This window comes from Tiliqua scincoides, chromosome 2 (genome assembly GCF_035046505.1).
Source record: "Tiliqua scincoides isolate rTilSci1 chromosome 2, rTilSci1.hap2, whole genome shotgun sequence".
In the NCBI taxonomy this organism is placed as follows: Eukaryota; Metazoa; Chordata; class Lepidosauria; order Squamata; family Scincidae; genus Tiliqua; species Tiliqua scincoides.
Window position 1 is genome coordinate 152,991,260 of NC_089822.1, and position 112,874 is coordinate 153,104,133.

Below are 112,874 nucleotides of genomic sequence, written 5' to 3' on the forward strand. Positions count from 1 at the left end.
GAGGAAAGTATGACTAGCATTGCAGCCTCAGAGCCCCATCCTAGGCATGTCTCCTCAGAAGTCAGTCCCATTCTAGTCAGCGGGGCTTCCTCCCAGGAAAGTGTGGCTGGGACTGCAGCCCACTTCTGCTTTGACAGGAGGCGACCAAGCAAAGGCTGCGCGTGCAGAGGGCCGGGAGCGGCGCAGCCTCAGCGCCGGGGGAAGGAACTCCAGCAGCGCGGCTCGTCCTGCGAGCGGGAGAGCAGAAAGCGTGAGGCGGAGCAGCCGGGCCGTGGCCGCGCCCCTTGCCGAGGCCGTTCGGCGCAGCCCCGGAGAGCCTGCTCGGAGGCGGAGGCGTGACACGGCGGCTGTGTCGGGAGGAGGAGAGAGGCAAGATGTCAGCCGGCGGCGGCGGCGGGGCGTCGTCCGTGACGGTGCTGGCCCCGAACGGGCGGCGGGTGACGGTGCGGGTAGGCCCAGGCACGACTCTGCTCCAGGTGAGGGCGAGCACGCTCTGATTGGCCCTGGGCGGGGGAGGGGGAACGGGCTCGCTCTGATTGGAGCAGAGGCTCGCCATGGCCTCGCTGCTCTGTCGGGCCCTGGGCTCCGCTGCCTGCGCCTCGGGCGGCGCTGGTGGGGAGGGCAGTGCCGAGGCCCCAACAGGCAGAGGTGCCCCTCTGGTGGACCAGCGGAGGGCTTTCCCGGGCGGAGTCTCCTGTCGTGGGAGGACCCTGCCTTCCGTGGGAATGGCTCCCTTCGCTCTCCAGCGTTGCACCCCACTCCTAGGCAGGTCTCCTCAGAAGTCAGTCCCAGTATAGTGAATGGGGCTTCCTCCCAGGAAAGTGTGGGTGAGACTGCAGCCCCCAGAGTCCAAGCCTATGCATGTCTCCTCGGCAGTAAGTCTCATTATAGTCAGTGGGGCTTACTCCAAGGAAAGTGTGGATAGGATTACAACCCAGAGCCCATGCCAAGTTATGTCTCCTCAGAAGTCAGTCCCATTAGAGTCAGTGGGGCTTACTCCCAGGAAAGTGTGGATAGGAGAATAAGGGCCCAATCCTAGCCAACTTTCCAGCCCTGAGGTAAGGGAACAAATGTAATCCTTGGGAAGGCCTCTGTGATTGCCTTCCCACCACAGGATGCAGTGCACGCCCCATTGGTGCAGCTGCACCGGCACTGGAAAATTGGATAGGATTGGCTCCTAAATAATGTCTGAGTAGTGTTACACTGGGAATGGTGTTCCCTGTTAACGGAGGAAGGAGATGAAGATGGAGCTAAGGCCGCATTAGAAGCAGGCAGAGAGAAAAATGTGTGCCTTCTGATGTAGGCAGGTGTCAGTAGCAGAGTTCAGATTAAGGTGGCCATCTGTGACTGAAGTTGTTCCTGGAGTTTTAGGGTCAAATCCCATCCAACCTGCCAGTACTGGTGCACCCACAATGCAATCTTGAGGTAAGGGAACAAATATTTTTTTACCTTGAGGATACCTCTGTGACTGCCCTGTCACCAGAGAAGCAGCACATACCCCACTGGGAAGGCTGCACTGGTGCCGAAAAGTTGGATAGGATTGAGTTTAGGATAGGATTTGGGTTTAGGTTAGAATTCCAGGACTGATGCAACCGTAATGCAGCTCTGAGGTAAGGAAACACATGTTCCCATACCTTGAGGAGGCCTCTGTGACTGCATCCCCAACACAGGATGCAGTGCTCACCCCATTGACAAAGCTGCACCAGCACTGGAAAATTGGATAGGATTGGGCCCTTAATCTCCTAACATGGGTGAGTTAATTGAAGCTAGGCTAGGGGATCCTGTAGAAATCTCTGGAATTGCTTTTAGGTGTCACCTGGAGCAACCATTTTCAAGCACTGTGCCATGGTACATTGGTGTGCCATGAATGGTCCCCAGGTATACTGGAGGAATTTGGGTCATTTATTAGTGGAGCCATTGGGGAATGTGAACCCACCACTGGCAGCACAATGTGCCTTGTCAATTGTCAAAAAACCGATGGTGTACCTTGACCTTTACAGTGCCTTGCCAGTGTGCTGTGAGATGAAAAAGGTTGAAAATCACTGACCTGGAGATTGATGCTAAGCATGGCGGGTTGGCTACCCTCATTCAAAAGTTTTTTGGAGTGTGACCTGACAGTTCTTTAATTTCACTTGATTTACACTTTTCTATATATCAGGTTCTCTTATAATTTATCAAATTTAGGTTGAAATCCTATCCGCAGTTACCTGGGAATAAGCCCCATTGGCTATAACTGGAATTACTTCTGAATAGATGTGTATAGGATTGGGCTGTTACTGTCTTTCTCTTCTATGAAATCTTGTCATGGTGTTTTTATGAGTTGGTTACAGTGACTATTTCTCCAAATGGCCTGCAAACTATGTAGTATGGGGCAAGCAGAAGGTAGACCAGGATTTACTGATACAGTACATGACTGGATAATTTGTGGTAGATTGGCAAGGGTTTCTGACTTCCATTTATTTCACATTAGCAAAAAGTGCTATTTTTTAAAAAATTCCTATGTTAGAATCTCTGATTTGTAGCAGTGCAGATATAGGATTGGTGTTTGTATATGCAGATCATCCTTCTGTATGAAGGATGGGATGCAAAGGTAATTGACTCTGTGTCGTCCCCCCCAACCGCCATCATTTCCTATCTAGCTCCACACAGTTACTGCTTTGCTCTAGGCTTCAATAGGTGGACTTTAGGGTTTAAATAAGTTACCTCTGTAAAATAGTCAGGGGCTAGTGAGGTACCTAAAAATAATATGAACATTGCCCAATTAGGCTAGAATCTAACATAAGAACATAAGAACAGCCCCACTGGATCAGGCCATTGGCCCATCTAGTCCAGCTTCCTGTATCTCACAGCGGCCCACCAAATGCCCCAGGGAGCACACCAGATAACAAGAGACCTCATCCTGGTGCCCTCCCTTGCATCTGGCATTCTGACATAACCCATTTCTAAAATCAGGAGGTTGTGCATACACATCATGGCTTGTACCCCATAATGGATTTTTCCTCCAGAAACTTGTCCAATCCCCTTTTAAAGGCGTCTAGGCTAGACGCCATCACCACATCCTGTGGCAAGGAGTTCCACAGACCGACCACACGCTGAGTAAAGAAATATTTTCTTTTGTCTGTCCTAACCTGCCCAACACTCAATTTTAGTGGATGTTCCCTGGTTCTGGTATTATGTGAGAGTGTAAAGAGCATCTCCCTATCCACTCTGTCCATCCCCTGCATAATTTTGTATGTCTCAATCATGTCCCCCCTCAGGCGTCTCTTTTCTAGGCTGAAGAGGCCCAAACGCTGTAGCCTTTCCTCATAAGGAAGGTGCCCCAGCCCTGTAATCATCTTAGTTGCTCTCTTTTGCACCTTTTCCATTTCCACTATGTCTTTTTTGAGATGCGGCGATCAGAACTGGACACAATACTCCAGGTGTGGCCTTATCATCGATTTGTACAATGGCATTATAATACTAGTTGTTTTGTTCTCAATACCCTTCCTAATGATCCCAAGCATAGAATTGGCCTTCTTCACTGCCGCCGCACATTGGATCGACACTTTCATCGACCTGTCCACCACCACCCCAAGATCTCTCTCCTGATCTGTCACAGACAGCTCAGAACCCATCAGCCTATATCTAAAGTTTTGATTTTTTGCCCCAATGTGCATGACTTTACACTTACTGACATTGAAGCGCATCTGCCATTTTGCTGCCCATTCTGCCAGTCTGGAGAGATCCTTCTGGAGCTCCTCACAATCACTTCTGGTCTTCACCACTCGGAAAAGTTTGGTGTCGTCTGCAAACTTAGCCACTTCACTGCTCAACCCTGTCTCCAGGTCATTTATGAAGAGGTTGAGAAGCACCGGTCCCAGGACAGATCTTTGGGGCACACCGCTTTTCACCTCTCTCCACTGTGAAAATCTAGAATCCGTTTCTTGAATCAGGGGGCTGCACATACACATCATGGCTTGTAACCCGAAAAATCCATTACGGGTTACAAGCTATGATGCGTATGTGCAACCTCCTGATTCTAGAAACGGGCTACATCAGAATGCCAGATGCAAGGGATTGCACCAGGATGCAGGTCTCTTGTTATCTGGTGTGCTCCCTGGGGCATTTGGTGGGCCGCTGTAAGATACAGGAAGCTGATGGGCCTATGGCCAGATACAGCAAGGCTGTTCTTATGTTCTTAGGCTATGCAGTGCTCATGATTCATTCTGTCATGGACCTAATAGAACTTCGGGTAATTTTCTGACTTTGTATTAGAGGCATTTTATATGTGCATCATGGATAAGTTTGTAATGTTATCCCCAGAATAAATGTAATTTTCCTTTGATACTTATCAGGCCATTGGTCTAATTAATTGAAATAATTTCCCCATGTAGTCACACTTGTTAATGTAGGTTAGAATCTCTGCTTGGCCTATAAGCGTATGTTGAAATGGGAGAAAAATGAATGCGTTATGGTGGCTAAGATAGGGCACAATCCTAACCAACTTTCCAGCACTGAGGTAAGGGCGGTGCAACTCACATTGCCTTACCTTGATCAAACATTGTCTTACCTTGAGGAAGCCTCCTTGATTGCCCGCCAACTGCAGGACGCAGCACATGCCCCACTGGCACAGGTATGTCAGTGCTGGAGAGTTGGTCAGGATTGCGGCCATAGCCACTTATTCACCGTAGACACCCGCCCTTAAGTCGACCTCACAGATAAGTCAAGGGAATGTTTTGACCATCATTCACGGAATTTTCTATGACCCTCGGATAAGTCGGGGGTTAAACTTAGGGGGGTGTCTGACTATAGTGTTGTCTGATTTTACCCGAGGCCAGATCCTGAAAAATAACCCACCACTAATTGTTACCTAAGAACTGTAGTCTCTAATTTATTAAAAACACAGTAAAAGATCATAAGATACATTTTTATTCTTTTTAAATTCTGGTCTTCACCACCTTTTTGTAAACACTATCAGAGTAAGTGCACTGTAAACAACGTACTAGTAAAACAGTGGTTCCCAACCTAGTATTCATGTACTCCCAGGGACACTCAACAGGACCATCAGGGGTACTTGAAAAAGAATGGAATAATGGCAGAAAAAGGCAGGTCATGATCCAGAATGCCTTGCAAGGCAGGAATGCCTTGCAGGAACCAGCAAGGCAGGAAGGGAGGCAGCTAGTTGGCTGTGAAAACCCCACCAATAGCTAGTTTTTGGTCATCAATTCATCTATGAACCAGTGATTGAAAACCAGCACAGTAAAAAAGCTGAAACATAATATGGAAAGTGATCAGTCACCCAGAATTTCTCAGGACACTTCTGGTGCAAAACAGTGCAAAGGCAGAGTCTTCTGTTCTTCAAACAGATGAAAAGAGAAAATATGTGATGAATACATGAAGTCTGGGTTTTCATAGAGAGAAGATGAGGGCTTGTATTATTAATTACAAACATTTTGCTAATATGAAGGGTACAATTTATGGAAATGGGCTGCCAAGGGATATGCAAGTGAAAAAGGTTGGGAACCACTGCAGGAGATCCATGAATCAAATCCATCTTTAAGGTATCTGGTGTGTTAAACCAGAAGCTCTACATACAACCCATAACTGGGAGTGTGCAATTCAATTCACAGCAGATAGATACAGCTGCATATATTTGCAACCCTTTTTACTCAGAAGTAGACCCACTGCTTTCTATGGGTGTTATTCTTAAGTAATGGTGCATTGAATTGTAGCCTGGGACTTTGTTTTAAATGAAAAGGAGGATCCCATCCTGGTGTTGAAAAAAACACACCTGTTTTGCAAGCATTTGCAGGAAGGAAGGAGAATAAAAGGTTAACTTTGGCTGGAATTTCCCAGTTGCTGTAGAAACAAATGATCTCTGCAGTGCCTGCCTGCTGCTTGAGAAAGAAACAAAACTATTCAGAGTTGAAAGCCTCTGCCCTCTGATTGACCCGGGAGATAAGGTGAATCGATAATTGGAGCTTGATTACTTGGCAAAAATTTTACTACTAAAATTTATATGAAAGGTGAGTATCTATGGTAATTGACTTCGAGTTCGCCTTCCTTCAGAATAAGTGACAACTTGCTTTCCAAATTAACTGGCTGTCTATTCTTTCTGCAGGTTCTGGAAGATGTTTGTAAGAAGCAGAATTTCAGTCCCAATGAATATGATTTGAAGTGAGTTCTACTACTTAGCCAAGCTGTAAATAAATGAACATACTACCTGTACTTTCTTTGCCAGTACTTCTAGGACATTACTTCTGCATGGAGTCTACAGTAAGAGTTCATTGCTGCTGTCCTTTCAGGGCTCTGATCCTGTATAGGGCCTATTTTACGGTCTGATTCTTGACTAAGAGGCGCAGATATTTGTCCTAATTTGTCAGATCTTTTATTATGGGAGCTCAGTATTCTCTTTTTCTGCACTTAAATTGGAGGATTCCATCAGTGACTAATAGTCAAGATGATGAGGTGAGACCTTATTCCTGTGGTTCCCCAGGTCTTTGATAGCTAAAAAGGTATTGATTGCATTTCAAGTGATAGACTGTTCTGTATCTTTACAGTTTTTATATTTTTTTTTCAAAAGCCCCTGGTGTTGGCTGTTAAAAACAGAATACTGGACTGGATGGATTACATGCTTGATGTATAAGTGTAGTCACCAGTTCTCACAATGCAAAGATGTTTGGAAGCTTACACAGACCTTTCCAACATTTATGGGAATTTTTAGCCTCCAAAGGCCACTATTTTTGTTTAGTTGTGCTGTAAAATATTTGTCATCTGGCAGTTTTTACTATTCTCTTACAGTTGCACTTTTTCTGACTTTTGTACAATAAAGTTTTGTACGATATTGTCTTTTATACAATTAAGTACTGCCAATAATCTGGTTGTTGAAGTTGCAGATAGGACCATCCCAAGACATTTGGGTACTTGAGGTGGAAAATTCAAATGACTAATTACTCAAAGCACAATCTGCTGGAAAGTTATCCTGTAGAAGCATGAAACAAATGGGAGCTATTAAAAAATGCTGCTGTACTGATGTGCAGCTCCTATGCATTGTAATAGGGCTAGCACAAAAAAATTTCCTGGTGTGTTATGGTTTGAATCTCCCACTCTTCTGTCCTTCATAGCATCTAAAATCTGATTTCTGAAGTCAGTTGTGGTATGGGGTGGGGGAATGGAATTGAAGGGGGAAATTGGCAGAAAATGGGAAAGCCTTTATGTGAACATAAGTGGCTTTCACTAGTGCAACAAACTTTTTGGATCCTAGCCACTGCTACTAAACATATTAACAGTCATTACCAGTCATGATTGTGAACTGGTAACAGCAGTGTGTGTGTGTAACCTGAATTTGGGTTCTGGGGCAGAGTTTCTGCAAAACGTTCTACAGTATTTATTGTACCATTCACATTAGTACCAGGACAGATACTGTGGTTGTGAGAGTCTCTCTTAAATGTTATTACAGCACCTTGGAAGTTGCTTGTCTATTGGTCTATACCAGTGGTTCTCAAACTGGGTCGCGATCCGTTTTCTGGTGGGTCGCGAGAAGCTGGTGGCAGCCATCTTGGAAGATGGCAAAAGACCTAGGCGGTCCCATTTTGGAAGTGGGCAAAGCCTGGGCGTCGCCATTTTAAGCTTCCCAGCATTGAGACGTAACTAAGAGCGGCTTGCACATGCGCAAAGAAAGCAGCGTGCCTCTTTCCCCAGAAAGCGTGCTGCTGCCTTCCAGCTGGACCTTCCTCTGCACTTGGAGGTTTCCCTCAGGGGGGCCAGTCGCGGAGTGCAGGCATGGATTGCAGGCAAAGAAGGACCGGGAGAGACTTGGACGAGCCAGCCAGGTTTCAACCCACTGACCTTTGTCAGCTTGGCTGCCTTGATGGAATGGGCTGCCTCAGGGTTGCAAGACAGAGCAGCTCTCCCCCCCCCCCGTAGCTGGACTGGAGAGTGTAGGCGGAGACCTGAACACAGGGCTTGGGTGAGTAGAGGCAGACCCTTGTGATCTCCCCTCTTGTGACCCTGCCTTGAAAGCAGCATTGCCACCCCACTGCCGTTCTCGTCTCTACATCACAACCTCTCTCCCTCTCTGAAATTGCCTGGAAGCCACCATCCTTTCCTGCCAAGAGAGCAGCCCGGGGGGGGGGGAGGGTGGGCAAGCCTGGCATGTGGGGAGGGAATCACCCAGGGAGAGTGCTGCTCCCCCAGCCACTTCTCTGATGTTCACCCTTCCTCTCTTAGGCTGCAATTCTGTCTACTCTTACCTGGGAGTAAGCCCCATTGCCAATAACGGGAGTCAATTCTGAGTAGACGTGCTTAGGCTTGGGGGAGATGAGGGAAAGTGTCCCTGATTATCTTCCTTCTGAGGGGGATACTACTGTTTTTATTTCCTTTATTTACAAAAGCTCAAGCTACTTCTTGTATTGAGGTGCATTATTAGGGTGCACTTGTTTCTGGCTAGTGCTGAGCACAGTATCAATAGCCACATCAATGTTTGTTAGTTTCAAGTGCAATACAAGAAATAGCTTGAGATTTTGTAAATAAAGACAAATAAAAACAGTAGTAAATCAATTCACAAATATTTTGTTCCAGATGTAGTTTTATTTTTTGCTTGATAGCAATGGTAGCAAGGGCAGGGAGAATTGGAAGAAGCTTCTGAGCTGGACTACTGTCTCTTGTCATTTACAGTTTGAGTTTCTAGGCAAGAACTTCCTGCTTGATGACATCACTTCTGGCTCTGACATCACAGTGATGTCACTTCCTGTTTGATGAAGTCATTTCTGACTATGACATCACTTCCAGGTTGCTGACATCACTTCCGGTGGGCCCCAGACAGATTGTCATTCTCAGAAGTGGGACCCGGGCTAAAAAGGGTGAGAACCACTGGTCTATACTGTATTGTTATTGTGAAGTTTAAAGACCCACAAGGAAATGGGGTCTTTTCCTTGAAAGAATAAAAAGGCTTCTTGCCATAAAATTGTTGCCATAAAATTGGTACAGTTATTTCATGTTAAGGGTTTCTTTATGGTTGGCCCAACCCATGTGATTGTGATTTATAAATGTTACTGCAGTTGTGTAGGATGAACCCACAGAAAAATGGTTTTCTACAGAGTTTAGATGTAATCACAATTATAGTGTTCACCAGGTGAAGTTTGATTTGTGTGAGAAAGGATCATTGGTCCACAAATTTTTATTGGTCTTGGTAGCCAGCCATTATTTTTGGTTGTTACTAAGTCTGTTGCTTCTTCTTCCCTACCCCTTTGTATTGGCAACCTTCAGTCTCGAAAGACTATGGTATCGCGCTCTGAAAGGTGGTTCTGGCGCAGCGTCTAGTGTGGCTGAAAAGGCCAATCCGGGAGTGACAATCCCTTCCACACCGGGAGCAAGTGCAGTCTGTCCCTGGTCTGTCTCCCTGGCTATGGGCCTTCCTTCTTTGCCTCTTAGCCTCAGACTGTTGGCAAAGTGTCTCTTCAAACTGGGAAAGGCCATGCTGCACAGCCTGCCTCCAAACAGGCCGCTCAGAAACTAGGGTTTCCCACTTGTTGAGGTCCACTCCTAAGGCCTTCAGATCCCTCTTGCAGATGTCCTTGTATCGCAGCTGTGGTCTACCTGTAGGGCGCTTTCCTTGCACGAGTTCTCCATAGAGGAGATCCTTTGGGATCCAGCCATCATCCATTCTCACAACATGACCGAGCCAACGCAGGCGTCTCTGTTTCAGCAGTGAATACATGCTAGGGATTCCAGCACGTTCCAGGACTGTGTTGTTTGGAACTTTGTCCTGCCAGGTGATGCCGAGGATGCGTCGGAGGCAGTGCATGTGGAAAGCGCTCAGTTTCCTCTCCTGTTGTGAGCGAAGAGTCCATGACTCGCTGCAGTACAGAAGTGTACTCAGGACGCAAGCTCAGGACGAAAGCTCAGGACGCAAGCTCCCTACCCCACATCCCTGTATATAAGCAGAAGATGTGCTAAGGGGGAGAGTTTTGTTTCTGACTTTGCACTGTACTTCAGAGACACAGAATGCCTTGAGAAAGTCATAGCTGAGATCCTGCTTCTTTCCCAAGTTCTAGGCTCAGGCAGAGGGGAGTGGAATCTTTTACACTCTTAGGCACTGAACCTGCTCCCCAAATTTCTGGTTCAGGTGGAGGTGCAACCAGTCTTGACCATGCTGCTTTTTGGAGTTTCTGAGTACCTATGAAGTGCAGCATGGAGATAGAAATGAGAGAAGGGGCACTTGCCAAAAGAGGAAGGGTGTTTGCTGTGGTGAACAGATAGGGAAAGACAGAATACCAATAAATTGTTAGTAAGTGCTTGGAAGATACTTTGCTTAGTCCTAAGTCTGTGATCTCTGAAAGTACAGTACAGTTTTCATATAAAGAAAACTGTGTGCTCTGCCACTGTAGATCTTCACCTTGAAGTTTCCTATCTGGTCTGTCTAGTGCCCAATGTTATTTACTGTGTCTGATAGCAGCTCCAGAGGCCTCAGGCAGAGGTCTTTCCCAGTCTTACTACCTGAGGTATTTACCGGGAGATAATAGGGATTGAACCTGTGGCCTTATATATACAAATGTTATATTCTAATGTTTTGCTTCCCCAAATAGCAGCATGGCATTCCACTGTCACTGCAGAATCCTTTTGTTCTTGCAGCAATGCATTGATAAAATTATCCAGTATAGTCTCAGTTCAAAAGTTCATTGTTGGACTTGTTTGTACTACAGGTTTCAGAGGACTGTGCTGGATCTTTCTCTACAATGGAGATTTGCCAACTTACCCAACAATGCCAAACTGGAGATGGTACCAGTCTCTCATAATAGGGTGGAAACTGAAACCACGGTATGTCATTTGATTATAGTTTGTAGCAAGGCATGATCTTTCTAGGTCTTGGTTAAAGAATTGGAGGGAGGCAGGGATGGGGATGTGATGATGATTTCTCCTTAGCAGAACTCTCACTAACTTTATAGACAGGTAGACGTTTTTAAGTGAGCTATTATTGAAATATTTTGTTCTTTGAAAGATGATAGAATTCTTCTACCCCTTTTCTAAAGGATATGAACTGCACTCTCTATTGTCCCTGCTTTTCTCTCAATTTCTCCTTTCTTCTAACAATTCATTTATAATGGAATAGAAAAAAATAAAGGAAATATTCTCCTGCACATTAGGAAGTTCTCCAGGTTTTCATTTTTTAAATGTTTGGGGATCTACATGTTTGGTATATTTCCATCTTATGTGAGGCTGGTGCTATTTGTTCATGCCTATTAAATTTTGAACTTCCAGGCCATCAGAATTAGGCACCTTACTATCGACAGTGCTTAGAGGAGAAGCTGCTTATCATGCTTGGCCATTGACCATATTGCTAGAATGTAGCCTAAATTGACTGTTAAATCAAAATTTTCTGGTTTGCTAGTCATTTTTTTCATGACTCCTGTCATAGGACAGCTCTTTAACACATGCAGTAATGTGGTCTTTGGGGCCTTGTATTTCCAGCAGGGATAGGTGTAAATCTCGATCTTCTATAGCAGGGGTGCCCAAACCCTGGCCCTGGGGTCACTTGCAGCCCTTGAGGACTCCCAATCTGTCCCTCAGGGAGCCCCTAGTCTCCAATAAGCCTCTGGCCCTCTGGAGACTTGCTGGAACCCACGCTGGCCTGATGCAGCTGCTCTCAGTGTGATGGCCAACTGTTAGACCTCTCATGTGAGCTGTGGGACAAGGGCTCCCTCCACTGCTTGCTGTTTCACATCTGTGATGCAGTTGCGGCAGCAAAGGAAAGGCTGGCCTTGCTTTGTGCAAGGCCTTTTATGGGCCTTGAGTTATTGCAAGACCTTCATTCATTCATATAAGCTCCATCTCTAATAGAGTCATTTAGGTAAATTTATTCAAATTTGAAATTTAAATTAATTCTTTTTTCCCCAACCCCTGACACAGTGTCAGAGAGATGATGTGGCCCTCATGCTAAAAAGTTTGGACACCCCTGTTCTATAGCTTCCTATGAAGTGTGCCTGATCTTGCTCAGTTATTTAATAGTTACCTGCATTTTGTGAGGATGATGGCTATAGGAGTGTCTTAGAACATTTTCTTCATATTCTACTATGATGGTATCTTGATCTTTTTATTTATTTCCCTTTAATTAAATTTTCTCTTTGAGGAGAACTGATGCATTTAATACTCCTTTTCCAGCTTCAATACTTCTGTTACTAAAGAAAACTTAGATATATTCAACTGATGATCAATGCCACTTACTCATTTTCTGTGATGCTTTTTAAATTGATCTGTAACATCCTTCCCTGATTGATTTTATCATATTTTCCCAAATCTGACTCTTTAAAAACAATGGTTTGCTTTTTTGCTTTCCAAGTGGTGGGTCACTGTTATCATTGAAATCACTTTTTGCTTCAGATAGAATTCCTTACTTTTCTTATGAAAACATTCTGGGTGGTGTCCTAAAGACTGTGCACAGAATAAATCTTGAAGAAAGATCTTTCCTACTGCTGTCTCAACATAGCAGCCCTGTGAGCCTGCTGAAACCTGTTCTAGGGTGGTCAAGAACCCCCTAGATCAGGGGTGTCCAAACTTTTTGACAGAAGGGCCACATCATCTCTCTGACATTGTGTCGGGGGCTGGGAAAAAAGAATTAATTTACATTTGAAATTTGAATAAATTTACATAAATTTACATTAATTAATATATTAGCGATTAACTTATATAAATGAATTAAGGTCTCGTAATAGCTCAAGGCCTGTAAAAGGCCTTGCACAAAGCAAGGCCAGCCTTTCCTTCATTGCTGCTGCTGCTTCACAGCTGTGAAACAACAAGCAGTGGAGGAGCCCTAGGAGACCCCCAATCCAGACCGTGGGGAGCCCCCAGTCTCCAATGAGTCTCTGGCCCTCCAGAGACTTTTGCTGCTGTATGTATATTTGTAAATAGACTTGGTAGTGGAAGCTACTATATCTGCATTTTTTTTCACTGCGAGGACCAATGACCCGAGTGCTGGAATTTCTTCCATATCTGCACACTCTGACAAATTCTAGGCTGCAATCCTATGCACACTTATCCAGGGATAAGTCCCATTTACATAAGTCCGCTTCTCCAGCAGCTGCATTGGCTGCCCATTCGTTTCCGGGCCCAATTCAAGTTGCTGGTTTTGACCTTTAAAGCACTATACTGCTCTGGGCCAGGGTATCTTAGAGATCGCCTACTCCTGTACAATCCAGCTTGTCCGCTTAGGTCATCAGAGAAGGCCTTTTTACAAGTGCCGCCGCCTAGGGAGGTACGTGGGGCAGCAGCAAGAAATAGGGCCTTCTCAGTAGTGGCACCAACGCTGTGGAATTCCCTTCCTCTTGACTTAAGAATGGCTTCCTCTCTTGCGACTTTTCGGTGAGGCCTGAAGACCCTTCTGTTTAAACAAACCTTCTGAGTTCTCAGCCTTTTTAACATCTTTTCAACACCTTTTAATATTTTTTAAATACTTGGTTACAGGCCTGATTCTTTTATGATTTGCTGCTCTATGCTCTTTTTACCTGATTACTTTTTATCTGACTACTGTTTTTATGATATGTGTTATATGCTTTTATCTGTTTTTTAAATTATGTTTTAAATCTGTTTTAACCTGTTGTAAGCCACCTTGAGTCCCTTCGGGGAGAAAGGCGGGGTAAAAATAAAGTTGTTGTTGTTGTTGTTGTTGTTGTTGTTATTAAAAGCATATGCACAATAGCCTGTTAAAATTATAGATCTGTAACATTTGTCCAAATGCAGTGACATATCATGGTAGCATCAAGTCCATTATATTAAAAATAAAATATTAAAATGAATGGGGACCCACCTGAAATTGAGTCATGACTCACCTAGTGGATTCTGACCACGGTTTGAGAAACACTGCCCTAGATGGAGTGCAGAGGGCTTCAGAGTTAAGGGGGGCATAAGTGAAAATTGTTCCATTCTCCCTACCCACCTACCCTTGCTTTAACGGAAGTGCTCTTTGTTTGCAGCAGAGAAACTTAGGATTCAAGCCTTAGTTTTTCTAATTAAAAGAAACTGCATTATTTTCAACAGTTTCACCATGACATTTACTTCAGCCTACCTTTTTGCCATCACTAATCCACTAAAGTGGCAAAGAGAGCGACTTTAGTATGAATGCATTTACGTAGGTGAAAGTGAACAGGTACAGTCAGTTGCACAATACTGGCATAATGTTCAAATTTTGAATGTTTGAACCATATTTTTGAGACCATATTTTTGGGTTGTGTTGTCAGGCTGCAATACAAAGGATGGGTGGGGCAGTGCTTTGTTTCTAAAAGAGAAACTGCTATACCCAAACCTGTATAAGTGCTTTACATCTCCCCTCTTCCTTCATTCTAAACTTGAGGGTAGGCTGCAGTTTTTCACAGAGAAAGGAAAGTCAGTACACATTCTCAAAGCTACTTTATATTATTTCATATCTGTATGTTTCAAGAAAGGATATGGACAGAGATGGGAGTGCTATGTGAACAATATCAAAAGAGGAGGATTAGGACTAAGTGACCAAAACCAACATACCAGTAACAGACTGTTTTTCCTACTTCTATCGCTGCATGTATGCATGCCTAAGGAAATAAGCCAGTCAGTCAGTCATGATGGCGACAAGGGTAGTATGGTCAAAATGAGCTACCACACTTAATCCACAATTATTTGTGACGTATGGGTTGAGATGCATTCTAAATTCATTTTTTGACTCTGTTGTATGAAAGGTATATAATGAGCATGGACAGATGGATGTTACCAAGAGAAAGCCGGGGTTTGGATTTCCTAGCCTTTGGAATTGTATTCTTATGGTTTGGTTTTATAGCAGGAAATTAGGCCTCCTAAATAAGATACCTGAAACAGTAGACCTTAAGTTTATGGGCACAATCCTAACCAGATCTACTCAGAAGTAAGTCCTGTTCAATGGGGCTTACTCTCAGGAAAGTGTGGTTAGGATTGCAACCTCACAGCCCAATCCTATCCATACTTTCCTGGGAGTAAGCCCCATTGACTCAAATGGGACTTACTTCTGAGTAGACATGCATAGGATTGGGTTGTAAGACACCTATGTATCACATAGATGCATCTGCTAACAGTATGAGTATTTGGGTAACCCAGCGGTTTTCAAACTCTCATGATAAGTTTGCACCGCTGTAAGTTCTTGCAGGGGCGGGGGGGGGGAGGCAGCGACACATCCCTGCAGCAGCTGTCCTGAGGTGCATGGAGCCCTGTGTGAGCATCTGCAGAGCTCCCCAGCCTGCAGAAAGTGAAAGTGGAGCGATCGCGCTCCACCTCTGCAAAGCGGAAGTGGAGTGCGATTGCTCCACTTTCACTTCTGACAAGCTGGGCAGCCCTGCAGACGCTCGCACAGGGCTCCCCACACCCTGGGGCAGCTTCTGCAAGGACCGATGAGTGCATCCTGTCTCTGCAGTCCTGTTAGTCCCTTAAGGGGGCAAAGGCCAGGGCCTTCATGCTGTTGTGTCGTGACACCCCAGTTTGAAAACCACTGGGGTAACCTTTTGTAGTTTGTTCCTTACATCATAATGAACTGGTTCTGTTTTATTCCCTGATATGAGGAACAGTTTTGGAAGAAATGTTACTGAGCCATTGGGGAACAGTGATCATGCTGCGATCCGTTTTGACATGCACGTTGGGGGAAGAATACCAGACAAATCTCTAACAAAAACCCTTGACTTCCGACGGGCGGACTTCCCTCAAATGAGGAGGCTGGTTAGAAAGAGGTTGAAAGGGAGGGTAAAAAGAGTCCAATCTCTCCAGAGTGCATGGAGGCTGCTTAAAACAACAGTAATAGAGGCCCAGCAGAGGTGTATACCGCAAAGAAAGAAGGGTTCCACTAAATCCAGGAGAGTGCCCGCATGGCTAACCAGCCAAGTTAGAGAGGCTGTGAAGGGCAAGGAAGCTTCCTTCTGTAAATGGAAGTCTTGCCCTAATGAGGAGAATAAAAAGGAACATAAACTGTGGCAAAAGAAATGTAAGAAGGTGAAATGGGAGGCCATGCGAGACTACGAGGAACGCATGGCCAGCAACATTAAGGGGAATAATAAAAGCTTTTTCAAATATGTTAGAAGCAGGAAACCCGCCAGAGAAGTGGTTGGCCCTCTGGATGGTGAGGGAGGGAAAGGGGAGATAAAAGGAGACTTAGAGATGGCAGAGAAATTAAATGAGTTCTTTGCATCTGTCTTCACGGCAGAAGACCTCGGGCAGATACCGCTGCCCGAACAGCCCCTCCTAACCGAGGAGTTAAGTCAGAGGTTAAAAGAGAAGATGTTTCAGACCTCATTGATAAATTAAAGATCAATAAGTCACCGGGCCCTGATGGCATCCACCCAAGAGTTATTAAGGAACTGAAGAATGAAGTTGCAGATCTCTTGACTAAGGTATGCAACTTGTCCCTCAAAACGGCCACGGTGCCAGAAGATTGGAGGATAGCAAATGTCACGCCTATCTTTAAAAAGGGAAAGAGGGGGGACCCAGGAAACTATAGTCCAGTCAGCCTAACATCTATACCGGGTAAGATGGTGGAATGCCTCATCAAAGATAGGATCTCAAAACACATAAACGAACAGGCCTTGCTGAGGGAGAATCGGCATGGCTTCTGTAAGGGTAAGCCTTGCCTCACGAACCTTATAGAATTCTTTGAAAAGGTCAACAGGCATGTGGATGCGGGAGAACCCGTGGACATTATATATCTGGACTTTCAGAAGGCGTTCGACATGGTCCCTCACCAAAGGCTACTGAAAAAACTCCACAGTCAGGGAATTAGAGGACAGTTCCTCCCATGGATTGAGAACTGGTTGGAGGCCAGGAAGCAGAGAGTGGGTGTCAATGGGCAATTTTCACAATGGAGAGAGGTGAAAAGCGGTGTGCCCCAAGGATCTGTCCTCGAACCGGTGCTTTTCAACCTCTTCATAAATGACCTAGAGACAGGGGTGAGCAGTGAGGTGGCTAAGTTTGCAGACGACACCAAACTTTTCCGAGTGGTGAAGACCAGAAGTGATTGTAAGGAGCTCCAGAAGGATCTCTCCAGACTGGCAGAATGGGCAGCAAAATGGCAGATGCGCTTCAATGTCACTAAGTGTAAAGTCATGCACATTGGGGCAAAAAATCAAAACTTTAGATACAGGCTGATGGGTTCTGAGCTGTCTGTGGCAGATCAGGAGAGAGATCTTGGGGTGGTGGTGGACAGGTCGATGAAAGTGTTGACCCAATGTGCGGCGGCAGTGAAGAAGGCCAATTCTATGCTTGGGATCATTAGGAAGGGTATTGAGAACAAAACGGTTAATATTATAATGCCGTTGTACAAATCGATGGTAAGGCCACACCTGGAGTATTGTGTCCAGTTCTGGTCGCCGCATCTCAAAAAAGACATAGTGGAAATGGAAAAGGTGCAAAAGAGAGCAACTCAGATGATTACTGGGCTGGGGCACCTTCCTTATGAGGAAAGGCTACGGCATTTGGGCCTCTTCAGCCTAGAAAAGAGATGCCTGAGGGGGGACATGATTGAGACATACAAAATTATGCAGGGGATGGACAGAGTGGATAGGGAGATGCTCTTTCCACTCTCACATAATACCAGAACCAGGGGACATCCACTAAAATTGAGTGTTGGGCGGGTTAGGACAGACAAAAGAAAATATTTCTTTACTCAGCGTGTGGTCGGTCTGTGGAACTCCTTGCCACAGGATGTGGTGATGGCGTCTAGCCTAGACGCCTTTAAAAGGGGATTGGACAAGTTTCTGGAGGAAAAATCCATTATGGGGTACAAGCCATGATGTGTATGCACAACCTCCTGATTTTAGAAATGGGTTATGTCAGAATGCCAGATGCTAGAGAGGGCACCAGGATGAAGTCTCTTGTTATCTGGTGTGCTCCCTGGGACATTTGGTGGGCCGCTGTGAGATACAGGAAGCTGGACTAGATGGGCCTATGGCCTGATCCAGTGGGGCTGTTCTTATGTTCTTATGTTCTTATGACCCTGGCACACTAGAAAACGAATTGACAGTCCACCACATCAGATAGTTTGGGAAGCATTACCCAAGAAGACCTGTCAATAACAAGAAAGGAAGAACAGATGAATTCAACAAGTATAGGAACTGGTGATAAGTGGATGTGTAATTTGAGAGAAATTGACTGCTAATCTGTATATAAAATAATAAAAATCTAAATAAGCCATCGATATGGGAACATTTAATATTAAATATTTCAGTTTCCACCTTTGTCAGTAACAGTTATGATTTAAATACAAATCTTTCTCTGCCTAAATGTATAGACCATAGCTTATATTGAGGGATTACATTTTTTTTAAACAAGACTGCTATTCTGTCAGTGTTCATCTTGCAATTTCTGCACAGTACAAGCCAATGCTTGTCTACTCAGATGTAAACACCATTGAATTCAGTGGTGCTTACTCCCAAGTAAGGGTGCATAGGATTGCATCCTTACGCTCAGTCTCAACTTATTTTACAGCACCAATGTAACTTTGTTGATGGGGAATGCACTACTGTTTTGAATCTTGCCTCTACCGTAAATTCTCACAAGGTGGCCTTAGCCAAGCCACTCTCTCTCAGCCTCAATTCCTCAGCAGCAATATGGGAATAACAATACTTACCTTACAGCAGTGATTCCCAAACTGTGCGCTGTGGTTTCTGAGAGCGTTGCAGCAAACTCATGGGACCCTGCAGAATGTCCCTGGCAATCTTTTCTTCCTGGCCCTTCCAGATGCTGTCATCTTGGAGTGTGCAAGATGGCAGTTTCCATCTTCCTGGCTGTCCCAGGCACTGCTGTCTTGGATCATGCAAGCTCTTGCCCAATCCAAGATGGTGTCGCATGGGAGAGCTGGGAAGGAGAGGCTGCTGCGGAAGAAGTGTGCCATGACCACGGGAAGTTTGGGAACCATTGCCTTAGTTGTAATGGCAATGTTAGGGTAATACTTATGAAGTGCTTTGTGTACTCAGAAAGCCCTATACGAATGTTAAATATTATTATCAGATTGAGTATTATATCAGATAATAGCCATCAGCCAGATGTTGAACTTAAACAGTACATTGCACCAGAGGTGGTGTCTCAGGTATTTTAAACAGGAGCTTGGCCCATGGGGGAAGGTTGTCTGTAGCTCTCCCCTCCACTATCATCTGGTGAGCTACAGGTAAGCTTACTGAGTGATGTGAAGCAGCAGCCTCAGGGGACCCATACTGCATGGGCAGGATCTCCTTTGTGCTGCTGTTGCCTACAGCAGCTGTTACCTACAGGTGCTGCTGTTGCCTACAGGTGGGTACAGGGCTTCAGGGGGAAGTCTATGCCCAGTCTGGCTGACCTCTCATTCAACCCCACTGTAATACTAAACTGTGGTTTGCAGTAACTGTTGATTAGACTCCAAACCATGATTTATGTTCTAAACATACAGACACACTGTACTTTGTGTTTCCCCCCTCTTTTTCCCAACTTCCCTGGGGAGAATAGCTGAATGCTAGCTCAGTGGCCTTTGAAGGCAGAGCACTGTAGAAAATTCCGCAAGGTCGGGGCCACTACAGAGAATCTCTTCTCAAAAGCCCCCACAAATGGTGGCAGTACCTGTAAGTGAGCGTTCCTAGATGATCTCAGGGGCAGCATTAAATGTAAATATTAGTTGTGTTGGGATATGTTCCTCTGATCCTAGGTATGTATATAAGTTAGTTCCTCTGCAACTGACAATGTTTGTATAACTGTGCTAAACGATAGCCTAGGGATATAGGCTGTACTTATGTGATGAAATCATGGAATATGTATAGTCCTGGCAGGAGACAGTCTTTAAGATTTATGAAACTATGAGTAGTAAGAGTGCAGGGAATAATGTTGTCATTCTTGAATTGGTGTCCACAGTTTGTTCCTAAAGTAGATTCCTTTGTGGTAAGAGGAAGGGCACTGTTACAAAGAACTAATGCAGCAATTGAATCATTAATCAGTCTTGTAGTCACAATGTTTGTAAACTTTGGAACTTATTGGCATCACTCTCTGTTTTGTATATTAAAAATTACTATTTTATATGTAGCTTGGGATTTCTGTGAAGTTCTTTTTTAAATTGCCTGAATATGACTTTCATGACATGCCTGACTTTGAACAGTTGCCTAAAAAACTGATGCAATTGGCAGACTGGATTTCTGGACAGGAGTCTTGTTGCCTGGTGATGTCAGCTGTCGGCACTGTTGCGCAGCCAAGGATGATCTGAAAGTTGGTCTTGGGCAACGAAGAAATTGGGAAAGCTGTGTCAATGATGGGATGAAACTACTTTAGCCCTTGTGAGTGGTGGCTGACGAGATGCATTACTTCCTGTGGGCGTGCTCCTGACTCCCAGTGGGTCACATCTCTTGGCCATGCTGCAAGAGTGACTGCAAACATTCTCTGCCAATGAAAGCGCTGGTGCATGTTGGGTCTTGTGGTGTCTAGTATTTACTTTGAAAAAAAGAATTCTAGTTTAAAATATTGGCAAGGTTTTGTTGTGTCTGTCTTTCTCCAGACCCCTCAAAGTTTCAGTGATGAGGGTTATGGGTGGCATGAGCCTGCTAGGGATAATGATGCTGGTTCTGAGCTTTTGTAGTATTGCCAACACTGGAGCTTTCATTGGTGTTTTCTCAAAGAATCTTTGCTTTCACTCTTTAAAAATAGTTTTTAGCTCTCCCAGTTATGATTAAAAGATTGAAAACGTAGCTCTCTGGTGACTCAGAATCAAAAGCCAGCAGGCAGGCAAAATACAGAGAACACCAATTCTGTGTGTGCAGGAGTTGCTTGTTTTTTTTTTTTTTTTTTGAATGTTTATGAGTGTCATCTGGCCACCCATGCGTGGTCCTTCTGGCTCAGGTTTCTTGATAATGTTGGTAATGTTGATGGGCCTAAAATCTATAGCTTGGGGTGGGGGGGGGGAGAGGTTGATACTGTTTTCCATAATGGATTTTCCTTGCTGTGACAGCTGCACAGGCAACAGTGTATCCAGACAGGATGGCTGTTATAACATTAACAAATGAAATAAGTAATTGCGCATGTCCACCCATACCTAATGACTCATAGTCCATGTTTATTGAGAGATGCGTTACTCCATGGATGGAGTTGTCTTTGTAGCATGTCAAAGTAGTACTATAAGGTCCAGTGGGAAGAAATGGCAAGGGATCTGAAATGGGAACTGGTTTTGTGCTGACCAGAAGAGCTTACAGATTCCTGTTCGAACTTCCTTCTTGATGGCTCATTCCAAAATGAGCTTTTGATTCCTTGCTTGGCTTTTTTCTTTCTTTGTGAGGCACATCAGTGAATAATGGATACTTCCCTCTGTTCCAAAGTTATTTGGACAACATTTGCTATTCATATTTCGCAAGTGAAAAGTTTTGTTTACAGAAATAATCCATTTTTGTAGAAAACATTCAACTTTCTTACTCATGCTTCAAGAGAAACAAGGGAATCTGCCTGCGTATTTTGAGTCCAGTTTGGTTTTCACTGCATTTCTTGTGCTGTATTATGTGTGGATCTAAATGAAGAAACAGTGAACTTTTTTCTGAAAATACAAGCACTAGATATTTAGGTGTAGATATTTGGTTCTAGACCAAAAGTAAGTAAGCTCTCAGCATGCTCCTCTCTTTCTGTTTATTTAAGTGGAGTGAAGTGGAGGAAGGAGCTCCAGGTAAGGAGACCAGGCTCTAGAATGCCATGCCTCTCTTTGCCTATCTCCAGTTCCTTTCCTAAGCATCTTGGTGTAAGCAAGGAAATTGCAGTGGGTAGCAACAGCAATTTTTTTCTCTTTCTGCCAGTGGTGCTGAAGAAAAAGGTGGGCTGCTACTGACCCAATTTTGTTCCCACTTGGAGAACTAATGGGAGTGACTTAGTAGGTGGTGGGCCAGCAGAGAGCAGCAGGTAGACATGGATGCAGGGCATCCCTTATTAGTTTGCCACTGAGAGGTATTGTTCTGTCAGGACCATGAACTCGAGAGAATGCTGGTGATAGAAAATCCAAAACTATGTGCTGGTTGTGTGGGACCTAACAGATTTAGGGGGCCAGGATCAGGACAGGACATGGACTGAAGGGCAAAACTGATTTCAGAAACAGAAGACAAGATGATCTGGATCATGTGCCTAGCGTTTGAGGATAGGATATTAGGGTCCAAATTCAGGTTTTAGAAATGGTTGCAATGAGACCCTTCATGAGAGAGGTTTGGTAGGAGAGCTCAGTCTTAGTTCAGTCTTAGTATAACTTTTCACTACCAAAATAAAATATGAACTTGCTCTGCTAGGAGGATTTCCAGGATTAACTAGGCTTGGAATACCCAAAATAAATAAAATGAGATGTCTAGATCAGGACTAGAAGTCTAGCACGGTGTATGTCCCAGAGATGAGCATGTCACTCCATTTGAAGTTGCCCAATTAAGTAATCAAGCTCTTCTTTTCCTAAAGGCTGGCTAGTCCAAAACATGTGGCTTATGAAACAACTTGATTGTCTTCTAGATTCTTCCTAGTATGCTGGTTTTCTTTACTGTTTTTGTTTTAGTCTGGAGGGGGAACAAAAAAATGTGATTCCTTACTTGCAGCCTGAAATGGTATGGTCCATAATGAATTTTGCTGGATGTGTAGATCTGCTCCAAGAATTGTATTTTATAGCTTTTTCTTTCAAGAAGCAATAATGGAACTAAGATTTGATCCATATTGTCAGTTGTTTTTTGTGTCACTGTGTTTAAGTGTTAAAAGATGTGGATGTCTGAGGGCTCAGTCCTATTCAGTTTTCCAGCACTGATGCAGCCATGATAAACATTCCCTTACCTTGAGGAGGCCTCCGTGACTGCCCCTCACTGCAGAATGCAGTGCATACCCCATTGGCACAGCTGCATCAGTGCTGGAAAGTTAGATAGGATTGGGCCCTGAGGCTGCAATCCTATGTGCATTTTCTTGAGAATAAAACCCATTAAACAAAATAGGTCTTACCTCTGAGTAAACATACATAGGATTATGAAGCATTAAACTCCAGTACTAAGTCAGGATTATGTTTACTATATATAACTCCAGATGCTGTTTTGCCAAAAGTTGCCTTAAGCAACTCACCAAGCATCAGTATGCTAATAATTGTTTGGAACACATTTACTCCTACTCTGACTTACTGGGTTCTGCCTCTTAGGTGCGGATTGCCTTGCAGTTGGATAATGGTTCTAGGCTCCAAGACACATTTAGCTCCAGCCAGACTTTGTGGGAGATCCTTGGCCATTTTGCACAGACCAGGTGAGTGCAAAGGAGATGCAATGTAGAAAAGAGAGCCAAATATGTAACATTTCACAGTTAATGTGCATTTGCTTCTCAGTTGTCTGCATGCCTGTGAATGTCTCCCTCTGTCCTGCACTTCTGTAACAATAGTGTAATGCAGTGGTTCTCAAGCGTTTAGCATCGGGACCCAGTTTTTAGAATGAGAATCTGTCAGGACCCACCAGAAGTAATGTCATGACTGGAAGTGACATCATCAAGCAGGAAAATTTTTAACAGTTCTAGGCTGGAATCCTACCCACACTTACCCAGGAGTGGCTATCATTATTAAAAGCATATACAAAGTAGCCTTTTATAAGTACAGATCTGTAACATTTCCCCAAATGCAGTTACATACCAGTCTAATATATTAAAAATAAAATATTAAAATGAATGGGGACCCACCTGAAATTGGCTCGTAACCCACCTAGTAGGTCACAAACCACAGTTTGAGAAACACTGGTGTAATACATTCATGTCACATTGTTTTTGTCCTAGGAAAATTTGATTTTTTCACCAGAGAATGTATACATTGCTGTGATGATTGCTGTGTGGAATGGGGTTGCATTAGCGTTCTTGTGGTGTCATGGTGTAGTACAGAGGTTCCCAAACTGCAGCTTTGCAACACCCCAGCCAGGGAAGCCCTGTCTCTGCCCCCTTAAGGGGTGGGGCAATTGCAAAGGCAGCAACATAATCGCCAGGATCATGCCACAGTGAGGGATGAAAGGTGTTTTTTTTCCTTATTAACCAATGGCCTTGCCTCCTGAGGGGTGCAGGGAGCCTGTGGATGCCTCTGCAGGTCTCCCTAAGCTTTGAAATGTCTAAAAATAACAATCGTGACCTACTTCCAGTTTTGCGATTGCAAACCAGAAGTGGATCGTGATCGCTATTCTTAGACATTTGCAGATGTCATAATTGAAATGGGCTGTGCAGGAGAATAATGCTGAGGCTAAAATTTGATTGAGGGCATGCACTGGCAGACTGTGTGAAAAGTCTTCAAGCAGGTGGACAGCTTTGCTTGTAGTGTGAATAGGTCCTTTCAAATCTTTGATCAGGTGTTTAAAGGAGAAGAACTTCCTTGTTGCTGCCAGTGCAACCTTCTACCTTGGAAGCCATCTGTCTGTGCATTGTATGCAATGTCTGGATAAGAAAGGAATGGTTTGCCTCCTTACTACAGTCCTCTTTTAGTACTTGGTTCTCTGAAGTGGATTCAAGAATAATGGCTGCTCTTTAAAAACACATGTCAAACTAATCATTTGTACTCCCATGACAATTTGTTACTTAACTTTGTTTCTTTTGTGGCTTAGAAAACTGTGCTTCATAAATAACAGACAATTACTACAAATTCTGTTGGAGAATCTGAACTCTCTACTCCCTCCCTCCCTCCCTCCCTCCCTCCCTCCCTGTCTTGTTGGCAGGGCTTACCTAACACTTGGGAAGGCACTGCCAGCGTAGTGCAGTTTCCGTCATGTCCACATCTTGAATTTTTGCTCTGGGCGCTCTCTCTGATCAAATGGGACTTTTTGGCTCTTGTTCTAGTTGAGTCTTTTTTTTTTTTCCATAGTCCACATGTGGTGTTGTAGGATTGTGTAATTGGCAACTATTTTGTTCAGGTTTAGAAAGCATTCCAATAATCATCTAAGGGAGTCGTTGACCTACTGTCATAGTAGGGCATCCAAACCCAAGATGACAGAACTACCAGGAAAGGAGTGGGTGGGCCGTCTTGGACGGTTGTATGAATAACAACATGCAGATGAGTGTTATTTCTTTGCCAGCTAGTGGCTTTGCAATTTCTGTATTTTTCCCCACAGACATTAACCTCACAAGTAATGCTGTTTATGTCAGACAGCACCATTGTAGTATTTACTACAGAGAACTCTTAATTTCAGACACTTTTCAGAAGATAACAGGTTCATCTCCTTGCCCATATATTGGCCCATATCTTATGACTTAGTTATCCACAGTCTGTTGCGTAACACTGCACTCAACAGACGCTAGAGATTGCTGTGTTGTGTCAGTCTAGCTGTCATCTTTTGTTCAGCTCCCACTACGTTTAAACTGAGTGATCAGTGTAAATATTGTTCAGTTGATTCCATACCCAGTTTTTCTGTAACATCTCTCTGCCTTAGTTTTCTGGTTCTCATACTGTTTCTAACTTAAATGATCCTGTCAGTGAATTTTCTGTTTAGACTTAGTTTTACTTAGTTTTACTAAGTCTAAAGTGGCTGGAGTATACAGCGTAGAGTGGCTTTTACTGGAGTTTAAAGTGGCTTTATTACTGTAATAGGCTCCTCATTCATGGGAATCTTACTTTTGCGAAACCAATGACAAGCTAAAGCCCAGTCCTAACTAACTTTTCAGTGCAAATGCAGCTGTGCCTACAGGGTCTGTACTTTATCCTGCAGTGCTGGTGGGCAGTCATGGAGGCCTCCTCAAGGCAAGGGAATGTTTGCTTCCTTACTTCAGAACTGCATTGTGACTGCATTGTCTCTGGAAAGTTGGTTAGGATTGGGCTGTTAGTGTGAGTTGATTGGAGTAGCCCTGATGGGAGTATTTGTTCTGTGAATGACTTAGGACCATATCCTATCCAAATTTACAGTATTGATGTAGCTGTACCAATGGGGCGTGCGCTGCATCCTGCTATGAGGGAACAGTCATGGAGGCCTCCTCAAGGTATGGAAATCTTTGTTCTCTTACGTCAGGGCTGCATTGAGGCTGCACCGGCCCTGGAAAGTTGGATAGGATTGGACCCTTATTTGCCTATTTTATACATTGATTCATATACTTGATTTATTTCTGATATGAGGCACATTGGTAACTCCTGTGGGGGGCGGAAGGGTGGAATAACAATGTCTTAAATAAAATTTTGAATGAGCTTGACGTGGAGTGATAGAAGGCAATTGCGATGATGATAAAATCTTTAAGACAGCATTTCCCCGACTCTTGATAATTGAGTCATACTTTGAATTTAAAATTGGAGGCATATTTTGCACGAAGTGAATTTACTTTCAGAGTATGTAAATAAGACTCATCCAGGAGTTTCCCCCATTCCTTGTGTTTTTGCTTGAGTTACTGATCTGGACAAACTTCCAGAAAGCAATGGGCAGTGGCCACCCATGAGGTCAGGTCTTTCTGCTGTAACTCTGCATCAGGAATGAGTGCCCAATTCAAAGACAGAACTCAGTACCAACACAGGCTGATTGGAGTGATGTATTGTATTGGCAACCTTCAGTCTCGAAAGACTATGGTATCGCGCTCTGAAAGGTGGTTCTGGCACAGCGTCTAGTGTGGCTGAAAAGGCCAATCCGGGAGTGACAATCCCTTCCACACCGGGAGCAAGTGCAGTCTGTCCCTGGTCTGTCTCCCTGGCTATGGGCCTTCCTTCTTTGCCTCTTAGCCTCAGACTGTTGGCAAAGTGTCTCTTCAAACTGGGAAAGGCCATGCTGCACAGCCTGCCTCCAAGCGGGCCGCTCAGAGGCCAGGGTTTCCCACTTGTTGAGGTCCATCCCTAAGGCCTTCAGATCCCTCTTGCAGATGTCCTTGTATCGCAGCTGTGGTCTACCTGTAGGGCGCTTTCCTTGCACGAGTTCTCCATAGAGGAGATCCTTTGGGATCCGGCCATCATCCATTCTCACGACATGACCAAGCCAACGCAGGTGTCTCTGTTTCAGCAGTGAATACATGCTAGGGATTCCAGCACGTTCCAGGACTGTGTTGTTTGGAACTTTGTCCTGCCAGGTGATGCCGAGGATGCGTCGGAGGCAGCGCATGTGGAAAGCGCTCAGTTTCCTCTCCTGTTGTGAGCGAAGAGTCCATGACTCGCTGCAGTACAGAAGTGTACTCAGGACGCAAGCTCTGTAGACCTGGATCTTGGTATGTTCCGTCAGCTTCTTGTTGGACCAGACTCTCTTTGTGAGTCTGGAAAACGTGGTAGCTGCTTTACCGATGCGCTTGTTTAGCTCGGTATCGAGAGAATGAGTGTCGGAGATCGTTGAGCCAAGGTACACAAAGTCATGGACAACCTCCAGTTCATGCTCAGAGATTGTAATGCAGGGAGGTGAGTCCACATCCTGAACCATGACCTGTGTTTTCTTCAGGCTGATTGTCAGTCCAAAATCTTGGCAGGCCTTGCTAAAACGATCCATGAGCTGCTGGAGATCTTTGGCAGAGTGGGTAGTGACAGCTGCATCGTCGGCAAAGAGGAAGTCACGCAGACATTTCAGCTGGACTTTGGATTTTGCTCTCAGTCTGGAGAGGTTGAAGAGCTTTCCGTCTGATCTGGTCCGGAGATAGATGCCTTCTGTTGCAGTTCCAAAGGCCTGCTTCAGCAGGACAGCGAAGAAAATCCCAAACAAGTTTGGTGCAAGAACACAGCCCTGCTTCACTCCGCTTCGGATGTCAAAAGGGTCTGATGTGGAGCCATCGAAGACAACAGTGCCCTTCATGTCCTTGTGGAAAGATCTGATGATGCTGAGGAGCCTGGGTGGACATCCAATCTTGGGGAGAATCTTGAAGAGGCCGTCTCTGCTGACCAGGTTGAAAGCCTTTGTGAGATCTATGAAGGCTATAAAGAGTGGCTGTCGTTGTTCCCTGCATTTCTCCTGCAGTTGTCTAAGGGAGAATACCATATCAGTGGTGGACCTGTTGGCTTGGAATCCACACTGCGATTCTGGATAGACGCTCTCTGCAAGTACCTGGAGCCTCTTTAGTACAACTCGGGCAAACAGCTTTCCTACAACGCTAAGGAGAGAGATGCCGCGGTAGTTGTTGCAGTCACCCCTGTCATCTTTGTTCTTGTACAGCGTGATGATGTTTGCATCCCTTGTATGATCCACTTGTATGATATTGTTTTCAGTTGATTTCAGTTGATTTTAAAATACCTATTGTTGTTGTTGTTTGTGAGTTTTGGTGTTTAGATAACTGCTGTATTTTATATTGTTTTAGTTATTTTAAATTATGTTTTATGCTGTAAGTTGCTTCAGGCCATGAAAAAGCAACAATTTTTTTTAATTCTGTAGGTATTCATTTCTTTTTCTCTTCTGTCAAGTGATGCAGTTGAAATTAGGAATTGTGTGTGTGTGTGTGTGTGTGTGTGTGTGTGTGATGTCATCCATTGGAGATGACTGCTCAGTCCTGCCACATTAATTTTCACAAATTCAGCTATATCAGGAAGATTCAAATATAAAAAGAACAACCGACTTGCTTTGAGCCAAATGACTAGGCTCAAATGGGTGATTCAACAGAGGAAGATGGAGTTGTGGCCTCCTTAACTTTCTGTAACCTGAAGCCTGGAAAGGGAACTTGAGCTGCAGGTAACACTTTGAGTGAGATAACAGTACAACTGACTAAATTTAAAGACAGTATTTCTCAAAGTTGGGCACAATCGCTTAAGCCCTTGCAATCAGATATAACAGAGATGTGAAATAAGATAGATAGTGTTGTGTTACCTACTAACGACACCTTTAATCTTATTAAAATACGGAAACAAGATGTCTGTCTTGAAGACAAATCTCAGGAACTCCAACAAAAGATAGAGGACTTTGAAAATAGGAATCTCCATTTTTGGGGCCACTACACTGCACTAGAGGAAGATTTATTTGTGAGGTTTTTAATGGGTTGGATCAACTGCATCCTCCATAATTTCAGTGCATCTGAGGAGAATTTTGAGAGGGCATATAAAGTTTTAGCTTCCCTGCCTTTGCATCCCAGTCTTCTACAAAACATCATAGTTTGCTTTGCACATTTTTTCTGTGTGAGGGAACAAAAGTAGTGGTGCTGTAGTATCTCTGCACAGGAGCAGCACAGCGTAGGAGATAGCACAGGAGACAGTTTTAAACCCCACACTGAAAAGCACTGAAAAGCTCTGTGAAGCAGATGTCTCATTCCAGTAGGGATCCCCATTTAAACTCTTTATTAAGGGAGAAGGAACATCTCCTGTGGCTACTAATTTGAAAGGAATGTGTATGTGCAAACTCCTGATTTTAGAAATGGGCTATGTCAGTTGCAAGGGAGGGCACCAGGTTGCAGGTCTCTTGTTGTCTGATGTGCTCCCTGGGACATTTGGTGGGCCGCTGTGAGATGCAGGAAGCTGGACTAGATGGGCCTATGACCTGATCCAGTGGGGCTGTTCTTATGTTCTTATGTAGGAATGAGAGACAATCTAATTCATCTTTACATTGAACCATCTTCTGACGATGCTGAATAAGAGCTCAAACCCTTTGGAAACCAGTGAATCCTGATCAGTGACTAATTGGAACAAATACAAGTATAAACTGAAACAGAAAGGACAAACTGAGATTAACTCAAGAATAAGAACATAAGAACAGCCCCACTGGATCAGGTCATAGGCCCATCTAGTCCAGCTTCCTGTATCTCACAGAGGCCCACCAAATGCCCCAAGGAGCACACCAGATTACAAGAGATCTGCATCCTGGTGCCCTCCTTGCTTTGGCATTCTGACATAGCCCATTTCTAAAATCAGGAGGTTGCCCATACACATCATGGCTTGTAACCCATAATGGAGTTTTCCTCCAAAAATTTGTTCAATCCCCGTTTAAAGGCATCCAGGCCAGATGCCGTCACCACATCCTGTGGCAAGGAGTTCCACAGACCAACCACACACTGAGTAAAGAAATATTTTATTTTGTCTGTCTTAACCCTCCCAACACTCAATTTTAGTGGATGTCCCCTGGTTCTGGTGTTATGTGAGAGTGTAAAGAGCATATCTCTATCCACTGTATCCTTTCCATGCATAATTTTTTATGTCTCAATCATATCCCCCCTCAGGTGTTTATTTTCTAGGCTGAAGAGACCCAAACGCTGTAGCCTTTCCTCATAAGGAAGGTGCCCCAGCCCAGTAATCATCTTAGTTGCTCTCTTTTGCACCTTTTCCATTTCTACTATGTCCTTTTTGAGATGTGGCAACCAGAACTGGACACAATACTCCAGGTGTGGCCTTCCCATCGATTTGTACAATGGCATTATAATATTAGCCGTTTTGTTCTCAATACCTTTTCTAATGATCCCAAGCATAGAATTGGCTTTCTTTACTGACGCCGCACATTGGGTCGACACTTTCATCGACCTGTCCACCACCACCCCTAGATCTCTCTCCTGATCTGTCACAGACAGCTCAGAACCCATCAACCTATATGTGGTTTTGATTTTTTGCCCCAATGTGCATGATTTTACACTTACTGACATTGAAGTGCATCTGCCATTTTGCTGCCCATTCTGCCAGTCTGGAGAGATCCTTTTGGAGCTCCTCACAATCATGTCTGGTCTTCACCACTCGGAAAAGTTTGGTGTTGTCTGCAAACTTTGCCACCTCACTGCTCACCCCTGTCTCCAGGTCATTTATGAAGAGGTTGAAAAGCACCCATCCCAGGACAGATCCTTGGGGCACACTGCTTTTCACCTCTCTCCATTGTGAAAATTGCCCATTGACACCCACTCTCTGTTTCCTGGTCTTCAACCAGTTCTCAATCCAGGAGAGGACCTGCCCTTTAATTCCCTGACTGTGGAGTTTTTTCAGTAGCCTTTGGTGAGGGACCATGTCGAACGCCTTCTGAAAGTGCAGATATATAATGTCCACGGGTTCTCCCGCATCCACATGCCTGTTGACCTTTTCAAAGAATTCTAAAAGGTTTGTGAGGCAAGATTTTAAACATGGCCTTTTTAAACGTCTCTTCTGTATCTTTTTATTATTTTTACGGGCCTGATTCCTCTGCTACGTTTTTTGCTCTTTTTATCTTTTACCTGCCTATGGTTTTTATGGGTATATGTTAATTTGTTTTTAATATGTTTTTATCTGTCGTTATATTATGTTTTTAATCTGTTTTTAATATGTTGTGAGCCGCCCTGGGTCCCTTCGGGGAGAAGGGCGGCATATAAATAAAATTTATTATTATTATTATTATTATTTACCCTTACAGAAGCCATTCTGATTCTCCCTCAGCAAGGCTTGTTCGTCTATGTGTTTTGAGATTCTATCTTTGATGAGGCATTCCGCCATCTTACCCGGTATAGCTGTTAGGCTGACTGGACTATAGTTTCCCGGGTCCCCCCTCTTTCCCTTTTTAAAGATCAGCGTGGCATTTGCTATCCTCCAATCCTCTGGCACTGTGGCCGTTTTGAGGGACAAGTTGCATATTTTAGTCAAGAGATCAGCAACTTCATTCTTCAATTCTTTAATAACTCTTGGGTGGATGCCATCAGGGCCCATTGACTTATTGATCTTTAATTTATCAATGAGGTCTGAAACATCTTCTCTTTTAACCTCTATCTGACTTAATTCCTTGGTCAGGAGGGGCCGTTCTGGCAGCAGTATCTGCCCAAGGTCTTCTGCCGTGAAGACAGATACAAAGAACTCATTTAATTTCTCTGCCATCTCTAAGCCTCCTTTTATCTCCCCTTTCCCTCCCTCAAAATCCAGAGGGCCAACTGCTTCTCTGGCGGGTTTCCTGCTTCTAACATATTTGAAGAAGCTTTTATTATTCTCCTTAATGCTTACTGGCCATGTGTTCCTCATAGTCTCTCTTGGCCTCCTGTATCACCTTCTTACATTTCTTTTGCCACAGTTTGTTCTTTTTTGTTCTCCTCATTAGGGCAAGACTTCCATTTACGGAAGGAAGCTTCCTTGCCCTTTATGGCCTCTCTAATTTGGCTGGTTAGCCATGTGGGCACCCTCCTGGACTTAGTGGAGCCCTTTTTCCTTTGCGGTATACACTTCCGCTGGGTCTCTATTACTGTTGATTTGAGCAACCTCCATGCTGTCTGTAGAGACTGAACTCTTTTTACCTTCCCTTTCAACCTCCTTCTAACCAGCCTTCTCATTTGAGGGAAGTCAGCTCGTCGGAAGTCAAGGGTTTTTGTGAGACATTTGCCCGGTATTCTTCCCCCGATGTGCATGTTGAAGCAGATTGCAGCATGATCACTCTTCCCCAATGGCTCAGTAACACTGACATCTCTAACCAGGTCCTGAGTACTGCACAATATCACCTGTCCTCTGGTGGGCTCCATGACTAGCTGCTCTAAGGCACAGTCATTTAGCATGTCAAGGAATCCGGTCTCCTTTTTGTGACCAGAACACAAATTGACCCAGTCAAAATGAGGATAATTGAAGTCCCCCATGATTACAACCCTGTTCCTCCTTGTCACCTCCCTGATCTGTTTCCTCATTTCAAGGTCCCCTTCTGGTTTCTGGTCTAGAGGACGATAGTACGCCCCAGTATTACATCGCTCCTGAGGCCTGGTAATTTGACTCACAGAGATTCTATGGTGGAGTCGGACCCACCTTCAATCTCTACTTTGCTGGATTCTATCCCTTCCTTAACGTAAACGGCCACCCCACCTCCAACATGCCCCTCCCTGTCCCTCCTGTAGAGTTTATAGCCCGGGATTGGGGTATCCCACTGATTCTCCTCATTCCACCAGGTTTCCGTTATGCCAACTATGTCAATGTTTTCCCTAGTCACCAGACATTCCAGTTCTCCCATCTTTGCTCGGAGACTTCGGGTATTTGCATAAAAGCATTTGTACATGGAATGCCCCAGGATGGGTTGCTTATTCGCTCCTTTGTCTCCACATCCTCTCATTGTGCCAAACCATCTATCACATCTCATCATGCTACCATTCCTAATTTCTTCTCCTACTCTGCCTTTACCTTGTTGTTCTCTAACCTCCCCATCCTCGTCCCATAGGGATGAGGAGTTCCGAACTGGATGCCCCTTGGCTCCTGTCGGCTTTCCGCCAGGGATCAGTTTAAACGCTGCTCTGCCACCTTTTAAATGTTATGCGCCAGCAGTCTGGCTCCATTCTGGTTCAAGTGAAACCCGTCCCTCTTGTACAGGCCCAGCTTGTCCCAGTGCTTTCCCTTGTCCTCAGTGCTTGCTTTTATACTGTTAGCCACTTTATTTAACTTTTCCTTGATCTGCTAAATGGATATCATTTTGTGACTTGAATTTTTTCATTGCTGAATGCGGATCTTTATACAGTCCCTATAAGAAGCATAATACCAGTTGCAGAAGAGTGATGACGGGAGAGAAAAGTGCCTTTTTCTCTGGTTTGTGGGTTTCCTGGAGGCGGCTGGTGGGCTGCTGTGGAAAATAGGATGCTGGACAAGATGAGTCTTTGATCTGCTTCAGCAGGGCTTGTCTTATATTCTTATGGTGACCCACCATGAACTGCACTAGATCAAATGGCTCTGTGAGCCTATGTGGGTGGCAGATGTTGGCTGCCCACTCTTTTGACTAGAAACTTCTATTTTTATTTTTTGCTTCTTTGTTTTCCTGTTTCACTTTAAGATTTACTCCAAAGCATAATGATCTTTGCTTTCAAAATGTGAAGCCATGACTCTTTCATTACTTTGTTAAGATTGGCGTCTCTCTCTTATGTTCTTCCTATGAGTCATGATGTCATCTGTCACTGCTTTTTCTTGGAATGTCAAGGGGTTAGAGTGTTTATAAAAAGAAGAGTGCTCGCTGTAATTAGGAAAGAGAGCTCCAGTTTTTTGTGTTGTTTTTTTTGCAGAAGACCATCAAAAATAAAAAAAACTTGTGCTCCCTTGAAACATCGCTCCTTTGAGGAATGTTCCCCCCCCCCGATACATTGAGATCTGAGGTGTTCCTGTAATTCTTGCTAAATTCTTACTTAAATAGTAGTTCCACTTGGCTGGTTCAGTTTTATAAAATGAAATTACATGACAAGGTGTTAGCCCTGAGATCAATTTGTTGTCCAAATATGAAAGCCAGTTGGTCGTCTTAAGTGATATATTTCAACAACTAGATTCATTCAGAGTGGGAACCCTAATTGAAGGTGATTTGCTCTTTGTTTGTGACATCACTTTAGACCAGGGGTCTCTAAACTTTTCAACTGAAGGGCCGGCCGCATCAAATGTCTGACACAGTGTCAAGGGCTGAAAAAAAATTAGATATTAAATATATACATTAGAGATGGAACTTAGATGAATGAATAAATGAATGGGCTCAAATGTCAAGAATTTCTTCAAGCACCAACACAGCTCAAGAAATAAAACACACACTTAAATGGACTCCCATTCCCCCACCCCACAAGCACAACTCTGGTTGTGTTTGGTCAACTGGACCAGAGATTCAGAAGATTAGAGGCTGGCCGTGGACCAGATAGAGGCTTACCACGGGCAGCATCTGGCCCCTCAGGCCGGGGTTTGGAGACCCCTGCTTTAGACCAGTGGTTTTCAAACTCTCAGGGAGAGTTTGAACCGCAGTAAGTCTTGGTGGGGCGGGGAGGCAGCGATGCAATCCCCAGGATCGTGTTGTTTAGAGAGCTGCAGGGATGCACCCACCAGTTCCTGCAGCAGCCATCCTGGGGTGTGAGGAGGCCTGTGTGTGCGTCTGCAGGGCTCTCCAGGTTGTCAAAAGTGAAAGTGGAGCGATCGCGCTCCACCTCTGCAAAAACGGAAGTGGAGTGCAATCACCCCACTTTCACTTTTAGAAGGCTTGGGAGCCTTGCAGATGCTCACGCAGGGCTCCCTATACCCCAGAACGGCTCCTGCAGAGACTCGTGAGTGTAACCCAGTTCCTACAGTCCTCCTGAGCAATGCGATCCTGGGGATTGTGTCGCTGCCTCCTCCCTACCTCCTCGCTGCAGCCACTCCTTAAGGGGGCAAAGGCCAGGGCCTTCAGACTGGGGCCCCAGTTTGAAAACCACTGCTTTAGACAGATGTGGGTAAAAACAGAGAAAAAGAATCCTTCACTGCCAAATGGCTACAAGTTTTGAGCTCTCGGGGACTGACACCAGGATGCATCTCCATTCAAATGCTAAAGACTATTTTTCACCTTGTGCTTTCTCTTGTTTGAGAATAGGCTATATATTCCCTCTAATTGCTTTTAAATGACTCCAGAATGCAATGTATTGCCATTCTGGATCATGTTCCATAATTCCCTCTCTTAATGGGAATTGAGCTCTTAATGGGCTAATTGAACATCTTTACTTGACAATCTGAAAATTTAACACTTTTCTATAAAAAAAAAAAAATCACTGCTCCAAGCATAGGCTAAAAGAAGAATTAGAGAAGTAGCTCCCAAACTGGTGGGTCATGGCCCATGCATGTTAAGGGATGGGGAGGGGGGGGGAAGTCAGTGACGTCATCCCCAGGATTGCGCTGCTGATGGGTCAGAAGTGTTTTTTAAAACCTAACAGCAGGTTTGTGCTGGCCTCTGGGGGGGCTTCCCTAGCCACCAATTCACTAAAAATAGTGATTGGAAACCACTTCCGGTTTCATGATTGAAAACCAGAAGTAATTTCTGTTTTCTGTTTTTAGTGGAGGCCTGGGGAGCCATGTAGAAGGTTCTGTGGGGCTCCCTAGAGGCCAGTGCAACCTGCTGGTAGGTAAAAAAAACTCTTCTGTCCTAGCAGTGGCATGATCCTGAGGATCACATCACTTCTGTAGCCCCGCCCCTGCAAAGACTCGTTCCCTTCTCTCATGGAGAATTTTGGGAACCACTGAGCTAGAGCAGTACTGTATTTTGAGAATGGTGATATGGTGAAAAAATAGTGATACTCTCTCTACAGCAACTCTGTGGGTTGCCATGAAGGTAGTTGTCCGTGGAATATGCATAAATGAATTTAAAGGTGATGAGGAACACTCTGTTAATATCCAAGATAAATTTATATGAGAAAATTGCTTCACTAGGAGTTTTACATAAAGTGACTGGTACGAAAAAGTTTAGTAGTTTTAAAGAAACTTTGAAAGCTGGAAGTAGCCAATGTAACAAATTCATCTGTTTCCGGCATATGGGGGATAACTATTTTATTTGGAAACATTCAAACATCCTAGCTGCCCAAATATGTCATAAACATAGTCATAACAGAATTCATGCTATTAAAACAATACAAGTTGTTAAACTACAGGGTATTCAAGAAAATGTATGCATACTTTATGGTGTCAAATTTATTATGCTGTAATTTACAAGTAAACTATAATTCACATGTATATTACATATGTACACAGAAGCAGTTGTTTGACCCCGTTAATTAGTTTGTGAATTAGACTAAGGGCTCAAAACATTCCCCACTGACATCTATACACTTCTGACATAAGTGTCTAAGGGACCTGAAGGCATCCACCAATATGTGTGCTGGGATGTTTCTGGGCATCTCTCAAATGGCTTCCTTTGAGTGGGATTGGCAGAGCTCTTCTGCGCTGTATCCTGAACTTCGTGTTGGGCCAAAAGGCCCAGCATGGAGTCTCTCCATGGCAAAATATCCAGTGCAGACTTGAGAAGCCCCATTGGGGCTTTCTCTGGGGGAAGGGGAGCTCCAGCTGCTTCGTGGCGCCCTCTGGATACAGCAGTAGCTGCTTTGGCACCGCTACTCCAGTGGGTGCTGGGAAGCTCATGATTGGGCTGCCCATCAATATCAGTGGAATTACCCTGAGAAGTAAAGAAGGTAGAACACCTAGAACAGAGGCGCCCAAACTTTTCTGCAGGAGGGCCACATAATCTCTCTGACACTATTGGGGGCCGGAGGAAAAAAGAATAAATTTACACTTAAAATTTGGATAAAAGTACATAAATTTACAAAAATGAATACATTAGAGGCTGATCTTATATGAATGAATGAATTTTACTGAGGCAATGATACACATGGGACAATCAGGGATGTGCTTTTACCAAACACACAGACCAAGCCAGAAAAAGGGGGGGTTATCATAACTCTTGACCACACGCCCAGAAATAAAACACATGGAGACATAAATTGTTCCGAGGCAGTGATGCCCCTGAGACATGGGGGAGGTTAAAATAACACCAATGGAGACAATCAGGGAATATGCTTTGAGACTAGTGAGATTCAGCATTCTTTTCCGTAGGTAGGGTTAAGGATGGCAGTCCTGGAGAGCCCAAAGTGGCAGCCATGATGGAGTGCTCGTCCCTGCTACTCTCATGATCCCACTCAGCCCCTCTACTCAGGACACGAGGTAGCAGTGGGCAGGAATCTGCAGCTGATGGTGCCGCAGTATAGGGCTCCCTCCACTGCTTCCTTCTTCACGTCTGAAGCAGCAGCAGCAGCGGTAGTGAAAGAAAAGCTTGCCTTGCTTTCTGCAATGCCTTGAACTACCAGACCTGAAGGCTCCAGCAAGTCTCCAGTAGGCTAGAGGCTCATTGGAGACGGGCTCCCCGAAGGCTGGATTGGGGGTTCCTGAGGGCTGCAAATAGCCCACAGGCAGGGGTTTGGGCACCACTGACCTAGAAGGACTATACAGGTTGAGACTAATTATTCACGTGGGTGGGTTCCCTTCCAAGCAATCAGGTGTATGGCAAAAAACACACTATAGCAAATCCATTTAAAAAACAAAGTTTCTTTGCTCCAGTGATTTAAAAACAGCCTTGCTGACCTTTGTGGTGTTAAGATAGAGTCATTAAGAAGGCAATCCATCAATCCGTTATCCTCCAAGAGCTTACAAAGGTGCTTCAGTCAGCCAATGCAAAGTGATCTCCTTTCTTTCACCTTTCTCCTTGCTTTTCCTTGCTTTTCTCTTTTTCCTTGCTCAGGGGGAAGGGAGGAGTCCGCTGGAGAGAAAAGGATTGATGGATTGTCAGCCAGCTGCCCCCCCCCCTTTCTCTCATTAAGGAGGCTATTGTTAAAGAACTCTTCAGTTTTTTAAACTGATTTTAAAGGGATGCATTTTCCACTTCTCCAGGGATCAGCACATTCCTTCTCATTTGCAGGGGGCTATTCGTGTTGAGTCAAATCCGTGTATAAAAAATCCGTGTATAAATAGGCTGGACCTGTAGTTCAGTGATATAGCACATGCTTTGCATGTATAAGTGTGTATGTTCTGTTCTTGAATCATCAGTTTAAAAAAAAAGAAAAGAAATCTCAAAAGGAATCTCGGGTATGAAGGTTGAGAGAAATCGCTGTTTGAGACCCTGAAGGCCTGATGGATTGGTCAAAAGGACCAATGACCTAACTTGGCATAAGTTAGCTTCATATGTTCACTTGAGAAAGGCATTGGTTGCTGACATGACTTCCTGATCTCAGCTGTATCTGTGGTAGTTGATCAGGTGACTCTTCTCAAGGTTAAAAAGCAACCATTTTCTTATGCAGATGTTTGGCTTGACTTGGTTTAAGGTATAACAGTGCTAATGAAACATCTCCTTTGAAGATGAGAGGCACAACAGAAGTGCTAATTATTACTAACCAGTCCATGAGGCACAGCTGGGATTTCCTGCCCTCTGGGATGGGAAAGCAGCCATTTGGATGACTCCTCATTCTAGGAACACTAAAAAGCCATATGTGGTATAGTTGAGTAGCGATCTGATGATCTCGTGGCTGTATTTTCCCACTGTTGTACATTGAGGTGTTTCTGAACTTTGTAATGCATCTGCCTTAGGAGCTGCCTCGGTGTGGATCCTGGTAGTCACTAGCCATTTTGCTAGCTTCTGGTGCTTCAGCATCATTCTTTGGCAGTGTCATTTGGAGCATTTCCTTGGAGTTCTGCAACTGTCCTCGAAACACAAGGGGATAAGTTTGTAAACCCACTGGAATTTTCCCCCAGGTCTCTAGTGTCCGTTTCTGCTAATTGGGTCTGAAGAAGGTCTGGAAGCTATTGCGAGCTGCTGCTGCTGCTGCTGCTGCTGCTCCTCCTCCTCCTCCTCGGCATGCTCTAGTCCTTACACAAGATGTTTACAGGCCCTGTCAGATCCCTACATGAGGGAATCTAATCTGCCTGCTGTTCCCCTTCTGAAGAACAGCACATCAAAGAAATGGCAGCCTGTTTGAAGTGTCTGCTTGCCTCAGAGAATGCACGTAATGGATTAGCAGCAGCTGGAGGAGGGGCCTTCTGGCTTCCAAACATTACATACAATCTCATCTTTTTCAGGATCTTTGTGTATGTCACTTGCTGCAGAGGCTTGATCAAGGAGACATAGTCTTGTTTAGTAATCCTTGGGGTATCCAGATTTAGCGTGGTGCCGTGGCCCTTCTCGTGTAGCTTCTCTGTCAGATTCTGACATTCCTGTAGAGTCTTAAATTTTAAACCACAGGCAGTCCTGACGTTTGCAAAGAACTGTCTGTCACCCTTACACCATGCTGCTCTTGTAACTTTTTCTTGCAAGTATGTGGAAGTCTTGTGTATTTTTCAAATATTAAAGAGGAACACTACCCTGTGGAAACTCGTAGTATGAGCAAAATCATGGGATACTTTCATGGGAGACCTTATAGGAATCCTGCTGCTGCTTCCCTTCTGCTCTTGCAAGTAGTGAATGTCATGTCATTGGCAGGATGCTCTTTCAAATTTGTTCTCAAAGTTTACTCTTAATAACTTGTGTTCCTGTTTCCAAAACCTGCACTTTGGGGATGTGTTGCCCTATCTTCAGCAGGGGCATAGTTTGATTGATGTGCTTATGAACAATAGGTTATAAATTCAGAATAGTGACTAAGTACCTCTTAGACCTTGACACTTGTGTGTGGCCTCTTTCACCAAATGTTTGTGGGTCAGGTAAGAAAGGTTTGTTTTATTCCCCTTGAGAGCCGGGCTGCTATACAACCTTTTCAGAAATTGTAGCTAGAAGAACACCCCTTGCAAAGTGTGGTTTTTGTTCTGCTGTAACCAGAGCAGGTTTCAGATAAAGCAGAACTTCAGCAATGCTTTTCTTCATCAGCACTGAATGATAAGAGATTATTAAAAGGCCCCACATGTTGCCTTTAAACTCTCTTGAGGAGTTGAAGGGCCACAATGAAGTCAAAAAATGTTTTTTGAAGTGAAAAAAATGAGGGAAACTTGTAGCAGGTGATGGATGGTGATGAAATGCATGCTTGGGTGATAACTTAAAGAGAATACTCCTTGAAGAATGTGAATGCATCTATAAAAAAGCAGTCTCATGGAATATTGGTAAAAGCCTAGCAAACAGTTACTTATCGGTCTATGTTCTTTGTGGTTGCTATCCTGTAGAAGAGTGAACCACAGATTATTACATAGGACATTTACCACATGACTTGATAGTAGGTAGGTCTAGGAAAACATGCTGTTTTTCTGCAAAAACATCCTGACTCAGTTCTGCTAGTTCTCAGTTTTGACTGCTGGTCTTTTCCTTGCGATCTGAATGCTAACCATTAATTTTGTGGTGCTGGTGATCTAACATAAAGCCTCTGGCTGTTTTACTGCTGCATTCTGTTTTCCTATCTTGACCAAGTATTTTTGTTTTGTGACTGAAATCTTATCTTCTAAGCTAAACTTGGGTACAACTGAAGTTGTTTGGGAACGAGCAGCTTTACATTGTCTTTAGACCTGCATCAGGTCTAACCAACCATTACCGTTGAGTTTGGAATGAAGTCTTTTGCACTGACCAGTTCTTGCATTTATTTTGTAGGATTTTGTTCTAACCTTCATCCCAAGAATGTCTTCTATAAGTAGGAATGCAAAAATGTTTATAAACACTGGGAGTATCTTAGACATAATCCTTCTTCGTACAGAAGGCCATAACCGGGCCTGTTGATATTGCCTTTGTCTTTTGCACATATTCCAATATTTGATATTTAAGGAGAGGTAGGATTGCCAACCATTGGGGGGGGGGGGGAATTGGCCTTTCTTTAACAGTAGCTTAAAAGAAATCAGCAGGTGAAGTTTTTCATGGCATGGAGATAAACTTGGGCTTATATCCAAAGAACTGTGAGTTTATGGAAGCTCAGGGAAGTCAGTTTCCCCAGTCCCTCCTTCTCAGAGCAGCCCCTGTGCCTCTCCTGAGGATTGAAAGATTCTCTCTTGGGTTGGGGGTGGGTGGGATGAAGCATGGAGGTGTTAACCTTGGAGAAGTCGACATTTCTGAAAATCAGATAGAGGCTCCTTCTGTGAGCAGAATGTTGCAGTCGTGTATTATGTTCTACAGCAGCAAGTTTCAACCACTATGCCATGGCACATTGGTGTGCCATGAATGGTCTGCTAGTGTACCACAGGAGTTTTGGGGAAGGTCATATATTAGTAGGGCCTTTGGGGGATGTGAGCCCCTGCCAGCAGAGCAGTGTGCCTTATCAATTGTCAATCAAACCGATGGTGTGCCAGGAAAATTTTAGCACATTCTCAGTGTACCGTGAGATGAAAAAGAATGAAAATCACTGTTCTTAGAGCACCACTATCTCATACTTAGGATGACTTGTGGTACCACTGTCACTCTCTTGAAATAATGTGTTTGTATCAAGTGTATTCAAGCGTACAGGTATGCGTCGTTTAACAATGGACTGCATATACGACGGTGGTCAAAGCACAACAAAGAGGCTCTTGATGAAGCAGGTCTCCCATAGCCTGCAGCAGAATGTCTATTTACACAGCAAAGAGGCTCTTAATGCAAAGAAGAGGCAATCTATCTCCAGTAGCCTGTGCAGCCAGCAAGCGTCTGGCAGGGAGCGTCTGTTTATACAATAAAGGCATTAGATTGAGCTGAATGTTCACTTAACAACCTAATCACATAACAGGGATGGAAGAATGTATCCCCGTCGTTAGGTGTTGCACACCTGTATTTTACCTTGGTGTAAGTGAAAAACAGCGGAGGTGTGTTAATTTCAATTTCTGATGTATCTCTCTCAACAGTATATTGTTGTCGCTCTTTGGAGAGATTATGAATAGCCTGAGTTTTCGTCCAGCTTGAATATCAGCTAGTTGTATTGTATAAATGCAGATTTGTGGCCACTGGGACGTGGCCTGTGTATTCTGATCATTGGTCTAAGCTTATTTCCTCTATAAGATGTATCATAGTTGAGCTATTGTCCTAAGTTTTCTGAAGCAAAATAATGGTAAATATATGGCAGAATACTCAGACTGGGAGAGAAAATAGCAACTAACTGATACTGTTGCACGCTGTGTTTTGAATATCTCTGGGTTCTTCGGATTGGGTCAGGCTTGGGAAATGTCGCAGAAGATCTATGTTGAATTTGGGATAGATGAGTTGCTTATTCAATGAGTCTGAGGCCAATGCGGGACTTTCTGTTTAATAGGGTATGCTCACTTTTTCCCTTCCCTTGCAGGGAATACGTGGAGCAGCACTGTGAAATCTCTCCTGTCTGTATTTACATGCGAGATGAGGTAAGTCAACAAACCCTTTTCTCAGCCATCCACCTTCATCTGCCACTGAAAATAACAAGATATACCCAGCACAGCTTTCCAACCTGGAAAATGTGTTCCTTCTCTGGGCTCACCGGAGAAGGGAAATGGAAGAGCTTTGGTCTCTTCAAAGCCTGATGTGTTTGTGTGGGGGGAAAAAAATCTCTGTTGGAACATAATCATGGGTAGCTCAGCTCAAGCCTCTGAGCCCATAAAACATTTTCAATGACCTGTTTGTGTGTTTTTTCAACTTCTTCTAAAGCCCAAGAGTCACAACAGTGGTTTCATTTTAATAAATATTTGCTTTTTCCATGTTTTGATCTCTGCAGCATTTATATTTTTGTTTAATACTTTATATGTCAGTATTTTGGAGTTTCTCTCCCCCCAAATAAATGCCAGCTTTCCTTCTATTTCCTGCTGTACTTGATACACCCTTATGCTAAAACTGCAAGATAGTCAGCAACTGAGGCACTAGTGTCATTTGGGCTCTTTTACTCTTTTGGCTCTGTTTCTGGGGAAGAAATTGTTCCCCTCAGCTAAGTGTGACTAAACGCTTGTTTAAAGTACTAGAAGAAAATTACATAAGAACATAAGAACAGCCCCACTGGATCAGGCCATAGGCCCATCTAGTCCAGCTTCCTGTATCTCACAGCGGCCCACCAAATGCCCCAGGGAGCACACCAGATAACAAGAGACCTCATCCTGGTGCCCTCCTTTGCATCTGGCATTCTGACATAACCCATTTCTAAAATCAGGAGGTTGCGCATACACATCATGGCTTATACCCCTTAATGGATTTTTCCTCCAGAAACTTGTCCAATCCGCTTTTAAAGGCATCCAGGCTAGACGCCATCACCACATCCTGTGGCAAGGAGTTCCACAGACCAACCACATGCTGAGTAAATAAATATTTTCTTTTGTCTGTTCTAACTCTCCCAACACTCAATTTTAGTGGATGTCCCCTGGTTCTGGTGTTATGTGAGAGTGTAAAGAGCATCTCCCTATCCACTCTGTCCACCCCCTGCATAATTTTGTATGTCTCAATCATGTCCCCCCTCAGGCGCCTCTTTTCTAGGCTGAAGAGGCCCAAAAGCCATAGCATTTCCTCATAAGGAAAGTGCCCCAGCCCAGTAATCATCTTAGTCGCTCTCTTTTGACTTATCATGTGCAACTGTTTTATCGTGCCATTGGTCCACCTAGACCAGTATTGTTTTTTTCTGATTGGCAGCAGCTCTTCAAGCCCTTGGGCAAAAATCAGTCCTGTCCTTCTACTGAGATTCTTTCCTTTCAAGTGTCAAAATGTGAACCCGGGTCCTCTTGTATGCAAGCAAAGCATGTGCTCTACCACTGATCTATGACTGCCCGTGACTTATCGGGCCAGGCATTTAACAAGGGATAAAGCAACTTGCAGGTTTTACATGGAGGGTTAGCTTCTCAATTGTTCCTGGATGTCCTTTCTTGAAAGCAGAACATCTTTAAAACTGATAAACAGAATATCTTTCTCCATCTGTTATAGATAACTGGGAAATCTGCACTGGAGAAGACAAGTCTGAAGTCTCTTGGCTTGACTGGAGGCAATGCCATCATCAGGTTGGGAGGAACAAACTGCTTTGCCTATTAGGAATTTTTGTTTACTCCCCATTTTTTTGTATAGGGGATAAATTGTTTTGTATTGTGCTGGGGAGGGAAGTACTGAGGAAGAGCCCAGAGATCTCCATTTCTGGCGCTTAACAATCATTGCATTTGCCTTTTTATCTGAAACTGCTGCTCAGATGTGCTTGCTGCAGGTGCAGACATTGACCCTTCAGTGCTGCTGGAAGGCGTTTGTGCATAATGACTTGTCTGCTTCACTTAAGGGGAAACACAGAGAAGCTCGGGTGAGAACCTGTCGCTACAGTGTCTTTACATCTAGCAGAGCAGCCATCCGTGCTCTGCGGCATTTCTGGCTGGCTGGGAGATGTTATTTGTGCTGGGTCCTGTGTATATTAGGACATTCTTCCTTCCATATGTTTCATATGCTCAGAACTGCAGGTGATGCCCCTGCTTAACATTCCATCCTTTAATGAAGTGAGGTTTTTTATAAATTATTAAATATCCCATCTTTCCATTCAAGGTTGGTAAGGATGCAGGGCAGAGCTTGCTGTGCAGTGGCACCTGCATTATGGCATGCACCTCTGTTCCAGTTCCACCAGGCTCCTTCATTTCTGTCCTTTTGCTGGCAGTCTAAAAAGTTTCCTTCTCCTGGATCTGCATGATGTATTTTTTCACTCACATCTGATGTTGTTTTGACTTCTGCTGACTTTTAGAGCATATAGTTCTTAAAATTGTATATTTTACCTTTGTATCAGTGGGGATTCTGTGTTACAATTTTTTGGTATTTTATCTGTTATCTACTACTATCAGTGCCCTTTGGCCAAAGAATGCAACTTGGTAAGTATTTATTGTAATGGCCTGTGGCTAGATGCAGTAAAATTGACAAGCATATAACTATTAAAATGCATTTTGAGACACCTGACCTAAACCTATAATTAAATGTTCTAATTTTTTGCCTTCAATATATTCACACACCCCTTATCCAGGGATATTTCTCCTACTACTATTTAGTCATGTGATGTTGCTCGTTTTTGTGATCTCCATGAAATTCATTTCCCATTTTACAAGAAAAGGCAGATTCCTACCCTCGCAAGTCAATGACAGATATTACATTTTCTATAATGTCTGACATATTTGCTGTGTGTGTGCTGTTTCCTCGCTTACTTTCTGTCCACTGTAATAATATGTAAGATATCAATTTTGTTATTAATCATCTTGCTTATTGTATCTTCTGTTTCTGTTGAAATGAACTGACTTGACTTGTTTCTCCCCCCCCCCCTTCAAACATTTCAAAAGTAGTCAAAATGTTGGGGAGAATGTAGATGACTGATCTTTACTAGAACGTGTGAAGTAAACTTGGATTGTACTCTGCAACCCAAATTGTGATCTACAACGCACTCCTCCTGCAATAGTTGCTTACCCAATTTCCTTGGGAACTGAATTTTTAGGTCAAAATACCAGCTTCAGTTCATATCAAAGGGGGCATTTATTTTTGGCATTATTTCTGTGAAGTATACGTGCCCACATGTTTTAAAATTTGCTGCTTGTGACTTTCTTAAGGAGAGGGAATTTGTTTAATCAGGGCTGCTTGTGTGTAAAAGAACAAGTCAACAGTTTCAATGTTTGAAACTGCTTTGTTCCTTACATTTCTTTTCTAGGGTAGTCTTGAAAGTGCCTACCACTGCTGGCCATACAGAAGCTGGGAGCAGCAAATCTCCTTCTAAAAAGCAAACAGTAAGACCAGCTTCTTGGGAAGAGCAAGCAGGTCCATCCTTACCTCGCACAAACACAGTCCCCACAACCTCAGCCCATAGTGTCGAGGCCATCTTTGCCAGCAGATGCAGTGATAGGCAGAGCTGGAGTGAAGAATCTCCCGACAGCTCGGTGGAGCACCATCCTCCCTCAGGGCCCACTCCTTCCTCGTTTGTACCTTTCGTGGGTGGCGGACAGCGTCTGGGTAGTGGCTCTAGCAATGTAGCTGTAGCAATGAGATCTCCAGCATCAGATGTGCCATTGTCAAGCATACCAATATCCAGTCCTGGAGGACCCTCCAAACCAAAGAAGTCAAAGAACAGCCAAGATGAACAAAAGAAGCCAAAAGAGGTAATGGTTTGGCTTGCTTATAGCATTCTGATATAAAATGATTTTCTCTGTGCCTGTCCCCAGCTTTAATATCAATTTTGAAGAGATGAAGGTTTATTAGTATTTTGCTTGCATAATTCTACAGCTAAACTTCTGGTCTGGGGTTAGTCTTGTCCTTAATTCACTTGATTTTCCTTTTGAAACTTTTTGGTTGTTGAATTCCTGAGGTTGTAGTCTCCTCCATGAATCTACTGAACTTGCTAAGAAAAATGAGTAGAGAAAATGATAAGTTACAGCAAGAGGGACCTGTGTTAAATTCAGAGAAATTGGACCAGTTTTCTGGAGCAATTCTTTTTCCGCACCTAGCACAACACTCTGATTGCTCCTGTTGCTGCTCAGGAATGTAGTTAGACCTTGGTCACTCCACCTGAGTAATTCCTGATGCAGATAGCAAACACTTTTCTACCCATAAGAACAGCCCCGCTGGTTTAGGCCATAGGCCCATCTGGTCCAGCTTCCTGTATCTCACAGTGGCCCACCAAATGCCCCAGGGAGCACACTAGATAACAAGAGACCTGCATCCTGTTGCCCTTCCAAATGATGTATATGAATGTGCACTCGGCTGACACTTGTAACCCCTTGAGGGCGCAATCCTGAGTGGCAGATGGGCTGATGTAAGTCTCTTGTGATGGCCCTTTGTCACGTAAGTGCCATAAAGCATTTTTGCACCAAAATAAGGGGAGATAGACTGGTGCACAGGGGTGCTTTGGGTGGGCAGAGAGTGGGAGGCGGGGCCAGGATCTGGCACTAATGCCAGATCTTAGCCCTGTTCCGCAGCGGCCCAAAGCAGTCCCAGGCTGCTTGGATTTGTGCCACCTCGTTAGGTGGCACAGATCCAAATAGACCCATTGGGGCAGCTGCGGCTGTCTAAGAGGTAAAGGAAAAAGTTTCCCCTTGCTTTGGGCCGAGCCTCAGACAGCCCCAGACTTGCGCTGGATACTGCACAGGCCTACTGGCAAGCCTTTTTCCAGTGCAAGTTAGAATTGCACCCTGAGTTTAGTAACATTCTCCCCATCCTACTTCCAACTCTTTCTAGAACGTATCACCTGCCCGGGTGTAACATAATTCACTATGAGTGCTGCCGTATCTGGTTATCGTAGGAAGTAGATAAATATCTTCATCGCATACTTGAGGATATGGCTAAAGCATTGGCGGATTTACAGTGATTTTTGTTAAGCTCCATATTTTGTTAAGCTCCATCACCATATTTTTGATATTTGGATTGAGGCCAGCTCTAACTCTTCCTGTATTGTTTTGCTTGTAGCTCTGGAAACCTGTTGTTCTACAACCTAGACCAGCGGGCTCCAAACCCCGGCCCGGGGGCCAGATGCGGCCCACAGCAAACCTCTTTCTGGCTCGCAGCCAACCTCTTGACCCCAGAAAGCCTCTGGCCCACTCAACTGAACGTGACCAAAACTGTGCTCTATGTCTGGAGGGTGTTCTGAGGGCCAGATAGGTTAAATGAATGACCCCATTCATTCATTTATTCACTTGTCTAGGTTCCATCTCTAATTTATTTATTTAAATATTATTTTTTTAAAAATTTTCTGGCCCTCCACACCACACCAGATATTTGATGTGACCCTCTGGCCAAAAAGTTTGGAGACCCCTGACCTAGACAGAGGTCCTTTGCCAAAAACATAGACCACTTAAGAGGTGCCCCTAGAGTCTGCCAAGTATTGGAAGAGAGCTGTTTTGGGAGCAGCTGCAGGTTCTGTTGGAGGTTTCCCTCCCTCATGTTAAACAGCGTGTGACTTTGACTGCTGCTTTCAGGCCCTTTGATCTCCGGTGCCTTTGCTGCTGATTGATTGTGTTGTGCTCCCTCCTCCATTCCTTCCATTCCCTCGCCTTGCTCTCATCAGCCGTCCCAGAATGGGGCTGGCCACATGGCATCTGCTTTTTGTCCCTTTTCAGTCCAGAGGGGGAAAAAGAAAAAAAAACCCAAACAAAACAAATTATTTTTAAAACATCAAAGGTCCATTTTAGCAAAAGAATCTTCCCATTAATGTTGTGCCTGTGTGTGGTTTTTTGGATTTGATGGAAGAGGCTGGATAAAATCTGTGCCGGCGTCCCTTCACTTCTGGGCTGGGGATGGTTTACAGACCAACAATGCTTTGACTTTGATGTCAAAACATTAATTATTAGAAGGTAGCTTTACTCCAAATTCCCCTAGAGATCAGAGAATTCTGCAATGGGGAAGAAAATGGGCTCAGCACCTTACTTTAAAGTTACAGTATGCACTACCATCCTTTAACTGCGAACCACAGTGATACTTAGAAGTGTAATAGGTAGCTTTGAGTGGCATAGCCATAGCTCTGAGGCCTCTCATAATTCTGTTGATGAAAGATCTCACAAATGTGCATTTGGGGCATCAAAATGGAAAAGAATGAAAGAAAAAAACTCATCTAAGATTCATCCTCCGCTTAAGTTTTTTTGCAGTGGTTCCCCCAGTATGGAAGAACATTTTGATCGAAATGTATCGTGTTAAGTACCATAAGAACATAAGAACAGCCCCACTGGATCATGCCATAGGCCCATCTAGTCCAGCTTCCTGTATCTCACAGCGGCCTACCAAATGCCCCAGGGAGCACTCCAGATAACAAGAGACCTCATCCTGGTGCCCTCTCTTGCATCTGGCATAGCCCATTTCTAAAATCAGGAGGTTGCGCATACACATCATGGCTTGTAACCCGTAATGGATTTTTCCCCCAGAAACTTGTTCAACCCCCTTTAAAGACATCTAGGGCTGATGCCATCACCACATCCCGTGGCAAGGAGTTCCACAGACCAACCACTCAGTGAGTAAAGAAATATTTTCCTTTGTCTGTCCTAACCCTCCCAACACTCAATTTTAGTGGATATCTCCTGGTTCTGGTGTTATGTGAGAGTGTAAAGAGCATCTCTCTATCCACTTTATCCTCCCCATGCATAATTTTTTATGTCTCAATCATATCCCCCCTCAGGCGTCTCTTTTCTAGGTTGAAGAGACCCAAACGCCGTAGCCTTTCCTCATAAGGAAGGTGCCCCAGCCCAGTAATCATCTTAGTCGCTCTCTTCTGCACCTTTTCCATTTCCAGTATGTCCTTTTTGAGATGTGGCAACCAGAACTGGACACAATACTCCAGGTGTGGCCTTACCATCGATTTGTACAACAGCATTACAATATTAGCTGTTTTGTTCTCAATACCTATTCTAATAATCCCAAGCATAGAATTGGCCTTCTTTACTGATGCCGCACATTGGGTCGACACTTTCATCGACCTGTCCACCACCACCCCAAGATTTCTCTCCTGATCTGTCACAGACAGCTCAGAACCCATTAGCCTATATGTGAAGTTTTGATTTTTTTGCCCCAGTGTGTTTGGATTGTCCCAATCCTGTTATACAATCTGCATTTACTGTACATGCATTATAGCTGATTCTTGTTTTCCTTCTCTGAAAGCTATTATCAAAGCACGGGGAACATCTAGGTCTTGGAACACCTCTAGGTTTGAGACAGACAAAAGGAAGTACTTCTTCACACCATGCATAATTAGTTATGGAATTTAGTTTTTGGATTCAAAAGAACTAGCAATAGGTGTGATGGCCTTCAGGTTCAAAGACAGTGTTTCTCTGAATTTTGTTTGCAGAAGAACAACAGTGGGAGAGAGATTTATTATCTATGTATTTTTCTGTTTTTATACCACCCTTCCTCCAATGAGCTTGGGGTGGTGTACATGGGGAGGTAGGTTAGGCTGAGAGATAATTCTTTCTTTCATGCTTGGATTTTTCAGAGGCAGCTGGTGAGCCCCTGTGGGGAAACAGGATGCTGGACTAGATGGGCCTTTCGTCTGATCCAACAGGGCTTTTCTTTTACTCTCATATTTGGATGTTGGTGGGAGCTGAGATGCTACTTCACCAACCCATGTGTTGAAGCCTCACATCCAAAGCTAAAAGCTGACCTGATAAATGACCTGGTAAACGACATCATATTGGATCTAGTGGAAAGGCTTGGTATACAAGAAGTCCTGTTTCCTTTGTCTCTGTTTTTGGCAGTCATCCCTAGCCACACTGGAAATTGCCAGTGTCCTAGGATTGTTTAATAGCCTGTAGAAAGGAATGTGTTGCATTGTTTCTGTCCTCGAGTCAATTACTTGTTTTTAGACATAGCCCTTCTGGGATTTGCTTCAAGTTATTCAGCAGTAAATGATGCTGAAGGACAAGCTGACTGTTGACATCTCTGAGTTGGGGAGTACTTCACACCAAGCCAATTGCATGACTGGGTGATAAAGACTGGAGATCCTAGACCTGCCTCTCAGGACATCTAGAGTTTGTTCCATTTTGTCACTAGAGAGGAACATTGGGATGACACTTGGTGCCCAAGGTGTAGAGCTCTACTGTTCTAAGTGGAGATACAGCATATAAAAACCCAGTCCAACTAACTGTGCAATAGTATAGAAAATGAACAGTAGTTGTCCCAGGCTGCCAGTACAAGCCAGTCACCCATTTTGTGCTGCTGCCAGTGTCTAAGCACCCAGTGTTTGGCGACAGTAGTCTTTGCAAGAGGACAGATTGGCAGCTCGCGGGTACTCCTTGTGCTTTCTGCCCAGGGAAAGCTACAATCAGGCTCCTTAACCCTCTAGTTAGACCCAACTCTCTTCAACTTTCTAAAAGTAGCTGAGGGTCCCACCCACGCAACCTCACTCTTTTAACTTCCCAAATTACCCTCTGGTGCCCACAAATAGAGGAAATCTTGCCTTGTAATTTGTGTTGTCTCTACTGACAATTGAGAGAGACTCCTTCTATTCCCAGCGGGCTTGTTCAGGGTGGGAGGGGGGTGGTGATTCTGAAGTGAATGGAGAGTAAGATAGGACAGTAGATGGCCAGTGATGAGTGGGTGGGAAAGAGGGCACAGACAGAGGGATGTGCTAGACATATCAGGGTGTGGGAGGGGGCGGTATGGATGATATAAATAGAAACATTTATATCCAAGTTTATGGAGTCTGGGGCCAAGCAGATCATCCAGATGGTCAAGGATGCTGGTCTGCAAAGCAACCTATTAACCATACAGGCTATGCATGCCATAACTTTTTAGCTCTGGATTCACAGTGTTCCAGTGAATAGCTGTGCTGCAGAGCACCTTATTTTAGCCCATCAGAATTAACATAACCAGGTTATTGACCGAAGAAGGTCTTTACGCTTATATTCATACATATAACCTTTTTTGTCATTAGCCAGGTCCTGTTAGTTAGATGGTTGGCTGAAACACAACCCACAGTGCAATCATATGCATGTCTACCACAAGTATGTTCCCCCTGTATTTGGTACTCTCAGGAATGGTGTATAGGGTTGCAACCCTAGTGCATTGTTGCTTCTATATAGCTGGATGCTGTTGCACCAGAAGAAAGTAAAATTTTTTCTCTACCTACCTACCTACCTACCTACCTAGCCTGTCAGTACTGAATGTAGTTGCTCTTTCTTGTCACTTCTGTATTGAGATTTCCAAGTTCTTTTTCTTTCTAAATCTGACCAAAACCTTCCATCAAAATTCTGAATGTTCACATCTCCCTGTCTGTGCATCCTTCATTGGCAACATGTGTATAGAGAAACAGCTCGTTTACAGAATCTGTTCAAAAATTCTGCAAGCTCTATTTTGAATCCTCTCAATGTGCATATGGAAGTGCAGAAGATCCAAATGCATGTGCAAAGCTACCACATCAATAAACTGGACTTGGATGCTTTTTTCCTAATGTGCTAATTTTGTACATCCAAGGAGATTTTGCCCGACACATTCAAACATGCATTCTGGATTGGATGAATTCCTTGAAATCTCTGCCACATTCCTTTGCTAAAATTTATGTTCTATATAACATTGCCTATGGATCAGGGCAGCAGTTCACATGGGGAATGATTGGATCATAGGTAAATTAGAATGCCTTTCAATAGTTAACTGAACCAATCTTTTGTGCAGAATTTTCAAGTCATCACATCAGGACAATAATTTGCCGGTGCAGAGGCCTGTGCTCCTCTGGTTTCCCTGTCTCCTTAGATTGAGTCACCTTCAAGTAATTTGTATTCTTTCTGCAGTATTTGGAACGAGAGCCAATTGTGTGCCATCCAGATCTTCAGAAGCCACTGGACTCTGGCCTGCAAGATCTTCCTGATGAATTCTTTGAGGTCACAGTAGATGATGTGAGGAGACGTTTGTCTCAGCTCCAGAATGAAAGGCAAGTTGTTCTTCCTATAAAGTCTGTCATAGCCTTGCTGATGCATAGGATTGCAGCTTTAATGTGGACTAGAAAATGGAAGGTACATTTTTAAATTGAAGATGAGTTTAATTGTAGGGAATCACAACTATATGCTCAAATTTAGGCATGGGAAATGTGTCGTTAAGTGAAAAAATCTGCCATTAGATGTCTACCTTTGTCTATCCCATCTTCTCAGAGCGGGTCATAGATGTGTTTCCAGGTAGACACATTTATCTCCAGGGGGACCCCCACATGCAGTAGGAGAATTCTATCCCTCTTCAAAACTTGAAGGTCTATCCTTGAGGCTGGGATTTTCCTAGTTGACATTTTAGGTCCATAAACCGAATTGGTTTCCAGCAACTCCAACCAGGGCATGTAAAATAGATCATGGGTTCCTTGGAAATTCTTTCAGCACTCTCTGTCATCTGCCTAGAGGCCCGTGTTAAACACTAGAAAGAAAACCTTAAGATAGATGAATGGACAACAAAGCTTATGTTTTCATTGTTTATATATTGGCAATCTCATTTAGTTCCCTTTGATCCCAGTGCAAGTCTGGTCAGGTATTGAGCCAAAAAAACAAATCCCTGTTACTTCAAAGTCAGAATTCTTTTTCCACTAATTTTTATGCTGAGTAATGATGTGATCCCCTTATAAACTAGAATCATCATATGCAGGTGAGAGGCTGTGCCCCCAGAGTGAGAGCATGATCAGAAAGAATAGAAACGGTTGAATCAAATGCAGATGGGACAGTAGAACGAAGAGGGGTGACTCTCTCGTGACAGATCTGTGACAGATCAGGAGAGAGATCTGGAGAGAGATCTTGGAGATCAGGAGAGAGATCTGATCTGTGACAGATCAGGAGACAGATCTTGGGGGGGGGGGGTGGACAGGTTGATGAAAGTGTCGACCCAATGTGCGGCATCAGTAAAGAAGGCCAATTCTATGCTTGAGATCATTAGAAAAGGTATTGAGAACAAAACGGCTAATATTATAATGCCGTTGTACAAATCGATGGGAAGGCCACACCTGGAGTATTGTGTCCAGTTCTGGTTGCCACATCTCAAAAAGGACATAGTGGAAATGGAAAAGATGCAAAAGAGAGCGACTAAGATGATTACTGGGCTGGGGCACCTTCCTTATGAGGAAAGGCTACGGCGTTTGGGCCTCTTTAACCTAATAAAGAGATGCCTGAGGGGGAACATGATTGAGACATACAAAATTATGCATGGGGAGGGTAAAGTGGATAGAGAGATGCTCTTTACACTCTCACATAACACCAGAACCAGGAGACATCCACTAAAATTGAGTGTTGGGAGGGTTAGGATAGAAAAAAGAAAATATTTCTTTACTCAGCGTGTAGTTGGTCTGTGGAACTCCTTGCCACGGGATATGGTGACGGCATCTGGCCTGGATGCCTTTAAAAGGGGATTGGACAAGTTTCTGGAGGAAAAATCCATTACGGGGTACAAGCCATGATGTGTGTGTGCAACCTCCTGATTTTAGAAATGGGCTATGTCAGATGCAAGGGAGGGCACCAGGATGCAGGTCTCTTGTTGTCTGGTGTGCTCCCTGTGGCATTTGGTGGGCTGCTGCTGTTAGCTTTGTGTTCTGAGGGAAGCAGAACCACAGCTTACAAGTTGGTTCAGGGAGCAGGTGTAGATTGCTGAGTCAGCAGAATCAGCAGGCACCTGGGACTGACACACCCTGGGTGTGACCAAGCCAGCACTGATTGGCTAAGCTGACTACATAAGGTTAGTCTGCTGGAGCTTCCAGTGCAGCAGTAGGGGAGTTATTGGAGATAACTGAGGAACTGCTGCCAGTGACTGAGGAGGCTGGATACTGTATGTACATGTTATTACTGACTTATGGACTGAACCTTTGACTGTGTATTGTTGGAAACTGATTTGGATTTGTTATACTTGGACTGACTACTCTTCATGTTGACTCTTGGACTGTTTACTGACTACTCTACTTGTGATATCCCTTGCTCAAATACATCTGCTGAAAGTACTCTGCTATATTTGCTGTTTTTCTTGCAACCTGCTCACATTGGGACAAAGCAGGGACCCTACACCAACCATCCTATACAAAATTAACCTTAACATGGGTTATGGGCCCAGGAACTGCTGACCTGGTCCTTGCAACTGCTGAGTTGATCCTGTGAACTGGTGAGCTACAAGAACTGCTGTTGTTACTGTTAAAGCTACAGGTGACTGAAAAGATTAAGAGCATGGAGATGAGCACAGTTGCAGCCTCAGGGTTCCTGATAACCCGGTTGAATGGACATAATTATGCCACTTGGTCTCGTAAAGTCTCGTTGCTAGAGCGAGAGGCTCTGTGGAATGTGGTGGTTAATCCGCCAGACTTGGCAGTTCTCAATGAGGAGGACGACGCAGAACTAATACAAACTTACCAAAGGGAAAATGAAAGAGCATTGTGTATAATTGGCTTGACCTTGGAGGACCAGCAGCTAGTCCACATTGACGGACTTATCTCGGCGAAAGAATGTTGGGAGGCACTCAGAGCCATCTATGTGCGAGATAGTGTCGGCGCGCAGATACATCTCATGCAAAAATTGCTACGGACATGCCTCCAGCCAGGAGGGAACATGCTGACTCACCTAGAGTTTATGAAACGGACTCTGGGGGAACTCCAGGAAAAGGAGCTAAATTTTACTGAACTGCAGCAGGTGTACATAATTCTCTGCTCCCTTGATGAAAGCTATGACCAGTTTGTGGCAAATTTGGAAGTAGTACCCCAAGCAGAACTAACAATTGCCAGCCTGACGAGTCGAGTCCTTGATGAGGAAAGAAGGAGAAAAGACAACAAAGTGGTTAGAGATCATAAGCAGAATTCCTCAGCCCTGCAAAGAGGGAAAGAACCTGTGGAAAGAGTAAGTGACCTTGACTCTGCAAAAGCTTACTCTGCCATGAAAAAATGTTATCACTGCCAGAGCCCTTCCCACTTAATCAAAGACTGTCGGTCTAAAATGGGAGGAAAGAAACTCCTCCGTTATGGCAAAGGAGGAAGGGTGAATTTGACTGTCACCGGAAAAACAAAGGGATGTGGAAACTACTTTGTTATTGACAGTGGGGCTACGGCAAACATTTGCAAGGATAAGAGACTGTTTCAATCATTTGAGCCTGCAGCAAACCAATGTGTTACACTAGCAGATGGAGTCACTGCCAGTGTGTGTGGAAAGGGAAAGGTCTTTTTGCCTGTACTGCACAAAACCCTTGAAATGGTATATGTACCAAACCTGACCTACAACCTCCTATCTGTTGCCGTGTGGACAAGCCAGGGCTACACCCTGCAATTCCATACGGAGGAGTGTGAAATAATGAAGAATGCTGAGCACGTAGCAACTGCTAAATTACGTGGTGAATTGTATTTGTTATACTTGACTTCAAAAGAAACTGTGGGGTCAGTGTTGACTAACCAAGCAGCACACTCGCATTGTATCCATAAGTTACACCACAAATTGGGACATGCTTGTTTCCCAGCCCTTAAAAGGACAGTAGAACAATCAGAAGGGGTTTCGTTGAGATCATGCGGATTGTACTTGGATTGTGAAGTATGTAAGGCTATCAAGTCCAAAGCTACACCCACCAGGAAGCCTGGAAATTACATTACCAAAGAGGTGCTAGACCTAATATTCATGGACTTAATTGGGCCATTCTCTCCCAGTATGGGAGGAGCTAGGTTTGTGTTGTCCATGGAGGATCACCATTCTCGTTTTGGCTTTTGTTATCTGATGGGCACAAAAGCACAGACCAGCCAGTGGAATACTGGCTGAAGTGGAATACTGGCTGGAGGAAGACAGGCAGGCTACCCAAATGCATCATAACTGACCGGGGAGGTGAATTTGTGAACCAAAGGTTTGAAAGATTGCTGAAAGAAAATGGCATCGAGCACCGCATGTCGGCACCTTATCGACCTCAACACAATGCCCTCTGTGAAAGAAGGGGCCAAACTTTGCAGAATATGGCATTCTGTATGCTTAAAGACAGTGGACTACCATTTAAATATTGGGGCGAGGCAATGATGTGTGCTTCGCATACTTTGAATGTGATCTGGCATTCTGGCACAGGACAGATACCATATAAGATATGGCATGGGAAAACACCCTCTCTGGACTATGTACATGTGTTTGGTGTCCCTGCATATGTACACATAACTAAGACACAAAGGCGTAAAGGACAACAGAAAAGCAGGAAGATGTACTTCCTTGGGTATGAAGCGAACCACAAGGCGTACAGATTTGGGTACTTGCACTCAAAGGACATTGTAATTAGTGCAAGTGCAAAATTCTTAGAGGACACTACAGGGTGGGAACGTTGGGGGCCATGTGTTGCCACATCCTACCCAATGGCAGATTACAATGGATTACAATCAAAGAAATCTGTCCCTGTAAAACAGAAATTGCCTAAAAGACTACCTCCTATACTGAAGGAGGAGACTAGGGATGAGGAGACATTCCCTGATATGGATGAAAAAGGATTGCAGTCAGAACCTGAGACTGAGATACCAGACCCAGAACCTACTGATGAGGATGTCAGTATACCCCGTAGATCCACCAGAGAACGTAGGGAACCTGATCGGTTCAAACCAGGGACTATCTATCAAGTATCCATTGAACCTTCCTCATATGACGCTATAAAGGACATGCCTTTAAGTGAACAAACAGCATGGAAGGAAGCTATCAATGCTGAGTTAAAATCTATGCATGATTTGAATGTGTATGAGGAAACCTATCTCCCACAAAGGGAAAAGGCAATTGGGTGCAAATGGGTATTCAAGGTGAAGAGGGATGCAAATAGTCAGACAAAGTGTAAGGCCAGACTAGTCGCACAAGGATTTGGACAGGATGCGTCAGATTATGATGAACTGTTTGCACCCACTCTCAGAAATTGTTCCTTGTATAGTGCGCTGGTGTTAGCAGCAAAGGAAGGGTATAAGATTAGGCATTTAGATATTAAGACCGCATATTTACATGCGCCACTTAGACACACTGTTTACATGAGGAAACCTTTGGGGACTGCTGAAACTGATAAAGGATATTGGCTACTTAAAAAGAGCCTATATGGACTAAAGCAATCTGGTTACGAGTGGAACCAATGCCTTTCTACTGCACTGAAGGAGGAGGGATTCCAACAAGGCACAGCTGACCCATGTATTTTTTCCAGGGGTAAAGGCCAACTGAAATGCATTGTACTATGTTTTGTTGATGACCTTGCAATACTATGTAAGAATGCAGAACAAGCAGATGTTCTTATAGAAGCATTGCGAAAAAGGTTTACATTGCATGACTTGGGGGAAATACACAATTATGTTGGATTGGATATTACCAAAGTATTAAATGGCTACAAAATATCACAAAGAGGCAAAATAGCCGCCTTGCTAAGAAAGTTTAACATGGAGCAGTGCAGTGGGGTGAAGACGCCTATGGAGACTGACTTCGAGAAGGATGAATCACCCAGTCCCATGTTTGACACCAATATGTATAAATCCTTACTGGGACGTTTAATGTACATTAGCCAGTGGAGTAGACCGGACATAGCGATGGCTTGCAATTTATTGGCCAGAGCATCAAGCCAACCCAAACAGAAACACTGGCTAGCCGCCAAACGTGTTCTGAAGTATTTAAAACAAACAATAGACTTGTCCTTGTACCTTGAACCTAAGGGTGGTCTGAGACTTACAGCATATGTGGATGCAAATTTTGCCTCAGACACCGGGACAAGGAAGTCAACCTCAGGCATGACACTATTTCTGGCAGGAGCCTTAGTGGGATGGAAGACTGTAAAGCAAAGTCATGTGTCGCTATCCACATGTGAATCAGAATTTGCTGCGCTAAGTTTGATGTGTTCGGAGCTTATTTGGTAAAACCAGTTAATGTTAGATCTTGGCATACAGGTACCTAAACCAATTACAGTAATGGAGGATAATCCGGCAGCCATCCAGATGGCCATGACACCTGGTGTGAGAGGGAGGTCCAAACACACAGATGTATGCTTCCAAAACATGAAGCAATGTGTGTCTGATGGTTTAATCAGCCTGACATACTGTGAGTCAAGCCAGAATGTGGCGGACGCACTGACAAAAGTGCAAGGAACTATTAAGCATCTAGAAAACTGTGAGATGCTGGGACTAAGGGTCTGAGTATGATAGATGACCTGAACCAAGGAGGAGAATGTTAGCTTTGTGTTCTGAGGGAAGCAGAACCACAGCTTAAAAGTTGGTTCAGGGAGCATAAGAACATAAGAACAGCCCCACTGGATCAGGCCATAGGCCCATCTAGTCCAGCTTCCTGTATCTCACAGCGGCCCACCAAATGCCCCAGGGAGCACACCAGATAACAAGAGACCTCATCCTGGTGCTCTCCCCTACATCTGGCATTCTGACTTAACCCATTCCTAAAATCAGGAGGTTGCGCATACACATCATGGCTTGTACCCCATAATGGATTTTTCCTCCAGAAACTCGTCCAATCCCCTTTTAAAGGCGTCTAGGCTAGACGCCAGCACCACATCCTGTGGCAAGGAGTTCCACAGACCAACCACGCGCTGAGTAAAGAAATATTTTCTTTTGTCTGTCCTAACCCGCCCAACACTCAATTTTAGTGAATGTCCCCTGGTTCTGGTATTATGTGAGAGTGTAAAGAGCATCTCCCTATCCACTCTGTCCATCCCCTGCATAATTTTGTATGTCTCAATCATGTCCCCCCTCAAGCGTCTCTTTTCTAGGCTGAAGAGGCCCAAACGCCGTAGCCTTTCCTCATAAGGAAGGTGCCCCAGCCCCGTAATCATCTTAGTCGCTCTCTTTTGCACCTTTTCCATTTCCACTATGTCTTTTTTGAGATGCGGCGACCAGAACTGGACACAATACTCCAGGTGTGGCCTTACCATCGATTTGTACAACGGCATTATAATACTAACCGTTTTGTTCTCAATACCCTTCCTAATGATCCCAAGCATAGAATTGGCCTTCTTCACTGCCACCGCACATTGGGTCGACACTTTCATCGACCTGTCCACCACCACCCCAAGATCTCTCTCCTGAGCAGGTGTAGATTGCTGAGTCAGCAGAATCAGCAGGCACCTGGGACTGACACACCCTGGGTGTGACCAAGCCAGCACTGATTGGCTAAGCTGACTACATAAGGTTAGTCTGCTGGAGCTTCCAGTGCAGCAGTAGGGGAGTTATTGGAGATAACTGAGGAACTGCTGCCAGTGACTGAGGAGGCTGGATACTGTATGTATATGTTATTACTGACTTATGGACTGAACCTTTGACTGTGTATTGTTGGAAACTGATTTGGATTTGTTATACTTGGACTGACTACTCTTCGTGTTGACTCTTGGACTGTTTACTGACTACTCTACTTGTGATATCCCTTGCTCAAATACATCTGCTGAAAGTACTCTGCTATATTTGCTGTTTTTCTTGCAACCTGCTCACATTGGGACAAAGCAGGGACCCTACACCAACCATCCTATACAAAATTAACCTTAACAGCTGTGAGATACAGGAAGCTGAACTAGATGGGCCTATGGCCTGATCCAGTGGGGCTGTTCTTATGTTCTTATGACCCCTGTGCTTCTGGAGCTCAGAAGTTTAGGAGTTCTCTGCATTCCCAGTAGTAATTGTGGTGATGTCATCATGTCACTACAATTACTTCCATGTTGCCTCCACCTTCCCCCTTTTAAAAAAAAGGCAAAATGAAGGAGGTGGCACAAGCTTTGACAGAACCGTTTGTGCCACTTAGCAATGGTGCAGAAGGCCCCATTGGAGCTTTTTTGTGTCGATAGAAGCGACATTTAGGTGGCAAGCGCTGCTTCTAGGAGCCACTTCCAGGAGGCTAGAAATGGTGCTTGCCTCTGGGGCATTGCTTCTAGCTCCAGTGGAGCCTTTTGCACTACTGCTAAGTGATGCAAAAGGCTCCATCAAAGCTAGAAGTGGCCCCTGCCTCCTCCAAAATTGGAGGAGGCGAGCACTGCTTCTGCTAGCTACCTGGCCATTCTGAGGGCCACCCTCTTCTCCTCTTGTTTCTTTATAGGGGACGAGAATAGGGCAACATTCAGAAGCAGTTGGGAACCATGCTGACAGTGGCTGCAGGAGAATCATGGGTGCCCCCCCCAAGCCTGGTGCCTGGGGCATTTGCCCCATTGCCCCTCCTGGGCACTGCTTCTGCTTCTAGGGTGGCTTGGAGGCAGCTATTGGATTGTACGGTTTCCCAGTTTTAAAAGGAATAATTACCCTCTGTCTTCTATTTAGGATAAGCACAAGCCCCTGTACTTGTTACTGTATACTTATTGATAGTAATATACATATTGGAAAGCTGTGTTTTTTATTTATTAAATTATAAACTACCACTGAATCCTGTGGTCACCTACTTGGATATTTTAAGCAAAAAAATTAATTCAAAGAGGAAGAAATAGAATCTCAGTGGCCACTGCAAAATGATCAGGTGGCTGGCTTTGTATGACAGACTGGCAAAATATCTTTGTATGAATTGGTAACTAAACAAAGTGTGCAATAACATGGAAATAGTAAAATGTTAGCATACGGTCGTTAAGAATGGTAATTTCAGGATTACTGGAATTTCCTTTTAAACAATATATGCACAAATAGGATGAGATTGGTCTTTCTGTAAACATACATGCTGTCTATACTTTACATATGTACATACATCATATATATGTTTATTTTCATTTAAAGTGTTGTTAAATGTTTACGTTTAAACCATGTTGAATGGTATTACATTATTGAAGAGAGTGAGGCGGTAAGGTAAATACATTCAATGAAGAATGTTGTATCATTTCTGCAAGTCAACAGTTAAACTGTGAAGCTATGTTTTCTTAACTGACATGTCAGTTTCAGAACATCTCTATTTTTTCTGGTTTTCTGCAGTTTTGTTGTAAGTTTTCTGGTTACAGTAAATCTTTTTCCTCTCATCAGTCTTGGTGTATCAACACTCTGAGTTTATTGTCATATGAATCAAGCCTTCCCTTTTAGAAGTTCCAATCATTCCTTTGGTATTGTGGTGTGGCATTTCTTGTAAGGATGAATAGAGCTTGCTATTTAAAGCAGAAGTTTTTAAGAGGATCACTTAGTTTTGGTGTTTGTCCCCCAGTTTGAAAATTGCTTTGTCTTTTGAGGAGAAAAAACAAGTGGTACGAGCTAGAGGCACCTGTGCAAGGAGTTCCTAAAATACAACTACCCACATCACATACTTTCAAAATACATTCTTATTGTTACAGCTTCTATTCTATACCACAAGGGGGAAATGTGGCAAGAATGCATACCTAAGTGTTACCCGTGGACTTTTCTCTCAACCAGGAATGAATTGCACAATGAACCATTTCAGAAGTTAGTCAGATTTTGTTGTGAAGTTGTGTTTAATGTGAACCAGAATCGTACAGGCACAACTGGACATAGCCACAAATAGCTTTGAAATTTTGGTATGCAAGTAGTAGACATTGGTTTAGAAGGAGTTGATCAATGGTTTCTGAAACCTGTTCAAGTTTCTGAGAGGTTCCTGAGACCTTTTCAGGTTACCTTCTCTTTTGCAATCCTTTTTTTGTTGGCATGTCAAGGTGCTTGGGTTTAGACTGCTGGGGTGTTGGTAATTTGTACACAGAGGTGTATGATGGCAAGGTCGGCATGCCAAAATGCATAGATATGGAGCTTAAGGTTTGGACACAGTTACTGACTTGTGTAGAACGACAGCAATTGTGTACTGATTCCTGACTGCACTATCTTGATATACTTTCTGTCTTCCTAGGAAGCGTTTGGAAGAAGCTCCCTTGATGACACAGGCACAGCGAGATGCTCGAATGAAAGAGAAGTTAGACCGTTATTCAAAGGTAGCATTTTGTTTTGGAATCTTTATTCATTTTAGATAGATTTCTGATAGTTTTGACAGTCTGGTGAAGGGAGTATGAACATATCGGGCAATCCATTGGGGGTCTGTAATCATACAAAGGTTAAGAACCCCTGCTCTAAGGTGTCAGTAATATTTTCCCAATATTGGTCATACAGGGGCTCAGACAGAGAGAAAGTGGCTTACCTAAGGCTACCTGGTTAGTTTGTGGCAGATAGGAGATTTTAATGGTAACTTCTTGGTTCCTTGTTCAACCTCTTAGTCACTCCATTTCTCCAGTTTTCCATTGTTGTTTCAAACTGGTTCTAGTTGGAGATTCTGTTAGCATGGGTTTCTAAGATGGTTCAGGGCCCAATCCTATCCAACTTTCCAGCTCCAGTACAGCTGCAATGCAGCCCCGAGTAAGGGAACAAATGTTCCCTTACCTCAAGAAAGACTCTATGACTGCCTTGCCAACAAAAGATGCAGTACACACCCCAATGGCATGGCTGCATCAGCACTGGAAAATTGGATAGGGCTGGGCCCTCAGTCACATTTCTGAAGTCACATATAGTCTGGGGCATTTGTAATTGCAGATTCATGGGAAGAAGTGGGTTTCTGAGAACATGTTGATCTTGACCATGCAGGGGATGGACAGAGTGGATAGAGAGATGGTCTTTACACTCTCACATAACACCAGAACCAGGGGACATCCACTAAAATTGAGTGTTGGGAGAGTTAGAACAGACAAAAGAAAATATTTCTTTACTCAACGTGTGGTTGGTCTGTGGAACTCCTTGCCGCAGGATGTGGTGACGGCATCTGGCCTGGATGCCTTTAAAAGGAGATTGGACAAGTTTCTGCAGGAAAAATCCATTATGGGTTACAAGCCATGATGTGTATGTACAACCTCCTGATTTTAGAAATGGGCTATGTCAGAATGCCAGGTGCAAGGGGGGGGCACCAGGACGAGGTCTCTTGTTATCTGGTGGCATTTGGTGGGCAGCTGTGAGATTCAGGAAGCTGGACTAGATGGGCCTATGGCCTGATCCAGTGGGGCTGTTCTTATGGCCAACAACAGAGAGGGTTCCATAATTTTGGTGTGTCTGATTTAGACCCCTACTCTTTATCTTGGGCCAGGTGGTACTGAGAGTTTACTTCCCAGATCGTCATATTCTACAGGGCTTCTTCAATTCCAGTGAAACAGGTAGGAGCATCTCTGCCTTGATCTTCCAACTTCTGCCTTATCTCAGTAAGGTTTAGTGAAACAAGCAACGTTTTCCTTCTAGTGTTTGTGCTTTCAGTGCAGACCGCTATACTTAAATGTCTCTAGTTGCTTTATCTGATTGGTACTTTAAAAGGATCCATTGCAGCTTGGTGTACAATAAACTGTATGGAAGAGGGCTAAGATTCTTCTCTAAACTGTATGTGTTTCTGATGACTGCTTGGTGGCTTCTTTTCCAGGCCACTTACCACGGCATTAGTCATGCTCTGATGAGGCCATTGAATGACAGGGTGTTGGTCCAGTGTAGTTCCAACCAGAGCCCCAAAAAAGAGTTGGAAGCACTGGAGAGAATTTGAATCAGTCACTCTTCTTAAATGTGCCAGGGGGCTAAAACAAAACCAGGCTTCCTGCACCACTTAATAGCAAAAGGATAGAGCTTGCTGCTTCATGGCAGACACATGCCCTGTTGTGCTTTCTGCTCATGCCTTTCCTTTTCTGGGAAACTAGGTGTACACTGCTCTCAAAGAATACCCACTCTTCCTTAGCTGTGGGTTGTGTTTGAGAGTTGTGTTTGAGAGCTCTAGGGTAATTCTGTTGCCCATCAGCTCCATTTGATGCTACAATCTGGAGTAGCTGTCTTTTAACTGTCTAAGATAGGATTTAGAAGCATCTGGTTTCTTGGTGAGAGATGACTGTCACCTGTCTTGTTTCTCGGATGGCCCAGAAGGGAACATACAAGGGAGTCTGAGATGATGCCCTACAGGTACTTGACTGCAAAAGCTGCAAAATACATGGATCAGAGAACCATCATTCTTCTTTACCTGCAGCAGAATCTGTAGTTTTTGTACAGTTGAAACCTGTGTCATTCGAAGGAGGAGATTGAATAAGAGCCAACTACACATAATGCATAGTTTGTCCTTGCATGCTTGCTTTTCTTCTCCTCCTCCTTTTTTAAAAGGAGTTTTCACCCTGTTATAGCTGCAGGGGGAAATCAGAATTGAGGCCATGGGATCGGAAGAAGGGAGCTTTAATCTTTTACCCCCACCCTGGGCTTAATCTAGAGCGAGCCCTCATGACCATTGTGCTTGGGAGGCACCAATGGGAACTTCTATCCTAGAGGAAACAGCAGCTTGGACAAGGGAATAATCTGGACTGGGACATAATGGGGGAAAGGGTTAAAGCCCCTTCCCTTATTCCATTATTCTAATTCTCCTATTCATTCTCTTTTTTTCTCTCTCCCCATCTGGTGGCTGTTACTTCAGAAATAGCAAGCACTCGGGGCCAAACTTTACATTTAAGATAATGTGTAGTTTGGACCTAAGTGTAGAGAGAAAGTAGATAAGGCTAGAATTACCAATGTTTGGGCTGCTCACTCTTCTTCTTGGTGTTAATCTAGGTTTGGCTGTTCTCCATTTAGAAACAGCTGTGCACCTTACTGTATTCTATTTCTCTGTCTCTGGCATACCTGGAAAGGTTGCTTCTGGCAGTAGATTGAAGGCTGCTCTGTCTGAAGGCAGAGACATGTTTTAGGCAGACAATGTAAGCCATGTGAGCAGGCATCTTCCTCTGTCCTTGTTCTTTTGAGAGTATAACTGTGAAGGGTATATGACCAATGTCCCAAAGAAAAGAATGTCTATAACAGATCTTGTGTTCCACAAGCCCCCCTTTTACTTACTCTTTTTGACAGTTGGTGCTCTGAGAGCCTTTGTGAAAAGCCACCTGGAAGATCCAGAGATACCATTTTATCTGTGTAAGTTCAGATTTATATTTTATAACTTTATAGCTGATGTTCTATTAAATGGGGGAGCACTATTAATTATCACTTGAAAAGAATGATCTTTTACTGCCACCTGGATTGGGGTATAAATTACTATCGTGAAATTTTAATTATTGCAGTAAACCTGTGCTTCCTGGCTGGAGTTGAGGCAGTGGAGCAGCTACGTCATCTGGCACTAAGGGGCACAATTTTTTTTTAATACTCCCCTGAAGGGCTTAGAAAGGTACAGTGGTGCCTCGCAAGACGAAATTAATTCGTTCCGCAACTCGTTTCGTATTGTGAGAATTTCGTCTTGCGAAGCGCGGTTTCCTATAGGAATGCATTGAAATTTAATTAATGCGTTCCTATGGGCAAAAAAAGTCAGAACAAAGTCAAATTTGGTTTATTAAGTGCTCTTTAAAGGCATACATACTGTACAGAGGATTTCAAAAATTTCAAGCACAAAACTTCAACTTTTTAATTTTAAAAATTCGTCTTGCGAAGCACGGCCATAGAAAAAATTTGTCTTGCGAAGCACGGCATAAAAAATTCGTCTTGCGAGTCACCAGAAAAAATAGCAAAAACGCTTTCGTCTTGCGAGTTTTTCGGTGTGCGAGGCATTCGTCTTGCGAGGCACCACTGTACTTCCAATTTTGGCAAAACCAAAAGTGCCTTTCTAAGGCCTCTAGCAGACCTTCTGAGGTCTTACAAGGCTCGGGGAGGCAGTGCACGGCCTACCCGGGCCTCAAAAAGGCACCCCCTGACACCCCTTAGGTGTAGTATCCAGGGCAATTGACCCCCCTGGCCAGCCTTAGCTATGCCACTGAGTTGAGGAAGTGTGTGTATGATTCTCTCTCTTCTACCCCACCACCAATACTTTCCTACATGTTTTTTTTTTTGTCTTAAAGAGAATTATGTGTTTTTACTTTAGTCATTGCACCTCCCAGATCCATCCTGAGTGATGACAGCTTAACCCTCTTCCAGGTAATGTTGTATTTCACCATTTATTTTGATCTGAATCTCCTTATCATAAACTGCTCTCTACTTTTTTTTTTAAGCTATAGATTTCTGTTTAATCAAGGGTAGATAAAATATGCCCTTTCAAACCTTTGTTGGTTTCCTTTTTTATGCTGCCAGATGTTGAGAGGGCTTCCCATTATTGAGAGTGGAGGTGATTCTTGCAATCCCCTTTTCTCAAGAGTAAGACAAAGTTATTCTATTCTCCTGTGAAGAAAGTTTTTGCAAAAGATGGAAATTTGGGCTGGAGTAGAGGCACAACACTAGTGTTACAGGAAATGGGACACAAAGCATAATAGAGCAGCTGCTTGCACTGATAAGAGATTAGCTGTCAAGAAAATGATCAGATCTAGGATGTAGAATTTATTTTTATTTGATACTATTTTCATTAGCAAGGAGGAGATGTTGGTTTCAGCTCATTTTAGTACTCTCAGGTGAGGTTTCTTACTTTTTGATAATAAGGCTACCCAACCATTCAAGCCCTCTGAGACACAACTGGGACAAAGCAAGAATACAGAGTCCAACAGTGTATGTGTGTATATATGTTTACTCTGAAACAAGTTTCAGTGTGTACTTTAGGCTCTATACGTATACATACAATTGCAAGGTATGTTTCTTTAGCCTAGAAGCAAGCCAATCAGGAAAAAAAGAAAGAAGCAGGGGTTGCATATGCCCTCTCAATGGTATGTCTTAGTGCTCAAAAGGAAGGGGCAAGAGGGAGTTCAAGAAAGCAAAAATGTAAATACGGTCTCCCCTCATCTTATGCAGTGGCAATGTTGAAGCATAAAGTCAAAATTGCATATATTCAAAATAACTTTGAAAACCCCTTTCATCTGAAAAAAATACATACTGTCTCTTTTACAATTATGAATGGCAAGTAGGAACTGAGTCCAACGGAGGGACTTCATTCTCTGATCTTAGGCTACTCTGAGGCATTGTTGTTTTTCTCTGGGGAGTTTTTTTTTTTTGCTGCATATATATGTACTTGAATTCACGTAAGATGGTCAACTATAGCTTTTCCCCGATTCTTAAAACTGTCCATATAAAATTACCTTACAGTATGTGCAAGCGTATATGTGAGTGATGCTGCTGAATAGGATTGCAGCCAGTTTTAGTCTTATTCAAGAGGTCCATGCTTTAAAGCAGAGGTGACAAACTCTTTTCATACAGCAGGCCCAATAGCATTCATTGCATCTGCTGAGAGGCCTGCTGACATCATTAAGTAGGAAGTGACATCACATGATGACCTGAAATAAGCACTTTGTTTTCATCTAGTAACATTAACTGCAAAAGACAGAAGCAGCAAATTGTAGAAAATGTGCAAAGTATACTCGTATTTTCAGGATATGAGAGAGCCCAATTATCATGTGATACTCAACATTACTGCTTCTGAAGAGGTATCAGTTTGCAGCTTGGCAGCTGAGAGGTGTTCTACAAAGTGACGTCTCTGCAATTCAGTGCTGCTGAATTGGGCTCTCTCAGTCCCTCAGCAACATCTCTCCCTCTTTCACCCCTCTTAGTCTGCCCCTTCTCCTTGTACCATTCGTTGCCTTCTCGTCCTTCTGACTCTCCCTCCCAGCATCTTGGCAGAAATAGCACTGATGAAAGAATGTTAGTTATTTGGAGAACTCAATAATTGTGCAGACCACCCTTTTAGCAGTGATGTCTTGGTAGAAGCAACACTGCTGAAAGGGCAGCCCACATAATAATTGGGCTGTCCCAGCATTGCCCTTTCTGCTGAGACAGCTCTACAGCTCTACAACTGAGAGCAGCTGGGAGAATCCACTTATCAAGTGGGTCAGATAAAGATCTTCCATGGGCCAAATCCTGCCTGCAAGTCTTATGTTTAACACCCCTGCTTTAAGGAGTCATGAAGGAGTTTGAACTTCTGACAGCTGTATACACTTCTCTGCATTCTCTTATATGCTGAGAACCATGTCACAGCTGTCATGTTCCAGATTATTGTGCGAGCTGAAAATGTAGCTTGTAGGAACTGAATTCCTGGACTTCCCTGTAAATAATCAGGCAAATATTGTTTTAGCTGAAAATGTTTACATTCATTTTATTTTTTGCATGTATATACCATCCTTTCTCCTACGTGCTCAGGAAAATGTATGTGAATCCTTTCCCTCATATATCATTGCTGCACCCTGTGAAGTCAGTCAGGATGAGAGATAGTGACTAGCCCAAGATCACCCAGGAAGCTTCATGGTTGAGTGGGATTTTGAACCCCAGTGTTCCTGGTCCAGGTTCAGTGCTCTAACCAGTATGTCCTGGTGCTCAAAGGGTGAGGTGGAAATTATGGGTAGTTATTAAGGGGGGGTAGGAGTTCCTCCATAATACTTACAAGCATTTTAGTTGGAGCTGTGCTCCTGGGACTAGTTCCTTCCTTCTCTTCATGCCATCCAAGTTCATGTTAATTATCAATGCCAAGGATCACTGATGTGACCTTCCTTCATTTATTGGGGGTAATTTTGCAACAATTTTAAGGTTCCTCCCTGTTATGGGGCATGCAGTCCTGTTCTGTGCTCCTTTCCACCACTTTGTTTTGCTCTGCTTGCTCCTGGGTCTCAGATAAGCGTACACATTCGACAAGTGATAAACCTACCTCTATTTCATGAGGCTTGAAAATCTGTGCTCTTGATTTTTTAGCAAGACTCCCTGTAACAGAGATGAAGAACTCCTTTCCCTGAACTGGCTGTAGCATTCTGAATATCTTGCTAAATATTGGGTGGAACTGAAAGGGCTTAGCCAACAAACTGACGAACTGTTGCTTTCCCAAAAAACAGCTAGGCAGGATTAGAGCTGTCACTTGTAGGGTATGCTATACCAAGGGTCACTTAGAGGTTGAAGGGTCATACGGAGTGTAACAGGAATCCATTTACGTGGTGTACGTCAGAGCCTCTCAGGCGGCATATTGAATTAGGAAAGGATTTAGAGCTCTTCTGAAGTTGTTTATAATGGAGCTTTCCAAATTCCATGACTTCCTGGCCAGGCCATGTGAATGAGACACAAGTGCAGCTGCTGTCAGAGGACTGCATGTGTACAGAGCCAATGCTTTGCTACCTGCTTTTAAGCTTGAGGCCTGTCCCTTTCCAGCTAGATGTGCCTCACCAAAGCCCTCCTGCCAAGAAGCTTAGGTTTCGTTCCCCCAAACATGACTCTCTGTGCATGGTTTACTAATAGAGTTCTTTTTGTTGCCACATTGCTTATGTTGACATCCTTCCCCCTGTGCATGGGAACATGTTGGACCTGCACCCTTCACAGTAGAGGTGTGTTTTTATTGTTTATGGCTGAGAGTTCCACAGTCTAGGTTAGACATGATATTGTAGTTAAACTTCTAACTGTCCTGGGAGTCTTTCTTAGTCAAATCCGTCAGTCAAAACATACCCAAGTTTATTTTAGTTGTTGCTTGATACTCTTTCAGATCTCTTGCTGATGCCTATAACCCTAGGTCTGTATGTAACCGATGGGGGGGCAGGAAGGGGGATAGGATAACATTATTGTGAGGGGATTGCTGTGCTGCTGTTCACGTTGTTGCTGCTGTAATTGTTCACAAACATGGGGCACTTCTGCAAGAGTAAGGGAGGTGAGTTCTCCCCATTTGTTTCTACCTAGTTTTCTGCTCCATTTTTGAATAAAGTGGTAGGCTCTTACACTGGTGCCGGAGAGTAGAGTAGCAACTTATATTGCTATTTTAAAAAAATGGAAATTATTAGAAAAATGGGGTAGGAGCAGAAAAGTTGTTTTGCTCATGGCTAATCACTTCACCAAAATACGCAATAGATCCCTATAACATGAGGGGAGTTTCAAAGACAACTTGTGATTTAGTAGATGGGAGCTCAGAAAGAAAAATTAGGGATTCCATGGCTCTCATGGCAGTGCCCTGTGCAACCCCAAAGCCTCTTTGAGTTCTGGCCATAGTGCTTTAATTTTTGGAAAATGCAATATTCCTGCAAACAGAAGGGGGCTTGAGGGGGGGAGATATGAACACTGTGCGCAACAAATGAAAAACATTTGTGGCACAATAAACAGTTCATGCAGAAAAAAGCAATTTAACACCTGAGTCTGGCCTCTGCTCATATGTGATTGCAGCACTTCAGTGCTGGAACAGAAGACTCTGTGCCTTTGTTTCTGAGTCGCAATGTCATCTTGGTGGGGAGCAGCCAGTTCAATGTCTTCCCCCTGTCCTTCAAAGCCACTGAAGATATTTTAATTAATAGCAGAAGTGCCAGTGGAAAGGTCCCTTGTGTCTTTGAACTGGGCGACTTTCCCACTCATTGGGAAAGCAGCTCCTCCCATCTTTCCTTGCTTTGTGCCATCTTGCCTACAGCTGCCACCCAACACGTTCACTGTCTCAGATTCCCACACACTTGTCATGGTAGAAAGATGGGAAAATAAGATGTTTTCTGTGGAACCCTGAGAAACAAATGGGGATGAACTGGAATCCAGATTAAACTAAGTATTAATCTCTGTATCTGAAAATGAAGACTTCTCTATACTGCTTGGCCCTGTCCAGGCCAAATATTGGCTCACAATATAAACTAGGCCTGCAAGGCAATTTACTCTACCAAATCTGAACCAACGTATAGTATATTTGCCCACAGTTTTGCTTATGAAGAAAAGTAGACAACATAAGATAATTTAAAAATCTGTTTTCATCAGCAGTGTGTATGTATGTGAGAGAGAGGTTGTATGACACCGAAAGCATTCAGGCACTAGCTGACTGGCTTCCTTGGTTTTTTCACTTGCTTTCCAAGCAGATTGGTCTAGTTTCTTGAAAAGGGTACGCAAAAGATTAGCGGAGAGACATTCAGACATTCATTACTATGATGACCATATAAGGACACCTGCAAAGAATTCAGCACTTATAGAATATCTCCGGTGTTATTACTGTCAAACATGTTCATGCTGATCTTCCTCTGATGATCCATTCAAAGTCTCTGCTATCTGAGTGCTTAATTTAGCATCTGGAGTCGGTCTCAGTGTCCTGGAATCGGAATCCAGGAAATCACAATTAGCGTGTATTTTCCCCAGAGGAGTCATGTCAAAGTTTGCTGGAGTTTCAGTATGGATACAATATGCATCCAGATACTAGCTGCAGGAAAGTAACAGTAGGAGGGAAGTATGCCTTAGGGCCCAGTCCTAACCAACTTTCCAATGCATTACAGCCCTGTGGTAAGGGAACAAACATAACCTTGTGGAGGCCTCCATGACTCTCCCCCCCCCCCAACTGCAGGATGCACTGCACACCCCGACAGCACGGCTGCATCAGCGCTGGAAAGTTGGATTGGGCCCTTAATCTCATGCTTGTGGGCTTCCCAGAGGCATATGATTGGCCGTGAAATAAGATACAACGCAACAGGCCGTTGACCTGATCCAGCAGGGCCACTCTTATGTTACATTTTTAGCTATCTGTATGTAACTTTGCTTTCGGAATAAATCACCAGTTTATTTTCTAAGTAGTATGATTGCTGCCCATTTACACTGTTCATTAACCTGTTCATTCTGCTTTTTGGTCTCCTTTCTTTAACATTAGGTTCTTTTTTGTTTTGTTCCTGGAACCATAACTGTATATTCCAATGAAATGAAAACCTCTTTACTGAACCACATAGATGCTTTCATCAACTATTGCTTTCCAGAAGGACCAAAGTAATTCAATATATCATGAAGGATTTGCATTGTCTGCTTACTACAAGTGTGTCTCTAGGATATTTGGAACTAGTGCAGAAAGGCCTAACTTACATAGTTAACATGAAATTGACATTGGACAATCTGGTATGATGGTGGAGATGCTTTCTAAGACTGTGTTCTGATAAATCTGCAGTAGCTTATACATGGGATTGCTCCTGCTTAGTTTCAGTGTTTTCTTGGATAATTGCACAACTTTGCTGTGTGGTCTTCCATTTGTGCCCAGCTGTGTTGTACTACAAAAGTGCCTCCATTGAATGTTTTCATTCACCCATTCCAGAATGTTTTGCATCAACAACCTCCAATGATGACCACTGCTGGCACTGTTTCCAGCATAACTCTGTGAAGCTTCTTAAATGACAAACTCTGGCTGCTCCAGCTGCTCTTAGAAGAATCAAATTGGCCATATTCACTTCCATCACTCACAGCCAGTTAGGCAACCACCTGTATTTTTATCTGCTAGAGCAGGGGTCTCCAAGCTTTTTGGCCAAAGGGCCGCATCAAACATCTGGCATGGTGTTGAGGGCCGGAAAAAAAATTTAAATATAAAATTTAAATAAATAAATTAGAGATGGAACTTAGATGAGTGAATAAATGAATGAATGGGCTCATTCATTCAACCTCTCTGGCCCTCAGAACACCCTCCAGACACAATCAGAACACAGTTCTGGTCAGGTTCAGCTGAGTGGGCCAGAGGCTTTCACAGGACAAGAGGTTGGCTGTGAGCTGGAAAGAGACTTGTTGTGGGCGGCATCTGGCCCCCGGGCCGGGGTTTGAAAACCCCTGCACTAGAGCAGTGGTTCCCAACATTTTTTTGCTTGCATACGCCTTGGCAGTCTATTTCCATAAATTGTACCCCTCGTATTAGCCCTGCAAGGCATTCTGCCAGTCCCACAAGGCATTCTAATACAGACCTGCCTTTTCCCACCATTATTCAATTATTTTTCAAATATCCCTAAACGTCTTGGCAAGTACCCCTGGGGGTACACATACCCCAGGTTGGGAACCACAGTGCTAGAGCATTCGCTTCCCCCCAATACATGAGTTAAGGGTCAGCTGAAGAATATATGAGTGCTTTTTTCAGTGCAAATGCTAAGTCTGGCGGATCTAAACCTTCAAACCTTAATCTAAATCTAAACCTTCAGACCTGTGTTCATGCCTTTTAGTTTGCAAAGCATGTTGGTGGTTAGGGAGGGAGTTGACCAGGATGTTTTGATGAAGATTTTTTTTTTTAAGTTTAAAATCCTCCTCTCCAAAAAATAAGGAAGAGTTCTGTTCAAACTTCACTTAAATTTTCCTTTGGAAAATTCTACACTGAATGTAACTGTTGGAAGACACTGGGAAGGGGCCAGGCAGGCATCAGTTCACAGACTGGGCAGCTTAGAACTGAAATGTTGGTGGTCATTCTCAAGTGTTCAGGTCTGAAGCAATTTTAATTATTTTTGAGGTTCTGAGAATGTTAAGCTTGTCTCCTCAAGCCACTTAGAGCTTGAATCTTGCTGCTTTTTAAGGAAAGCTGTAAATGTGAGTATGTTGCTTGTAGTACTGTAGTAAAATGCAAAGCAAGACTGTTTTCAGTAAAAGCTCTGTAGGTTTTAGCAATCAGGGTTAGTTCACTCACAATTTTGTCAGTTGTTCTGCCAGGGTATAAAATTAATTAACATCATATACGGGGAAGCAATATTGAGTATGTCAAGCATGAGGGGTTGGGGTCGAGGTTTTCATAAATAAAGCCTCCTTACCCCCAGATATGAGTGTATTGCCTCAGTGGGACACTGGAAGAATAAAGCTATTAATGAAGATATAAAATAGCTGAGCAGTTTGGTCTGTTGGTTTGGACCAGGAAAAGTTGGGTTCTAATCCCTTCTCAGCCATGAAGCTTCCTGAGTAACTTTGAAGTAGCTACTATCTCTCTGCCCAACCTACTTCACAGGGTTGTTGTGAGGATGAAAGGGGGGGAGGAGCCATGTACATCACTCTGAGCTCTATAAATGTGAAAGAAAATTAATACAGTAGTTTTCCAGATGGCAAAGTATTGTTAGAGGACAGTGGCCACATTAAGCTCGGTCAGCTCACATTTCTTTCTGGCATGAGAATGATCATCTATCTCTCTTGTCTTAGTAGATTCTTATATAGGTGTGTGCTGCTTAAGGACAGGGATGTGTTCCCATACCCCTGTTATCAAACGATGCCTGAAGCGACATGAAGCCTCTGAAGCTGAGAGGAGCTGTGCTCCTTTCACCTCCAGGGGCTTTACTGAGCCCCACAGAGGCAGTGCGTTGATGCGCACTGCAAGGCTCAGAATAGCCGAAAAGATGCAACTTCCAGTTTCCTAGGAGAAACCAGGAGTGACTTTTTTTGCCTCATAAGGGGGACTATTGCTGGTCGGAACTTCACAAAGTGACGTTCACCTGTATTGCAAGTCTGTTGTTAATGTGCAGATGAACTATTCATAAGTCAATGCCCTAGCCTCCCATATCAAGGCAGACATCCATTCATGGATGTATTTGCAAGAAAAGAGAAGGTCTCCTATCTGCTAGCAGATCTACTTCCAAGTGTCTCACCTTCTATTTGAAGTAGCTGGCTAGAGTGCTTGCCCAGGGCTATTCAGGAGTCCAACTTACTTGTGAGTACACCCAGCTTGTGAAAATGCTGACAGAATTGCATGTAGACAAAACCTGAGTGCTCAGGATGCTGTATGACATTTTACTAGAGTGCATCCAGATTCATAGACCTCCTTAAAAGGTGATTAAGCACCCAGGATGAGACCTAGAATGCACCCAATGATCTGGGGACCATTTCTTAGGAACAACAATTCATGTGGACATAGATCTGTGTCTTTTAGTAGAGGTGAGAATGAATCTGAGTGCTGTTTAGGAGCATCAAACATAAGAGAGTGATTCCTTCCTTTTCTCCCGCACGTGCAGCCTGGCTTTGCCTGAGATCATATTGCCATAACTTCTTAAGCTGTTCCTGCCTTTCCCCACTGAAATTGGTTGATTCTGGATAATGTTGTGCTCACTGCATTTTGTGTGTGTGTGTGTGTGTGTGTGTGTGTGTGTGTGTGTGTGTGTGTGTGTGTGTGTGAGTGATATATATTTTGCCTTGAGTCAGTGTAGGCTCCATGCCGTAATGGCTTCTGCTTGCTTAGCCTTTCCGCTGCCACCAGAGATCTGAGAGCTTGGCAGACGCTGAAGAGAGCTTTCTTTTCTGGGGAGAAACTAGTGCGGAAACTACCCCAGCTTTCATGTCCCTGGCAACTCTGTTATTATTGGATGCCCTTTTTATAGGTTGATGGTACTAATCTGGCTGTTTCGCCGAAGCCCCTGCAGTCCTGGGAGGAGGGCTTGTGTTTTTGTTTTTGTACCTGTCTTGGCACCAGTGTGAGGGGTAGTGCTGAGGTGGGGAATCCTGATGTTTGCGTTCTGCAGCATTATTTGTTGAGCAGTAAAATCCCAAGCCTGGGAGTGGGGTTTTTTGTGCAGAGTCCAGCTTTTGGGACTTAATGTGACTTATGAGGGAATTGGAATGGAGACTTGGTTGCTTCTTTGTTGTGTATGAACATGTGCATAGAGGGAGTGGCGCAGAGAAATGAGGACTTTGTTGAATGAGCTGCTCTTAACAGCTAATGAAGCTCTATTCAGTTTTGTCCATGTCACTCTTAATATTTGAGAGAACTTATAGTCTTCTCAGACTTCTGAATTAATTTAACTAATTTAAAAACGCCAAATACACCTATGGAAACACCAAATAGACCAGTACTAGGGCAGGTCTCCTTGAATGGGTGGGTTTATAGCTGAAGTGATGAGATCTTCAGAGAATGCCGGGTCCTGGAGCTCGAATAATCGAACCTCTGTGCTTCTGGATCTCTGCAGTTCCATGCTGCAGATGAGCACTAGAAAAGGTTAGAGCAGGGGTGTCAAACTCATTTCATATAGCGGGCCGAATATCGTTGATGATGCCTGCTGAGGGCCAAAAGTTATGTCATTTGGCAGGAAATGATGACATTAAACAGGTCAAAAACAGCAATAAGCACACTGTTCTTGTGTAGAAACTAATTAGCTGCAAAAGACAGAAGAGAAAATACACAAATCTTGATCATATTTCAAGATATGGGGGAGCCCAATTATAATGTGGGCCACCCTTTCAGCAGTGAGACCTCAGCATTGCTCAGCAACTGAGAGCCCAGGGCCAGATAAAAAACTTCTGCAGGCTGCATCCGGTCCCCGGGCCTTGTGTTTGACACCCCTGGGCTAGAACATGGAACTGCAGCTGATTCTAATGGAGACACCAAGATTAGGCAAGTGGATATTGTCAGGAATTCTGGAAACCTGTAGGGTCATGGGCACTAGTTTCTGCCATTGAGCATAGTAGTTGAAGACAAATCCTGAAAATCCTCGTTTTCATTTTAGGTTCTTGTGGTTGCAGAGGGGGGGAAAAGCTAAACTAAAAACGAGAACGGTCTGGGAGAGATTCCAGTGGCTGGAAAAGCAAAAATGACTTTGGGACAACTTCATTTGGTCAGCTTGCTAGTTTCCAATTAAAAGCAGCACATGGAGTCTCCTAGTTTGCATCTCTGCTGAAGGCTGAAAATAGCTCAAGCATTTATAATATTGCCCTTTCTGCAATAATGGCAGCTGCGCATGTGGCTCTAATCCTTGTGGGAGTGAAAATTTAACTGGTTGCCAGGATGTAGGCTAAACTTACCATAGATGACCAGGCAAGTCGCTAATTGCTACAATGCTCAAATGTATCAGGATGTTACCTCCAACTACATATTTTCCCCACATTCAAAGCCATTGATAGTATTACTCAGTGTGTATATTTTCTGTGTTGTGCATGACTGAAGCTTTGGTAGTATTTGGAGTGTTTATAGGGTTTATCCTTCATCTGGATTCAAAAGCTACTGCTACAATCTACATGTTTATATGTTCTCTTCTCTGTGGATTCTTTGAAGTGAAGAAAGGTATGTACTCAAGTGGAAGCAGTTTCCACACTCCATGCATTTATGTGGCTTCTTCCCTGAGTGGATTTATTTGATGTGAAATAAAGATTGCTTTCTGATTAAAACTCTACACTTCGAACATCCCTATGGTTTGTCTCTTTCGCCTGGCCTTTGGTAGGAGCCAAGGCATGTTTCCCTACTCATGAGTAAATGTGCATGTATGGCTCAGTTTCGCTTTCTATAAGACTAAATACATTTCCCTTGTCAGCTGGGGGGGGCTTCCTCCTTGAATGTTTTTTGGGGCTTGCGTTCATCAGATCTGGACCATTCTGGAGGCACTGCCTCTTGACCTGCCCTTTGAAGTGGACTGAGGCACACTCACCTACTCATGAGTAGACACACATGTGTGGCTCAATTTCCCTTTTTGTAGGGTTCAGTACATTTTCCTTGTCAGTTTCACAACCCACCAACAATCAGGTCATGACCCACAGTTTGGGGAACACCAAGTTAAGCTACCTAAATTAGATATACATTTTCATTTGATTAATTTGATTTGGTATAAGAGGCTTTAGTGCTTCAGAGAATTCTTCAGGTAGATTGAGAAGTGCATGAAAAATGTGCATTGCTGCTGTTACTGAATAGTTTATCAACAAAGCATTGTTTTCAGTTTGGTAAAAGGCTAAAATTGCAGTTTTTTCTGACTGGGCAGTCAGGCAGAAAGTAACAGATAGGGCTTTTCCACGTGCAGTGCAGTGGTATGAGAAAAAATTCTCCTGTTAAATTTCTGCTCGTTGTGCAAGTTCACCAGAATCTTGCCAGAAAAAAAATAGCAACTTTCCATCAGTGTCTTCACAAGTTTGAGTTATACGTGTATCATCAACACATGTATTTTCCGAAGCATTTAACATTTGCGGTATGGAAGGCAGTACTGACTCAGGGCCTAACCTTCCAGCGCCGATACAGCAGCAATGCAGTTCAACGTAAGGGAACAAATGTTCCCTTACCTTGAGGAGGCCTCATGACTGCCCCCCACAGCAGGATGTAGTGCATGCCCTGTTGGCATAGCAGCATCAGCACTGGCAATTTGATTAGGATTGGACGCTCAGCCTCTGTGGATCTTTATTTAAGGCCATTTACTCCCACACTTGTCTTTTGCAAGCAACATACACACTTCCTTTTAAGCTGAGGACACAAAGATCAGAAAAGGAAGTGAACCTAATGGGGTAATGTTTAGCAGGTGACTTGGCAACTTTAGTTCATGCAATCATGCAATGAAAGTTTCCTTGTGATTTCAAAGGCTGCTTGGTCTCACTTATGTAAAGCCTTTCAGGCATCTTTTGCACTGTATTTGCATTCAACATGCACAGTGGGCAGCCCAATCCTTCCTGACTCCTCCTGTGCTGATGCAGCTGTGCCAACAGGGCACATTCTGCATTCAGCGGGGGTGTTTTAGGCCCCAGAGGCCTCCTCCAGATAAAGCAGTGGTTTTCAGACGCCCCAGCCTGAGGGCCCTGGCCTCTTTCCCCTTAAGGGGTGGGGGCAGGGGGGAGGCAGGGAGGAGGCAGCAACACAATCCCCAGGATTGCACAGCTCAGGAGGGCTGCAGGGACTGGGTTGCACTCACCAGTCCCTGCAGCAGCCTGTCGGAGGTGTGGGGAGCCTTGCGTGAGCCTCTGCAGGGTTCCCCAGGCCATCAGAACTTAAAGTGGAGCGATTGCGCTCCACTTCCACAAAACCAGAAGTGGAGCATGATCGCTCCACTTTCACTTCTAACTAACTGGGGAGCCCTGCAGACACTCGCGCAAGGCTCCCCACACCCCTGACAGGCTGCTGCAGGTACTGGTGAGTGCAACCCAGTCCCTGCAGCCCTCCTGAGCAGCGTGATCCTGCAGATCACATCGCTGCCTCCCCCTGCCCCCACAAGGACTTATATCGGTGCAAACTCTCCTAGAGTGGGATAAAGGAATGTTCGTTCCCTTGCCCAAGGACAAGTCTTCGCTGCCCTGATTGGTGTACTCTATTCAGACCTGCTCCAGATACTTTGCCAGCCCAAGTGAACCCAGATCAGTGGATCAAGGCCAGGAAGAAGGATAGGATATTAGCAGCAGTGCTGCCACCAATACTGCCCCCTTCCTGGCCTCAATCCACATCTTCCTTGCCCCAGTCTCTTCCCATTCTTCCCCCTCCTGGTTCTACCAGCCCACCCCCAGCTCTGACTTGCTGGGGCTTGTTGTTGGGCAGCTGGTAGATATCTGCTCCCACCATCCCAGGCTAAGGAACAAAGGACCGGGGAGGCCATCTGAGAAAGATCTCCCTTCCCAGAAGTGCTCAGAACCTAGCAGTCCTTATTTACAACCAAATTGCAATAGTGAGCCAAGTTGGACAACCCACTCAAATACCAGAGAGCATGAACAAGTTGTCAAAATATAAACATGTTAGGGCTCGAGCCCTTGCTTGACCCCCGCCTTACCTAGCTGTGGGCCAGGGACAGAACCGCCTGGCCACAGAGCCACCGCCACCTTGCCAGCTGACCAGGCGAGACACAGGCAGCTGGGTGGGAGAGACCACCCCCCAGAGCTCACCTGACTGGAGCAGTAGGCAGGGCAGGATCCCCACTAACTACCAGAGAGGAGGAAAGCAGGCTAGGGTCGGGGCCCCTTTAAGCCTAGAGAGGGAGGAAGAGGAGGAGCCGAGGGTGTGGCTGGGGAGGATAAAAGTAGGGAAGCCTGTGATGACAGGCAGTTCTGGAGAGGGAAGGCAGGAGGCTGGAGCTGGAACCCCTGCCTGAAGACCAAGGGCCTCAGGTCCTGCCTCCAGGGAGGAGGACAAGGGTGTTGTGAACCCCCTCCCCCTGACTTGGTCTGAGGCTCCCCCTGCAGGGAACCCCAGGGAGGTGGACATACCCACCCAGGGGTCCCAAGAGACCACCCACCCGACCCTCGGCACCCCACCGGGTGATCCCCCAGAGACCCCCTTCACGGGGCACCTCTCACAAACCAGTGTATTAAAACCCAAAGGAAAACAAATTAAACAAAATGAGTAGGAGATGGGGTAAAGTGCAACTGGTGGACTGTTGAAAAATATTTGGGCTTGGCAGGATGGCCGCAAGAAGACAGCTTCAGTTTTCCGAAATTGAATGCAGTAATTAGTAATGCCCACCAGGGGGTCTGGGTAGTTACTTAACAGAAAAATGCACAAAATTCCAAAACTTGCTACATATGGGAAGTTAGCAGACTGATTTGAAGTGGAGAAAGCAAGCAAAATAAAATCTATTCCCTCAGCATGTCTAGCTAGAAATATGGTCTCTATTGCTTGCTATTACATTGTTCCAGGAGTGCTGACTTTCAGTTATCAGGGTTAAGTGGGTGTACCTTCTATGAACCAGCTGGTTTGATCGGCAGACCTGGCAGAAGATACCAAGCAACCTTGTGCTTGTCTTAATAAAATAAATAAGAAGCTGAAGTTTGATTAGATCAAACTGCCTCCTTGTGAGAACGGTCTAAGGGCAGTCGAAACCCATTGAAAGTGGTGATGAAAGTGGGAAAATGTGTATGGTGAAAGTGATGCCTGTTTTTTCAGGCTGCAGCATTTTCCCAGAGTGTGATTTGCCTTGTATGCTATTGCTATTAAACTCTGCAAGGAATAGTAAAGCGGGATCAGTGAAAGGGAACCAAACAATGGAAAAAATTAAAAATGAGGGAACTGAAAGATGGGGTGCGCAGAGACTGGTGGGATGCAAAAATATAAAAAGATGTATGGAGAGAAAAATAAGAATACTGCAAGGTGTAAATAGAGAAGGGGTTTTAACATTTGATGCAAAGAGTTCCATGTGATAGGAAGAAAGGGAGATGCTGGCAAGATGGGCATATCAGAGATTTGTGGAAGGGAGATAACAGATGGAGTGCAGACCTGTGATATTGTGCACAGAGAAAGAGAGAGAGAGAGAAGGAAGGAGAAATAATGGGCAGAAAAGAGAACATGCTACAGGGTACACAGAGAGTGGGTTAAAAAATCTGGGTGTAAAATTGTAACAAAAATGCTGTTCCACAGTGAATCAGGCAGTGTAGACATATTGGACTAAAATTGTAAAAGTTGTAAAAATCAAGTGATTTGCACTGCATTTCTGGATCAACAATGCTTGTTTTCAGTCTTGTAAATTGCCATCAGTCACGTTGTCCATATACCTTGGGTTTTGCTACTTTTATATTCTTCTGGATGAGTTCTGTGAAACTCAATGTTTGTACAGGTCAGACCTTGTCATCCGTGGATTTGACTCAATGTGGGTCCCCTGGCCCACGCTGAGGCCCGACCTGTACCCTCCAAATGTGACTGGAGCTGCACTCTGGTCATGTCCAGAGGGTGTTCTGAGACCCAAGGAGGCCGTGTGTAGCCGCTGCAAGCCTTAGAAGGCACTTAGAAATGCACCTTCCCAGACCTCAGAACACCCTCTGGATGTGACCTAGAGAACAGCTCCGGTTGCGTTCAGAGGTCTGGCATGCCCTGAGCTGCAGATTTGTTTATCTACAAGTTTCGGCATCCACAGGGGTTCCAGAAATGGAACCGCCATGGATGCCGAGGCACCATGGTACATTCTTGCACAAAACTAAGTTGATTCACTAAATGCTATTTTGTATGTTCAGTCATTAGGGAACAACACAGCAATCACTATATACAAAACTACTTTAGTCTGTGGATTTAAAAATTCATTGCAGAAATATCATGTTGTGCCAAACTTGGTGGCAGTGGTGCTAAAGATAACTGTATCCTTAGGTTAGCATGGGTGATTCCTGATCCTGTTTGTCAGGTCTTAATTCTTTGACTTTAAGATGATATGCTGTTTTCCAAGTGGACTCTGCTTGCTGGGATAGATTGAGATAATATAGATGTCTTGTAGGGTACCCTAGCAGGGCCTCAGTCTTTAAAGGTTTTGTGACCAAGTGCTGGAATTACAGGGCTATTACTAGTGCTTCTTTCCCTTACAAGGTTGAAAAGGCATCTAGAGCTACCATTGTTAAACCTGATAGCCACAGGGAAGGGGGAGATCAAAGCCAGGAAAACAAATGTGGTCAGTTTGTCTGCTTCAGAACCAAAGGGCTCCACGAAGTAGTGAACGTCCTGCACTGTGTGTATGTGTTTACAGGAGCAGTAGTGTACAGACTGGCAGCAACATGGAGTTTTTGGAACCCATAAAGACTTCAAGGCATTGCTTTGATATTTTGTTATTGCTGTTTGTGCTGGCTGCATTATTCCCATGTCCCATGAATTATGTTAAAATGTTCTTGAGGGCAGAACTGATCAACTGCAGGCTTCTCTGCTGCAGTGCTCAGCCAAGGCGTCCCTGCAGTTCTAACTATGTGTGTGTGCTTTGACTTAGTTAGCTGGACCTTTTCAGGGATGCTTTCCTCCCCTTCCCGCCCCTACCCCACACCACCCCAGGAACAAACACTGGTATTACTCAGGCCAAGGGCTTAGGGAAGACCAGTTCACAGATCTCTGAGATTTGTGCTGGGAAATAGTGAGCCAGAGGTAAGCATCCCAGAGTCTGAGAAAAGGCGGCAGACAGCTGTGGTTCCATCTTCAAAGGAACTGGAAGAGACCCCACATGCTTCTGTCTAAATATTTATTTTTTTTAAATTGGATCTTAACATTTCACTGAGTGTTGGGAAAAGCTACCTCTGGCCTTTTCACCAGTTGAGCATCTTTGCTCTGTACTCTTCTTTTGCTTTCTTATCCTTTGTTGGTACTGTTGTGGGCATTTTGTGGTGTTTTTGTTTCCAATGAAGGTGATTCTGACTATAGGCTGGCAAGGATTGTGCAGAACGAGGTCTGCTGCTAGATTTTGCAATATTGGAATGTACTTGGTAATTTATGTTTTTGGGAGCAAAAGTACCCTTTCCAAATTGAATCTTCATTTATGTGCTTCCATTGGCAGCTCTACTGAAAGATAGTGAGTGTGTGTAATGAGTAAGGAAGGGAATCGTGGGTCCTGTGGTCATTCCACTTAGTGTACATTTCCACTCTGTAGTTTTAGCCTGCTTCCTGTCTCCCCAAGGTGCCCAGAGAATTGGGCTGCTTCTTCTTTCAAATACCATTAATCTTAAAGTTTTGGGCTTTGGTACCTGTAGAGTTTGAGATAGATGACGCCTCTTGGAGCAGGAGTGAGGAAACAGGCACTGCATGTACCCAAAGTGGTGGAGGAAATCCACACCAGCCACTTTTAATACCAACACTGTCAATCCTCAATGGTCTAAATTTGTCTGATCTTGGTTTGGAAGTGTCTAAGGGCCCATTCCTATCCAACTTTCTAGTGCTGATGCAGCCATGCTAATGGGGTGTGCGCTGCATCCTGCTTGGGGGAGGCAGACATGGATGTCTCCTCAAGGTAACATTTGTTCCCTTATCTTGGGCTGCATTGCAGTGGCATCAGTGCTAGAAAGTTGGAAAAGATTGGGCCCTAAGTAGATTTTGTTCAGTTATGACCATTGCATAAGGCTAAATTTTCAGACCTTCTCTGAGAAAGGCTTAACTCTTTTTACCTATCTTTGCCGGCTGCCTTGGTCTATTACTATATGTGATTGGGTTCTCCTCATCTTGGGAAGCTTTGTTCTTGGATATTAGATGAGACTAGGCCATTTAGGCAATGTCCCTTTGACCGTGGCTGTCATGTTTATTTCCGTTCCGGAGATGCTCTTCACCTCTTGTCAGAGAAGCTTTTGATCTGTGGGCTTCCCAATTGAATTTTCCAAGCACTGGTTTCTGTGTTTGGTGAAGGGGTGTAGAGAGAGAAAGAGAGAGCGTGTGCGCATTGTGTGGTATTTTCTTCTGGTAGCTTGGATTTCTGCATTCAAGTGTGCATCCCCTTTGAAGCTATCATTTTCTTATTATCTTTAAACATCAAACTAACAGTGAACCTGTGGCACTCTAATCATTTCAGCTCATGTAACGGAAAGAATGCTTCTCCTTTTGGCAGCTGCAAGTTCTACCCTGTTCCCCTCCACCCCATCCCACCCAAGACAGCAGTGTCTGCCTGATCCCAAGAACTCCAAACAAACTTGACAAACTAGCTAGCAAAGCAGTGAAGTGCATACTTTTGTAGCAGGCTTTTGTTGCAGGAGCATGTGTGCGTTACATTGGGATTTGTGTGGGGAAAACAGTGAACGTACAGGGGAGAGAACAGTCTTCCTTTCACTGGAAACATGCAACAAAGTTCCAGTCAGAAATATGTTGCTTCAGCTCGTTGACAGTGTTTATCTCTGTCTCTCTGAAAAAGTCATTCTGACCTTAATGCTTAGAGAGAATTGCATGTAAGGTCCATCCAGCAGGCTTCCCCTTTGCCTCCCATAGTCTCAGTTACATTTTTCCAATGGCTTCTAATACGAACCTATGAAATAGAACTTCATGCCGCACAGGTCAAGTCTGCACCAGCTTTTCCTCATGTATTGAGTCTGAACATATGCCCAATAGCTGGTGTAGTAGGCACCTCTGATAAAAATATCAGTAGGCCCTGCCCCTGATAAAAATACAACATCTGGCAAAAATCAGTATCCTTTTAATTAAATTTTTATCATTCGCTTGTGATGCTGGGCCTACATTACAAGGTGCGATTTTGAAGGGCCGCTTCCTATTGGTATTTAAGCAGCAAGCTGCAGTTCCTCTACAATGATTCACTGCTGAATATGGTCCTTAGTAAATGTCCTGGAGAAAGCACAGCAATTACACTGTTTGGATGGGTGTTGGTGCTGCTAATGGTGATGGGTGACCCACAACACAATACTAAGAATTGCAGCATGGAGGATCTGAGAGATATACCCATAGTCCTGCTCTCAAACTTGCAGGGAGTTTGAGGACCACAGTAAGTCCCTGCAGGGGAAGAGGGGAGGGGGCAGGGAAAGGCAGGGACTGCCCTAAGAGGGCTGCAGAGACTGGCATGTTCTCACCAATCTCTGCAGCAGCCTCCTGGGGGTGCAGGGAGCCATGCACGAGCGTCTGTAGGGCTCCCGAAAGCTTATAAAGTGAAAGCGCCGCGATTCCGCCCCGCCTCCACAAAACCAGAAGTGAAGCGCAATTGCTGCACTTTCACTTTTTAAGCTTCGGGGAGCCCTGCAGATGTTCATGCAAGGCTCCCCACACTTCTGGGAGGCTGCTGCAGGGACTGGTGGTACATGCCAGTCCCTGCACCCCCCTTAGTGATGCGATCCTGGGGATCGCGTCACTGCCTCCTCCCTGCCCCCACCCCTTAAGGGGAAAGAGGCCAGGGCCCTCTGACTGGGGTGTCGTGATGCTCCAGTTTGAAAAGCCCTGCCATAGTCTATAGAGACACAACTCTAAAGTTTTCTTTCAACCTCTGACTTTAAAATGCATAGCTTTCTTAGATGAATGTCTCAGTCAAGTTCATTAAAGAGGCAATGAAACATCATATCTTAGAAAGTAGAATGTTGGGATCTTGTCTTGGATGTGATGTTAGTGAAGATTTCATGCACATATAACAGTGACTGCCTGACTGAATCTCAAATTTTTTAACAATCTTTCAAAAAATTGCCAAGTCATCTGGATCTATAAACTATTAACTTTACACTTATTAGAGTACATAAGTAATGAAATATAGAGCTAGCATGCTTCCTATAGTCTGTGTGTTCCCCAATTTTTCTGTGTCTGTTTCCAATTCAATATCTGGTTGCAATTTTAGATGAAAATTGCCTTTTAACAGGTGTGCTCTGTTCTGTTTTTATGGCCAAAATTCTGTTCAATGCTAGTATCTGTCACAAACTTGACTGTATTTAGGATGCTTCCCATATATCTTCTTGCACAAGTAGGTTTGAGATTTCTTTATGGATGCTGGAAGGAATTTTCTAGTTTGCAAGACAGCCAGGGTGTGGTTTGGTTTCTGTTAATTTTTTTAACATGCAAGTTTCATTGTCCAGCTTCAGAAAACTCTTAAAATCTTGAGACTTGCTATGAAGTACTAAGACTCACATTTTCATTTTCTGAAAGGTTCTGTAACTTAGCCCTGAAATGTGACTGTTCATTGTAAAGACTCACACTATCACGCTTTTGATACCTAGGCACAGTGGTGTGTGTGTGTGTGTGTGTGTTTCTGAATCCAAATAGGAGGTATGCTTCTTGATCATTTCCCACAAGAGTGAGCAGACATCCTCCTTGCAATTATAGGGTAGGATAGTTAGTATTGCATATTGGCATCCATCCCCTTTGCCCAGCTAGTCAGGGCTCAAGGATGGGACAACGCTTCCTGGGCAGTCATGATGCTTGGGATTCCCCTAAACTTATGAACTTATAAGCTGCAGTCTTGGGCTATGTCAGGGAATCTTAGTGAGTCCTTTAGGATCATGGTACAGCTCCTATATAAGCATAAAGCAGGGGCTGAGTGCAGCCTGGGATTTCTTAGGGGCATAGGGGAGCCAATGCATGCAACATGATGGCTTTATTTTTCAATGCATACTTCAGCCCTCTTGCACCATATAAGACTCATCACTGTAATTTTCAGGTCATGCATTATATCTTTTCAACAGCTGGTGCTGACGACTTTTGAGATTTTTCAGCTGATCTTTTTCTGAAGGGCACATGCACACATGGAGACATCTGTATTGAAAAGTTTAACTTTGGATGCATTTTGAGCTAGTTAAATATATTATCTAGCTACCTAAACCTAATAACTCACACAGAGATGTCCACATTAACATTTTAACATGCTGACTAATTTCATGCCCCATTTGTAAACTTCCAGGGACATCTGGCTGGCTGCTGTTGGAAACAAATGTTGGACTAGATGGACCCTCAGTCTGATCCATAAGGCAGTTCTCAAGTTCTTTGTTCTTAATGTGTTGAAGCCTCCAGGCTTTGGAGTTAAAATGCTGGACCAAAACTCAGATGACACGATAGCTCATATCTGTCACATCCTAGCTTTATGATCAGTCATTCATTTAAACCAGAACCACCTTTCAGAGCGCGATACCATAGTCTTTCGAGACTGAAGGTTGCCAACTACTCATTTAAACTCTTTGAGCATCCATTTTGCATCTTTTTATCCAACCCCTCCCATTCTTGACCTGCTTAATTTTGGGACACTTTATCGGACACTTTATCAGGACCCACCTATGTGTACCAGACTTTTTTTAAAAAGGAGAACTAGAAAGAAATGTTTTATTTATTTGCTTGCTTGCTTACAAGTAATAATAACCAGAACAAAAGACTCTCAAACATTTATCTCCCTATATTTACACAAGTTTGCAAACTGTAGGAGCTCAGCTCCTTGCAGGGCAGTTAGCAGCTATCTGATTTTTGAACAGCTTCAGGGCTTGAAGCAATTAGTTATCTGATCTTTCCATCACTATTACGGGACCCACCAAAAATCAGGTTGCGACCCACGAGCGGGTCCTAGCCCAAGTTTGGAAACCACTGTGTAAATACTTAACACTACCTGATTCTTTATAAACACTTGCTGTGAAGGAGCGCCAGTTGCACCCTGAATTACAAACAATATACATATATATTCAGATAAGTTCTGATAGATTTAACTTTTATCTGTGGAACAGTATGTACTTTTCACAAGTGGGATTGGGGTGCACTCTGCTGGACTACACTTGGCTTACGTGTCAAATAAAAGTATTGGACACCATTTGTTATGTCTGAAATCTCATTTTGGATGGTCTATGAAGCAGATTGTCCTCTAACTTGGGCTTTGATTTCAGAGTTTTTCCATCTTTTTATCTGCTCCAGGAGTTTTTAGCTTGTTAATTGAAAATATAACCTAAATGGAAATATAATCACTAGAAGATCTGGAAGATTCCTGATTGTAATGCATTATCCCAGAAAAGAAGAAAGAGCAGGGCCAAGCATTTGAATGCCAAAGGAATCCATAGCACAGAAAAAGTAGTGAGTGACTCACAATTTGGAAACAGTTGCTTCTAATGAAGAAGTTGGAAATGACCTCAAGCATGTCCGTTTTCACTTAATATTGTGCCCTGTGAAATACAAATGAAAATGGCAGAATGCTGCCAGTCAAACAGTGTTGTGCATAGCAGGGATATGCATAGAGTTCAGTGGCAAGGTATGGATTGGGGAGGAGAGTAGAGATGGAAGGGTTTTTCCTCTGAAGTTTTGTAAGCTGGATGTGTATACAAAAACATCATTTCTTTGAGTGTTGTGACTTGAAGAGCCAAAGCTATCCTAAATATTCCTGAAGTTTCATTTGCTGATCAGTACATGGTAGATTAGATATTTCATAGCCTATATTAGGGAAATAACTGATCAAGGGAAAGATAAATATAAAACATGTTGTATCTTTGACATTTCAATGTCATAATAGAGGAAAGCCTACAAATGAGTTTATATGTAGTTTGAAACTTAGAGTAAGCTGTGGATCAGCCCAGTCCAGTCCAATCCCGTCCCCCAAGTGGGAAGTTTTTATTGGCCAGACCCTAGGAAGGAAAAAAAGGCGGGCAAGAGCTGAGACAAAAGAGGGGGGCAGAAAATGAGCTGCGAGGAGGAGGCTGCATTTTGTGTGCTCACGAGCTGCTGTCTCATTCCTTTAAGTCTCTTCCAATTAAAAGAGCTTTGGACTGATGTCTTGCCAGTGGTGGGAATTGGTTGGGGAGGAGGAGCTCGAAAGCTAAAGCTGATTTGTCAACTTGTGAGTAAAAATAGGATAGCAATTCTTATCGGGCATGCTGTGTGTGTGTGTGTGTGTGAGAGAGAGAGAGAGAGAGAGATGCAGAGTTTGTGTCTCTCTCTGTGCCGCGTGTGTCTGCCTCATTCTTGGACTGTGTTCTTCTGCTCTCTGTTTCTCCCTTTTTCTTTGTGCCTCACTCACAGGCCCTGCCATGAATTTTCTCTGACCCCTTGGGGCCATTCCCACATGATGCTTTGATGTGTGTGCCCAGAGCTTGATTGACAAGGAAGTTTTAGCTGCGGCAACCGAGAGAAATGAAGAGAAAGGGCAGGGCTTTGAACTAAAGGGCTTTGAGCTCTGAGATGCTGTGCTTAGTTATCTCCTTCAGAATGTTAATTATTCATCACGATAATTGGGCAGGAGAGGAAAAAAGAGAGGGGAGGTTATTAAAAAATTCCAACACTAACACGCTACAAAAACCCCATTTTCCAACTTCGTGGCTGGCGTGAAAAGGATAGTGTGTATGTGAAGAGGTTTTGAGGTGGAGTGGGGGGGTCCTTATTTATTTTTTTGTTATCCATTCCCTAAATAGTAGAATCCCTTTAGATGAAGGCAGCGGAGACATCAAAGCTTTGGTAAGAGTTTTCTCTGGGTTTTCTTAACTGTGTCTGGGACTTTTTTAATTAAAAAGTTTACGGAGAGCCGCCTTTGTGACTGGCTTCTGATGGAGCTGGCAACCTTGGGTCCTGCTGCCTGAGAAAGGAAATGTTTAAAGGGCCTAATAAATATTGTTTCCTACTGCTAGGATGTCAGGTTGGCATTGTGAAAGACCTGGTCACTGGAAAGGAGGTGAACCTTAGTCTGATAGGGAAGGAGACGCTCTTTTTCCTGGGAGCTGGATGCTGGCAGTCACACTATGTGCACATTCCAATCCCCCCCCCCCAGTTTAGTAGAGCCATCATGTCACATGTCCATTTCCCTGTTTGTGAACAGTAGGCCAGTAGGGTTTGTTCTTCTCAGTTAGTATTTACTCTTGCATTGATTTATTCCCAGTATCCTGACTCTAATACTGTCCAGCAGCATCGGACACTTTGAAGAAGGGAAACCACATGGAAGTTGTGCTGTACTACTGGCAGATATAGGTTATTCTTTCCTCTTCAACTCTAATAATTAGACTTTAGACCTAGGGTAGTGGTATTCAAACTGGGGCGTCGCAACGCCCCAGCCTGTGGGTCCTGGCCTCTGCCCCTTAAGGGGCGGGGGCAGCCAGGAGACAGGGAGAAGGCAGTGGCGCGATCCACAAGATTGCGCTGCTCAGGGGGGCTGCAGGGGCTTGGGTGCACTTGCCCAAGCCTCCTGCAGCCTCCTGGGGGTGCGGGGAGCCCTGTGCAACCTTCGGCAGGGCTCCCCAGGTCAGGAAAAGTGAAAGCGGAGCTATTGCACCCCGCTCTGCAAAACCGGAAGCGGAGCACGATCGCTCCACTTTCCTTTCTGATGGGGCTGCAGGGACTGGGGTGCACTCACAGACTGGATACATGAGCAACAAAAAGGCAAATGAATTTCTAGGCAAGTAAATGTGATGTGATGCACACTGAAGCAAAAATTTGCAAATTTATGGCGATGGGAACCTTCATGTTTGCTGCTAGGTATTCAGTTCCACAAATAGTGCTTTTGAAGGAGAACCTACTCCTTAGGTCTGCAGTTTTCAAACTCTCTGGGAGTTTGAAACCCGCAGTAAGTCTTTGCAGGGGCAGAGGCAGCAGGGCAGGGGGAAGGCAGTGACGTGATCCCCAGGATCATGTCGCTCAGGGGGCTGCAGGGACTGGGATGCACCCTCCAGTTCCTGCAGCAGCCGTCCCTGTGTGCGGGGAGTCCTGTGCAAGCATCTGCAGGGCGCCCCAGGTCAGGGAAAGGGAGAGTGGGGCAATCGTGCTCCGCTTCCACTTTTGCGGAGGCAGAGCAGATCGCTCTGGGGATCACGTCACTGCCTTCCCCCTGCCCCTGCTGCCTCTGCCCCCGCAAAGACTTACTGCGGGTTTCAAACTCTCAGAGAGTTTGAAAACTGCAGACATAAGGAGTAGGTTTCAGTGGCAAAAAAAAAAATAAAACAATGACAATTTTAAAACAATAATGAATTATTGCAACTTTTAACAATTATTATTAATGGTATTTATATATTGCTTTTCAACAAAAAAAGTTCACAAAGTAGTTACAAAGTCAAATATTTAATGTTAGGTTAGATTTTTATAAATGGAAATGATTCACTGAAAGCCCTCTGTGTCTTTTATACTTAGAAGTGGGTTACCTCAGAATGCCAAATGCAAGGGATGGCACTGGGATGCAGGTCTCTTGTTGTCTTGTGTGCTCCCTGAAGCATTTGGTAGGCCACTGTGAGATGCAGGAAGCTGGACTAGATGGGCCTATGGCCTGATTCAGCGAGGCTGTTCTTTTGCCAGATCAGCCTAGTTACAATTAAAAGAAAACAGAAATAAAGCAAACAGCAACTATTTTAAAAATAATTTTTAAAGGCAGTTGTGCTTAGAAGGCAATGGGCCAGATCTTCAAGCATCAGCAGCATTAGCTTTGATTTATAACAATCCTGAACCACTTCCTCATGAGCCATCAAATTTATCATAACTATGCTGCCCGGATGCCACAGCACCTAAGGGCTAGCAGTCCTGCTCCTGCTATCAGATGACACCAAAGGACTTTTTAAAAAAGTGACATTCGTAACAGTGGATTCCTATCCTCAGCTGGCTTGCAGGGTGCAGCAGTGTCAACACAACCTCTGCTGCTTCCTGGGGACCAGACCAGTGAGGAGACCTGCTTGAGCCACTATGGGCCTGCTCAGATCTATGCCATTTTGCTGCTGTAAAACTATTAGATCCAAGGGGTGGGGCAGGCCAGGAGCAACAGATCTGGCAGATATTGCTGCCACAAAGATACGCTCCTAGCCCAATCCCTGTCCTGATCTGCCTCCACCACCAACTTACCTGATTCAGCGGCCAATTTGTGAACTGTTGTTGCCTGCACACAGCCTACTGGGCCTTGTGCTGGTGGCAGCTCTTCACAGAATGGCAGAGCAGCTACCACACCAGCAGCCCACAGGATACACTGGCAGTTCATTAGATCTGCCAGCATATCCCACGTATAGGAATAGTCCCTAAACTTGGTGGAATATTTGACATGACATGTAAACAGGCTGGCATGCCAACCCCATCCATGACTGGTTTACTAAGGAGCCTTTGATAACAAACTAAAAAGCTTCTTGAAAGGTCAAGAATATGTCTTGAGCCTCAGTCTGTTTACATACTTGTTGATAATCTCTTGATAGATACTTGTTGACAAGTACTACTTGTTGAAAGCCTCAAGGATTTTCATTTGTACATAGAGCATTAGAACATTCTTCCCCAACAAGGCTATTTGATCTATGATTAATAATATTTTCCACCTATTTAACTGAGACAGATATTTAGCTAAGTGGATCGTAATTTCCTGGCTCCTACTGGATCCATTTTTTAAAAATTGATGTTATGTTGGATAATTCCAATAACCCTATCCTATGCCTTCCCTTGCATGTGCTTGTTAATAATGAACTTGTTGGTACCTTTCTTTGTTAGTGGTATATATATTATAACTGAGCTTTTATTACTGTACTATTAAGTAACTCCAACTGTCCTGTACAAATTAGACCTTTAGGCTCTACCTTTCAACTCCCATTCCTTTAAAGCGGTGGTTCTCAACATGGGTCATGTGGTCTCCCGGGGGCCACACTATACTTTGTTCCTTAGAAATAAAGTACTGATTATTAGAATAAATACTGCAGATTGCAAAGTACATTTTTTCCCAACTAAAAGTGGCTATGGGGGAGGCAGCAGAGGTAAATGAGACTCGGAATGGGGCCGTGAGCAAAGGAAGGTTGAGAAACCCTGCTTTAAAGTACTGCCCTTTTAAAATTTATTTTACAAGTTTTAACTTTTTGTTTCTTAGTATGTTCTGATATTTTCAGTGGCAAAAAAAATTGAGCCTGGCAATGAGGCACAGATTTATCTGTAATGCATCTCTTCCTCTAAATTAATCCACCAAGAGCTGCTGTTTACATAACACTTTATATTTGTGTTCAAGTACCTGTACACTATATATACACGCCATCACTTATGGAGGGCACACAGTACAATCTTATTTGCTTGGCAGGACTAGAACTTTTTAGTAACTCTAAAAAAAACTTTTGTAAGATATTATATCACTGCTATCTTACTCAGTAGGATGCACAAGATGGTAATGACAGCTCAAAGATGTTTTATTTAATAATCTGTTCCAGGGTCTTTCTGGGTATTGACCTCAGGCTGCCTGATCTGTAGTTTCTTTTTTCACCGATAGGAACAACATTTGCTCATCTCCTGTCTTTGGACATCTTACCCATTTTCAACTATTATAGATAGCAGCTACAATTTCACATCCACTAGCTGGATATAGTCCATCCAGTCCTTTTATCTTGATTCATTGAAAGTCACTAGGTGTTCCTTTACCATCTCTTTACCTATTCATAGTTGCAATGACCCCAGTTATTAGCACAGTGTGTAGATTGGGCCACCTTCCCCTTGTGGGAGAAGGCAGATGAAAAATAGTACTTGAGCAGCTCTGCCTTCTCACCATCAGCACTTCCCCATCTTCTCAACACAACAGGAGAAGACAGCACTTCTCCTACACTTCCTTGACCTTCCTTTTCTTTCAGACATTTAAAAAAAAGAAAAAAAAGTTTATCTTTGGCCTTCCTCACCAGCCTCGCTCACTCTGTGCTTTAGCCTTCATTACACCATCCTGGCAGGTGTGGGCTATACTATTGTTAATTGTCTGTCCCTCCTTTCATTTCTTTTACATGTCCTCTGGGTTCTCAACTTTTCAGAAAGCCTTTGTGCAGCCACTCTGGTTTCCTTAGACATTTCCCCAAGTATTCTTTTCATAGGAACTGTTTGTAATTGTGCCTTCAGTATCTTGCTTTTCAAAAATCCTATCCGTCTTGGACTGTTTCTCCTTTAGTAATAGAAAGTGACGTTTGTTCTCTGATCCCATTAAAATCAGCTTCACAGCACGCATAAAAGATGCAACAGATCCCAGTGGATCCATTAATTCTTTTTCGTAGGCAATTTAAAGGATGTAATAAACATTGGGGGAAAATTGCAAATTAATTATCTAATGCATTAGTCATAGACCAGATCAGATGGAAAGCTCTTCAGCCTCTCCAGACTGAGAGCAAAGTCCAAAGTCTAGCTGAAATGCAGCTGTCACTACCCACTCTGCCAAAGATCTCCAGCAGCTCATAGATCGTTTTAGCAAGGCCTGCCAAGATTTTGGACTGACGATCAGCCTGAAGAAAACACAGGTCATGGTTCAGGATGTGGACTCACCTCCCTGCATTACAATCTCTGCACATGAACTGGAGGTTGTCCATGACTTTGTGTACCTTGGCTCAACAATCTCCGACACTCTTTCTCTCGATACCGAGCTAAACAAACGCATCGGTAAAGCAGCTACCACGTTTTCCAGACTCAGAAAGAGAGTCTGGTCCAACAAGAAGCTGACGGAACATACCAAGATCCAGGTTTACAGAGCTTGCATCCTGAGTACACTTCTGTACTGCAGCAAGTCATGGACTCTTCGCTCACAACAGGAGAGGAAACTGAATGCTTTCCACATGCGCTGCCTCCGACGCATTCTCAGCATCACCTGGCAGGACAAAGTTCCAAACAACACAGTCCTGGAATGTGCTGAAATCCCTAGCATGTATGCACTGCTGAAACAGAGGCGCCTGCGTTGACTCGGTCATGTCGTGAGAATGGATGATGGCCGGATCCCAAAGGATCTCCTCTATGGAGAACTCGTGCAAGGAAAGCACCCTACAGGTAGACCACAGCTGTGATACAAGGACATCTGCAAGAGGGATCTGAAGGCCTTAGGAGTGGACCTCAACAAGTGGGAAACCCTGGCCTCTGAGTGGCCCGCTTGGAGGCAGGCTGTGCAGCATGGCCTTTCCCAGTTTGAAGAGACACTTGGCCAACAGTCTGAGGCAGAGGCAAAGAAGGAAGGCCCATAGCCAGGGAGACAGACCAGGGACAGACTGCACTTGCTCCCAGTGTGCAAGGGATTGTCACTCCCGAATCGGCCTTTTCAGCCACACTAGACGCTGTTCCAGAACCACCATTCAGAGCGCAATACCATAGTCTTTCGGGACTGAAGGTTGCTAACGCTAGTCATAGCACAACTATTGATAGCATAATACTGAATAATGATTGTATGTACGGCTGTTCAACATCAGCAAAAGTTCTCAAAGCAGTTTATATAGCAAAAGGAGTGTGAATATGGTTTCCTTTTCCTATCCCAGAAGGCTTGCAAACTAAACAATCACACACAAAAGCAGCACCAGCAAATGATCACTGGGAGGAACATTGTACTGGAGTGAATAGGAACAATTGCTATCCACTTGTAATATGTCAAAGAGCTACCATGTTATAAGGTGCCTCTTTGTCCTTTTAGCAGCTCTTCCACCAGTTGAACATTGGAGAAGAAAATGTGGGAAAGGATGCTCGTGTATAAAATGTGATACAAGAAGATTTTGGTTTGAGTCAAAACAACTCACCAATTTATTGGGTGTCCCTATATCTAATGTTGGAACAGAATGAATTTCCAAGAAAATACAAAATGGGGAAGTCCTGAGGATTATCGGATATACAGCTGAGTGTCACTTTGCGACACTCTGACCAGTGACGGGCCGCATATGTGTTGCTGCCACTGGTCCCTGCACACACACCCCAAACCTCCGAAGCTGAGGGGAGCTCTGCTCCCCTCACCTCCGGAGGCTTTTCTGAGCCTCACAGAGGCAGTGTGCGACTGTGCGCTGTTGCTGTGAGGCTCAGAATGCCCAAATCGCACGAGCGACACAACACATCTCTTGTGCAATTCGGGCATTATGAGCCTCACAGCGACAGTGCACAGTTGTAGGCTGCCTCTGCAAGGCTCAGAAAAGACTCCAGGGGTGAGGGGAGCACAGCTTCTCCTTGTCTTCAGAGGCTTTGTATAGTGTCAAGTCTTGCTTGACAACAGGGGTGCATCCCTGTTGCTAAGCGATGCACAACTGTATTCATAGTGCAAAGTAGAATCTCTCTGTTGAAAAGCTTGTGATATGATGTTTGAATTTTCTTTATGCCTCAGTTTGCTTTTACGTTTCTAATTGTGAAATTTTATTCTAATTTAAACTATTATATTTAAAAAAAACACGTTTGGAAAGACGCAGGTTTTACTTTTTAAATACATGCCAATAGGAAAGGATCAAGGCCCAGCTCACTTGTATTCTGCACAAACTATATATTTGTGCACTCTTCACAAGTGTTGCTGTGTGTTGTTGCGTATTTTGTATTCTGCTATTGAAAGAAACTTCGCTTCAGAAAACAGTGATGGCTTAGGACTGCAGTTTTCAAACTCCCAGGGAGTTTGAAAGCCGCAGTAAGTTTTTGCAGGGGCAGGAAGGAGGCGGCGGGGGGAAGGGGAGCCCTGCGCAGCTGTCCGCAGGGCTCCCTGATGCTTCACAAGTGAAAGTGGTGCAAATGAGCTCTGCTTCTGGGTTAGCAGAAGCAGAGTGTGATCACTCCACTTGTCAAGCTTCAGGGAGCCCTGCGGACAGCCGCATAGGGCTCCCTGCACCCCCAGGAGGCTGCAGGAGGCTCTGGTAAGTGTACCCAAGCCCCTGCAGCCCCCCTGAGCGGCGCGATCCTGAGGATTATGCCGCTGCTTCATTCCTGCCTCCTGGCTGCCCCCACCCCTTAAGGGGAAACAGGCCAGGGCCCACAGGCTGGGGCGTCACGACGCCCCAGTGTGAAAAGCCCTGGCTTAGGAGGTTCCAGTTGGTTAAGACAATATCAGAACTGTAAGATTTCTCTAAAGGTTTTTAGAGAGCTTCAGAGTCTGTAGCTAGACTGGCAAAGCCAGCCATGGTCTCCTTAGATATCAACTGGGCTTTTCATAATGGCAGCAAGCAAGACAGGCCTGCCTAGTTTCTGTAATTACTTTTCATTTTTATTTTCACAAATCCAACTTCAGAAGGTATGGCTGAAAAATATTAGGGGGAATAAGGCCTGATTTACTTGAAATTAACAGTCCAATCCTACTGACATTCTCCCACACCAATTTTTGGTCCAAGTGGATCTGGCCCGGAAAGGGGATGGGATATGGTGCACGCTAACACCACCAATTTCGCCCCCCCTTCTGAGACCCAATCTGCCCACTCTCTGCCCCATTCCACCGTCTCCTTGCCCTCCCCATCCTCTGCTGCTTGGCATTGAGTTTACCTACTCTGATGCACACTGGTTCCTGTGCTAGTGCTAATGGGACGACTTAGGCCTTCCCACCGATGCTTCTAACTACAACGCTGTCACAATGTGCTTTACAGCATGTTTGTAAGTGTGCTGGTGAAGCCCTTGTTCTGCCAGCGAAGAGGCACAATAAGTTATGGTGTGATTGTCCATATTTAAATTGGCTTTGTTGTCAGCATAGAGGCTTGATATTCTTGAGATGCAAAGTATTGACAAATGCATATTGATGGTTTCCTACTCCAATCACACACAAATGAGACAGTGCCATTCTCCTCCGTGCATTTGTGGGCATGTACTTACTTTCCATAGCTGATCACAGGCATTCTAGCTCTTCCTGTGGTTTCCTCTAACCCTAGGGTTTCTCTTTTGCTCCAGGCTAACCTCTTTCCTGCTGCTGTTGTACACTTTGGTTCTGAAAAGCACAGTGGTGAGTAGCCTTTCTTTCTTGTTTCTGCCCCTAAGTGATTGCACCACTGCTGCATGAGCATCAACGTTTATGTATCCCTGGCTTTAGTCAGTATTAGCAGTTAGCATGTTAGAGGGGTAGAATAGGAAATAAGTGAACTGCTGATAGATTCTATTGTCTAATCTATAAGCCCTGAACTATCAGCTTCACATTTATCCAGATTAGTAGTTGGTCATAGTGAAAATTGTTTGTAAGCAGAACATTCTTTCTGTTTTAAGGTAAAATGAATTTGAATCACACTTCTGTTTATTGGTGCCATTTGAATACAGACCAAAAAATTTTCTCTTCATGCTTGGGGAGAGGGAGATAAGGCTTGTTTTCAAGTAGAGATGTGGGGTCATTAAGAATGGTATCGAGACTCAAACTTCAAATATTATATTGTTCCTATATAATCTGGCAAAGCCACATTTGGAATACAACTCCAGATTCAGTTCAGGGTACAGTTCTGGTCTCCACACCTCAAGAAGGATATTGTAGAACTTGAAAAAGTGCACAAGAGGGCAACCATATGATCATAGGGCACCTTTTCAGGTAAGGTTACATCATTTGTAGTTTTGTTAAGCTTGGAAAGAAGACTATTAAATGGGGGCATGATTGGGACTTACAAAATTATACATGGTATGGGGAGAGAGTGGAGACAGAAGTTTTTCTCCCTCTAACAATTACTAGAACTAGGGGTCATTCAATTAAACAAATTGGCAAGTGATCTAGGATGAACAAAACAAGGTGATACTTCACACAGTATGTAATTAGTCTGTGGAATTAGTTGCCACAAAACATCACTAGCTTGGATGGCTTTAAAATGGGATTGAACAAATTATTGAAGGACATTTCTATTAGTGGCTACTAATCATGAGGGCTGTGCACTACCTTTAGATTCAAAGGCAACATGCTTCTGGATACTGGTTACAGGAGAGCAACAGTGAGAGAGGGATATAACTTTCTCTGATGCTTTGACTTTCCAGAGGCAGGTCGACCTCAGAACAATATTCCCTATAAGGGGTCTGCACTGCTGGACGGATCCCTTTGTTTGCTTCATGGTGGGGTGGGGCCATTTGGCGATACAGCATTGTTGACTTTTGGTTCAGCCAAGCTCTGAACTGCATGGAGTTTGGCTTCGAACTACATGGCCATGTGGCTGCACAGCTTAGGGGGATCAATTCATCAGGCACATTAAACACTAACACTTCACAATTGCTTCAAGGCATGATTCACTGCAAGTGGAGGACAAGTGTTTTATCTATAAAATACAGGAGAACTAACCACAATAGCTGAGTGGGATTTAACAGAATTTGTTTGCAGGAGAGATCAGAGTAGAACTGTGATGCTGTCTGCAGATAACTCTCTTAGAAGTCTCTCTTAATGGTGTAGTTTATTAGGAAATGGTCAGTAGTATTAAATCATATAGAGCAGTGTTTCTCAAACTTTTAGCACCAGGACCTACTTTTTAGAATGAAAATCTGTCAGGACCCAACGGAAGTGATGTTATGACCAGAAGTGACATCATCAAGCGGGAAAATTTTTTATGTCCTATGCTGCAATCCTACCCACACTTACCCGAGAGTAAGCCTCATTGACGTTGTTCAAAGCATATACATAGTAGCCTATTAAAAGTACAGATCTGTAACATTTCCCCAAATGCAGTCACATACTATGGTAGCATCAAGTCTAATATATTAAAAATAAAATACTGAAGTAAATGGGGACCCATCTGAAATTGGCTTGGAACTCACCTAGTGGGGCCCGACCTACAGTTTGAGAAACACTGCTCTAGAAAGAAATGATAAAAGATACACACAGGATGAGACACCATCTCTGCTTGTCTGGCAGTCCTGTTTTTGTTAATGTTATAACTTTCCATTAGTTTGTTTGATTTTCTCTGTAAACCACTTTGTGAACTTTCCGTTGAAAAGCAGTATATAAATACTGTTAATAATAATAACAACAATAATAACAACTTTCACTTGAACAATCTATAGAGTTGGATATAAGACAGAGGAGTGTTCTTTAGGGTACATATCAGAAGTTTAGATGAGTGTGTCACAGGTTTGGAGAAGAGGGCTGAGGGGCTTAGTCTGGCTTAAGAGTCATTAGTTTCATATAAAAATGGAGACAAAATAAAAATAAAAGGCGCATCATGGGACTTCATTGCTTTGAAGCAGTGTGGTGCAGGAGAAGAATTGTTTATTCGCGAATGTGAACTGTGTGTGTTACAGATCACTATCTGAGGCCAGACCTGCTGGAATCTGCTGTGGCTCCTTCTGAAGCTGACCTCTTAGTAGCTAGGTAAGCAGACATTGTGAATAATGCTTTTTTTAACATGGAGCTGATGGTCAGCTCTCTCAGTGGTGAGTTTGAAAGCAGGTGACAAATCCCATCTGAATGAAGAGGCAACCTCATATTACCAAATCATGAAGAGTTTTGCTAACAAGCAACCCCTAAGCCAGGGGTGTCAAATTCATTTCATACCATGGGCCAAATAGCTGGTGCCTGCTGAGGGCCAGAAGTGAGGGCCATTAAGCAGATGATGGCCGGAAATAATTACTTTGTTCTAATGTAGGAATGTATTAGCTGCACATGATAGAAAATATGCAAATCTTTATCATATTTTCAAAATATGGGAGAACCAAATTATCATGTGGGCCGCCCTTTCAGCTACACTTCTTCTGCAGGGGGATCACTTCGCATCTCAGCAGTTGAGAGGTGCATTATGAAATGACACCTTGGCAGAAGCAGTGGTGTCGCTAGCGGAGTGCAGGGGGTGCGGACTGCACCGGGTGACACTCCAGGGGGGTGATGCGCCCGGGGGGGGTGACTGGCTAACATCGCGCCTTTCGGAGCTAGCCCATCATGCCATTCACTGTTGGATGTGGCATGTCCAGCGGAACGCAATGCAAAAAAAAGAATTGAAATAGCTCTTTTCATTCAAAAGTTATGGCCAAAAAACCGTAAAGAAAAAATGAATGGATCCCTATGGAAAGTGAAAGTGAGCCATATTTCGTGTTTACTCGTGAGTAGGTGCACTTGCTATAGTCCATCGGAAAAAGCAGGCTGAGAGGACTCCAACAACATCAGAATGGTCCTGATCCAATGAATGCAGCCCCCAAAAACACCCAAGAAGGAGGTCCCTGCCTCCCAGCTGCCCTATTGAGCTCTATGGAAAGCAAAGCAGCCTCATGGTCACGTTTACCTGCGAGTAGGCAGACTAGCCTTGGCTGATGGTCAGGCCAGGCAAAGGGGAATGTGAGGACACCAGAATGGTCCTGATCCGTTGGAGCTGCTCCAGAAGGCAGCTCCAGAAGGTAGCCTCCCCCCCCCTCCACTAAAACGGACCAAAAAGAGGCTTCAACTGGTAAGGGGAAGTTTTCTATTTTGCGCTTGAAAAGCCAGGTGTGTCTTTGTATTGATATACCTTAAATAGAAGAACTTTAAACTGGGCACTGGGGAGGGCTGAAAATCTCACTGATACTTTTTTGGGGGGGTTGTTATTGCAGGCAGTCTACAGAGTAAGCTCCATTGGCCACTATGGGACTTACTTCTGAGTAGACATGCATAGGATTGGGCTCACAGGCTGCAATCCTACCCGCACTTTCCTGAGAGTAAGCCCCATTGACCACAGTGGGACTTACTTCAGAGTAGACATGCATAGGAGTGGGCTCTGAGGCTGCAATCCTACCCACACTTTCCTGAGAGTAATCCCCATTAACCACAATAGGACTTACTTCAGAGTAGATTCACTTGGTGGTACAGGGCTGCCTCCCCCTTATTTAATTATTTCTTTCATTTTAATTTAATTATTTAGAATTATTTATTTTAATTTGCTTGATGATGTCACTTCTGGCTATGACATCACTTCCAATGGGTCCTGGACAGATTGTCATTCTAAAAAGTGGGTCCCAGTGCTAAAAGTTTGAGAACTGCTGCAATAAGGTGTTAGTAAGTTGACACGGGGTGTGCGTGTGAGACACTCTACAAGTTTTCAAAATCACTAAAATCAGAATTTGGAGGAATAAGACCATCATGTTATATATCAATCAATGTGTAATTTCATGCAGAATGCATTGAAACAAACCACATTGAAATATCTGTGTTCTAACAAAAGGTACAGCCAAAAAACCAGTGAGGGTGGGGCGATCACCATGCCCACCACCTGGGGCGTTGCCCCGCCCACTGCATGGGGTGATGCGCAGGCCTTCCGCACAGGGTGATGCTAATTCTCATGACGCCGCTGGGCAGAAGCAACACTGCTGAAAGGGCAACCCATGTGATAATTGCACTCTCCCTCAGCAGCCTCTCCCTTTCTCACCCCTTTTGATCTGCCCCTTCCCATGTAGCATTCCTTGTCTTCTGAGGCCTCCTTCTGTCTTTCCCTCCTAGAGCTTCAGTAGAAGCAGCATTGCTGCAAGTGTGGCGCTGGGAGAGCTTGATTATCCCATGGGCAGGATAAAGAACTTCTGTGGGCTGGATATGGCCCATGAGCCTTGTATGTTTGACACCCCTGTTCCTAGGCCTTTGATTTTTGCAATAGAATTCAAAATGTAAAGCAACCAGGAGCGTAGGTCTAACATATGGAGACCAGTATGGACATCTAATTTTTGTCTTCCAGATCTTTGCCCAAATCAACAACTCATCCTACTCAACCAAGTTTAGAACCCGTTCTTGCTTCCCCACCAGAGCCAAATGAGGCTACTGAGAGTGTAGTGGTGAGGCGCTCAGAAACAGCACCAGCTCTTGCAGTACCACAGTCAGAAGCAAGGAGGACTCCATCTGGAAAAGTGCCGAAGTGGCTGAAGCTGCCAGGTATAATGCTAAATGTTGCAGGGAGATGCATTCTCTCATGGGCCTTCCTTAGGAAAGAAGGATTTTTGTGGGAGTCTGGTGCACACATGGGTTTCAGACCCAAGTTTTGCAAAGGCATGTGAAGTGTAAAGCATTGTTGACCACCATGTGACTCTAAGATCACAGAAAAATTGTTTTTACTTTAAGTTTTGTGGGATGACTTTTTTTTTTTAATTTCTTTCTCTGAGGAACTGGAAGTGGGATAATGTTGGAAAAAATAACTGCCAAAATGTTAAGAGAAAAAAATTCCCTGAAGGCTCTGGGAATAGATTTTGCTTTGATGTAGTATCTGAATATCATTAGTAGGGGCTGGGAAGTAACTTTGTGAAAGCAGATCAACTTTGCTTTCCCTTGCACCATACCCATAGGCCTTTCCCATTACCCATTTCTGAAACGATACATACATTTGTCCTTGTTTTGAAATGTAGCTCTGTGTAGAGCAACCATTTTCAACTACTGTGCCATGGCACACTGGTGTGCCACAGGAGTTTGAGGGAGGATCATTTATTAATAGGGCCATTGGGAGATGTGAGCCCTCCACCAACAGCACAGTGTGCCTTGTCAATTGTCAAAAGACTGATGGTGTGCCTTGACCATTTTAGTACCTTGTCAGTGTGTTGTGAAACAACAAGGTTGAAAATCACTGGTGTATAGTCTCTTATCCAGCAATACCCTGTAATATTCAGACATGCTATCAAGATTTAAGTTTGGGCATACATATTGTTGGAAATTAAGAACATAAGAATAGCTCTGCTAGATCAGGCCAAAGGCCCATCTAGATCATCATCCAGTTTCCCACAATGTCTAACAAGCTGCCCCAGGAAGCCCACAAGCAGGAGAGATTATTTCTCTCCTTCCGTTATCCCCTGCAACTAGTATTCAGAGGCATACTGTCAGTGAATCTGGAGGTAGCACATAACCAGCTGCATAGCTGACTGGCATGCCGCCTTGGGGCACACTAGTCAGCCTGGCACCCCAGAAGTAATTGCAGTGACATCACTACAATTACTTCTGGTGCAGTCGGAGCGAAGCCAGGCACTTCTTTGGAAGCTCTGACCAACCGTACCGAGTGAGGCTGCAAGGACAGGCAAGAAAATCTGCCCACCTCTACAGTCATTCGCAGCATGGTTGCGTGCTACTCGGAACAAAGCTGGCCACTTCTGTGGGCGGCCTCACTTCAAGCAGCTCAGCTGCAAGTGAGGGTGGGCAGGACTGCAGTGACTGGAGCACCATGGCGGGGGTGGCATTGCTGCCCTTGGGAGAGTGCCGCCTGGGGTCCTATGACCCCTGTGATTCCCCCTCAGCTACACATCTGTGCATAGCCACCAGCCACCATTGATAGACCTTTGTACTCCATGAATATGTCCCTTTCCATGTTAAAACCTTTCAAGCTGGTGACCATCACTACATCTTGTGGCAATGAGGAAGTCTTGCCCTAATGAGGAGAATAAAAAGGAACATAAACTGTGGCAAAAGAAATGTAAGAAGGTGATATGGGAGGCCAAGAGAGACTATGAGGAACGCATGGCCAGCAACATTAAGGGGAATAATAAAAGCTTCTTCAAATATGTTAGAAGCAGGAAACCCGCCAGAGAAGCGGTTGGCCCTCTGGATGGTGAGGGAGGGAAAGGGGAGATAAAAGGAGACTTAGAGATGGCAGAGAAATTAAATGAGTTCTTTGCATCTGTCTTCACGGCGGAAGACCTCGGGCAGATACCGCTGCCCGAACGGCCCCTCCTAACCGAGGAGTTAAGTCAGATAGAGGTTAAAAGAGAAGATGTTTCAGACCTCATTGATAAATTAAAGATCAATAAGTCACCGGGCCCTGATGGCATCCACCCAAGGATTATTAAGGAATTGAAGAATGAAGTTGCAGATCTCTTGACTAAGTTATGCAACTTGTCCCTCAAAACGGCCACGGTGCCAGAAGATTGGAGGATAGCAAATGTCACGCCTATTTTTAAAAAGGGAAAGAGGGGGGACCCGGGAAACTATAGGCCGGTCAGCCTAACATCCATACCGGGTAAGATGGTGGAATGCCTCATCAAAGATAGGATCTCAAAACACATAGACGAACAGGCCTTGCTGAGGGAGAGTCAGCATGGCTTCTGTAAGGGTAAGTCTTGCCTCACGAACCTTATAGAATTCTTTGAAAAGGTCAACAGGCATGTGGATGTGGGAGAACCCGTGGACATTATATATCTGGACTTTCTGAAGGCGTTTGACACGGTCCCTCACCAAAGGCTACTGAAAAAACTCCACAGTCAGGGAATTAGAGGACAGGTCCTCTCGTGGATTGAGAACTGGTTGGAGGCCAGGAAGCAGAGAGTGGGTGTCAATGGGCAATTTTCACAATGGAGAGAGGTGAAAAGCGGTGTGCCCCAAGGATCTGTCCTGGGACCGGTGCTTTTCAACCTCTTCATAAATGACCTGGAGACAGGGTTGGGCAGTGAAGTGGCTAAGTTTGCAGACGACACCAAACTTTTCCGAGTGGTAAAGACCAGAAGTGATTGTGAGGAGCTCCAGAAGGATCTCTCCAGACTGGCAGAATGGGCAGCAAAATGGCAGATGCGCTTCAATGTCAGTAAGTGTAAAGTCATGCACATTGGGGCAAAAAATCAAAACTTTAGATATAGGCTGATGGGTTCTGAGCTGTCTGTGACAGATCAGGAGAGAGATCTTGGGGTGGTGGTGGACAGGTCGATGAAAGTGTTGACCCAATGTGCGGCGGCAGTGAAGAAGGCCAATTCTATGCTTGGGATCATTAGGAAGGGTATTGAGAACAAAACGGCTAGTATTATAATGCCGTTGTACAAATCTATGGTAAGGCCACACCTGGAGTATTGTGTCCAGTTCTGGTTGCCGCATCTCAAAAAAGACATAGTTGAAATGGAAAAGGTGCAAAAGAGAGCGACTAAGATGATTACGGGGCTGGGGCACCTTCCTTATGAGGAAAGGCTACGGCGTTTGGCCTCTTCAGCCTAGAAAAGAGACGCTTGAGGGGGGACATGATTGAGACATACAAAATTATGCAGGGGATGGACAGAGTGGATAGGGAGATGCTCTTTACACTCTCACATAATACCAGAACCAGGGGACATCCACTAAAATTGAGTGTTGGGCGGGTTAGGACAGACAAAAGAAAATATTTCTTTACTCAGCGTGTGGTCGGTCTGTGGAACACCTTGCCACAGGATGTGGTGCTGGCGTCTACCCTAGACGCCTTTAAAAGGGGATTGGACAAGTTTCTGGAGGAAAAATCCATTATGGGGTACAAGCCATGATGTGTATGCGCAACCTCCAGGATGAGGTCTCTTGTTATCTGGTGTGCTCCCTGGGGCATTTGGTGGGCCGCTGTGAGATACAGGAAGCTGGACTAGATGGGCCTATGGCCTGATCCAGTGGGGCTGTTCTTATGTTCTTATGTTCTAATGAATTCCACAGGCTAATGATGCACTATTTGAAGAAGTAAATTGGGGAGGCTCTTGGAAGCTGGGCAGTGTGAAAGCTCCACCATAGCAGAGATGGTTGCAGAGGTTATCATTCTTGACTTGTGTTTGCATTTCAGGTGGAAAGAGATGAAAGGCATGCAGTACCTATCTTTGGAGAGCTACCGCCTGGCTGAGAGGCAACAGGCTCATGTGCACCATTTCCTTTCCGTGAGCTGTATGTAGGACAGAGAGATGCATAACCCAACAAATTGACTTTTACAGAATAAAATTGCAATTCACCACTTTCTGTTGCCAATTCTGCTGTGTTAGAAATGAGTGAGAGAAGTCCTCTCTGTAGTGTTATGTTCTGATTGTGAATTTAGGCATTTGGGTAAAGCAGAAAGAGGTCCCTTGCTTACTGAATTTTCAAATAACACTTGGAAAATAGGCACAAAAATTTGTGAAACTCACTTGCTGCTTTTGTGTAGGTGCTGGAATGTTCAGGCCTTGTCCCTGATTATACAGAAGAGGTGCTTAAAGATCTGCTGGTTAAACTTTGGATTGGGGCCCTGTTCACATAGGGCTGCGGTTTTCAAACTCTCTGGGAGTTTGAAACCTGCAGTAAGTCTTTGTGGGGGCGGAGGGGGAGGCAGCAAGGGCAGAGGGTAGGCAGCAACCCAATCCCCAGGATCGCATCGCTCAGGGGGCTGCAGGGACTGGGGCGTACCCTGCAGTCCCTGCAGCAGCCTTCCCTGGGTGCGGGGAGCCCTGCGCGAGCGCCTGCAGGGCTCCCCAGGTCAGGGAAAGTGAGAGTGGAGAGATCACGCGCTGCCTCCACTAAACCGGAAGCAGAGCGCGATCTCTCCACTCTCACTTTCCCTGACCTGGGGAGCCCTGCAGAAGGTTGCGCAGTGCTCCCCGCACCCCTGGAAGGCTGCAGGAGGCAAGCCCCTGCAGCCCCTGAGCGGTGTGATCCTGGGGATCACGCCACTGCCTCCTCCCTGCCTCTTGGCTGCCCCCACCCCTTAAGGGGAAAGAGACCAGGGCCCTCAGGCTGGGGCATCGTGACGCCCCAGTTTGAATACCACTGACATAGGGTGATGTGAAACTTGTTTGGTGGATTATCACCTCCATGTAATATAAATTTGTTGCTGCTGCCTATGTTGGAGGTTTGCTTCTCATAGCCGGGGGCTTTATGCCTGACAGGTCCTGAATGCTCTTATTTGCGGACATTACTGATACTGGCTGCAAGATGTCTTCTTCAGGTTTTATAACATGTTGATAGATCTAGATGGAGAATCACTTAGGACCTGGGACTACTTAGTGAGGCTGAAGTTCTTCAGAACATTTTATTTCACAGTGAGAAAAGTTGAATCCCTGCCATATTGCTGCAAACAGTTCAAAATAATGGCAAATATGATGTCATTTCAAGTCTTCATTATGTTTTTTAAAGACTTCTAAAGTGCCAGTTAGAGGTAAGTAAAAATAGTGTACTTCATGGCTGTCATTAATGTAACTCTGCCTAGCTGAGGCACATATAGAGGCATGAATGTGAGGACTATGGCAGCGACATTTCTGTACTTAAGGCCCATAATGAGATTTTGGGTGTGCTGTGATATTTCATTCCTCCCTGAAATTTCTCTTCTCTTTTTTGGATAGAGACTTGCCTGGTGAATTCATACTGCTGCTTTTTGGTTTCTATGCTGGCTTGATTTGCTTCATAATCCTGGACTTACTTTATGTAAATTCTGAGGTGTGTTTTCAGCATCCTCTCATTCTTCTAGCAACTTTTTCAGATCCAGGTTTTTATTTGTCAGATGTGATTTCTTCTGTATGCCATATTCCACTTACCAATAGGTTTCCAGTGGCTTCAGCATATGGAAAAATACCTACAATTTCTTCCATTTCTTCCCTCTGAGCCTTTATTTGGACCATCAGCATTTTCTTTCTCATTTTGCCCTCCTCTGATCCTGGAGCAGTCTCAGAAAGCCTGGTTTTCTGACATCCTCCATGGTAGCCAATATGGCATCCACTGGATCCACATGCTAGTCAGTTTTTGGCCAGTAGGAATGCATAGTGATGTATAATTCCATATTTCTGCCTGTCATTTTTTTTCCTGGACTGCCTTTTATAGTCTGCATCTATTGTGATAGGAATAAATATCTCTTTTTTTCTACTCTTCTACCTCTTCATTAGCCAACTTTAGCTGATTCAGGAGGTGACTGTAACTATCCTGGATACTTGAAGGACTTGTCTTGGTCAGCTTGATGCACTGTAACCTATCTCAGCTTGTTAAGTTCATTTTTTTTGTTTTTATTCTTAGATTTCAATTTTTGATTCTTCAGACTTTTGTGCACTAGGTCGGTATCAGGGTCTAATTCAACTTTAGTCATTATTTTCATTACCTGAGATTTTTTGCCATCGTTTTCTTCTCTGCCTGAGCTTGACATTTTTTAAATGCCCTGTTCATGTACCCACACTCACTTTTGCAGCTTTAGGAAGACAGTCATATCCATGGCTAAGTCAACCTACGGGATGGTGGCCCTGATACTCTTCACTCACAACGGTTCTGTGTGCAAACCACATTTCATTTCCACATTGTCTGTTTCCACTCTGCTTCCCACTAGACTGATGTCTTAAGGGTGAGGTCTCCCCAGGGTCCTTTCCATGCCCCAGCCCAGAAGGCCAGGCCAGGTCCAAGTTTGTGTGAGCTCCCAGACAAGAGGCAGCTGACCTCGCTTCCCCTTTATACACAGCCTGCCATGGAACTTCCCTATCCTACATCCAACAAACCAGCAGTAACAGCTGCTGTTCCTTGGCCTGCTTGCCATCACCAGTCAGGTAAGCAGTGGCTGCTGTTGCTTCTCTTTTCCACCAATGCCTGCTTGCTCATCTGCCCTCTCCCTCTGGGTATAAGCTGCAGTAAATGAGAAGAAACAGAAGCTGTTGCCTGCTGCCATCCCACTGTGACATTTGAGTACAGAGGCTGAATAGGAAGTAATAGCACACTACCACTGCCTAGCAGCAGTTTCAGAGGGTCCACTGCTCTGTCAGGTGCCTTACCATGCCACCCACTACTATTGGGTCTTCCAGAAACTTGCCAAGATAGCATTGAGCCTTCCCCATATCAATAGCAGGCCTCTGACCTTATTCCCAAACCAGCTCTTGGGTGAAATGTAATTGAAGAGGGGCTTCAGGGTGAAACCATCACTAGCTTCTTAGCACAAATTGTTTATGGTCAAAATTACACTGGTATCAGACCTCTGATGTTTGCTGCTCATTAATGAAAACATTTTTCATTTTTATTTTATTATCACTATATAACAATGTATTACTAAACAGAAACAAACATGTTTTTCTAATTGAAAACCTTTACAATGATTGTTCCAATATGCAGCAAAGGGCTTCTATTCACTTCAAGTTCTGTTTCCATTTGGAATCTTATCAATCCACTTAGCTTATTGATTTTAGCTAAGGATGGTGTTTTCTTTAGCAATTTCATGATACACAGCAAACCATTAGATTTCCAGTGTTTCACGTTTAGCATTTACAGTCATTTGCACATTTTCAGTTGGGTGCCATAGCTTAGGTACATTATGGGAGTAGTTGTTTTTTAAATTAAGCTATCACACCTTCATCTAGGTTGTTATAAAAACAATTGTTTTCTGCCAGATTCACTAATAAAAGGACTTCTACATATGCGTAAAAGTGGCATTCTTCACGTACACTGAATTGTTATGTTCTATTAAGTTTTTGCAATATACCATCTGCACATAATATTATATTGTACTTTTCTGAAAGAGTAATGATTTAATAGAATGAATCATACATGCAGTATTTTTCATCTTGATTTATAATAATTGAATGAGATATATTTTCTTTTCAACATGGCTTCCTTTAAAATAATATCCAGAATCATTTATTTTTGACATAATTATTTGTTATCACAGTGACTTCCTTTAACTTTTCCCCATCATACTCAGTTTCTTAATTTATATTTCACTTCTAAGTACCCGTATGTTGTTGTTTTTTCCTAGTTTGTCAGGAAATGTCAAACCTACACATGCTGATAGAAAGGGAGATGCTGGTCCTCAGTTTAGCACATGCTTTAGTTTGTTATACCAACACAAGATGAAACACAATATGAAATTCTTATACCAAGAATTTCACCCTTTTGACTAGAGCAGGGGTGCCCAAACCCCGGCCCTGGGGCCACATGCGGCCCTCGAGGCCTCTCAATGCGGCCCTCAGAAAGCCCCCAGTCTCCAATGAGCCTCTGGCCCTCCAGAGATTTGTTGGAGCCCGTACTGGCCCGACGCAATTGCTCGCAGCATGAGGGCGACTGTTTGACCTCTCACATGAGCTATGAGATGAGGGCTCCCTCCACTTCTTGCTGTTTCACGTCTGTGATGCAGTAGCAGCAGCAGCAAAGGAAAGGCCAGCCTTGCTTTGTGCAAGGCCTTTTATAGGCCTTGAGCTATTGTAAGACCTTCATTCATTCATATAAGTTCATCTTTAATATATTCATTTATGTACACTTATGTAAATTTATTCAAATTTTAAATGTAAATTAATTCTTTTTTTTCTCCCGGCCCCTGACACAGTGTTAGAGAACTGATGTGGCCCTCTGGCCAAAAACTTTGGACACCCCTGGACTAGAGCCTTGTTTTCATTTGACCTTCAGGGCCACTGCATGCATTACAGCAGAAGGAAGGTATAGGGGATCCTTGTTACATGATTCCCTATATTTAAGTTCTCAACTTTTTGAGGACCTGGACATTACAATTCTCTGCACTTTTGTCCTGCATGCTCTTTTGTCTTCTTCTTCCTGCAAGCTTTGAAAGAGACAGCCCTGGATTTTACTGACACTGTGCCTGCTGGCTCTTTTCTCCTCCAAGCTCTTAAAGGGACATCACTGGATATTTACATTTTGCTATTGTCTTGCCTGTGTGCTTTTCTTTCTTCTCCTTCCACTCTCTGAGCACCTAAAAGGACATCATCAGTACAGTTTGTTTTACAGTACTGTGCGGGGGGGGGGGCGCCATATCCACAGATCCCTTATCTATTTTATGTAACCCTGGATGTGGGTGGCTTCCATGTGCACACCCCTGCATCCTCTGGAGGAGATCTGTTTCTTTCACCTCTAGAGGCTCTTCTGAGACTCGCAGGGGCTACACACATCTGCCTGTGGCCTCTCTGGGGCTCAGAATGGCCATTTAGCCCAAAAAAGTCATTTTGGGTTGTTTTTTTTTTGTAAAACCAGAAGTGACATTTTTATGCCTTTGTTCCTCAGCCCTCCGAATGCCTTTTAAAGGCATAAAAACATTATTCCAGTTTGAAAACTGGAAGTTTTTTCACTTCCATGAAAAACTGGAAGTGATGTTTTTCAGCCTAAACGACCTTTCTGAACCCCAGATGCCATGGGTGGACATACCAGCCTCTGCAAGGTTTGGAAGAACCTCTGGAGGTGAGGGGAGCACAGCTCCCCTTGCCTCCAGAGGGCGGGGGGGGATCCCTGGTATCCGTGGATTCAGGTATCTGCAGGGGGTTCTAGAACAGAACCCCCCTCAGAGACTGCGGCACACCTGTATTGTCACTTCTCGTTTTTGTTGTGCTTTGGCATTGTACATTGTCATTAATTGGAGTATCAGGGAGAGTGTCCCAGTGCAAGCATATACATGTCTTTTCAGAAATAAGCTCCACTGAGTTCAGTACAACTTGCTCCAAGGTAGACGCATATAGGATAGCAGCCTTTCTTTCTTGCCCTCCCTGGATATATTTGCATTTGCTGCACAGACACTATCTTAGCTGCTAATCCCTGATAAACCTCTGTTTACACCCCCTTATTTTAGGGGGGGGGGCAATTCTGCTTGATAAGAAAAGTCCAAGTTTTCTGGTCTTGACCTGACTTTTATAGAGTTACATCCACTGTGCATCCTCTAGCTGACCACCTAACTGGCAAATTATGTAGAACTACTTGTGAGTTCATGCAGAATGCTGCAAACTGAGACATGTATGTAATGAGCTACCTCAGCATTGCCTTTTCTTGAAGCAAGTGTGGGTACTTAAAGGCCCTGGTTCTTCCATAGTCAGTTGGTGTAAAAATAAAGGAAGATGCATGTGCCTCTTTCAAAAATAAGTGTGCTGCACCTTTTTATTCCTGCTTGGTGTTCCCCTTATCCTATTTTGTGACATGTGCTTGATGATGATCAGACTGGTTTCATGTCAGATGGGTGACAAGCTTAACAACATTTTTGTGCATGACGTGTACATAACTTGTAAATATAATGAAGCATGGTGACCAGGAGAGGCCTTTCAGTCAGGTTCCCTTTGAATTACATTCCTTCTCCACTCACTGTTTAGGTTTTGTATTGGTTCACAATAACCTGCTTCCCAATCAGTAGACTTTACATGGCCCATTTTTTTTTACTTGCCTCCACTTTTCCAACAGAGCATTGTACCATCTGAATGAACTCAAAGTGGCTGAAAGGGGCACCAAGGGTTCCTGGCACTTGTCATTGTCTCCCTGACTGGCCAAAATTTCCCTTCAGGTCTAATTACTTCCAAATGCTTCCAGCTGCTTTGAAGAAAATTGGGAGGGGCAAGGGAGGGACAAGATAGGAAGAAAAGCTTCCAAGCACAGGGAGCAAAAAGTTAAAACAGCAAAAGACCAGATCTTTTGTCACCTAAAACTGAGCCACCAGAGGAGAGTACTGTGTAAGACAACAGCAGTGAAAATGGAATCCTGTTGAACTTTGTGTAGCTTTACCTGTGAGCCTGCCATCTGTGTACTGGGAGGAGTGGCTGCTGCAAAAGTCAAGGTGGAAACAAAATCCAAACAGTGCCATCCTTAACCTTACTACCCTCTCCTGGAAGACTGTGATCTGTGTAGTTTCAGTGGTTCAGTCTCTCTTCTCATTCTGTTCTGTGCTGGAGGTTTGTAATTGTTTCCTTTGGGTCAGTTTGTATTGACAACAAAGCTGCTTTCTAGTTTCCCCCGGGATCTCCCCTTGTATCTTTATACTGTCAGATTAGTTGCATATTCAGGCAGTCAGCAGTGTGTGGTGTTCAAACAGCATGCACTCAATCATGCTCACTCTCTGCTCTTAGGGTGGATCATACACATTAGCATATGGGTCACTAGTTGAAAGGGTGTGTGTATTTTAAGAACTCAGAATTTTGTTCTGTATTTTTATTGCAAGTGGAGGAATGGATGCCCATGGCAGGCAGGAATGGTGGCATGAGAAGGCTGTTCTTTGAGCACAGTTGACTTATATTTCAAAGGCTGAGGTTGTGTGTGTGTGTTTTTTTTTTAATCCCACCCAGAAGTTCAATAGAAGTTACTTCTTTCAAAATTAAAGCAGAATCCTTAACTCTGTCAAAAGTT

At 44.1% G+C, this 112,874-nt stretch overlaps 1 protein-coding gene across 1 annotated transcript; it reads left to right on the plus strand.

Annotated features, from left to right (window-relative positions):
* The first annotated feature begins 257 nt into the window (after nucleotides 1-257).
* On the plus strand, nucleotides 258-105,789 carry ASPSCR1 (ASPSCR1 tether for SLC2A4, UBX domain containing). Its single transcript, XM_066615323.1, has 16 exons — nucleotides 258-476; nucleotides 6,101-6,156; nucleotides 10,683-10,797; nucleotides 23,105-23,205; nucleotides 42,223-42,280; nucleotides 43,815-43,888; nucleotides 45,550-45,994; nucleotides 52,100-52,243; nucleotides 62,052-62,129; nucleotides 63,266-63,332; nucleotides 65,038-65,100; nucleotides 66,038-66,090; nucleotides 97,127-97,178; nucleotides 99,434-99,503; nucleotides 101,824-102,017; nucleotides 105,625-105,789. The coding sequence occupies exons 1-16, from the start codon at nucleotides 375-377 to the stop codon at nucleotides 105,636-105,638; spliced, it is 1,686 nt and encodes a 561-aa protein (XP_066471420.1). The 5' UTR covers nucleotides 258-374; the 3' UTR covers nucleotides 105,639-105,789.
* The last annotated feature ends 7,085 nt before the right edge of the window (nucleotides 105,790-112,874 follow it).

What these genes read in the sequence shown, in the direction of transcription:
- ASPSCR1 (XM_066615323.1), top strand. Translation starts at nt 375, where the DNA reads ATGTCAGCCGGCGGCGGCGGCGGGGCGTCGTCCGTGACGGTGCTGGCC. An exon ending in CAGGCACGACTCTGCTCCAG is followed by an intron (nt 477 to 6,100) that starts GTGAGGGCGAGC and finishes TTCTTTCTGCAG; the next exon opens with GTTCTGGAAGATGTTTGTAA. An exon ending in CCCAATGAATATGATTTGAA is followed by an intron (nt 6,157 to 10,682) that starts GTGAGTTCTACT and finishes TTTGTACTACAG; the next exon opens with GTTTCAGAGGACTGTGCTGG.